We start from the raw sequence: 144,179 nt of genomic DNA, 5'->3' as shown, positions 1-144,179 counted from the left end.
TGTCACCGGCCAAAGCTGCTTGGGCCACAGAGGCACAGCAGACCTGAGCCAGGCCAGTCACATTTCTCCACCAGAAATGGGGCCGTGGCTCATTTGGTGGACAGAGTGCTAGTGACGGGCCCCTCCTCCCTGGAAAAGAAGGAGGAGAAGCAGGAACTTAGAGCCAGGCTCTGAGGCCAGACATTTCTGGGTTCTAATCCTGGGTCTAAGTCTTGGGTCTGATCCCAATCTCATAACCTTGAGCATGTGGCTTTACCTCTCTGACCTCGGTTTCCACACTTGGAAAATGGATATTTGGTAAAGAGAGAAAAAATTGTCATTTAGAACAACTGTCATAAGCTTTTCTTGCTGGTTGTGAAATTTCTCTCTAGGGTGACTAAACCTTGGCTACCAAACACTGATAGAGACTTAGGTGTTGAAAACAGAGTCTTGAGAATGTGGCTGGACTTTTGCAGACCAAGAGGGAGGGAATCACTGTCTTCTGCATAAGTAGGTAGAGTTGTAGGGTTGCTCCGAGGAGCAGGCTCGGGAGAGGAGGCTTCTTGTGGGTGTGTGAGGAGGAGTTCCAAACAGGGCAATGTGGGCTTCTCCAGTGCTGTTCTTACAGAACCCAGAGGCCAGCAGCCTCTGCACAAGAATGGTATGCAAATTAGGGAAAAATTCCAAATAAAAAAAAACAATAAAAACAAACAACTGTATTTACAAAAACAAATGGGTTGCCAACTTGTGCTTTAGGTCAAAGGGCATCCTTTTTATCCTGGATGTTTTCAGATTTCCCCATGAAATCTTGATAGAGAGTTCTTGTTTTCATCACAATGATCTTGATGGTCTGGTGAGCTTTTCCACACTGATGGTTGTGTCCTCTAGATCTGATGAATTCTCTTAGAAGGTCTTTTCTCCCTCCATCTCCTAGGAGCCGCACGAGTTATCCCGTATCTGGTGGGCCTCCCAGACTTGCTGTCCCCCCCCCCTTTTTTTTCCATCTCATCTATTCTGTCTCTTTTTATTATATTTTCTGGGCTATTGGATTTGATGCTTTTTTTAAAAACAGTCCTACAGGGGCGCCTGGGTGGCTCAGTGGGTTAAGCCGCTGCTTTCGGCTCAGGTCATGATCTCAGGGTCCGGGGATCAAGCCCCACATCGGGCTCTCTGCTCAGCAGGGAGCCTGCTTCCTCCTCTCTCTCTGCCTGCCTCTCTGCCTACTTGTGATCTCTCTCTGTCAAATAAATAAATAAAATCTTTTAAAAAAAAAAAACAGCCCTACATGTTTCAAAAGTACCTGTGGCCATATAATTTTAATCTCTAGGAGTTCCTTTATGTTCTCCGAGTGTTTAAATTTTGTAGAATCATGTTGTTTTATAATAGATGCAATGTCTTGTGGTTTGTCCTTGAAGCTACTAGTTAGGGTTGGTGGTGGTGGTTTTCATCCACTGTTTTCAGAATTATTTCTAACCCCTTAGGGGTCAGCTTTTCTCTTTCATAGTTTGATGCTTTCTCTTTGACGTTACAGGGTTTTGCCCCCTTAAATGTCTGGTATTCTGGTTGACAAGTGCATTTAGATAACTTGTATTTGCATTTAGAATAAGTCACATACAGGTCACAAGTGTTCCGTGAGTATGAGGGGGCTTGCTAAATGGTGTAGTTGGCTCTAAATGGGTCACAGGGAACTGTCTTTAGGGCTAGGGGACCCTTGAACCCTAGATGAGGAAGTCTGTTTTTCTGGGATGGGGTGGCTTTTCAATCAAGCTGTAAATCTTTGGTCATGCCATCTTGGAAGAGGTAAAGCTTAATTCCACTTCCCTTAAGTGACTTTATCGTCATGCATAGAATGTGGCAAACGTGACTGTGTGTGACTTCCACCGTTGGGTCCAAGTGGCACTGCCCGTTCCTCTTGTTCTTGCCATGTGGGATGTCAGCTGCTGGGTCATGGACATAGTCAGGGGGCTGCTGGAGAGTCCGGGTAGTGAGGGAGCCATCCTGGACAGACTGTCCAGCCCCATGCAGGTCTTCAGAAGACACAGCTCTGGGTCCTGTCCTGACCGCACCCTCAGGAGAGAGCCAGGCAGGAAGCACCAGCTAAGCTGCTCTTCAGTTCCTGACCCGCAGAAGCTGCAGGTTAATATGGGGCTCAGTTCTGGGATGACCTGTTGTTTAGCACTGGGTGACTAAAACACGGGCTGCCCGTCTCCCTTGAGACGTACAGGCATGGCTGCTCAGTGTTGGCCCCACAGTGGGGTCAGAACTCCGTGTATAATCAGTTCAAGCACCTGCTCTCAGCTCTGTATCTCAGTTCCATTTCTGTGTGACATTTCCCATTCCCACCCACAGGCTACAGAGGGCTGTGTCTGTCTCCACATGTGAACTTGGTGGCTGCGTCCTCCACATAGCCTCCCCTGTCCCCTCACATCCCCTGCCTCCAGAGACTGACCTGCTGCCCTGGTCCGTGGACAGCTCTTCTCCCGTGGGCTTGGTCAATGCGCATCTGTGCCTGGCAAAGCCGTTCATGTTCACTGTAGTGGGGTCTCAGGTGAAAGAGGAAGTTAATGCCCATGATTAATCAACAGATTTTGATCCTACCTTTCTAGAAAACTCAAAGCTCTACAACTGGAAGTGATTAGGAAGATCCAGAAGTCGAGACAGTAAAGCTTCTTTCTTGTTTTCAGAGCTTGGAGACTTGATCAGCACAGAATGAGTCATGGACATCCTCATCGCCCACCACAAGTTTATAGGTCTCAGTAGAAGGGCTTGTCCTGATGACCCCGGAGCCCCAGGCAGCTTGCGACCATGAGGCCTGGCTTGCTTTTGCTAAGCCTCTGGGTCATACAAGTCAGGTGTGGCAGCTGTTTCCATGTGACAAAGCCTTTGCTGAAGGCTGGGAGTCTTAATGAACCAATAATTAGTCTTAAGAACCTATGTTGACACCAAATTTCCACTAATTCCTTTTTAATTGGTTTTGCACTCTTGTTTTAGCAAATGTGTACCTCGTGTCTCATGGTACCCGAGTCACTCGGGAACTCAGGGGACTCAGGGGACCCAGAGGCCCCAGGCTTCTATGGGGATGCTGTAGGGCAAGGCACCCAGGCTTTGACTGGTCTTCTCGCTCACCCTCGGCTGTGGACAGGAAGTCCGATCCACAAATGCAGGAAATACTTGCACAAATGGCTCTTCTAGTCCAGAGCCCTCAAAAGCCAGGGATGCCCAAGATCCAAGCAGACTTGGGGGAGGAGGCTGGGAGGGTGGACAAGGGGAACTAGCAGTATCTTCTGTTAGTCCTCAGTTGAAAAAATTCTGTATCTTAGTCTCCAAACGTGGCTGACAGCTATGGGGAGGGAAGCTCCTTCTCTGTAGTCTTCAGCTTCTGTGTGAAGGTTCTGTCCTCAGTGTGAGTGGTACCATCAAATGAATAGGGATCAGATACAAAATAAAGCCATTCTTTTATAAGCATGTAGAGTGAATAGGCTAGGTACTGTGGCAGAGTAACTAGGGACACTGTTCTGGGGACATTGTTGGGAATCTGGAAATAGCTCAAGAAGGGATAGAATTCATTCTCAGAAGTTGGGTTATGATGGGAGGAAGTTTCACCATTGGTACTACTAAATTGTCTAGTGTATCATTCAAGAACATGACTTTTGTCATAAAAATTTAAAGGATATTTCTAATTTAGGGGAAAGGAAGGATCTTGTTCTGAAACCTCAAGTTTATGTTCCTTGTGCTGATTCACCGAGTCAGCAGACATTTCTGATGGGTGGGCTCTGCACACACCCCAAGCTTGACCGTGTGCCAGGAGATGGGAAGAGCCAGGCTCTGGCCTTGTGGGCCTCAGGGGACAGAGGAGGGCCCCGCAGATGCCCCACAAAGACTGGCTGCTTAGTAGCTGTGGGCTGGATGGATGGACAGATCATATTATGCACAGCAATGCTGCAACCGAGCCTGCATGTCCCCTTGTCCTGCCACCCTCTTCCCGGGTGCACACAGATGGTGGTGGGCACCTGAAGGATGAAGGCTTTTGTCTGATTTAAACAGGTCTGCAACCTCAGGATCTGGGGGAGTGCCCGGCTCACTGCAGAGCCTTGACAGAAACTCTCTGCTCTAGACATGTCTACGGTGGGTCATTGTAGGGTTATAGCTGATCAGGAGAACAGGCTTGTCGTCATGTGGCTTTCAGTCTACATGTCTTTCCCTCTGCAGCAGGGACCACAGGGAACATCCCACATGGGACATGAGCCATATCTGAAGAAAATCTTTACACATTTGTCCTCGTCTGGTACCCAGCACATGTAGCTAGACAATCATGATTGCCTTTTAGCTCGTTTTCAACATTTCACCTTCCAGGAAATATATGTGCATGCTTTTCTAGTAATTTCCTTCAGTATCTGTGTGTGCATGGAAGAGCTGAGTCAGAAAGTGTGTGTGATTGGAATCATGATACAGAATGCAGGTTGTACATGGGACAGTCAGTGCCACTCCCCACCCCTTGTCCACGCTGGCAGGTTCCAGTGAACGCACATGGTCACAGGATTCTGTGTCCCTCTGATCTCTGGGGAGGTGACACATCTCTCAGGAGATGTGTGCCCCCCAGGAGAGCCTGGGTCCTGGCTCAGCACGGGAGCTTAATCACAGAAGCAGACTTGTGGCCCCAAGTAATTAAAAAGGAATCAGGTTTTTCATATGTCTCTCTGAAGAATATTAAAGGCGCTCCAATTCATAACTGTTCTCACAAGTGATTTCCCGTCCTCCTTCATCCTCCCCACCACCCGACAGACAGAAGTGAGAGTTCTAGGGGTTGGTGCACCCTCAAGTTAATAAGCCGTGTCCTTGTCACATCTGTCCTTTTCCTGTGAATTGCCAGTTCATGCCTTTGGCCCTTCCCCCCATCATGACCTTTGTCCTTTTCTCTTTGATTTGCACAAAGCTCTTCCATATCTGCCAGGAGCAATGAAGTAGGAGCCTCCCTTGTGGCAGATGGGTGACAGAGACCCGTGTCCTGGGCAGGCTTCCTCCACTGAGCCATCCCAGCAATTCTTGGGGCTCTGAAAGATTCCTTGAAGTCCTCTTTCTGACGCTTCCTGCCTCCACGCCTCTCCCTGCCTCTTAGGGCAGCCTTAGGGGCATGTGTGTGTGGAGAGTGGTGGAGTTACCATGGAGACCTGAGCTGCATTGAGTCATGCCAGTACGTTCTGACTGGCTTCTTGGTTTTAGTGAAACCAATTGGATGAGAACGGAAAACACCAGAACGCAGTGCAAGTAGTAAGTGTGAGTCCTGTGTCAGTGAGACAGGGACACGTGCTATGCGGAGCCCTGCTTCAAGCGCATCTGACTTCAGCTTCCATGCAAACCACCGGAGCCCAGTGAGTCAGAGCCCTGGCACTGGGCAAAGGCTCTGGGGCTCCAGCTGTCTCCATCGTGCCTGTCAGGGTGACTTGCTGTTGTCCCTCCCCTGGCTAATGCAAGCACTTCCAGCCCACGGGCTGGCTGGCAGCCTCCTGCTCAGGTCCCTCCCTCCCTTGCTAAAATCCCTGTTGCATTGAGCTTGGAGACCTTCCTGGGCTCGGCTGAGGATCCTCCCCGCCTGCTTCGCTGGTGGGCCCCTCATTTCCTCATAAGCTTCACGAGCTGTCCTTGTTTGAGTGTGTATTTGTGCGTTCACTCACCGCACTGACCATGTTCCTCCATCCATCCTGAGAGCAGGCTGCGCACACATCTCTCTGCTGCAGGCTCTGCTCCGGACTGACTGACTGTGTCCCACTGGCCTGAAGCAGTGACATGGTATTTGGAGGCAGGACCTGGTGATGAGTCCATGAGGGTGCAGCCCACGTGATGGGACTAGTGTCCACTGAAGGAGACCTTGGACAGCTCCCTCCCGCCTCCCGCCATGAAAGGACACGGTGTTGGTGGCCTGGCCAGACCCCTTGATTGTGGACTCAGCCTCTGGAGCAGCAAGAGGTGCACTTCCATCATGGATAAGACCCCAGCTCGGGCATTTTTCTTATAGCAGCCCAGGCTGGGATGCGCTCTTAGGTTCCTGTTGCTTTGGTCATCTCTGCGCAGTTTTGGGAAGATGGGTCTGGAGTAGCTGTATTTGTAACATATTGAGGACTCTCCATACTCACTTCCACAGTGGCTGCCACAGCCTGCATTCCCCCAACAATGCGAGAGGAGTCCCTGCTTTCCGCGTCCTCGCCCACATCTTCTGTTTCCCGTGTTGTTGATTTTAGCCCTTCTGACGGGTGTGAGGGGATACCCTATCGTGGTTTTGATTCGCACGTCCCTGATGGTCGGCGCTGTCACCCATCTTGTCCCATGTCTGCTGGCCTTCTGGAAATCTTCTCTGCACAAGTGTCTACTGAAGTGCTCAGGCCGCTGGAAAGAATGAGTGAACTTGTACTTGTTGAGCTGTAGGAGTTCTTTATGTAGAACTGGTTTCCACTCTGTCTTGGTTTAGGCCCCTGCCCAGCTGTAGAGGGGAAGGATGGGCTTGCCCTGGGCCAGCCTGGAGCTGAATGGCCAGATGGAGCTCCACGGAGGCCAGACGAATGTCTGCAGTGTCCTCCGGCTTTCTGTCCTTGGCTGTTTACTGGGGATCTTTATCAGTCGGCGGTGTTACAGCTAATGTTCGGAAACGCTCAGTGTCTGCTTATCAGCTGGGGGGGATGCCGACGAAGAAGTCTGCAGAGAGTGTCTGTCATACACGAAACAGGACTTTAGTGATGAACATCTCATAGTCCAGGGATCTGGATGTAAGCAGCCCAGCAGAGGTGGGGAGGCCCCTGACCTTCTGGAAGGTGGTGTCTTCGCTCAGGGAAAGGGGCTCCCTAGTTCAGGGGCTGTGTGTGGGATTCCTAGAGGTGGAGGAGGTCATCAAGTCTGTCTTCAGAGAGTAAAGTCAAGGAGATGTGCATGGGCATCTCTTGAGGGTCTTGGGTCTCTAGCCCTGAATAAGGGGCCACACTGCATGGGCTTGTGAGGTTCTGGGACCACTGGAATGTCCTCAGATTGATTACTTTGTTACTCCCTCTGCATTTCTTCCCAATTGTCATGAGAAAAACACCAATTTTTTTGTCCTTAGGCTGTGCTTGTCTTTGGGGGGATCAGGAAAAGGAGAGCTGTGGGCACGGCTCTTGGCTCACATTTGAGATTAAACAAGGTTTGTCTCACAGGTGGAATGAGATACACACACGCTGAGCATAGCATCTCTGTATGGCTGGCACCCAACGCATGCTCTGACCAGGCTTAGCAGCACTGGGGGTTGGGTCTCCAGTAGCCACCCTTGGCCCCTGGCAGAGAAAAGCGGGCAAACAAGGATCTCAGTTTCCTCACTTGGGTGATGGGAGCGCTCCAGACCTGTTGCCCACAGAGGCATCCTGCTTAGGAAGGCCCCTGGCACTGGCCCCCTTCCCTTCCCACTCCCCTGCAGGGCTCCAGATATTAACCACCCAGGGAACCACCCGCGCTCAAACCTCCATCTTGAAATCTACTTCTGGGGAAACGCAGGCGTTGATACCCCAGGGGGCCTGGGGAGAAGTAATCCCTCCCGTGACAAGAAAGGATATGTGCTAAGGTTTCCCTACAAGCGGCCCTACCACATCCAGTCCAGAAATCCCGGCAGTGACAGCCCCATGCTTATGACAGTGCTAAAGTTGGCGGCTATCTTTCCCAGCCAGCAGTCAAGGGCTGTGCGCCATGCTCCGGAGACCAATGTCCTGAGGAGCCCAAGCCCACAAACTTGGTGTTTGTGTAGAGGGGATGGGATCTCAGTGGTCACAGAGCTGACTGGGGGGAAGTGTGACGCTCCTGATTTCTGCAGCTGGATTTATTTTCTGACCCGAAGTGCCCAGTGAGTGATTTCATCCCTTCACCTGTCCACTCACTGGGACCATTGGCCCACTCTCAGCCTGAGTTCCTGACTTGGGGACCCTGAGGTGTGCATGCCTATCATCTACACTCCTGGGAACCTGGACTCCCCATGCCTGCGGGTCCCAACCCAAACTGTCCTCCTCATCACTCCCTCTCCAGGCCCTGGGACAGGCGGGCACTTAGCTGCACTGGTCAGAGTCACCTGCTCCCTCCACCACCGTCTCCCAGCAGTGGGGGCCTTCCCACATGGAGCAGAGTGAGGATGGCTGGCTGGTTCGTCAGTCCGGCCTGCATTTCTTGCCATTCTATGCTCAACCTATTGTCTCCACCTTAGAAGCCCAGAGAGAAACCGCACATCAGCAGTCCCTGCAGTGACCCCGGTTCTCACCCTTAAATGGGGGGGCGCATCTGTGTCTGTGCAGTGGGGGTGGCAGACAGCAGAGCAGTGTGCCCTGTCTGAGGTCCCTGGTATCACCCTCCAGCCTCAGGTCTGGAAGGCAGCAAGCATGATCAGATGGCAGCAGCTTCTGCACACCCTGTGCCCCCGAAGTGAATCCAGTGCAGGGAGTGCAGGGTCAGAGTGGCACCAGGGGAACGTGCCATGAGGCCCCTGTCCTGCTGTCCAGAGCTGGCCTGGGGCCCTGGCTCAGGTGTGGGTGGAGAGCATGCCTAGCACAGAGCTCCTCAGCCTCCCCCTCTGCCCTTGGAAGCACTACGCTCATGCAGTCTGCGGCTCCTCCCACACTGGGATTGTTGGTGCATGCTCAGTTCGGGGCCCACGGCAGATGGTGAAGTGGGGTCCGCAGTGGGTCTGGAGAATTGGCTTTGGAGAGCGCTAATGTTTCTCAGATGTCCTCTGCAAAGCGCCAACTGTGGCAACACCGTCGCTTAGGCCAGGAAATGAAAACACGCTGCCAGGTGGTGGGCCAGGCTGCTGCTTAATTAAGCAGCCCCCCAGCTTGCGGGCACCTGTTGCGGTTTGTAAATAGTTTGCGCACTGGCTGCGCCCACCCATGTGCAGTGGGAGTGCTCCCTTGCTTAGAGCAGGGGCTGTCCAGGCACCCCCCAACAACACTGGGAACAGGAGGGGGTCTCTGTCTCTGTCAGACGTTTATTCTCTGCCAGGCACGTTGTCTGCATTCATCCTGAGAGCACAGCTGATGTCGAACTCACAGAAGTGCTCAGAACATGTCGTGAGGTAAACCTGAATTCTGAGCATCGCTTTGCCATGGTGCAATAGGTGGTTCTGCATACCTCAGGGGTTATTGGGAAGATTCAGGAAAATTACGTGGATGGAAATCTTTCAGTCTAGAATTTGACAGTTAACAATGCCTGCTGTGATGTTAATCTCCTACGTCAACCTGGCTACGGCCCGGTACCCAGGTACTCAGCCAGATAGGATTCTGGATATTTCGGCGGAGGGGTGTGTGTGTGTGTGTGTGTGTATGTGTGTGTGTGATATGAGACTAAGACTTAAATCAGCAGTCTATGAAAGAGGGATTATTCTCCATGGTGTGGGTGGGCCTTGTCCCAACAGTTGAAGGCCCTCCTAGGAAGGAGGAATTCTGCTCCCAGACTGCATTCAGGCTGAAGCTGAGATGCTCCCTTGGGCCTACCACTTGCAGCCTCACTTGCCACAGTGCACACTTGCCAGCCTTCACCGTCCATGAGCCCATCACTGGAAATAACTTTCCTTCTCCGTGCACACCCTATTGGTTCCTTTTCTCTGGCAGATCCTGAGTAAAACACCGATGAGGAGGAGCACAATTCAACAACATGAGGTGTACCTGGATGGAGTAGCAGGCAATCATTGAAGAAACAAGTAACATCTGTGTCTTCTGACCTAGAAAGACATCGGTCAGAAGACAGTTTAGCTTTTCAAGTACACGACATCTTCAGTGGACAGGCACACGGGGGCAAAGTGTGTGCATGCTTACAGGCACACAGGAGGTGGAAGGGACATAGCACACTGCTGGCCGATGCCCTCGGACCGTGACTGGGCTGCTGGGTGCTGTTGGCAAGCAGGGAGATGCCCTTCTCTCTGTGATCTGTGGTGCCTTGATTTCGGCGTATGCCGTTTCTGTCGTTAAAAGATTGGCAAGTCGGGGCGCCTGGGTGGCTCAGTGGGTTGAGCCGCTGCCTTCGGCTCAGGTCATGATCTCAGGGTCCTGGGATCGAGTCCCGCATCAGGCTCTCTGCTCGGCAGGGAGCCTGCTTCCTCCTCTCTCTCTGCCTGCCTCTCTGCCTACTTGTGACCTCTCTCTGTCAAATAAATAAAATCTTAAAAAAAAAAAAAGATTGGCAAGTGCATATATGTAACGGGAAGGATTGATTTTGAATCCTCTTCCCAGCCATCTGCTGGCAGGGAGGACAGCATGGCCAAGTCTGTCTGTGCACAGGGCATGCCCATCTGTGCCTGGGCCCCTCCTGCCCTGGGGCAGCCAACCAGTGCTGCCCTGATCCCGCTCTGGTTACAGAGCCTTGCCAACATAGCTTGGAGTGTCCATGGCCATGTGTGGTTTTAGAGGATGCTCGTCCTGCAATTCTGGCCCTGGTTTCCGGGCTCTCCAGGAGCTGGGAGACCCATAGCACAGCTAGGGAGGCCAGGCCCACGCTCTCGCACCTGAGGGCACCATGCAGTAGGGAGCTGCTCCTAGGTGTCAGACCCTCCTGGCACTGAGAGGACGGATGTAGCTCGACTAGAGGTTCCCAGGGAGGAGCGTTCTGCAAGCCACGAGAGCTGTAAAGTCAGGATGGTGAGGCCCAGCCATCTCAGCTTTGCCAGGGGCAGTCAAGCAGCCCGATCCCCTTGCAGATGCTTGCAGGGTCAGCTGCCCATTGCTGGCCACTGGCTGGACGAAGTCAGTGGAGGTGTTGCCTCCACGGACTTGCACAGAGACCCGCTTCCCGCCCCCTGTCCATGCAGAAAGATGCAGGGGGTGACGGTCCTCAGCATCTTCCTCGGCCTGCCGCCTTGGGCCATTCAACCCAGCAGGGGGTCGTCTGAAAATAACCCCAGTCGCCGCCTGTGGACAAGCCCTACCTCCAGCGTCGGCACCCACGCAGGCGCCAACATCAGACACGCTCGCAGAGGACAACTGGTGCTCCAGGGAGGCGCATCAGAAGCAGCCAAGCGCGGAGTCAAGCCTGCCTTCCTGTACCCTGTGAGCGCTCCTAGCTCCTGAAGCCACGTGGGCTGTCCGGCGGGCATTGGTCCACGTGCTCGTGCTGCCCAGAGATGCAGTCGCCCGGGCAGGGCAGACCCGGCTGCAGCAGCCCCGGATCTGTTCCGCAGCCGGCTCCTGGCGGTGAGGGCCACTGTCCAGAGAAGACGCGGAGTCCGGGGGCCACCGGGGGCGTGATGCAGCTCGGAACAGCTGCCCGCCTCCAGACTGTCCAGCCACACATCCTCTGTCCCTGAGTGTGAGGAGGGGACGGTCCTGCAGCTGACGCGGGCGGGGCGGGGGCCTGGCAAGGAGCCTGGGGCTGCTAGGAGGTGCTGCCCTGCCCACGCCCTTCCGGAGCCTGAGGGCTGGGGCCACGCGGCTTCTGTCATCCTTCCTTCCTCCAAGGAAGACAGCGGGACCACAGCAGCAGCCTGTCTTCCCGTGGCTGCTGGAAGTGCCAGAGCGTCGGCGCCAGCTGTGAGCGACGGAGGGTGGCGGCCGGAAGTGCTGGAGGTATCCCATGCCCGCGGTCAGCGTCAGAAGGCCGCAGCCGGAAGTGTCAAAGTACCCTGGAAGCATCTGCGGGGCGTTCACAGAGAGCGTAGTATGGTGCGGCGAAGGGTGTCTCTGAGGCGCCCGGCCCAGTAGGCGCCTTCGCCACCTGCTCTCCCGGGCCGGCTGTCAAGGCACTGAGAGCTTGGCTGTGAATACCCCACTCCTCACAGCTCGGCCCATTTGGTAACCCAGAGACTTCCTTGCAAGACCCGCGTTTGTGGGGGCCACGGGCAGCTGCGCACTTCGCCTCCCGTCGCGGGGCTTATGGCGGCAGAGCTGGGGTTAGATCCTGCGGCCTACAGGGCGGATGCACTCCAGAGTCCACACCCCCGCGGCAGCCCGAGTCCGGACACGCAGGCACCCAGGGCGCTGACGGCTCTGCCCGCTGCTCCCTGGTCCTGAGGAACTGTCGTCCAAGGTCGGTCTCCAGCAGACCTTCACTCTTGCCCTGCTCTTACTGGTAGAGAGCTGTCCCCTCCCCCATCCCTAAGAGTTGGTGCTCTGGGTCATCCAGTCTTAATCTCGTGCACTGCTCCCAAAGACCTTGTCTCCAGCCCCCTTTCAGCCAGGTGTCCCGTGGGCTGTGACAGCTGTGTGGGCAACAGGGGCCAAGGATGCCCCCTCTCCACCACTGGGGGAGCTGAGGGAGGGCAGCCCCGGGGACTTGGGCTGCGTCCAAGCTGGTCCTGTCTCTCTGGGACTCTTTGGGGATTCTCGGGGACTCTGATGGCAGCACCCTGGCATGGGTGGGTGGTCCTTCCTTCCCAGGTGCCCCTCAGCCCTGGCTTCCCGCTGTGCACTCTGCAGACTCTGATGGGATCCACCCGCACCCACCCCAGAGCTGGCCTCTGACCAGCAGACATTCCTGCTCACCCTTTGGTGGTCCTGGGAGGCTTGTGTGCTTTCAGAGGGGTGCCCGTGCCACAGCCCGTGTGGTCCAGACCGCTCAGTCCATGCCGGTCTGGAAGGGCTGCCTTGGGCTTATGACCAGGGAGGAAACCCCTTTCCCCCAGGGGAGGAGAGGGAAGGCACCGCAGAGCTCCGGACAGCCTTGTGGGACCTTGTCTCACCATCCCGTAGCTCCCTGGACAGATCTGCAGAGTGCGTGACTTTGGGGTCAACCCGTGCAGACCCTCCCTAGATGACCTGGTGCATCTCTGTAGTGTGTGGATACTGAGCGCCCTGTTCTCAGCCTGTGATGGGACTTGGCGTCCCAGCATGGACCCCAGTGAGTCCCCCTCCACGAAGGCACACACTGCTCCTCCCGCCCGAGGAAGTATCTAATCCCCTCCTGTAGCACTTGGCTGCCCTGCGGTCTTCTTGGATGCGCAGAATGTGCCAGAAGCAACACCGTGTTGTTCAGGGCTGGCCCCTGAGAGTCCATCCCATGTTCCCACTTCCCTGCAATCCTGCCGCCATGCTGCCAGGGGGAGGGGCCACCTGCAAAGAGAGTTCCCCAGGGAGGACAGACTGCAGGCCGCATCTGCTGGATGTCTGCTTAGCATGTAGGAGTGCTCCCAACCCCCGCCGGCCAGCAGAGGGCCGCTGTTCGTGTGTCCCTGCCCTGTCAACCCACAACTCATGGGAAATGACGTGACCCTGTGGTTCCAAGCCCCCAGATGCTGGAGTGGTAGTGGGTGACTGGAACCGGGAGCCACAGCAGGTTTTAGGGGGAAAGGGTGCTGCCATCGACACGGGTTGGTAATAAGTGTCCATGCATGACCTGGCAGGTTGACGGTGTGTCCTGAGGTGAGAGGCAGGGGAAGGGTTGCTGTGAGGGGAGACTGGCAGGGTCGTTGGGGAACCCCCCTCTGCTGGGAACATGGGCATTGCTTAGATCCCAGTATTCCACTCCCAGGCTGCAGTCTGCTGGGAGGTGAGTGATATGTCCTGCCTTGCCACGGACCTGCTGTCCCACCTCTCTGCACACACTTCTGTACACATTGCTGGTGTAGGGTTCAGACAATGCCCTGCACCCCGTTCTCCCACGGTGGATGTCCGGGTCACCCAGATGGTGGAGACAGAGCCCCCTGGGCACAGGTGGAGGCCAGCATGCCACCTAGGGGCCCTTCAGCCATAGCCCAGGGGTTCCAGGAAGCACGGGCAGACGTTTACTGGCTGCAGTGGGCCAGTAGTCCCACTCACGCTCAGCAGGGCAGTTAACCCCCTCTCGTGGAGGGAGGGTGTCACACATTTGGAGACCAGCTATGGAAGCATCCCAGAGGCACTGAGTTTTTCTTCCACTGGCTTGGCTTCTGTTTCTGCCATGAAAACGCTGTGTCCCAGACGGGACTTCCCCTCCCTGGGCGCTGGACCCTGTGGCAGGAGAGTGGCTATGCTGTGTTTGCCTCAGGTGACAGTGATGGTGCCACCAGGCTCTGAAATGGGGCGTGCTTGTTAGCGCAGCAGAGGTGGGTGGGGCCTGCCAGCTGGAGGGCCAGGACGCAGGACTGGATGCAGGGCTGGCTGAGACGCGGGGAGCTAGCTTTAAAGCAAAAGGGGGATGGAAGGTGAATGAGGAGGGCTTGGTGGCTGATAAGCTGTGGGGCTGGGAGGGACCCATCTGAGGAATGTTAGGAGCCCATGCATTGGGGTGGGCCCCACCCCTTGGCCAGCTGGCCATCAAGCAGGGCTGAGTAAAGGAGGCCCAGAGAAGCCAGAGGAGTCTGTATGGAGGGCAGCTGGTTGGGGGGGGCATCCTCAAGGCAGCCTGGCTTGGGTGATCCCCCACCAGAGTGCACTGGAGTCCTGAGGGCTCAGCCCTGAGCTGGTTCAGTGCCATGTGCTTGGGAACTCATTCATCATTCCTTCTGCCAACTAGCATGTTGTGAGGACCTGCTGTCTGCTGGGCATGTTCCTCTGCATGGGACATAGAGGGATGGACAAGACAGTATGTAGCCAGCCCTCAGGGCTTGGAAGTCCGATAAACAGGTGACCCTGGCCTCCTGCCCATGCCCTGCGTCCACAGGGGAGGTGGTCTTTCCAACCTTCTCTGCCAGGACATCTGCCAGGACCTTCCTCCCTGCTGGGCCGGGCCCTCCCTAGTCAGCCTATGTGCCGAGTGGTCTTGCAGCAGGACGGCATAACTGGAAGCCCATGCCCCTGCACACACAGGAGACTGAGGGGTGGGCGGCGGTGGTGGCACATTGCTTGGAGCCATACAGATAGGCTTCTGTCCCGGGGGGTCAGCCCAAGGCCCAAGGGGCTGTAGAAGCTGCACCTGAGGAGTTGGCCGGGGCTTGGGCCAGATGGGGTCCCAGCCTCCGGAAGACGCCACGTCCTGCTGCCCCCAACCTGGGAATGTGTGACCTCACCTTGCAGGAGGGGCTTTGCCGATGTGACTGATTCAAGGTTCTCACTGGGGGTGGGGGTAATCCTGGACTTTGGGACACATACCAGGTCAGTGTGAGGAGTCTCCTATGTGGGGGCAGGCGGGTCTGTGTCAGACAAGGTGAGACAAGGGAAGCAGAGGCATGTGTGTGCACACGTGTGTATGTTCCTGTTTGTGTGCTCGAGGGTGGAAGAGACAGATTGGGAGTGAGGGAAGCAGGTGGAGGATTGTTGCTGCTGCTGGAGGTGGAGGAGGGCCCTGGGGGCAAGGACACAGGTGCATCTGGACTCCTCGGAGACAAGAGAATGCACTTGCCTGGGTCTTCCAGAAGGAGCACAGCCCTGAATTTACACCTAGTGGCTCCAGAGCTGGGAGAGAGTGTGTGGTGACTTTTCCCGGTTGCCGCGGGAAACCTGTTGGAGGCATGACAGCCTGCCTCTAGTTCAAGAGGGAGAAGGGCTGTGAGCAGTGGGTCTTGGTGCTGACCATGACCTTGGGGTGAATGGAATGGCGGTGGCCTGGAAGCCTCAGGCCGCACGTGCACAGTGCCTTTCTTGGCACCCGGAAGATAGGATTGTATAGTTTTAGATAAATGAATCAATAAGTTAAAGAACAAAAATAGCTGAAGAAAAAAAAAGTCAAGTGCATGTTTTGGCACAAGATGGAACTTGTAAAGTCTCCAAGCAAAAGTTTTCATTCAGATGCTACCATCCACACTGAGTGTTCAGAAATATCTTTCCACTGTGCGCTCCCAGTTTCAGTCTCCTGGAATGAAGAGCAGACAACAGACTTAAACTAACACCTGCCTTCCTTCACTGGCGGACAGTCACAGGCTGGCCTGATGGGTTTCTACCCTGTATGGACAGTTTCCGTGAGCCCCAGGGGAATGGTTCTCAGGGGCTGCCCGCTCCTGGACCTCCCCAAAGCCTTTCCATGCTGGTCACCTGCTGGCCTCCAGCACTGGAGGCCAAGCTCCAGGAGCTCCGCCACAGCCTGTGCATGTCCTGCACTCTGTGGTGCCTGGCAGGGTTGGGGGGTGAGTCAGCCATGCTCAGGGAGGGGTTGTCCCCGTCGTTTGGCCGGGGGGTGTGACTAGCCACCAGGGACCTACTTCCCTGAGACAGGAGGGTCCTCCATTGGGGCAAAGACGGTTGGTGATCTCTACTTGTCCAGGTGCTGAGGTCCTGCATCTCAGGGAGCAGCACGGAAGGATCTAGGGCAGGTGGCGCACCCACCGCGTGAGCTCCTGTGGGGGCCTGATGGCACGTGTTTCTGCAGCTCAGGGCTGAAGACCATGTACCTGATGCAGGCCATGCCTGGGTCTTGACAAAGCCACCGGCCTCAGGGAACTCCTTGTTTTGAGAAAAAAGCTGATCCTTACACGGGTCGGGTTGCTGACCCAGCTCAGACGGGTGTGGAGGATCACAGGCAAGGGAGCGTTGCCATGGACGTGGGGAAGAGAACGTCACCATGGACGCAGGGGTCTCTCAGAGGAGCTGCGTCTCCCACTCGTGCAGGAGAACCAGGGAGGGGCTAGACACTGTGACATTCCAGTGGCTTCGGGGCCACGGGCTGGGGTGCTCCTTTGGACCTTTCTTGCCGTGTGGACTGAGAGTCCCCGGGAACGAGAACTCTGTCTTCTGCTCCTTCTTGCCCCTTGCTCCTGAGGGGATGAACAGCAGGCCGACAGGACCAGCCAAGAACATAGTCTTCTTCTCTGTCCTGCTTCCCCAGGGTTGGGCCCGGGTCCTGATGTCCAGGGAAAGAGCTTGCCTTGGCCTGGGGCTCCCGAGTTGGTCCTGGGGATGGTGAGCATGGTGCCAGGGGAGAGGCCTGGCAGCATCTGATTCCTTCTTCCCTCCCTCTGTGCTCGAGGCCTGCATCCTGACCGCATGCCTGGGATGCTGTTCAGATGGTTTGGATGTGGAGACGATGGCTTCCTTGGAAGTCCCATGTCGCCCTCGACCCGCAAGGACAACAAGAAGCCCCGGTTCAGATGTATCTTCTCTCTCTTTATTTCCCCAAGTCTACACACTTATATACGTTTACATGACCAATCAGTGAGCAGGGTGACCAATAAGGGGCCAAGCAATGGGGAGAGCCAATGAGAGTCCTGTTACTATGCTGATTAAATTTGAAACAGCCAATGACTATGTCCTCCTTTAGGTGGGCTTCACCAGAAAGTTCGGTGTTCACTTGCAGCGTATTTTGCTGGCAGTGAGCCAAGCACCATCGTGTAATGGTGGGGACTTTCCCGGCCGGAGGCGGTCCCTGACATCTCCCCCTTTTTTGTTTTATGGCAGAGATTGTGCCTGTCTTAGGTCGTCAGTAGCAGAAAACATCCTTACCCGTCATCAGACACAAGATATCGATGATCTCTGTCCTGTCTTAGGTTGTTATGTTTCTCTACTGATCTTACCGTCTTTGACTACCGATCTAGCATGCTCAGCCATATCTGGGGAGATGTCCCAGCCTCTATTGACATAAGGGCTTGTACTACAGCTCGGCTCTGCCTTCGCTGCTGTGTTCTCCATTGGCGAACTTTTCTGAATAGAAGTAGAATGCCAATAAGAAGGAGGACAAGAAGACCAATTGTGCCAGCCCATTGTTTGGTAAACTGGAACATATTGCTGAATGTTTGAAATAGCTCTGGGAGGGAAGCTGGTTGCACACGCGTACTATTTCACTCATATTAGTATAGGCTATGGGAGTTATACAAATTGCCGGGAAGGGTGATATACATCCCAGTCCCAATAGGGCCCCCAATATGTCCACTTGTTCTTGAACCAAATCCACTCTCTGGTTGACTATCAGGATTCCTGCTTGCAGATGTGCATTGATCTGAGTGTGTTTGAAGGGCAGCTGCCATTCCTTCTGCAAGGGTGTTCACAGCTTCTGCAGTGGGTATAGTTGCAGCAAGCAAGACTCTGCTGCCGTGGCAGCTGCTGTAGATATAGCCAATGCTGTCACAACGGCGGTTGTGATACCAAAATCTCTCTTCTTTCTGGATAGCACCACCAGTAACTTGTCATCTGGAATGAAAACTGGGATAGGAACATGGGTAGGGATACACATAATCACAGCCAGCTTGAAGGCCGTGACATTCCAGCACTGGGAAAGATAGCAATTCTTAGTGCAATTCAACGTATCATTCAGCTTGCTAGCATTTGTTACGAGGGAAAGGAACAGTGGCGAGACCCATATGGGAGTGGGCTGATAAATAATATTATTGGGACAAGACACATTAACTGTTGTCTCAAAGGTACTAGAGTCATTTTGTTTATAAGAACAGTTGAGGGATTTGCCACCATTTAACATGGACACTGCTGAGATATCAGTACATGCTCCTAACAAGTTACAGACCTGCCATGCATCAAAGGGAGAGGAGGGAATATGAGAGAAGAGTTAGTCACTGGTAAAGGATATAGCCATGCTTTAACCACTACTCACAGCTCTCTGGCTTGAGTCTGCCGCAGGAGGTGTAGCATTCCCAGAGTTATCATCAGCATCTTCAGCATCATGACTGGTGTTCGGAGGCAAGGCTGCACGCACCAGCCGCTCTGGGATCCAAATTGGAGCCTCTTTTTCCTGTGGAAAAACACATACAGACCCCCTACTCCATACTAACACTGGATCTGGTCCATTCCACTTTCCTGTGAGGATGTCCTTCCAAAGTACTAAAGGCTTAGGGGGAGCAGCAGCAGCACTTGCATGTCTGTCTGCAGCTGATTTACCTGTTTTGTCCAACGTTAAAAAATTCAAAATAAAGAGAATGGTGTTGAGCTTATCTTTAGGGGACCTGAAGGTGTCCCCTATTCTTCCCCCTTTTTGTTTATAAAGCGCATTTTTTTATTGTAAGATGCGCGCGCTCCACAACACTCTGTCCTTGTGGGTTATAGGGTATTCCATGTATCAAGTGAATGTCAAGTTGTTGTAGGAAGGCTTTAAAGGGTTGTGAGGTGTAGGCTGGACCATTATCTGCCTTTAACTGGCGTGGCTTTCCCCATGCCGCGAAAGCCTGTAGGCAATGGGCGATAACATCTCTGGATTTTTCCCCCGTATGCACTGAGGCGAAAATTATTCCAGAGCAGGTATCTACAGAGACATGAACATATCTTAACTTTCCAAATTCTGAAACGTGTGTGACATCCATTTGCCATATATGATTAGGTAACAGACCCTTAGGATTAACCCCCAAGGACGGTGCAGGTAGTAAAGTCACGTAATTTCTGCAGGAGACTACTATGTCCCTTGCCTGTGCTTTTGTTATGTTAAATTTGAGGCGAAGAGTTAAAGCATTCACATGGAACAGCTTATGATAATGTCTCGCCTGTTGCACCGGGTCCTCAATGGCAAAGACAAATTCTTCTCTGGTTAAGGAGTCTGCTAACCGATTACCTTGTGTCAGGGGGCCTGGTAAGGTTGTATGAGCTCTCATGTGGCCAACATAAAATGGAGCCTTCCTGTCCCAAACTAATGTTTGGATTTCTTGTAATGCCTTAGAGATAGTAGACCTGGCATTAATAGAACCCACATTTTCAATGATAGAGACAGCTTGCACCACATATCTACTATCTGATAAAAGGTTGAAGGGTTCTTGATGAAACATTTGAAATGCTTTTATCACTGTGAGCAGCTCAGTTTCTTGGGGAGAGGAGCTTTGAAATAGGAAGGTCCAACTCTCTTCTTTGGTAACTATAGCTCCTACTCCTTGCTTAGATCCATCAGTGAATATAAGCCTTACATTACTGAGGGGTTTATGGTGAGTGATCCTAGGATATATGATTGGATTGGATAAACTGAACTGTAGCCATGGATGTGATGGGTAGTGGTTATCAAATTGAGCGCACGTTATAGTTATCAAAATGGCCCAGTCATCATCACAGGCTGCTAGGCACTTTATTTGTTCCTGCATATATGGTGTTATTATAGTATCTGGTTGTTTACTAAACGCTGCTATACTAAGTTTAATCCCTTTAAGTATAATTTGTGCAATGGCGCTTGGGTACCAAGGCAAGACCTTCCCTGGAGAGTGGGCCAAACTAACGCATGATATGGGGCCAGATTGCCAAAAAACTGCAGTGGGAGCTCGTTTTTCGGCAAGGACACAAAATAGCAAAGGTTTGGAATAGTCAATTCTGTCTATATGAGCAGCTTCTAGCCTTTTCTGGATCAGATTGATGGCTGCTTTTGCCCCCTCAGTCAACTGACGAGGAGAGGTGAGGTTAGGGTCTCCTTTAAGTGTCTCAAATAAGGGTGACAATTCCTGATCAGTGAGTTTTAGATAGGGCCTGATCCAATTGATATCTCCTAACAATTTTTGAAAATCATTTAATGTGTTTAGGTGATCTGTCCGCAGGGTTATCTTTAAAGGTCTGACTTTAGTATTCTCTAACCTAGTTCCCAAATACTCTTTAATGGGCGTCATTTGGACCTTTTCTGGTGCTATGTGTAATCCGAATCTCTCAAAATGTTTGAAAAGAAAGGAAAGGGCCTTCTCAATATATTGTTCTTCTTTATGGCACAGCAAAATATCATCCATATAATGATACACAATGAGTGGGGGAAATTGTGTTCTCACCTCCTTCAGGGCTTGATCTACATATAATTGGCACATTGTAGGGCTGTTGGCCATGCCCTGAGGCAATACCACCCATTCATAGCGTTGATCCGGACTAGAATGATTAATGGTAGGTACTGTGAAAGCAAAACATTGGGTGTCCTCGGGGTGCAATGGGATGGAAAAGAAACAATCTTTAATATCGATTACCACAGAGGGCCAACCAGAGGGCAGGGCTGAGACTAAAGGCAGCCCCAGCTGTACTGCTCCCATGGCTACCATCCTTTCATTAACAGCTCGTAAATCATGTAACAATCGCCACTTCCCTGACTTCTTTTTAATCACAAAAATAGGCGTATTCCATGGTGATGTGGAGGGCCGAATATGCCCGGCGGCAAGTTGCTCTTTTGCCAACGTGTGGGCAGCTTCACATTTTTCTTTAGGCAGGGGCCACTGAGAAACCCACACGGGTTTACTGTTTTTCCATTGAATTTTTAGAGTTTTAGTGGCCCCTAAGAAAAACCCAGCCCCGGCCCACCTATTCTTTGAGAGAAGTAATTAGTCAAGGGAATAGGTTCAGGAGTGCCCTGCAGCTGTTTCCCTAGGCCTCCCGTTCCAGGATAACCAGACTTAGTCACTAAGGCTTGAGCTTCCTCACTATAGAATAATTCTGTAGTTAACTTCAGGTTCATTTGGGCCAAAACATCCCGTCCCTACAATGAAATGGGAATCTTAAGGACATATGGCTGCACAAGTCCATGGTGGCCTTCATCATCCTTCCATGGCAGTGTAGCTGCACTGCACATGGGGCTATGAGCAATCCCTAATCCTCGAAGTGTTTGATCAGCCTTTTGCACAGGCCAATCCTTAGGCCAATCAGCTTCATTGATGATACTGTGATCTGCTCCAGTGTCCAATAAGCCTATGAATTTCTTGCCTCTTATCCAAAGAGAGTAAAGGGGTCTTTTCCATGCCTAGCGTGACGCATGCTAGAGGAGCTCCAGATGAACCGAGCCCCTTTTGTTCCTGCGTAACCTCATGGCTTCCAAAAAGCTTGTGACAACTAGGCAATACCAGGATTTGAGCTATCTTATCACCTGGACTAATAGCTGTAATTCCACGTGGGGAAGATACCAGGATTTTCACTGTTCCTTTATAATTAACATCTATAACTCCGGGGTGAACAATGAGTCCTGATAACGCCGTGGAGCTCCGTCCTAGCAAGAGGCCCATGGTGTCCTCAGGTAATGGACCCTTAAAATCTGATTCGACTACCTGGGTCCCCATCTCTGGAGTCAATATGAGTCTGGTGGTGGCACGGATGTCCAATCCTGCACTCCCTGTTGTGGCTCGCCTTGGCTCGTCGGCGGATAATGCGAGCGAGCCACCTGTTGGAGCACCCCATACATTTGAGGGCCCTGGGGTGTGGGGCCCCCCTCTGAGGCACAAGAAGACCGCTCCTCTTTCACTTCCTCCAATGCCTCTGCTCCCTCTTGTAGAGCTGATTCACATTTGGGTTTAGACCCCACCAGGCATCCCCGGACTAAGGTCCATATTGCCAGGGTCCCGGGTTGTAAAGGCGCTTTATTGTCCTGTCTCTTCAAATCCTCCCCTAAGTGGTCCCATTGAGGTATGTTTAGCAAGCCTTCATCTAGGAACCATGGAGCCACCTTTTCCACTGTATTCAAAAAGGCCTGAGCAGTTTTTGCTTTTAGTGGAGTTCCATTGGCTTTCAGCGGGTCTTTTAAAGACCCTTCCAACCGCTCTTTAGATACTTCAGATCCCATTATGAACACAAAGACAACAGATGCAGACGTTAAAGACACTAACTAACACATTGACTTTTTACGCGCATATACTTCAGTCGACCTTTACTCCCCGCTTTACCGCGGAAGAAAATCCCGGCTCTATGGCCGCCCGCTTCTTGTTGCGGTCTTGTACAAGATTCCCACCACTTTAATCGTGGTCCCTTAAGAAAATCCCGGCTCTATGGCCGCCCCGCTTCTTGTTGCGGTCTTGTACAAGATTCCCACCACTTTAATCGTGGTCCCTTAAGAAAATCCCGGCTCTATGGCCGCCCCGCTTCTTGTTGCGGTCTTGTACAAGATTCCCACCACTTTGATCATGGTCCCTTCCCCGCTTACTTCCGGTTTTTCTCCTTGCAAGGTTTACTTACTCGTTAACTATTCCCGGGTCTCAGCACCATTTGTCGCCCTCGACCTGCAAGGACAACAAGAAGCCCCGGTTCAGATGTATCTTCTCTCTCTTTATTTCCCCAAGTCTACACACTTATATACGTTTACATGACCAATCAGTGAGCAGGGTGACCAATAAGGAGCCAAGCAATGGGGAGAGCCAATGAGAGTCCTGTTACTATGCTGATTAAATTTGAAACAGCCAATGACTATGTCCTCCTTTAGGTGGGCTTCACCAGAAAGTTCGGTGTTCACTTGCAGCGTATTTTGCTGGCAGTGAGCCAAGCACCATCGTGTAATGGTGGGGACTTTCCCGGCCGGAGGCGGTCCCTGACAGTCCCACACCTCTGACGGGGCGCATCCTCGAGCCAGTGAGGCCATGTTCTCTCTGACTTCTGCGCCATCTCGCCTGGACTTGAGCATGCTCCCAGGGTCCAGTAGGTGTCCACGGGCCCGTCACTCCATCTGCGCTTTGATGAGCTCCTGCTTTGAGGGCTGCAGAAGGATCCGTCACAGCCAAGAAGAGGACATCCCCATTAGAAGGACAGCTGCCCCCGGTCTTCAGCCTCCTGGGCCTTCCTGGTTGTCTGTCCTTTCTGCTGCAGGAGGAGTTCAGTGCCATCAAGCCGTCAACTGCTGGGCGGCTGGCTCAGGTCCCAAGAAGTGGTGTCTCTATGAAGCGAGGGCTGTCCTGGCCCCTGTCACATGCAGGGCAAATTCTAGGTCCCTCGTCCTGGCGGTGAAGATGGCTTTCTTCCGGGGCCGGCCTCTTCTGGACATCCCTCATCCCTGCATCCCAGGTGCTGCACGGAGGACTGGTGGGGCCCCCAACTGCTGTGCAGTTTGGAACTGCCCACGTGTGCGCTGCTTGGAACAGCCTAACTGTTTCCGGTCAGAGCCAATCCCTGCTCCTCCAGGCGGGGTCAGCCTGTCTCACACTGTGTCCCACAGCGCTTTGCTCGACCCGAGTGCGAACACGTTGCGTTCCAGGGTTTGCCTCATGGCCCATCCCTCGCTGCTCAGACCCTTCCCTGAGGATGGGGAGTGTGTCACGTCAGATTCTCGCATGCTCCATCCTGGCACAGGGATGCTCATCGCATCCCTGGGAAGAATAGCTGGCACTCGGTGCCCACTGGAGGGTTTGATTGCACGTCTGTGAGGAGCTGCCCTGTCCCAGCCAAGCTCAGGACCAGAAGAGGTGGGCCAGAGGGGCAGGGGATGGGGAGACTCGGACATTGCTGGTAGTGGCCCGGTGAGGATTTCCCAACTTAGCAGAGTCACAAGGCCTTGTGAGTCCCTAACTCTGGTCCAGACCAGATCATGAGACCACCACACCCAAAATGAAAGCTTTTCTCGGATGGTCAAGTCCCTGCTGACAGAGTCCACAGCGTGGAGAGGATCAGAGTCTGGTGGAGAAGGTGAGCACCAAGAGTGGTTCACGTTACGACAGAGGGGGCTGCGGGCACACACAGTAGAGCTGAGGACTGTCATTTGTGGGCACACGCAGTAGAGCTGAGGACTGTCATTTGACATAGAGAGGGTGAGAATCTTCAGGGTGACTCCTGAGTAATCAGGGAGGGCTTCCTGGCAGAGGTGACCCTAGCGCAGTCTCAAGAACTTCATCATCAGTGGCAGTTGTGCAAAGGGAAGGGGGGGGGTATGTGCAATACTGACAGAGGCCGCTGGCGTGAAGTCCCCGTCCTGCGTGGTGCAGCGTGGTGTGTGGAGAACTCGTACATTGTGCTGCAGCTGGAGCCCGACATGATTGCTGAAGGACGGTGCTGAGGGGTTGCTGAAGCACCAGAGGAGCATGTCGGGCAGGAGTCAGGGAACATTCAGGGAAACGTCCACCTACAGGAATCTTGGGGCCTGGTGAGAGCTGACTCCCTCCCGTGCTCCTCACTGAGCGAGCAGGTGGGACCCACCCGGACCCTGAAGGACAGGCCTCATGTCAGGCTCCCTTCCGCCTTCGGGCCATCCTGAGATCCCGGGGCACAGAGGGGCAGGAAGGGGATGGGGTCAGCCGGTGTCGGGAGCCTGTTAGATGGAGATGTGCACGTGAGGTAGGTTGCGGGTCGGCACAGAAGGTGGCCCAAGACGCTGGCTCCGTGACGCACAGTGGGTGGAACTCATGGGCATTTTCCTCCTGGACGCAGAGGCATCATTATTTCAGATGCTTAGGGAGCTGAGCCTCAAGCCCCCATCGGCCCACAGGGTGAGGATGTCTTCCCTGTGGTGTGCTCTAATTTCCGTGCTGGGGACAGCCAGCTCCACGGTCGCTCGTTACCATCCAGACATCAGCACATACGACCAAAGATCTCCCACTCATGGAGGTTCCCATCCGTCTCACACGAGGCATTCCTTCTCACAGGAGGTTGAAAACGGCAGGCTCCAACCCCTTCTGTCCCCGTGAGTGTCAGAGGCTCCCAGGTTAGCGTTGGTCTCATTTGCTTGCACCTGTGAGCACCCACAGGCCGGGCACAGGGTGAGCCAGCTGTCAGCAGCGTCTAGATGTCATGAGTCACCAGCACCATGGCCTCCGGGAAGGGGAAATTGGCCTGGACTGGGAAGACTGCATGGAGAAAAGTGGTTTCCAGCCTGGGTCCCACGGGATGGCTTCGAAGTCTTCTTGGTGTCCCAAAGCTATTTGCAAACTGGGGCTTTAGCATGTGTTTCTGTAAACAAGGATGTTTTCCCACACAACCAGGACACAGCCCATGACCCAGGGGGTAGCCACGGTGTGCCTGATCCCAGAGCCCATGCCCTCCAACTGTGCCTATGACGCATGTTACCCAAGCACCATGTGCTTCCCTGAGTTCTCCCTTTCCTGTGGCTCCCTTGGGCAGCCCTCGGCTTTCCCCTGAGATTGCAGAAGGCTACAGGACAGGAGTCTGCGTCTGTGTGGGGCTCCTCAAGAGGAAGGTGTGTCGATCCATTCTCCACAGGATAGGGCACCTGTTCCCATGTGTCCTCTTGCTGGAAGTGATGGCTCCTGTCTCCTCATCAGGAAGACATCTGTCATGCCTCTGCGCTGCAAGACCATGCTTCAAGTTGTGTCAGTATTTTACTCCTCGTTACATTTTCATTTCATTTGTGTGCATGTCTATGTGGACTCATGGTTTTCTGTTTTACTCAGCAGGTTCTAACCGATTATTACCACCATTCGATTTCATACTCACATTATCTCGTATTTGACCAGTGGGAGCCCTCTGTGTCCTTTGGCCCATCCTGGCTCTGTCCCCATCATTCTATGAACACCTCCTTGCTTGATCTTGACCTCGCCAGGTCTGGGATCAGTCCCTTCTCTGAGGAGCCCTTCTTTCAGTGGAAAGTGGTATGTAGAAGCCCAGACACAGATGCTAGGCGTGCTCAGTGGTGTTGGGGCGCCCCTCTTTCTAGCTTTCTGAAAGAACAGAGCTGAGAGATGTCTGTGAGATATTGTGTCATGCTACATTATGTGTTGTCGTTATCTGCGTGTAGTTTACATATTGTATGTATGGCTGTATGATGCATAGCCGGATGTACCATCCGTCCCCATTATGCACACATGCTGACACTTCTGCATCAGTTTCCGGACACCGGAAGCCCTGAGTTCACATCGGTACACCTGGTTCAGATTCAGGTTTTCTCCCTGTCAGTATTTGTAACTCCCTCCCCATGATGACCGACTCGGTGCATCCGAACACAGGGATGTGCGCAGCAGAACTAGCTCGTGTCCCACAGTTTTAGAGGGTCAGGGCAGCGGGGCTGGTTTTGGCTGAGGCTTGGAGGAGAGAGTGGCCCAGGCCTCACCCCCGTGACTGTTGTCCCTGGCAGTTTCCGGAGATCCTTGGCTTGTAGACACTCACCCAGTCTCTGCCTTCATGCTCTCCATGTGTGGATCTCTCTGTTCAAATGTCTCCTTGGAACAAGGTTGGTCAAACCAGCTTAGGACCCACGCTGCTCCTGTGTGAACCTGTCTTAGCCAGTCAGGCCCACAGCAGTCCTGGTTGGAAGCTGCCATGTGGGCACTGAGGGGCCGCGAGCTGCCTGCTGCATGACCAGGGCTGCTGGTGTGGGACATGAGCAGAGAACAGGAGTGGGCAAGGGGACCTCCAGCCGCCCATGTGGGTCTGCTTAGCAGGAGGCCCTCACTCACAGAGCGATGTCCAGCAGATCAGTGAGCACACCATTTTGGAGCTTAGGGCTGTGGTTGGGGGGAGGGTGCACATCCGATGTCACTGGTGTTAGCCATGACGTGTCACATGAGCAGAGATGCTGGAGTGGGCACAAGGATCTGGTGGAGGTGACCACCATCCGAGTGGGGCTTGGGCAAGGCTGCAGGCCATCGCTTGTCAACCCTCGTCTGATGGCGCCTTTCAGGAGCGGGGAGAATGTGGACATCCTGACATGAATCTGTCCCAGAAAAGTCAGTCTCCTGTGGGACTTCTGCTGGGCCCATGCCGAGGACCCCTGTGTTGAGGAGTGAATTTCATACCAGGTGGATGGCAGGTTCAAGGCCTAACTCAAACCTGGACCTCAGTACCTGCCCATTGCCCTCCGACGTGGGGACTCCACAGCACCACATCTGCTGCCCGACAAGTGTGGGGCATGTTGGGGTTAGGGGTTGTACTGGTGTCCTGACCTGTCTGGTCCTCACATGTACCCTCAGAGGCCTGGAGAGATATATAGCCAAGGAAACGCAGTCCCAGGCTGGATTAATGGGACAGGATGGAGGGGAGCCTGAGCTTCTGGAGCTGCATACCTCCAACCGTCAGACTTGCGCAGCCCCCACCACTGGTCGTGTCCACTCCCCCAAGCCCCAGCCCCTCTACCGTGGATGCCGTGCCCTTGCTGACCAGCTGGCTTCTCTGCCTGTCCTGCTCCCCTGCTGCCCTCAACCCCTCCTCCGCTGGCCAGAGCCCGAACTCTGGTTCTGCCTGCCACATGCATGGCTCTGGGCCCTCACCTCCTGGGTGCGCCCCAAGCGCTCTGCCTCTCCAGCCACTCACCTCCAGGGAGGCCTCCCTGAACCACCCCGTGCCTGCGAACACACTGCTGTACCAAGCACTGTGTGTGTGAGGCAGTCCCCTCTCACATGCCTTGTCTGTAGTTACCTCAGTCTTGGGGTCTCTAAGGTCCACCTTATCCTCTCTCCTTGACCTGAAGGACTCAGCTCTGCTTCCCTGGACCCAGCAGAAGCAAATCAGTCCAATGAGGATGATGAGGCACAGGCTTTTATGGACATTTGAGGTCACCTGCTTCCCTGGCTGTGCTGGTCACCAGGTATGCATGGAATCTGTCGTCATCAACTTGTAGGAAGTCCCCAGAGCTCTGGTCCATGCTGGGAGGTGTGTGTGACTCAGGTCTTGGTGTGTCAGCCCTGCCTCTGCCTGTCCCCAGAGCATGTGGAGCCCGGTTCCCCAGTTCGGGTAGAAGCCTCCAAGGGGACCCATGAGATGTGGGGTGGGTGTACTGGCCAGCACTGCTCTGGGATGTGTCGATCATTGTCTCCATCAATATGGCTAACATCTCATCCGACCATGGAATTCAGAAATCGTGCTTCTAAAGTCTCCCCACTTGACAAATGACAGAGAATGCTAATACCCCACACAAGGTTATGTTTTATTTTTCTAGATGGGGAACGTTGCGGTGACTCAGGTAATGACTATCCTTGACATGGTAACGACGAAATGGGGATTTAAAGCAGTCTGTGATAGGGAGCTATCGCTGTTCTCTGGTTGGTTGGCTGCCAACTTGCTGATCGTGTCTCTGTTGAATTCACTGCTTACAAAGACTGGAATTTACCAAATTAAATTTTAGTGAGTTATTTCTGTTCACATAAACAGCAGAAATTAAACCTTTGTGCCTGTGGTAGAGGGACTGTCATCGGGCCAACCTTCACAGGGCCATGCCATGGGGTCAGACAGAGTCTGTGTGCTGCCAGGAGACACCTGTCCACATGTGGGGGATGGGAGACCCCAGCTGACTTCCCCATTTCCCTCTCCCTGTTGGTGTCTTGGAGTGTGGACAGACCCCACACAAGCATGGGCTCGACACACGGCCATGCATCTGGCACCTGTGCCCTCACTGCCCCTCCAGCCTGCAGCAGAAGTAAGCACAGATGGAATGGACCAGCCAGCTTTGTGGCACAGACCACAGTTGGGGCAAACCTGCAGGCTGATGCTGAGTGGCTGCCCCAGCCCAGGCAGCCCCACCTTCCCTGAGGGCACGTGAATGAAATCGCAGAGATCTTTGTGGCTGCCTGTTACGCAGCAAGAACTGACTGGTACAAGGCACTCTTGCAGCCACTGGCCCATCCGATCTGCAGAGAAATTCACATGATATGGACAGCCTAAATAATTTTATTTCACTCTTCCACATGAGAGAACGGGGGCTCAGGGAGAAGGAATTAATTCTTGAGGTCATAAGCTGGTCAGAGAGAGAGCTCAGCATGTGATCGAGTTTTCTCTCCCCAGGGGGTCAGTGGCTTTTCTGTGGGGCACTGGGGGGCCCTGAGGGGTTCCCTGCACCTGGTGTCCATCTGCGTGGGCCTCAGCGGGCCCACTGTCACTGTCACTGGGCATGGACGTCCTGTAGGCACACCAGGCTGGTGCATCTAAGCCCTGACCCCAAGGCTGTGGGGCCTGTTGTGCTGGGGGCTGCATAACTCCAGCTGTGGTCTATATGGGTTTGATGCGTCTCCTGACCCCACTGCCCAGCGTGTGATCCAATTTGGAAAGGGGACTTGGCAGACGAAGCCAGTCAAAACGAGGCCACCAGGCTGGGGGTCCAATCCAGTGTTGCTAGTCTCCTGAAGTAAGGAAATAAAGAGGAATTAGGACAAAGAGACAGGCACAGAGGTAAGACCATGGTGGGGGCAGAGATGGCGGCATGCAAGCCTGGAGAAGGGCCAGGAGCAGACCCTTCCTCTCCAGCCGTGAACCCATGCCCTCGTGCTGCCTGGCCTCCCATTCTGTGGTGCGGAACTCCAGCAAGTCCCTGGCCTGCTGCTGGTGTCCCACACCTGCCACGGAGCCTGTCCCAGTGGGGCCATTGCTTGGGTCTGGATCCATAGAGTGTCTTGCCTTCTGTCCGCTTCTGTTTTCTCTCCTTGAGGCCAGAAGGTGTGGGCAAGCTCAGTAGCATAGCTGCATAGACCCATGGTAACTTAAAGACAATCGGATGCCCGGATGTGTGCCCCTCATACACAGCGGGTCCTGGGTTCTGCCGCTGACCAGGCCGTCTAGACAGTGATGCTGAGAAGAGCTGTTTGCCTGTGGTGCATGATGTCCCGGGCCACTCGGCCAGGGGCCATGCCCAGGACAGAGCCACAGGGCAGCGTTCTCTCGAGGCGCCCATGTTGCTCGCTGGACACGTGGCCAGACTCCTCTTTCCATCTGCTTCTAAATCCAAAGATTGGTGCTTCCTTCCTGATCCACTGGTGGAGGCCTGGGCACAGGAATATTAATTGCACTGGGTCCTCAGGCCATGATGCTTTATGAATCCTACCTTTCTTGAGCTAATGGGGCTGCATAAATCACTCCGGGGGAGGACCCTGGCCTGGCAGCCCCCAAGTCAGGCAAGTTCATCAATCCTTGACCAACACATTGCCAGAGGCTCCGGCTTTGGTCAGGGGTTGGCCCGTCTGGGGCTAATTCCCTCCAGGCAGAGGCGCTACACAGAACCTGGTGCCTTATGGCCAAAGGAAGGCTGCCCTGGGGGGGGTAGGAGTCTGGCCTTCTGTCCCTGGTAGCCCAGAGACAGAAGTCCAGCCGGCTCCTGGAATGAGCTGGGCAGCCACAGCCCTCCCTCCGGGGCCCCAGCACTGTCCCAGGACAGGCAGGTGCAGGGGTCCTGCCCATCAGCCACTGGCGCTGGCCCCATCTTTCACCTGTGCAGCCAGGGCTTGACCCCATCCTCTGCTGACTCTGGTTCTTGGTTTCCTCACTTACAGGAGGATGACCCTGCCTGGCCCAGCGTAGGGCTTCAAAAGATGCCACACATGAGTGCAAGTGACCCTTAGCCCAGGGCCTGGCCCACTGGGAGTGCTCCCATCAATGAGGACCTCATCTGCCCTTGTGCCCTGGCTTTCCACCAGTCTCCCAGGAGCAGGCTTTAGGGCCCTTGGGATGGCCATCTCGGCTGGGGTTCTCCAGATGCCAGCCCAAGTAGGGGTCAGCCCCTCAGATGCTCTCAGATGGTGGGCCACTGCCCTCCTTCATTGCTATGGGCAGGGGACCAGATGGACTTGGGGGACAGTGGAGAGGGTCCAAGTGTGGAGTTGCAGGGTCTTTCTCACTAGTGGGTTAGACTTCATAGTCTACAAACCCTGTTGCCCCTCCTTGAGACCCTCTGAGCCTGTCCAGGGCCCAGGGAGACTGGCCGGCCGGAGTCCTCCCCGTGCCACCAATGAAGAAACTGTGGCAGCTTGCAGAGGGGACGCAGTGGCACAGAGGTGGGCACAGAGGCACATGGTGCAGTGGGATCAGCCTCCTGGGCCTAAGGTGACCTGTAGACCGGCATCCTCTCCAGCAAAGGCTGTGCCCTCTAGCCTCAAAGAGCAGAGCCCAGGCTGCTTGCTGGGGGCAAGGGTAGCAGGGCCCACAGGCCCCGAGTGGGAGCAGGAAGCCTGAGGTTCTGACACATAGTTATTCTCAGAAGTCAGTGGGATACACCCAACTCCCAGAGATCTGGGTTCAATTCGTTAAGCTTAGATGATTAATTACAGGGCAGTTAAATATCTGATTAAATTAATCCCAAGGTTTTTAAACATTCTTTTGTAAAGAATGTTTGCTCATAAGTTAGAATGGCTAAACACAGAAGGAGACAGGGATGGGGGTGTAGGGGTGTGGAGGGACAAGGAACCGGAGCCCACTCCTCTGAGGAGGCTCTTTCTGGGAGCCTCCCTGCTCTGTGTCCTAATTTGCAAATCGGTGCAGGCAGATGGAGCCTTCAGGAAGCCCTGGCAAGGCAGGACAGAGTGAGGAATAGGGACATCCTGCCTGCCCCCCTTGAAAAATGTGAGATTCCAAAGGCAAGGAAATGAGGGGCATTGTCATTGGGACTGAGACCAGGCAGGGTTGGGAACTTCGAAGGGAAGGAATACAGTCTATAGGAAGATAAACAGGACCAATGTTTGGTAGCAGGTGTCTGCTGGGCCATCGGGAAAGATGGAACGCAGGGAACTCTGATCAAACGGGCCTTCCTGGGCTCCTCCCGCTCCCCATACCTCGCTCACAGTATGACATAGCTATCTACCAAGAGAGCGCTCCTCCTGAGCTTTTCTAAACTTCCAGGCAGTTTGAGGAGGTCACAGTTTCTTCCTGAGTTTTTTGGACCTTGATTGTTTCCAGCTCAAAATTATCTGTATGGCTAAGTGGCCCATCTTGGGGCAGTTCATTCTGAATCCCAGCAGTGATCCAGACAGAGGAGAGGGCAGGGGACCCTGGGTCTGGACAAAGGCAGCTCCAGTGGTGCCAGGACAGGAGCCAGGCCAGGATCGGTTAACCAGAGCAGGAGGTGAGGGCTTGGAACTGCAGACAGCACTCAAAGGATTTGTTGTGGGGACTGGGGGCAGAAACGGGGTGGTGGCTGGAGGGAGGTGGGGCCAGGGAATGACAAGATGTTTTATTTATTTATTTGTTTTAGATTTACTTATTTATTTGACAGACAAGAGATCACAAGTAGGCAGAGAGGCAGGCAGAGAGGGGGAAGCAGGCTCCCCGCTGAGCAGAGAGCCCAATGCGGGGCTTGATCCCAGGACCCTGAGATCATGACCCCAGCAGAAGGCAGAGGCTTAACCCACTGAGCCCTCCAGGTGCCCTGACAGCAGGATGTTTTAGAACAGGAATCCCAGAGCCTGTTGATGCTGTCTGCAGATTCTGCAGGGAGTGAGGCCTCGGTGGGCAGGTGCACATGCTGGCCCCTTTCTACAGATTGCAGCCACTCCCAGCTGTATTTCTTTTGCTCTCAGGGCCCTGGGGCCTCTCACTGATCTGGCCAGCACCCACCCTGGGATGGGGTCACCTTTAGGACTCACAGGGTGGGCAACTTAGAGCCCTGGACTGACCCTGTCTGCAGTGGTGCTGCAGGTGTAGCTGTTCCAGCGTCCATGGCCCATCCACAGAGCCCTGGCTTTGGGATGGGAGTCCTGGGTTCACCTGCTCTGCACCTGCAGCTGTGGGACCCTGGACTCCTCACTTCTCTAACTCTGGAGGGTTGTCCGCTTCCCCTCACTGTGTTTTATGAACTAGGCTCTCAACTCTGTTCACAGCCCCACCTCTGGGCTGGTGTTCCTGCTGTTCTTCATTCCCCATGGGGTTTTCCATCTGTCCCCCCCTCTTAGTCCCCTGGGACCTTCTCCCACTCAGAATGGGGTCTGTTGAGCTTCTCTCCCACCTGTAGCCCCTCCTCACCTGGCAGGCCAGCCTGAGCCCCTCCCACCAAGTGCACTCTGTCCTTGAGGCCCTGGGGCATACAGGCCCTCCTGGCAGGCCCTGAGTACCTGTGGGTAGAGCCCTTTATAGTGGAATGCCCAGGCCACCCCCTTTCCTCCTGTGCCCATGTAAGACCCGCGGATCCCCTTACCCAAGAATTCAACACTGCCACAGGATGCAAGCAGCAAGAGGTTCTTTATTGTAGCGCAGGCGCCTGCGGGTGGTCAGCAGCTCCTGCTAGCTGAGCACACACGGCTGGGGTGGTACAGGATTTTTATAGACAGATACAAACAAGTTTTGGATGGGGCGGAGCTGATTGGCTGACAATTTGAACATTTGAAAAAGGCATACTTGGTGTTTGCGGATTGGCTTTGGAGGACCCGCGAGCGCGAAGAAAAAGGCGGGAAGGGGGAGTGAGGAGGGGGAGTTGGACCTTATTACTCAGCAGAGATGCATCCTGCCTACGTGACTATGTGGCCCCCTGCCTCCTGCCTATGCCTCGGCTATTAGCAGAAGGTATCTTGTTCAAACAGGAGACCAGTGTCACACCCTAAAAGCCAAGCGGTTACAGAAAGGCAAAAGAGCAGTTAATTAGTTAACAACTGGGGGAAGGGTCTTTCACCCACCCACCCTCCACTCTGCTCAGCATTTGGGTCACCAAGAGAATGAGGTTTGATTTGCCTTGTGAGAATTAAAACAATGGGGTGAAGTCAGTGAGGGGTTCCCTGTGCCCTCCCCAGCCTGGCAACCCCTAGGTTTCACACTCTGGGAAGTCTCAAGTTACTTAAAGCAAATACGCACTTACCTCCTGCAGTTGTGGGTGTTTGAGTTCTCTAGTTCGAGCTTGAAAGGAGAAGAGATTTCTTGCAGGAAGACAGTGTGATATGCTTAAAAGAACTGAGGGTCTGGAATTGTATTGGAGTTCACTTAGGAATTTCTCTTCTGCCATTTCTTAGCTGCGTGTGTTTCGTGTCCATCCATACATCTGTACAGCGAGGGCCTTAGTGGTAACCCCTGTCAGCCTGCCCCACAGGCTAAGCCTTGGATCAAGCGAAATGAGATGTCTGCAGGGATATTTTGGAAACCCGTGTCCTAGAGAGGGTGGGCAGGGAGGTGACTCAGCTTACTGCCAGCTGCCCACATAGCAGCAGGAACAGCACTCCCCGGGCTGTCCTGTGCCCTGCTGAATCCCAGGGAGCAGTACTGTTCTGGCTAATAGGAGCAGAACAAATTCTCCCCCTGTGCAGCAGAGAAAAGGCAGCCAGAGAGGGTGGAGGCAGGAGCTGCAGATTCCAGAGGAGGACTAGGGGCTGCGGGGGGCTGACGGGAAGTCTGATGGCCTCAGAGGGGAGACAGAGAAGGGGAACTGGGTGCTGAGTATGGGATCTTCCTCTGCCACTTGTACTTGGGCCTTCGTTAAAGTTTAGTCAAAAGAGGGACGCCTGGGTGGTGCAGTTGGTTGGACGACTGCCTTCGGCTCAGGGCGTGATCCTGGAGTCCCAGGATCGAGTCCCACATCGGGCTCCCAGCTCCATGGGGAGTCTGCTTCGCTCTCTGACCTTCTCCTCGCTCATGCTCTCTCTCACTGTCTCTCTCTCTCAAATAAATAAATAAAATCTTTTAAAAAAAAAAAAAGTTTAGTCAAAAGAGCCTAGTTTTCCATTCAGAGAGAGAGCGTTTGCCATCAATTCTCTGGTCTTTGCGAGTTTTTTGTTTTGTTTTTTAATTTAAAAGTCAGTCTCAAGCAGATGCCTGTTAACTGCCTGTTTCACCACTGCCGTTGAATCCAGGTGTCCTGACGTGCTGCTTTGAGGCAGAAAGAATTCTGTCCAGAAGCACCTTTCATCTGCCTGTTCACTGGTATTGTGGAGGAAGAATTTTCCTCTGCCCTATGGGATTCTTCCAGTTGGCCTGAGCCTCAGGTCAATGTAAGACAAACTGGCAGGAGAAAGTCAGACACAAGTTATAAATGTAAACTCCTGAGTACATGGGAGAGACCCAGAAAAATGGCTGAAGCCATCACCTTAAATACCATCTTCAGCTCAAAACAGAAGGGTTGGGGGTGGGGAGTCTGCTATGGGAGGTTGCCGGGAAAGCACAGTAAACAAGGTTGAGGCCATCTTGCAGACTTAAGTCCATGCCTCCTCCACTGGTAAGAGTTTCTAGAGATTTAAAATCACCAGCAAAGCAATGGGGACACCCTTCCAAATGGAGATTCCCTTGTGCGTGGAAATGCCTCTTAAAAAAGGCAATGTTTCCTTGGTTTTTACAGTCCTGTTGGGTCTACATTTTCTTAAAAACCACTGGCTTAAAATAATATGCCAGAGAGGCTTCCTCTGCGGTGGCAAAGTTTGCTCCCCTGCACTGGTCCTCTCACAACTCTGAGCCACACTCCACCTTTGTGAACCAAAACACACCTTCCTAGAGGAGGGACTCCTTCAAACAATGTGGGGGTGGGAAATGGGAGACCTTGGTGGGGACCCCAGCACTGTCCCTGGGGAGAAATGTTCATGATTCATTCAACATGAAGGACAACATAAAAGCCCTAAAATCGAACTCATAGCTACCTGAAAAATAAAGTGATAAGATTCAACCATTTCAAACAAATTAAAGCTGAAGAATGAAAGGACTCCTCGCTAGGGTAAAGCAGAAGGAAACAATCAGCTCTTGTAAAGTGGTTTCAAACTTAGAAAAAAAATAAATTCCTGCTATTGTTGCACTGATGATTAATGAATAATAAATAAGGAACACCCTCCCAGGCTCCTAAAAACACTTAAGGTAGTTCACCCTGGTCTCATTTGGATGTTCTAGTTAACTCAGAAGGCCGGACAAGACAAGCTGGAGGGAAACACAATATGAGAACCTTGGTGTGGTCAGTGGATACAAATGAATCGGCAACAGTTGAGAGTTTAAGAAGGAAGACTATTGCAAGCCATACACATAAAAGCTGGTTGTCTTCCTAAGCACGAGCAGGAAAATATAATGAAAAAATCCATTTGTAACAGAAACAGATGATCTGACTGACTTAGGAATAAACATAATAAATGCCTGACCTCTGTAAAGAAAATTGCAACCCCCGCGGGGTAGGGACAAGGTGAGAGACATGATCTATCTCACAATGAGCACACGTCGTAGGGGGAGAACATGTCACCAGCTTCATTTGCAGACACAGCCTCCCTCAAATCAATCCCAACCGTATTTTTCTGGACTCAGTGGGTTCTGGAGAAGCAAACAGATGAGGGTTTCATAGGACACTTGAAAAATAAAAAGAGCAAGTCAGAAGGCCTCACCTTTCTGAAGTTAGAACACTTTATAAAATAATAATTAAAAATGAACGATATTGAGAAACCAGATAACATAGAAGAATTTTAATTTAGATCCGTATCCCCCACCCGCTGTGCTGGAATAGACAGCAGATGCCTCAAAGAGCCAAACCTCTTTAAAAAACAAAAACAACATGGGGGCTTAAGGGGATAGGAGAAGAATAAATGAAACAAGATGGGATTGGGAGGGAGACAAACCATAAGTGACTCTTAATCTCACAAAACAAACTGAGGGTTGCTGGGGGGAGGGGAGGTTGGGAGAAGGGGGGTGGGGTTATGGACATTGGGGAGGGTATGTGCTTTGGTGAGTGCTGTGAAGTGTGTAAACCTGGCAATTCACAGACCTGTACCCCTGGGGATAAAAATATATTATATGTTTATAAAAAATTAAAAATTAAAAAAAACAAAAACAAAAAAAGACAAAACAAAACAAACAAACAGAACAGTTAGCACATAATGAAATATTTATTATACTAATGAAGAAAGACCGCTCTCAGCTTTGAAGCCACACAAGAAGCCACAGGGAAACATAGGTAGATGACAGCAAGAACAAAGCCAAAACCTGTGTACATGGGGAAAGGCCAGGGGAGGGAGGTGGTTGTGCCAGCCCACGAGAGGCAAACGGTGACCCGGTAGCCAGCAGGCTCCATGTTCCAGCCTGGCTGCTCACATGGGGTGCTCCAGAGAGCCAACCACTCTGGGAAAACCGGGAGCCTCTCTGGTCGTCAGAGTGAGGGCAGTTGAAGCCGTCTTGAGGTGCTACATGCTACCTGCTAAGCTGGCAGAAAGTACCCCCCTCCCCACCAGATGCGCTGGCAGGGTCAGGGTTGGGGCATGAAGGTGGCGTCACCCTTGAACTCGGTTCCTCTTGGCGGTGAAGGAGACGTCGCTGCTCTACACAGATGGTGTGCAGTATAGTCAGAAACAGCCATCCTTTGACCCAGTCAGTTTACCTCTGGAAAGAAAAAACGATCCCCTGAAGATGTGCAACACAGCCTCTGTCAGTAATGACAGTTTGGCAGAAACCAATGCACCCAGTGATGGGGTTATCTAGTAAGTTAGGGCCATCTATGTGATGTTGTTTGTTCAGCTATTAAATTTGATTATGAATCCTGCGTGGAAACTTGACGAATGTTTATTACGTATTGTTAAGTGGACAGTACCCCCCCTCGGTGCAAAATGATGTACATATTACACTTGCAGAGTGACAAGGACAGGACGAGGGCTGGAAGGGGGGGGTGAGACAAGTGGGAGCAGCTCTGTGAGGCTGGGGCTCGGGTGGCCTGGTTCTTACTGCTGTTTTCATTTTAAGCACCGGGGGGTGCCCCCCAAGGCTGGTGGGGCCTGCATCCCAGGCTCCTTCCCACCCACAGCCCCTTCCCTGGGTCAGTCTGGGCACCCAGTTTGTGGATGTTGGCCCTCCTTGCCTTCTCCAGCACGAGTGTGTGTCTGCACCCCCTGGATGGGCACAGCCAGGCCAGCAGTGCCCCGGGAGCCCCAGAGGCCCCCATGCTCTAAGCAGCCACGAGCCCTGCAGGTCTGCCACCACTACAGGACTGGACTGTCCACCCCCCACACCTGGAGAGTTATTGCTGCCACTTTCAAAGTGACCAGCTCAGCCACGGGGCCAGAGCCCTCAGGCCCAGAGCCAGCAAGGAGCCTTTAGGACCAACCCAGGGCCAAACTCAGGCCCCGCCCCAAACCCTGAGCAGGGAATCAGGAGCCAAACCCCTGCAGCTGTCCTGTGGGTTAGGACCACCCCCAGGAGCTGGGGGGCCCTACCAGAAAGGATTATCAGGCTTCCCATCCCAGGGGCTGCCGGGTTTGGGACCCACATGCCTCTACCATTCCAAGAACTGCTGAAGTGTGTGCACGGGTGCACGGGTGTGTGCCTGTGGCCACACCTGTACTTGGGTTGTCTTCTCCTTCTCCCCCCCATGCCATAGGCATTTGCTAGCTGTCTCCCCTGTTCTGGCTCTGGGCAGCTGCATTTTCCCAGTGCAGGACGGGGAAGGGGACGTGATGACTCAGGTTCAGGCACAGTTACAAGCGTGCACATTCTGGGGCCTCCTTAGGGTCTGCAGCAACTGGTGGGGAGGTTGGAGTCTTTCAGATGGGCCTGGCCCCTCTCCCCTGCCCTCAAGGCAGTCACCACACCTTCTCCTGCCTGGCAGGTGCTTCTAGGTGGCCTGTGTGGCTCTGGGGAGGGGCTCCCTCTGTCCTCACCCCATCTGGGAAGTCACCCTGAGCTCTGCAGTTGGTCCCTCCCAGCAGCTCCTGCCCCCAGGCATCACCCACATCACCTCCCGGTCAGGTCCTCCCCATCCCAGTTCTCTTGTTCTGGAACCCTCCTGTGTCCCAGCACTGGTCCTGAGCAGTCCACTGGCTGGGGGTCCCTGCATCTGGCACAGGTGGTAGGAAGCGGGGCGGCTGTTCCTGGGGAGGATCAGAGCCACATTCAGTGACCGCCACTCCCTGGACCTGTGTCCTATGCTGGGAGTGGTGGGTGGCTCTTGCCCCCTCATGCTCTGAGCACTTGTCCCAGCATCCTGGAAGCATTGCCCTAGAAGTGCCAGGGAACCTGGGGCCCAGGGGAGCAGAATTGAAGGTCCTAGGCATGAGACCGGCTTCCAGGTCAGGACGCAGGACAGCGACTGTCTGAACTCCAGACTTGGGCCAGAGTGGATGTCTGGGTCTGGCCTCTGCCTGCACAGTTAGGTCCACTTGAGGCGCACACGCCCACAAAGCCGTCAGCACACTTGGGACAGTGAATCCACCCAGCAGATTCCTGCTGCTCCCTCCTCACCCCAAGACGCCCACTGACCTGATTTATTTCGCTGTAGACCACTTAGCGGTTCCTAGAGTTTCGTAAGCAGAATCCTACTCCTTATTGCCTCCGGTTTCCTCTGTCATGAACACTCTCCATGTTTCCCCCTGATAGGATTTCCCTCCTGTTGTATGGCCGAATCGTACTCCATGCCACAATGCCCACAGCTGGTGCCCCGTCCTCTGTGGAGAAACACTCGAGGTGTTTCCAGCTCAGGGAAAAAACAAATGAACCTGCAGCAAATATCGACTTGCAAGTCATCGTAAAGACAGTTCCACGCTTTCCTTGGGTGCATACACACCGGGGCAGGACAGTCAGATCTTACAGCAGGTATGTGTTTAGCTTTCTTTTTAATTGAAATTTTTGTTGAGATAATCACAGGCTCATATGCAGTTTTAAGAAATAACACACAGAGGTTCTGTGGGTCTTTACCTATTTTCCTCCAGTGGTAACATTTTGTAACATCACAATCAGGACACTGACATTGATACACCCATGCCTCTTATTCCATTTCCCCAGGGTTCCTAATGTTACTAATATGTGCTAATGTCTTCAGTTACCGACAGCGGGTTACTCACCAGCTCCCCCTGCTGTCCTCGGGAAAGACAATCCTGCCTGCAGGACTGTTCCAACCACATGCACCTCCCTAGTGCCCCTGCCTGGTTCATAACCCCTTACAGCCTCTCCCCTTCTGCCCTGGCTCCCTCCCGCAGCACGGTGCCCCAGAGTGCCTTCCAGTCTGTCCTTGGCTCCTGTTTATGGCTCAGCCGTATGCAATGCTTTGGGCATGCCTTCCATTCACCCGTCAAAGCACATCGGCTTGACCCCAGGTTTTGGCTCTGAGGAATCAAGCTTCTGTGAACAAGTCTGCAGTTTTCTGTGGACACAGTCTTCGTTTCTCTGGGATACTGGTTAGTAAGAGCTGCATGTTTCCCTTTACAAGGTGCTGCTGAACTGTCTTCTAGAGTTGCTCCCCGCAGCGCATTCCCCGTCTCCATCACCATATCGGTTTCCGCCAAGCTGATGGACGTGCCGTGGTGTCTCACCATGGTTTTTCCTTTGCACTGTCCTGACGACTGCTGATGCCAAGCATGTTTCATGTGCTTTTTTCTCAAAAATGAAATGTCTGATTACGTGTTTTTCTCATTTTCTGATTGGATTGCTCGTTTGGTTTTGAAGTTTCTCTGTATATTGTGGCCATGTCCTCTGTAGGAACGATGGTTTGCAAACACCTCCTCCGGGTCTCAAGCTCGTCTTTCCATCCCTTTTACAAGCTCCTTCCCATTCTGATATGCCCCAGCTCACCCATTTTGGGTGCTTTCTGGTGTCAGCTCTGAGAGCTGCTTGCGTAGTCTCAGGTATCAGATTTTTTTCTTCCTTTTTTTGTTCTAAAAATGTTATGTGTGCTTCTGATGACAGCTTCACTGAAGGGCTTTGTGGTGTCCCTTTGCTCGTCTCGGGTCTGCCCCAGGGCAGTGTCTCCAGTGGGGGAGAGGCCTCTCTTCTCCCTACCTCACCCAAATTCTCTGTCCTCCCTTATTGCTTGTAGAAACTGAATTCCCTCTCAGACTGTGTCTGGCTGCATGGTTGCCCCACAGAAAGTGCATGCCTCTGGCATCCCAGCGCCCTCCTGCCCTGTCTTCCCTGCTTTTCCATTGCAGGCTCCACTGGGTGTGCCCAGGGCTAGGCCAGCTTCAAGCCCCACTGAGGGCCACACCTGCCAGAGACATCGAGACAGGTGTGGAGACCCAGTGTTCTGACTGATCCAGTGGTACAGAGCTGGCTGTGGACAGTGCACAGGGAGGGAGTCTGGGAGCAGACAACAGGCAGGCCAACTGTGCATGTCTTATTGGCCACGGGAAGGCTTCCTTCTTTATCCTGATGGTTTGAGAAGTCGTGATGGAACCGCATTTGTGCGTTGTCAGGGATGGGTCTGGTTGCTGCACGAGGAAGGACTGGAGCTGATAAGAGTGTAGTTGGCAGCGGGTGGGGAGGACAGAGCAGCTGCGGGAGTTGGGGTAGCAGCTGATGAAGACCTCCCCCCAACGCCCATGTCAGGAGAGGGGCCCCAGCGCATAGTGCAGCATGTTCACCAGGATAGAAAGGAAGGTGAGGTTTGGGAAGCAAGATCCTGAGTGTGGTTTTAGGTTTGCTGAGTTGATGGCACTTTGTGACATCAAGCAGACAGGGAGATACACACGGGCAGGGCCCAGAAAGACTGGAGATGCTCCTAAGGGATTTATGACTCTAATAGGTGGGGCCCGATGTCCCACATGAACCCCACTGCCTGGGGAGAGAGTGTGGAGTCAGAGGACACAGCCCCAGAGCACGGCTGCTGCAGGGCAGGGATGAGCGCAAAACAGAGACACAGACATGTCAGAGGAAAAGCCAGGAAAAATGTGAACTATGGTCCTGTGGGGTGGAGGATTCCTGCCCATGCACATTGCAAAAGACAAAGGTGAAGATCCCCAAATTCCATAATAAGGAAAAAGACACCCTAATGGGAAACCAGACACGGGCACAGCACATAGCCAGTATGAGCCACACTCCTGGGAAGCCGGCGAGGAGGGCTCTCTACCCGTCCGTCTAGCAAAACTTAAATACCAGATTTACAAGCACAACAGAGAAAAAGGGACACTGTGCATCCTGTTGACAATGTGTCAACAATGAGGGCAGTTTGGCAGAATGCGTCAAAATTCACCAGCCGCAGAACCTACGGTGAAAGAAAGCTCAGACGGCCATGTCAGCATGCCCTGAACCAGAGGACATTTATGCAGTGTTTCGGCAGAAATGGTTAGAAAGGCTGTGGGAGTAACGTAATCCCGTAGACGCGCTGGACAGAGGATGCACCTGTTTGTGTGGGCGCTGGTGGCCCCAGTGTGACAAGGGGCTGGCGTTCTCGCTAGAAGCCCCTGCATGGTCTGAATCATGAGAACCCACTCTTCGTTAACTGTGGGTAAAACAAACTATTGTACAGAAGAAGAGAAATCCAGAGTCACTTGCCCAGAAGGGAGGCCATGGCCATCTCGTCCTGACCTGCTAGCTGCAGAGCAGGCCCTCCATGCCTGGGGGACCGGCCCAGGGTCTCCATCTGGGTCAGGTGCGGAAGTCAGTGTGGGAGAGCGGCCGCGAGGGGGAGGCTGGCACCTGGAAAAGCACTCTGACCTCCTGCTCAAAAGCAGGCTGTCACTCCCATTCATTTACTAACCTGGCAGAGTATTTTCAAATAAATCATGAGCATGACAGTTACATTCTCTAAACCACACTGGGAAAAGGATTATGGTATTTACTATGGGGACAGGAAGATTGATTCTCACCCAGAAGATCTGCCAGGTCCTTGATTTAGGGAGCTGGTGATCAGCACGGGTTAACTCAGATTTATTTCTGTTGGCTGTCCCCACAGCCTCCACCCTGGGAGGCCCAGGGACACTTAGGTGGGATGGCCCTGAGCACGGGCTGTCCTGCTGGGTACCTGTGAGAGGATGCACTCAGCCAGGTCACAGGCAGAGATCACTGCCCACTGCCACCTCCCAATATGCCCCGGATTCCGACCCCCACCTGGAAGCTTCTGGCATAGCTGTGTACCATCCAGCTCCTTATCCTGGAGTTGCCGGGCCTCCTGGTGGGGCCTCTGCCACCGGCTTGTCCTGCTCTTGGCCCTGGTGGCGGTCCCATGCATGACTGGCTCTCTCCTCAGGCGAGGGACCAGAGAGCTTCCCTGCCCTCAGGCGACTCAGGGTCCAGTGCTGGAAGCGGACCTGTGGTCAGTCCCATGTGACAGGTGGCCTGAGGCCTGTAGAGAAGGGAACGTCCCTGCCTCTCCACATCGGCTGTCTGTACACCCAGTGTCCCTGGGTCACCTTCTGGTCCCCATATCTCAGTCAGTGCCCACGTGCTGTTTCCGCAGGACTAGCAGTCACCCTTGGGAGGGGGCATCCAGCCGACCCGGGGTGCCAGGTGCTTCCTTAGGGGCCACTGAAGTATCACTGGGTGGAGTGGTCAGGACCACTCATCCTACAGGTCAGTGGGGTATGGAACTTGTGGATTCAGGTGGACTTGGGACCAGCCTTTCCTGCTTATGGGAAAACTTGGCAGAGGGCCCCACTCAGACCTGCTGTTTCCTCCCTCAACTGTCACTTCCCTAGCCCTCCCAGTTTCACCAGATTCCATCCTATTTAGGTTGGTTTCTGGCTCTTACCCTCCCTCACCCGGGACCCTTGCTGCCCTGCTCTGAGCCGCTGTTGCTTCTCTCCTGGGGCCACCTCCCATGGTGGATGCTGCCTGGGCCTGCCCAAGTCCTGGCCACAGGACGCAGAGGAAGGGGTGATACACACGTGTCCCGGCTGCAGCAGCTTGTGATGACGCTTGTGTGGGGACATCTGTGCATCAGAAGTCACAGAGCGCGAGGGTCGTCACAGCCCCATGAAGATGCAAGAAAATCAGACGTGGCCCTTCGGGAAAGGAGGAGAGTCCTGGCCAGCTTAGGCTTTGGCTCTGGCTTCCCCCTTCCCAGTGGCCTCAGCTCTCTGTGCCTGGGTTTCTCTATCTGTCAGGTGGTGTTAACGCTCTGGTTACCTCCAGGAGTCATGCAAACTATGGGGGCCATGATCGGAGGAAGAAGGCAGGAGCTCTTGCAAGGGCCCAGTGTGTGTCAGTGTGTCAGAGACTGCAGCTGTCGTCACCGGCCACGGGTGTGCAGGCCTGGCTCATCATGCACACCTGTCTGGCATGTCTGTGAGCCTCCGAGCAGCTGCTGAGCCACAGAATTTGGTGGAGCAGACTTGAAAGTCACAGTGGCTTCGCGGAGTGTTTCACTGAATGGGCAGCATCCCGTCCAGCAAATACTGAGGAACCACTGGAGTAGAAGGGTTTTTAGGGGCAGAGGGAATGGGGGAAAAGGGAACTATCAGCAAGGTATGCAGTTTCAGGCAAGGCTGCCCACCTAAGGGGAACGGAAGGGGCCATCTGCAAACTTCCAGGGTACCCCGGAGCTGCCACAGGATGGGTTCCTGGGGGCTTGGAGCTGCAGTCAATCAGGTGTCCTGCCAGGGAGCAGGTGTGGGGCTCATGGCACCTGTTTCGGGCCTGCAGTCTCCTCTCTGCCTCTGCTCCTGTGCCCAGGAGGGGAGGCATGTATCCGTGGGTCTGTGTGCGTCTGGGGGGAACTGGGGACCATGCTGGGCATTTGTGGGCAGGTCAGGCATGAAACTCCCTCCTCCCCCTCCACTCACCCTATCCTCCGCTGCCACCAGGCCACATAGGCACTGGCTTATTTTCTCAGGCCAATACTAACCTGGTATGTTCACTGACACATTCAGTCTTCCACTGTTTCCATTAACACTGTTTTACAAATTGTATTGCCCCTGTTCTCTCATGGCTTCTGCAAATCAAACCTGTTTTGCTTTTGAAAATGTCCAAAGGATTCAGCAGAAGGACACCCAAGATCTCTGGGGTGCCAGACCCCCAAAGCTGGCCCTTAGGCGTGATGAGGGAAGAAGCCAAAGCTTCTGGTCTCTGAGTCGATTCCCTAAAGTGGGAGGGAGTCACGCGTCCCCCCGAGGAGAGAGATTTCAGACATGTTGTGGGACCAGGGGACCCACGAGCCTGGGCAGTCACGGGGCATCACCAGTGTGGCTTGGGGTGCTGTCTCTGCTGCCTTGTGCAAGGGGTGAGGGCTAGGAGGACGTCACAGATGACAGTGACCCAGCCGCCCCCAGCTCAGGTGATGGTGCCCAGCACCCAGGGAGGGAGTGTTCCAGGACATGCAGTGGGGTCCAATTGCCCTGCCGCTGGCCAGTTGTGCAGCCCTGGTCCCGTTACTTCTTTGGAAGTCTGGTCTGTAAAGCGGGGATATGGCACCTCCCAGGTTGGTCCCCACTCCAGGCTGTCAGGTTCATGTGTCGGATCAGAACTTAAGTCTACACCTAACCAGGGTTGGGCATGTGTGTGAAGAGGTTGCAGGCATACGGGGTCACACGTCTCAGGGGCTGGGGCGCCGGTTTTCCAGTTCAGAGGTGGGGGTATCTGTGTTTGCCCTGAGATACAAACGCAGACAGGCCAGTTCCCAAATCCGGGAATCCACCATCTGAGATTCAGGTGAAGTAGGGGACCAGCCGCACGGGACAGAACATGGAGGGCTTCCTGGAAGGGGAGACCTGCATTGTGCAAATGAAGGGAAGGCACACATGGGGCTCACAGTGGAAGTGGGAGCAGAGGCAGGAGCTGGGACAGCAGGCAGGGGCCCGGGAAGCCACGGAAGGTGAGGGGGGCACCAGTAAAGGGAAGTGCAGGCTCATCCAGGAAGGACGCCGGTAAAAAGAACGAGTCGGGTCCCCAAGACCACCCCCATGTCTGGTGATTTGCTGGGGACACTTGTGGAGCTTAGCGTGTAGTCACCCCGGGCAACACGTGTACAGTGGATAGAGGCTTGGCTAGGTCAGCGAAGGACAAAGACACACAGCACACCCCGGGGAGACAGGCACAATCCTCCCAGACCATGTCCCCATGGGTCCCTCAGTCCACCCAGGATGCTTGGGTACTGTGAGCCCTCACAGCAGTTAGGGTGAATCCCCACCACCCACCAGATCTCAGAAGCAGGTGATGCCCAGGAAAACTTTCTTCTGTGATGAGAAAACTGGCAGCATGATGATCCAACCGTGGGTTCTCCTGCCCTGAAGGTCCTTCGGCTCATTCGTTGAGCCATTGAGATAGCGAGGCGGGACCAAGGCATGCTTGCCCCCCACCATCACTGCCTCCGCAGCAGTGAGCTCCCCGGGACACCAAGGCACAGAGATGGGGGGCCGGCTCGTGCTTGCAGGCCCCATCCACAGAGTCCCTGCCCAGCAGTCGGACATGGCAGCCTTGCTCAGATGGGTGGAGGTGCCATCTGCTCTGAGGGTTTCCTCTGGCTGAGCACATAGGTGCGGGGGTGTGGCACAGGCCACATAGCAGCCACATGGGTCTGGGAGCAGCCATGCTGGCAGCAGCCACGAACTGACTTAGGGAGTCCATGGAAAGGACACGGGGTACCTCATGAAACCAAAGGGAGACCCACAGCTCCAGGCTTTGGGAGGGCTAAGTCAGGCCAGGAGCTCCTAGCTCCTGTGGTCACCAGCATCACAACACGGCCACTCCACCCACTGTCTGTCCTGGGTCCCTCGGTGATGATTTACTGTCCTGGAAGGGGGTCTCCCTGGGCTCTGTCAGGGCCTCCCAGTGGATGGCACACTGAGGCCACAGCCCCTGGAGGAGGGGCCACCCAGGCTGGGAGGACGGGTATTGAGCACAGCCCATCATCCTCCTCCCTGGTTCCCTGGTCTGGAGATTTGGGAACTGCTCACTCTGTCTATATCCTCACAGCCTGCACGGCTGAGCGCCACACTAACCGACCTGGGGAATGAGGCAGTTTACCAAACAGGGAAGGCAGTGGTGGCTCTGTGACATTTCAGTTCTGTGAGGAAGACAGTTCCCAGCTGCGTTCCTACAAGTCCATGAGAGCAGGGGGTGCCCCGGTGGGACTGAGTGTACATGAGTGTGGGTGTGAGTACGAGTGTGAGTGTGCAAGTGCACACAGGTGTGAGCACGTGACAAGTGTGCGTGTGCATGTGAGGTCTGTACTTGAGCGTGTGGGGTGTGTGCATGAGTGTGAGTGTGTGCACGACCAGAGAGCACTCTGGGTCCTTGCAGCCGGATCCTCTTGCAGAAGGCAGTTCTTGCTGTGTGTTGCTGTCTTCTAGCCAGGAACCACTCTAGCCAGCACCTCTTGGGTGATTTCTGACGGTTCCAGGGATCGTTAGGGCTCATTCATAGGGCTTGTGTCTTGGGTCCCACGGCCCAGGGCTTGCAGACCCCTCACCAGGAGCCACAGTGTGTGCAAGGAAGTCGGGCAAGGACTGGGAGGGAGTTGTGGGCCGTGAATCTGTCATCCTCACCTGGGTCGGGGATGGGGGGTGGGCTATGCCTGAGAAGCTCCCAGTGACTGCATCTCCCGTGCCAGGGGCAGCCCTGGGTTCAGCCTCACCTCCCGGATGCTGGGAATGACTGTGTGATGCCCCCTCCCTGGGCTGTAAGGCATCCCTGCATACAAGAAACCATCACGGGCAGGAGTGGGCTCACAAGGGGGCATCCCCACCATCTCTCTGCCTCCACCTGACACCCCAAGGCCCTACCCAGCTTCCATCCTGCAAGTGTGTGGTCTCTCCTCGGGCATGAGGCCCCATGGGGCAGCGGAGTCCCAAGCGTGGGATGTCAACCGTAATGACATGGAGAACGGACTTGCTGGGCCACCAGGGACAGAGACGTGCCCTTCTCTGCCTTCTTCCAAGGCTCTGACAGCAAACATGCTGGTTCCACAGACACATGAGAGGAGGAAGACTGCGTGCTGTCCTCCCCGGAGGTCCTGGCTTTCTGCAGAAGTGCCCTTTCTTAGCTTCAGAACAGGATGCCACCTCCCCGTGTCCTCACGCAGGCTGAGGAGGTGACTTTCTTCCAGAATGTTTTTTCCCTGACATCCCATCCTGGGGTTCCTCCCACGAATATCCACCAGCTGCATCTCGAGGCAACACATGTCATTCTCCAAGAGGACATTGGAAGGACACTGTCCCCTTGCAGGATGTTACCCCCCGACCCCGTTGTCCCAGCCCAGAAGGTCAGCCCCCTGCGCTCACCCAGCACTTGCACCCATACACACCCCGGGGCATTGTCCTGTGTGAACACTCCAGGCTGGGTGGCCGCTTGGCCCGTGGTCTGGCACTGGTCACTACGCCCTTGTCACTAAGGAAATGACCCTGTTGATTTGCTTCAGAGGAATAACAGGAAGGCACCTCTTAAGAAGGAAGGAAGGGCTGGACCGTTCAGTGTGGTGAGGCCAAGCGCTGCAGAGATGCTGGGAAGCTGCTGGGGAGGGGACACAGAGACCTGGTCGCCTCGCTGGCTCCAGCTTACTGGCCTTGGGGCCAAGAGAAGATGTCCTTGCCCTGGACGTGGTCATAGCATGTCCTTTCCAGGTGGTCCCCTGCCTGCCTCCTCCCTTCCCACCAGGTTGGCCTCCTAGCTCCTTGTGGGCCTGGACAAGTGTCTGGCCCCTGTCTTGGAGCAGCTGCCTTCTGTTAGGGGGGACTGTGAGCAAACCAGGATGGTCCCATAGGCCATGGCCCTGATTTGGAGTATGCTGTGCTCTGCAGAGAGGCCATTCCAAAGCCTGGAGGGCCCTGGGGGACTTCCTGGAGAAGACAGTGTTAGCACTGCCTGGTGAGACTCTGGCCAGCTGTGAGACCATCCCATCAGGAGACTTTTAGAAACCTGGCACGACCCAGTCGGCTCACCCAACAGCTAGGTCATTTCTGGGTGTTACTGTCCTTCAGACACAACATTGTGATAGTTTCCACATAAGGTGATTCAGAAATGCATGCATTAATTTCCCTTAAAATTCTCCACTTGTGCTGCTTGGCAGAGCGCAGCCTGGGACCTGAGGAACGGGAGGCAGCGGAGACTTGCATGGGATCCCGGGCCGGGAAGTCGCAGGAGCTGGAGCGCCAAGATCCCCTGGTCACGGTCCAGCCGCGGGGCTGAGCATGGTCCCACAGTGGAGGATCTGGCACCGGCCGGCCCCATCTTGGCTGTGGAGCAGGCTCCGTGGAAAAGCCCATGACATTCTGTGTCTCTGAATCGCTTGTTTATGTTCACGTGCTTCACCCCCACTGCACCCATCTGATGGGTCCCCCGTGTGACAACAGGCGGCCGGGGTCACTGCCAACCGTCTTGGAGGCGGGTGCTCATGGAGGACCTTGACCCCTGTCCAGGTCACCGGCGGAGGCTCCTTTGCCCACGGTATATTCCACTGGGATTTGCTCCCACCCCAGGACCGAGCTGTGACTTACGGTGTGTCAGTTACAGCTGTCGGGCTGAGCCTGGTCCCTGAGGCGGTGCCCGAGGGCCTGTCATCTGATTTCGGTGGGGCTTGGGTACAGGCCAGAGTGAAGGAAGTTAGGGAGGGCCGGAGGCCAACAGGGCAGAGCGATAGGCTGGAGTCAGGAGGCCTGCGTCCTCTGTCACTGGACCCTGGAGCCCAGCGTGAGTCCAAGGAGGAAGGGCACCCTCCGTTGGTGGCGGTCAGCAGGGCGGCCACGTGGGTGGTTCTGGAGTCAGAGGGTGGGTGCCCGCCTTGTGACCTCACCTCTGAGCTCTGTTTCCTGGTGTGCAAGGGTTTGGGAAGTAGGCGCCTGGCACAGGGTTGTGACGGGCCAGTGCCCTCTTCCACTACCGGGCTGTCCTGAGGGCAAGGTGAGCCCACCACCCAGCACTACTTTGGGTCAGACTGCATATTGCAGAAACCACAGGGTCTGGTGTCCATTCCTGCTGCAGTGCCCAGGGCCATGCCGCGGCTGATGGCCACTGCTGTCACTTGCGTCCAGGACATGGGGACGTCGTGGGGCAGGGGGTCAGCTGTGTTGGGGGGCCACTGGCCAGAGACCCCCAGCTGCTACTTGCAGGGACCGACCCAAGTACTCTGAGGCTGAGAAGCCACCTGTACCAGCCAAGGGCTTGTGGATGGGGAAACTGAGGCCCAGCACAGGAAGGGGTGCATCCCCATGCACCACAGAGAGTCTGGCAGAACTGGGACAGGGACATAGGGCTCCTGACTCCCTTGGCGTGGGGCTCTTTCTACCACTCTCCTCTGCCCTTTCTCCCACATAGGTACCTGGGGCTGTCTTTGCAGCACTCCTGTGACATTCAGCTCTTCCTCTGAGTGATATCTAAGCCGGGGGCATTTCTGTCTGGGCCACAGCAGCCTCCATAGGAGTTGGGGTCACCGATTCCATCTACAGATGCAAGTGCAGCCTAAGAGCTGGCTCTGCTCCGTGCAGGCTGATCTGGATACAGTGGGGCACAGCTGGCCCTGCCAGAGAGGAGTGCAGAAAGCAGGCGTGTGAAGGTTAAGGAAGTACTCAGGAGTGGGGGCAGGGAAAGAACACATGTGAGGTGTGGCTGGAGCCCCAGAAAGACAGGCGTGTCCCACCAGGGGTTGGTGGAATTGGGGAGCAGGAGATGGCCCAGGCGTGATTCACAGGGTCATTGTCTGAGGTCCCAAACCTGGGCCTGCCAGGAACGTTGGCCGGGCACCATCCTCCTCTCCTGGAATGAACCCAGAGCCGCCGACACTCCAATGAGGACCAGAACCACCAAAGAGACCACAAACCCGACAATGAGAGAAACTCACAGCCAAGGAAATAGAGTTAACAGCACTGACTGCATGTAATGTCCGCCAGCAGACGTGAAAGGGCACCATCCACGAAATCGGGGCAGACTGTGATAAAAATTAATTAGAAGTTCCAGGAATTTAAAAAAAAAAAACATGTAATTATGGAAATGGGAACTGTACGCAGGGGAGAGCAAATGATCATTTTTGAGAACCAACGTGCAGGCCCCTCATGGTGGGATCGAGAGAGCGCATGTGGGAACCCACCAGCTGCATGCTCCCAGATGCAGCAAGGCTCTGGAGTCCGTGCACCAACGAGTGAGGAACTGAAGAAGAACGTTGCGGGGAGGGGCAACATACAACCCAAAAATAGTTAATGGCGTCTTAAAACTAAAGAAGTCCAGACACTGAAAGGCCCAATGTGTGCTGTGCAAGATTAACTAAAAAGGAGTGCAGAGTGGCCAGTGTGGACTGGGAACACGGCCCTGACTCTTGGGGACACGAGTGTAACCAGGGCCCTGGATGATATCCTCAAACAACCCCCATAGTCAGTGCAGATCAGCGGGGGAGGGGAGCAGAAAGTACAGATTTCCAGACTTTTCCCACATTGGTGTTGTGGCCATCAGACCCCGACTTGGTCTGCAGAGATCCCCACCTCCTGGGGGTCGTGCTTTCGTGGGACCCCTGTACCCAAGTGAGGGTCTGTCCCGCAGGATGCGGCAACGGTGACTGGATGGCCTTCCTGGGATCACGTAATAGACTTGGGACCCTCCCGCCAGCAGCAGCTCTGTAGTGACCTTCTTGTGAGAGGGCCACATGACAGGACCAAGTGTGGGTCAGAGGGACTGAGGTCTCTGTCTTAAAACCACAGAAACTCAGTTCTGCCAACAGTGTGGGGGAGCCTGGGTGTAGACATGCCCCAGTCAGGCCTCCAGTGGGAGCACAGACTGCTAACACCACCTTGATGGCAGGCGGCCAGGGAGGTCCACCCAGACGCCCAACCCATGGGAGCAGGGGGAGGGTGCCTGGGGGTTGGCTCGAGCTGCTGGGTTTGTGGTAATTTGTCACGTGGCAAACAAAGGCAAGCAGCCCAGCCGACAATGGTGGGGTGTGATCTCAACTTCAGCCAGTAGCACTGTCAGCCAGGCGCAGGGGGCTCTTCAAGGCAGGCATGGGTCACTGTGTCGCCAGAGGACGGGGTCCTGCCTGAGAGGCGGGCGTGGGTCACCTGGTTGGCAGGGGACAGGGGTCCTGCCTGCAAGGCAGCCGTGTGTCACTGGGTTGGCTGGGTGCAGGGCTCAGACAATGGAAACGAGATCAGTGAGTGACCTGACACCAATGTCCAGGTGACTGCGGTCAGACTGTGGTGTCTCATGGTCAGGAGGGCTGGCGTGCGATGGAAGGGAGCACCTGCTTGTCCTGTGGGTGAGTATCCCAAGCTTCTCCATGAGCCCCCTGGTTGGGGGGCAGGACCCTCTTCCATCTGGGACACCTGGGAGAGAGCACGAACACCCTGGTACAGCACGGTCCCTCTCCCTGCTCCTCGCAGTCAGGTCTTCAAGTCCTGGCCCTGGGCGCTGGCCTCGGGTGCCCACCAAAGTGTATTCTGGCAGAGAACTGGCAGTGAGATTAACGGGGTTACTTCTGAATGAGCTGACTGGGCACATCTGCCTCGTCTGCAGCGACACCCGAGAGTTACAGGGTTGAAGCAGAAGGGCATCAGGGTGGTTTCATGGAAGGAGTCATGCTCCCGCCCTCGCTCTGAGCGCTTGTCCCTCCAGCGTGACCTCCGGGGAGTCCCGGGTCCCTTATCTGTGAAACAGAGGGCCGGAGCTTGGACCCACTCAGCCCAGAAGCTAGATCTCTCCCCCCACAGAGGTGTCCATGGGACAAAGGCTGTGTTGTAGGAAAAAGGCTCCATCCCCGGCCCCCCAGCACAAACTGGGCCGAAGCTTAGCCCCTGCCTGCAGCAGCCACAGAGACAACGAGGTGCCAAAACCACGGCTGACAAGGAAGAGAAGCCCAGCTGAAGCCGAGGTGAACAAGAAGGGGGGTTAATTGGCTCATGTAACAAACCCGCCCAGAGGCAGGGTGATCGCAGGCCAGTCTTGAGTATAGTAATGATGCCAAGTTCCTGGTTCCTTGTGCCCTCTGACCGTCCCGCAGTAGCATCGGCGACACCTGAGGGTGGGCCCCTCTGCAGGCCCAGGGCTGCCACCTCCCCTCCCACCAGCAGCACACATACTGCCCAATGTCCTGAGATGCCCTCCGGCCACGCCGCCATAGCACATGCAACCGTCCCGAACCCACCGTAGCCAGAGAGATGGAAGGAGCCCCTGGCTTCGCCCAGCTGGGCCCCCACCCCTGAGATGACAATGACCTTAAATAGCCCCGCCCCAGAGACCAGGGCTGCTGGGGAGGGAAATGGGGCTGGAAACAGGGGACACGGGCCCTGCATGGCTGGAGCTCTGCCTTCCACTCCATTTTGACCTCATTCAGGCCAACTGGTCCTGGAGGGAACAGTGAGCAGTGGGGGCCCAGACCCGTCAGTTTCCCACTAGACCCCCACAAACCACACTGCAACAGCCCCGGCGAGCTTCCAGGTGCAGGAGACACATCTCTGCCCCAAGCATTCTTGAAGCCATGAAGACCCCCCCACCCAGCACTCCCATCTCCCCCCTGAGGGTCCCCCAGGAACCAAGAAGTTCCTGCCTTGTTTTAAGGAAAAATGAATTCTGGTGTGCAAACATTAACACACATTCATGCACTCAGAATCTAATTTTAGCTGCAATAGGCCTTGTTACAAGATGCTCACATAATTAAGCAGTTTTCTTCCTGGGGTCTGGATGTCTGTCTATTCTTCTGTTTCATTTACATATCACTGGGATTATCAGAAATGTGTTTTAGTTTTTTTTAATTATATATTTGGGGGGCACCTGGGTGGCTCAGCGGGTTAAGCTGCTGCCTTCAGCTTAGGTATGATCTCAGCGTCCTGGAATCGAGGCCCACATCGGCCTCTCTGCTCAGCAGGGAGCCTGCTTCCCTCTCTCTCTGCCTTCCTCTCTGTCTACTTGTGATCTCTCTTTGTCAAATAAATAAGTAAAATCTTTTTAAAAATTATATATTTTGGTGTTTCCAAATTGATCCACAATGGGAGATGAAAACCATGGAAATTACACATCTTAACGCAGGTCTGTGTGATTCATGGCCTCGCCATTAAAGCTGGAATCTGCTGAAGTGGGGTTTTGTCACAGATTCACACTGACTTTTGTGCCCTGGCTGCTTAGGGCAGTAGCCACTTGATGGAGAAGCTAAGAGCTCCAGGAGGCCTCACTTGCACAAACGGACAGCCAGAGCCCTTTCTGTGCTCCCAGCCTCTCCCACAAGAAGAACCAGCCACAGGGCCTTTGCATGTCCTTGCTCATCAGATACCCAGGAGCACCAGCCCAACCATGTGGACTGACTCAGTGCGACCTGGGTGTACACTGACCCCTCTTTCTACTCATCTGCAGGTCTGGCTGAGGTGCCTGCAAACCACAAGACCATCACAGCAGCTGGCTCTCCCCTGGGGAAGGAAGGGAGGTCTCTGCAGACCTGCAGCAGGAAATGGACCATCTACCAGGGGGTCTGGCTGATGCTGTCCTGATTCCAGGTTGGGCAGGAGGGTGGGAGGCCCAAGGATCAGTGGGCCTGGCCCTCTAGCCACACCTCTGCCCTTCCCAGCCTCCCCGGCATCTGGGTCTTCTCCCCAAAGTCAGACGGGGGGCCAGTAAGAGTGAGGGCCAGAGCTGGGAGCCATGGTCAGGAGGCAGCCAGCATCTGGCTCTTCATCCTGTCGAGACTCTAGGCTTGCTTTGGGGAGTGCGGGGACCCTTGGGTGCACGGCAGATGGGGCCTCCTGGCAGGCCTCACCTCTTCCTATGACTCCAGAGAAACAGTTTCGTTAGGGGCTTTCCCAGACTGAATCTCGGAGCCCGGGCCATGCCAATAAGCATTGCCAGTGTTAAGCAGAGAGCGGCTGTGGGATGGCCCAGGACAGGCTCAGCACCACGGTGGATTTGGCAGAGACAGGTGTGGAGGGCAGCCACCCGAAGAAGGGCAGCCCACCAGGGCCTCCACTCCACCTGCTCTCACCAAAGTGGTTCTTGGCTTCCTGGATCTGGGGGGAGGGCAGGGTCAGGACATTCGAATGCTGGTTTCCCCAAATCTCTCACCCCATTTTCTTCCCCTGGGGCAGCTTAGCTCAGACTACAGAAGGGCAGACCAAGGGGCCCTGCTGCCATCACTCCAAGCTGGAGAAGCTGTCGAGGGGCCCACACACCATCATACACCTGGCAAGGGTCCAACCCCCCCAAACACTGGAGACCTGGTAGCGTGGCCTCATTTTGAACCTGAGATACCTCTGAAGGGAGCTCTGCCCCTCCAGGCTGAGCACCAGGTGGCTGAGGACGGTCCCTCTCTGTGTCCCCACCTCTGTCCTCACCCACCCATTCTGCCCCCAGCTGCAGAAACTCAGACACACATGCCCCACAGCCCATCCCCCTGTTCTCCAAGCCCCTGAGCCTTTGCACACACTGTTCTTTCTGCCTCAAGGTCCTTCCCTTGGCTCTGTTGGCGTAATTCCTACAGATCCTTCCAGACCAGCCCGTATTGTGACCCTGATCCTGCATGGAATGCATAGTCCTCTGCTACTGGGTTTCTTCCCCTCTGTGACCACCACTTCTCTGCCTCTTGAGGCTGTGAGCTGGGTTGGGCGGCTTTCCTACCGCTCCCCCCAGCCGCTGGCCAGCTAGCACACAGCAGCCCACTGCACTCGTGAGGACCCTTCCTCCGGGGTGAATGAGTGGGAAAGACAGAAGGCCCCCACAGAGACAGAGGGTGTGGCGACGAGGCCCAGGGATCTGGCAGCGGGGGCGGGGGGGGGCGTAGGGGTGGGTGGTGGGTGTGTGTAAACTCAGAGGATTTGGCTATGCCCCCCCCAACGGTTGTGTGGATGGGGGACGTGACCAAGATGGGTGGGGTCACTGGTCCAAGTGACACCAAGACCCATCCCTCCTGGGTCTCCACATGTGCAGGCCCTGGAGGCCAGCTCTTCCCTGCCCCATGCCCCGTTGCTCCACACCCTGCCTCTAGGACATGAGAGGAAAAAGCCAGGCAAGGGGACCCCTCCACAGAGTGCTGATGTTGGATGGGGTAGTGGGGGAGCACAGAGCTATGGCAGGTCCTGAGGTCACGTGCAGCATGGGGTCAGGGGAGGCTCCACTCTGTACTGCCTACTGGTCTATGGAGAAGGGAGATACAGGATTGTGGACCCGGGAGCCTGGTGGCCATATCACAGGTGTTCACAGGGCATCAGATGTGACGTTTAGGGTCACGGGCTTCAGTAGCCTCCGTGAGCTCACATCCACACCGCAGTACTTGCTGCCCACAGCACTGACGCCTGCTCAACCATGCACTACGGAGCAACGACCCCAGCCAGCAAGGCTGCAGCGGGAAGCAGGAGAGCCGCACCAGGAGCCCAGCGCACACGCGCAGGCCGGCATGACCAAGTCCGAGCGGGTCCCTGCAAGTGTGCAGCAGCGCATGCAGCGGTTCTGTGAGCGCGGGGTTCCTGCGGTGGCTCCGGCAGCCAGCCCCATGGAGCAGTGTCAGGGCGGCGTGGGCAGAGCAGCAGGCAGTCATCTGGGCACATACTCGCTGGGAAGCCTGGCCCTGCCGTGGGCACGCAGCACCTTGTCCACCGTCCAGATGGATCAGTGCCCTCATCTTGGGGGTGAAGGACTCGGGATTGTGCCAATGCTGGCCACGCCTTCGGAAGCTGCCCTCCTTGTTTTTCTCCATGCATAGTAGCCGCTCCTTGCTCACGGACACATTGAGGAAGGCCACTATCTCCCACAGCTTGGGCAGCAGGCTGTGGCGCAGCACCTCCTAGTGCACCACCAGCAGCCCCTTGCTGAATCGCAGCCGGTCCAGCACATTCGAGGACCACCAGGCCACGTAGCTTCGCACGAAGTCTGGCCACTCTGCAGAAAGAGATGCTCAGGTCAGCCAGCCTCCTGGGTGCTGTGGGCGGGGAGCCATGGAGGCGGGTGACCAGGGCAGGCGGCCCCTCGGGCCAGGCCCTCCTGGGCAGTAAGAGCAGCACCTCAGGGCCAGCCTGGGTCACCAGGCCACTTCTGTGTTGGTGGTCGTGCAGCCCCACACGAGGACAGATGTGACGTGTGTCGAGAGAGCTGGTTCCCTCTCTTGTGGATAGTGAGCGCCCTGCCTGTGGGGCCCACACCGGGGCAGGGAGAGGCACAGGACCTACACGGCACAGCGGTGTTCATCATAGGTGGGAGACAGGGTGACCCTCATCCATGCTTACCTTGACAGGGATGAGCAGGGACAGCGGAAGGACGGGCGCAGCCATGAGCACCTGCCCGGGTCCTCCTGTGAAGCTAAGTGAGCGAGGTCCTGGCCTGATGCCAACCACATCCATGGGGGTGGCCAGTCTACCCCATGATGCCGCCGGGCAGCCAGCAACGTTCCAAGAATATCTATCTGTGAGAGTTCTATCCTGGCAAATTAAGACATGCTTGGGCGTTTGTCTTCGTGGGGACGGTGTCAATATCAATAAACACAACTTGTGACCATCCTGCCACCTCGGATGGCGTGGGGACCCTTCCCTTTCCCTGGTCTTTATGACCACCCTCAGACAGGGACCGCCCTGGTGTCTTGGGTGGGTAAGCTGAGGCCCCTGGGAGCCGAGGAGGGACCAGAGCTCAGCCTCCTGCACCTGGGGCATCAGCAAGGGGCAAGGTGGGCTGGAGGCGATGGGACATCTGCTGGGGCAGGGTCTGTGGGGATGGGTCTGCCTGCCCCATGGCCCCACACCTGCTGTCCTCTGACTGCTCAGTGTCCCAATACTCACCACCCAGACCTGTGTCCCAGCCACACTGCAGGGGGCAGTGGCCGAGCCCGGGCAGGGCTGGAGATGTGTGTCTGCACAGGAGAAGAACTGCCCGGCCTCCCCCCACCCACCCACCCTTCTTCCTACCTTTGCTCTTCCAGTTTCGTTTGGCTCTATAGCCCAGGTGCCCGGCACACTTGCTGTTAAACTTGGCCACCAGGGACCTGTATGGGTTCTGGATCAGCAAGATGGCCGAGTCGAACATCTGGATCTCCCTGTGGCTGCTCTCGTGGGTCTTCACGCAGATAGTGCACCGGCTGCACCAGCGGTCCTTCTCGCCCTTGAATCCTGCGGGGGAGACGGGGGCCGCTGAGGACAGTGATGGACTCCACTGTGGCAGCAGGCAGAGCTGGAGACACCACAATTCTGGTGGCAGGGGCCTGACGCTCCTCTAGACCCTGCAGGTGCGTGTGTGTGGGCGTCTGCACGGCGATTTCCTGGGAGCGTCACTGACAACCTGAGAGGGAGTCATGGCCGCAGGTGTGGCTCAGGGTGGGCAGGACATCTGCCAGGATCACAGAGCAACACGGGGCTCTGGACACCTAGTGCAGGTGTCCCTGTGAGGCTGGGCTTCCAGCCCTCGCCCGGCAGTGGACCCCGGGGACCTGTGGCATGGTTCCAGCCCTCCCCACCTGTAACAGTGTCACATGTGGGTCAGCAAGACGCTGTGGGCTCCTTCAGTGGTGGCCATATGCTGCGGATGGAGGAGCTCCACGAGCGGTCCCACAGAGCACAGGGCCTCCCAGGAACTAGGGGTAGGGGGCCGGTCAAGGGGTGCAGCCAGATGTCACAGAAGGACCCCCGGAGGGATGCCGCAGAACCTAGATTCCGGCCACGTTCCGACAGATCCGGGGTCTGCCAACCGGGGACCCGTGCTCCATAAATGAGCTTGCGTGTCTCCTGGGGTCTTGGGGACAGCGACGAGCCCCAACACCATCTACTTCGTGAGCTGGGGTGGGAAGTGGCACGCAAAGGTGCTGCAGGCAGGGCTGGTCTCTGCCCCAGGCCTAACAACCATCAGCCTTCACTAGGGCTCCTACTGCCCAGCACTGGGGATGAGGAAAGGAGGAGCCAGATCACGAGTTGTAAACACAGGATCAGGATCGGGATCGGGTCCCCAGCACCCCAAGACCTGCGGTGACTTCTGTGTGCTGCGGGCTGTCCCCACAGCGGCTGTTCTGTGTGTCCCATGGGCCACAGGTCACCCAGGACAGACCAGGTGCCCTTGCGTGTCACTAGGGGGTCGGTGCAGAGGCCAGCAGCCACCCCGCGCCAGTTCCATAAGCCTCACGGGGGAGCCTCCAGGGCCATCACACATGGCCACTCCAGCCACTGGACCCCCGGGCCACTTGCAGACCAAGACCACCAGCTGTGCAGACAGCTACAGTCCTCTAGACAAGCAGGTGGCCAGCAGCCCGTGCCATGGGACTCCACGGGCGCCAGGCCACAGCAGGCAGGACCCTGGAACAGGTCATCCGGCTGCCCCCCTGGGGGTGCCGGTAACACTCAGGACAAAAGGATGAGCGACCAGCTTTCTTGGCTTCTCCCACCAGACCAGAAGCCCCCGCCAAGCTCAGGACGCTGTGGACCTGGGCTTCTCTTCATAGTCCAGTCAGGAACCTGGATGCACGGGGGTGACACCTGATGGCAGACCGACAGCCCCTCGCTTGGCTGGGGTTCTCAGTCCTACTTAGCACAGGGAGTCCTCTCACTTCTGCAGGGGAGACTAGGGGTCACACAACTCCGGGGGGCTTTGCACCTATCTTCAAAAACACAGCGTATTGAGGAGCTCCTTCTGGCCTCACAGAAAATCAGACAAATGAGCCGGTGATGTCTCACAGAATTACTGCAGATTCTGACAACGAAGGGAAATTCGGAAAGTGGTCATAGCATGGGAGTGCAAGACACCAGAATGGATGTCCCGAGTCCCGGGCTGGCCGCACGACTGGGAATGTGTTTGCAGTGCTGGTTCCCGGGCCCCCTGGGCCGGCCTCGGGACTCCAGACCCTGCGGCCCTTACTCACCCTTGTTGTACAGGGTCCCATGGAAGTAGTAGCTCCCCTTGTAGAAGCCAGTGACGTGCTCAATGAGGTGCCACGCCCACGTGTTCCCAGCTCCCAAGAAGCTCGACAGAGACACAGACACCTTGGCTTTGGTGGGCAGGGACCGCTGGTCCATGCAGTGAGTGTCTGAAAGGCCAGAGGCTGACCACCGACCGCCCCACCCGGACCCACCGCCCCCAGTCTCCTGCTTCACCGATGGGGAAACTGAGGCAGGAACAGGGGGAGGGGTTGGCCACCCAGGCCCTTGCCCGGAGAGAGCTCTAGGGATGACGAAGCCTCCCACGGACCAGGCAGCAAGCCCTGGCTCCCCAAACAGCACAGAACATTCCAGATCCTGCCCGAGGGTTGTGGGGCCTCATCTTGCGGCTCTCCTGCTGTTCCTCAAAGCACCATAATCCCCAGACTCAGGGAAAGGCCAGGTGTGTCCCGTGTCTAACCTCCAGGGATGGTGGTGGCCTCCCCTTCCCACCCAGGCCGCACGCGGCCGCACTGGTCTCTCCAAATGCCTGGAAAGTACATGTGGCAGACATGGTGGGGAGGGCCCCACCTGCCTCATGCCCCAGGCGCTGAACTCACCCTGCATGGGCGTCTGGTAGACCTCGCAGTACTCGGCCAGCCTCTGTGCCTTGGGTTCCTGGCCATACAGTGCACTGTCCACCACGTCCCGGAGGCTGAACTGAGGCGTGGGTTAAAAACAATAGCACTCCCAGCCCCACGGGATGGCAAGGGGGAACTCCTGCTGGGGAGCAAGGGGTGAGAAGCATGTGGGTTGCTCACCGGGGCCAGGCCTCCTGGCTCCTGACAGCATGGATTGTGCCTATAAAGTTTTTTCCGGCGAGATAAACACAACACCAGGCAAAGTGGGTGCAAGGCAAGATTTATTAAAAACGCTCTCCGGCAAAGTTTCAGGGCTCAGGAGAAGGGGAGCCGAGAAAGTTGCACCGGGAGGAGGTGGGCACCCTCAGGCGAGGTTCCGCGACTCTGGAAAGCAGAGTGGCGGAAGTCGCGCCCAAGGCAGGGAGGAGGGGGCTTTTAAGGGGTCTTGGAGGAAGCTCAGGGGTCTTTTGGAAGTTTCCCTTATTTGGTTATCTCGCCTGCTCGTCGGGATCCCATTGGTCCACAGGAGCCCGGGGCGGGGGTCTCAGATTCCTGCTTGGGCCTTTGCTCTCCTGTCTGAGCTCAGGTCCTGTGGCGGGAACTTTCGCCACCTTGGACCTTTGTTCTTCAGTCCGAGTTCAGGTCCTGTGGCGGGAACTTTTCGCCATCTTTAGTAGCCCTTCCTGCCAGCCCAACAGTGCCCATCCTTCCTGTGCCAGCCCCGGGTAGGCATGGCGCACGGGATGTGACGTCTGCCCCCAGGAGCTCAGAGCATTTCAGAGACCCGAGAAACAGTAAGCGTGAGCCAGGCCCAGGGCTAACACTGGGGGGCTGGAGGGAGTTCAGGGAGGACCAGGAACACGGGGCAGGGACGTCTACAGGAGTCAGTGTGTGTAAGGGTCAGGATGGGGCAGGTGAGCACACATACTGTGTTGTGGGCCCACTGACTGTGAGCCCAAAGGGACCTCGGGTGTTCCCACTGGGGCTCCCTGGGGAGGAGACCAGCCCAACCCAGCTGCAGGGGGCAGGGGGTGCAGGCCAGGACATTCCCAAGTCCTTGCCGGCTCTGCCAGGATTAGGGGCAGGGCAGCACCTCACAGTGAGGCCGGATCCTGGCCTCCCTGGCCTCCTCTATGGGGTTCGTTCCCTGCTCCTTCTGACCCCACAGAGGAGACCGCTGGGCACTGGGCGACCTCGGGAAAGGTGCCGAGCCTCTCTGCCCTTCCCCACTGAACACGGGCAATCAAATTCACCTTGCACGTCCCTTATGAGAGTGGCCCAGCACGGAGCATGACACGTGCGGGTGCTCCGGGATACCCAGCCCCATCATCCCTGGCTGCCCCTACCTCTTGCAAATGGAAATGCAGGGAGGGAGGTTGCAGGGGGGGACGAGGCAGCGCCACACAGACCTTTTTATTTTTTGCTCACAGCAAAAAATTCGTAAAATTAGAGAAAAGAAAAATCAATAGCGTTTTCTGAGTGTGGCTTGGCAAAGTGAGGATCTCTGTGCTCAGAAAGTCACCGGGCCCGTCCCATCCATGGCGGGAGGGGGGGGGGTCAGTGCAGCACCTGCGGGGGGGGGGGGCTCCTGTGTTCAGGTGTGTGCCTCCCAATGCCCTGCACCCCCACCAGAGCCTCTCCCCACCTTCCTCCTCCTCCTGGACGCCCACGGGCAGTTGCACCCCTGCAAGGAGCTCCCAGGGTCCCAGCCCAGTCCCTCTAAGAGCTGAGCTGCCGCATGGGGACAGAAGCCTAGATCCTGTGCTGTTCTGACACTGCACACCCCACCATGCACCCCTGTGCACCCCACCACGCACCTCTGCACACCCCACCACGCACCCCTGCTCACCCCACCACACACCCCTGCACCACACACCCCTGTGTGTATCCATCACATACCCCCATGCACCCCCACCACACACCCCTGTGCACCCCCCATGCACCCCCACCACCCATGCCCATCGCTGCTGCAGCACTAAGCCCCCCCACCCCCTTGCCGGAAAAGCCCTAAAACAGCCCCAGGACTAGCATCCAGAATGCTAGTCTCTATAAAACAGACAAGTCCTTTGGCTGCTGGCTTGGAAGAGGGGGAGGACCTGGCTTCTCTCTGGCCTCCTCACCAGCTTGTCTTCTCCCCTGGGACCAGAGCCGTGGTCCCCATACTTTTTTTTTTGATAAGGCTCGAGACAGGGATTTTTGGAGGATGGAGGATGGGGGAGGCAGTAGCTCAGGGTATCTGGGCTTCCTGGGTGTAGGGACCAGGGAGGAAGCAGCAGGCGTGTACCCTGTCAGATCCCAACACTGACCCTGACCCCTCCTGCCTCAGTTTCCCTATCTATGAGCACCTTCTCATCTCTCAGGACTCCACTGTCCCCCCCCCCATGCTTGGGGGATCTGAGGGTTTGACGCTTTGCCCATAGGCTCCTCTCCAAGGTCCCCATGCCCAGAAGGTTGGAAGTCCCACCCCAACTGCACCTGTCAGACCTGCCCATGGCCACAGCAGCCCAGCCCCCCACCAGCCACACCCTTGGGCTCCACAGCGGGGCCTGCATTGTCATGTAGGGCTGGGGCCTGGACTGGGCCATGAAGAAGCACCAGCAGAGCCCCCAGCCATCTTTCTGTACCACGTGGCCTCTGTCCCAAGCCCACGACAGACCCCCACCTCAGGATGCAGCTATATTCGGAGACAGGGTCTCTAAAGGTGTAATTCAGTTAAAATGGGGCCATGGTATGTGTGGGCCAATCCGACTAGTGTGGTCATAAAAAGAGATTCAGACACAGACACACATCCCACCATGTACCATATGAACACAGAGGCACAGGACACCCGTCTGTGAGCCCATGAGGCCTGAGAAGAAACCAGCCCAGCGACACCCCACCTTGGGCTTCTGGTTTCCAGAGCCCAAGAAGTACAAGCCCCCTGTCTGTGGCACTTTGTTCGGGCGGTTTTGGTGACCTTCTACACTGGGGTCCTTATGGTCCTTGGCAATGCACCACTGGCACACGCAGAGCTCAGGACCTTTGCACGTGCTGTTCTCTCTCCCTGGAACGTCCTCCCCCCAGACCTCCCCCACTTATTCAAGCCCCTTTCCCTGAGAGGAATTCACTAGCCACCCCAGTTCACACCACCACACCCTTCCCACCCCCACAAGACCCCATCCCTTTGCTGAGCCCTTTGGTTCTGCACGTGGGAATCACTGGGTCCTGTTTCCTCCCATAGTCAGCCACGGCTCTGACTTGTGCTTCATGGTCATCCAGCTACCCTAGAACATCCTGGAAACAGGATCCCTCGGCGCAGACTTTCCCTTCCCTCAGAAATCCATGTGCCCATGCTGGATCCCCATGGAGGAACCTGCAGCTGTGGTCTATGTGCAGACACACCATGGGGCATCCATTCACCCCACATGTCTGGGCTCTGTCTGCTGTGTCCTCAAAAGTGCCAGCGGGTCCGGGTCCCAGAAGGAAGTGTCCCTCTACCAGTGGCCTCCCCTGGTGGGGGTTGCACCCCATCAGGGACCCAAGCCCCTCCGCTTCTTCGAGTGGATGAAACCATCAAGTTCTGGGTGCATTGGAGCGCGGGGGAGCATGGATATCAATGTGGTTTTATTTAAAACAGAACAGAACTGGATTCTGAAAACACAGGGCACTTTCCAGCCCGTTGGGGATTTCTACATGATTTCCATAAAAATTAAATATTGATTAAACTTTCTCTGCCAACTTCCCTGCTCCCCCCACTCCCACCATCTTCTCAATGTTTGGAGAAGGGGAGGCAGGAGGGAGACACAGATGTGGGACCATTTCCATCGGAGGGTTATAGGGGGACGGGGTGGGGGGACAGGTCTCCACCCAGAACTGCGTCCAGAGCCTGGGCCTTGTGGCTTCCACATGCACAGTGATTCAGTTGGGTGCTGGGGCATGGTAGCTGCGGCTGGGCCCTCCCGTCCCGGGAACCCCCCTGCAAAGTCACAGTCATGGCCACCCGTCAGGTTGTGGATGTCCTAGCAGGCCTGTCCGTCTCTGTCCTCCTTGAGTGCCTTTCTTGCGGTCAGTCCCCAGAATTATAAAGAATCACAAAAACGTCAGAGATCAGAACTCCGGGCTTTAGGAGGGCAAACTGAGGTGAGGAGGCAGGTGCTGAGCAGCCCAAGACTTCAGACCTTGAGACTGATCGGGGCAGAAGCAGCCAGGGGCTTTGCCCAAGACCACACTCAACTCCATGGATGCACTCAGGAAAGTGGGGTTTTTTTGATGAAATCTGCAAACCAGAACGGAGCTTGCCTTCACCGATCTCCTGCCTCCCTTCACTTCGAGGCCACTTTGGACATGCACACCCAGAAGGAAAGAAGGTGCCTGGGGGTGGTGGCTGCTGGGATGGGTGTGGAGGGCAGGCGTCATGGTCAACCACAGCCCATCCTCAGAGCCCATCACTGAGCGCATGTTTTCTGCTGACACGATGCTCCTGCTGTCGGGCTGCAAAGTTGGAGCTGTGTGGTCGGGGAGGAAGCCCCAGAGCCAGGAGCAGCCCACACTCCCCTCTACCATGGAAACCCACAGCTTCAAATGGCATTGTAGAGAATCAGTGGTTCAGGACCACAAGAATGGCCAGGACCACAAGGCAAGGACATGTCTGCACAGGGACATGCACCCAGGTCACAGACTCTGAAGCCACCTTCCACCATCTTTGGAATGAGGCCACGTGACTCACTTATGGAAACAAACCTGAAGTCTCATGAGTGACTCAGGAGACATGCAAGTCCCTCACACCGTGACTCCTCGTGTGATGGTGCGAGGAGAGCAATATGAGTCCCTGAAATGTTGACCTTCAGGAATGTTCGCAGCAGCATGGCTTGTAACCACGAAGAAAGAGCCCAGAGTGGGCAGGAGGGGGGAGCTCATGCCACAAGGAACACGTGGAACAAAGGAAAATGGAAGGATAGATTCCTTTTTTTTTTTTTTTCTTTAAGCAGTCTCCATGCCCAGCTCAGAGCCTGAGGCAGGACTCAATCTCATGACCCTGAGACCATGAGCTGAGCTGAGCTAAGAGTCGGACGCTTGACCAGCTGAGCCACCCACATGCCCTGAAAGATTCAACATTAAAGATTTGAATTCTGGCAACATACCCTTCGAACGAAAGACCTAAAGATGTTAAATGCCATTGGTGGTTTTCTCTGATGCGGTAACATCACTGGTGAGTTCTAATTTAATTTCACATTTTCCAAATATTCTAAAATAGATGTGTGTTACCTTTATAGACATCCACCCCCAGAACACAATAAATTTTCTCTGAAGACACACATGGTGTAACGTCGACAGGTTTATGGCCAAAATCGTGAAAGAACCCCAAGGCTGTGCTAGGCTGTCACCAGCAGACAGGACAGGAGAGCATTTTAGCAAAGGGAAAAACCTCCTGAGGTCCACAGGGTTAATTCACAAAACCCAGACGCTCACTGCCCCACCGCTGGCCAGCTGCAGAGGCAGCGCCCTTCTCCCACCCCAGGGCAGCCTGCACCTGCCAGGATCCATGTGGGTCCGGTAGAAAAGTCGTGGTGCAGGGAACAAGCCGGGTCAGCACCACGGGAAAGCCCGAGATGACCCGCCCAAGCCATCAGTCATCTATAAGAAGAGCTCATACTCGTCTCCATTCATTCATGCCCTCCAACAGACCAGGAGCAGGTGCAGAGAAAGGGGACCTCCGGCCACACGCATAATCCCTGTGGAAGCAACAGGAGCCAGCAGTCTGTCTGCCCACGGTGCTGAAGCCCCTCACCAGCCCAGGTGCAGGCATGGAGACAGGGCAGGTCTGTCCCTACAGCAGCAGAATATCAGACCAGATGACTTCTCTGTGCTTGGACACACGTGACATTGGCCGAGCCCTGTGCCGGTGGTCAGATGGTCATGGCGCTAATGGAGCCCCGTGTGTCCTTCTGTCCTTCTGTCCTTCTGTCTGCCACAATCGTGACAAACCCACAAACCACAGTGGAGACGTCCCCTCTGGGGCCACAAATGCCCCTGATGGCGCGCGACCCAGATCGTCCCTCAAGAAGCCCAGCCTGACCCCAGCCTTGGCTCCGCGGTTGGGGTCCATGACGTCACCATGGCCTCGCTCGCCAAAGCAGAACACTGAAAACCACGGAAGCGCTCCACAGTGGGGGAGGGGTTGCATAAGCACCAGGATGTCCCCGAGAGGGAGCCCAAGATGGGAAAAGTGCTGCCCATGCCAGGACAGAGCGGTCCCTGAGCCCGACCAACCCAGCAAGGAACAGGAACTGCCTGTCCTCTCCCCAGACGCCACTCAGCAGGAACTGCGGCACCGTCAGGACAGGTCGGGTGCCTGCTCCCAGGGCGCCTGCTCCCAGGACAGGTCGGGTGCCTGCTCCCACGACCCCTGCTGGCTCAGGCAGTATGTGGGGGCAGCGTGTCCCCCTCGGAGCACCAGCAGGGTAAAGTGAATCATCTATAAGAAGATGATTCTATAAGAAGCATGTGGGGTACCTCCAGGTTTGCAGATGGAGTGGCCAGGTCTGGTGCAGCCGAGCTCCTTGGACTGGCGATGGCAGTGGGTGCTCCCAGGGCTGCAGACCTCCGGCAGGTGTGCAGAAGCCCTGGGAGGGCCACGTGTAGCAGATGCACACAGCCTTCAACCCACAGCTCTGCTCCCACATGCAGAGCTTGGCAACGTGGGCCCCAGCCAGATGCTGTGAGCCCCCAAGGACACCCCAGACACCCCGAAATGCTAGAGCCACAGAGACCCACTCCAAAGGCTGCTGCTTGGGCTGGAAAATGCAGGAAAGGCTCTGTCTCAGCCCTAATGGGCGCATCTCAAGAGGCATCAGGGAGGGCAGGCTCCCCAGCATCCCCAGAAGCCCACTTCCTGCAGCTCCAAGCCACTGCCAGGGTCAGAACCAAGGGGTCTGCCTGGGTCCAAATCCTAGCTCCCTCACATAGGGGATGGGTAACTTTGGACAGTATGCATGACCTTCTCTGCCTCCGTTTCCTCACCTACAATCAACATGTCTCAGCACCTGCCAGACATGGCTGTTAGGAGGGCGGAGTGATTCCTATGTGGCGAGGGGTGTGGCTGCCACCAGAAGGACAAGGATATATGTGCCACCATCACCAGGACACTCCCGTCCTAGCCTCGTCCTATTATGTGGCCTCTAGTCACAGTCCTCAGCACAAGAGAGCAGCCCCGACCTCAGCCTACTGCCATGCCCCGGGGCCCACATGTGGGCCACTGGACTGCAACCCAGACCTCAGCACTCTGGGGGTCCCATTGCTTACCAGCTCCACCTAGGCTAGACCACCGTGTCCCACCTAGAGCTCCCGCACAAGGCCGGGACAGAGGCCTCTGCACTCCGCTCACCCTCTGCAGAATCATCTCCAAGCCCCAACTGAGAAAAAGGCACATGTGTGACCACAGCCCTGACGCCGGGTTCAGCGCCCAGCCCCATCCATGGGCACAACCAATAAGCCGTCCACTCTCCCCAAGCCCAAGCCAGCCTGTCCCACTAACAAACCCAGTCAGTTTGACACCTGCCATTGGGGAAGGCACGATACTTCCAGACTCGCGGCCCAGTGGACAGCACCCCAGCCAGCCTGGAGTTCCTACGCAAGCACAGACCACAGGGCCATCCGAAACCTGCGTCCAACCCAGGCTCCTGCCCCGTGCAGGGCACCGCACATGTGCACGCCTCACAGGTGCCCTTACCTTCTGGAAGCAAAACCCCGAGCACACGTCCACCATCGCCTTGGCCTGCTCCAGGGAGTCCAGGAAGGTGTAGGTGCCATTCTCTCACAGTTGGAAGCATCCATGGTACGTGACAGTCCTCCCTGTGAGGACAGAATGGGTCTCAGGTGAGACACGGTGCCCCTGGCTGTTGATGCCTGTTGGGGGGAAACGGTGGCTTCGGGGTCTGGGTAGTGGCAAATAGAGTCAGTGGGGGTTTCAAGCCAGACAGCAGACCACTCTGGACGGTGTGTGGCTGGCCAGGCTCCTGAGACCCTGGGCACCCGAACCTCGCCACCACGGTCACCAACAAGGGACCACGTGGCTGCAGCTGCTAACCTCAGGCCACTTCTCCTGCCAGCTCCGTGAATGGTTTCTGTCCCCTCTCTGTCCCTCCTTCCTTCTCTCACCACCTCCACAGGATGCTGTCTGCCCCCCTTCCATCCCTCCTTCCTTCTGCTAGCTCCCTGGGGATGGTATCTATCACCCCCCTTCCTTCTCCCACCAGCTCCTGGGGAATAGTGTCTGTCCCCATTCTGTCCTTCCTTCCTTCTCCTACCAGCTCTTGGGGGATGGTGTCTATCCCCACCCGCTCCATCCATCCTTCCTTGTCCTGCCAGCTCCCAGAGTTGGTGTCTGTCCCCACCTTCCTTTTCCTACCAGCTCCTGGGGGATGGTGTCCATCCCCCCACTCTGTTCATCCTTCCTTCTCTCACTAGCTCTGCAGGATTGTGTCTGTCCCACCCCACCACCCCTTCCCTCCTTCCTTCTGCCAGCTCCCTGGGGATGGTGTCCATCCCTCCTTCCTTCTCCCACTAGCTCTGGGGGACAGAATCCATCCCTCCTTCCTTCTCCTGCCAGCTCCTGGGGGATGGTGTCCATCCCTTCTTCCTTCTCCTGCCAGCTCCTGGGGGATGGTGTCTGTCCTTGCCCATCCCTCTTTTCTTCCACAGAAGAAAAGGCCACCCAAGCGGCTGATATTATGGAAAATTCTACATCCCTGCCATGCAGGTATGAGGAGAAAAGTAGATCCAGAAAAGTGAGATGCTGCCACGCCCCTCGCTGTGTTGCGGGGTCAGACCGGAACCCCCGCCAGGCCCAGGAAGGCTCCCCGAGCCCACAAGCTATCCTCCAGCCCAAGTGGAGTAGTACAGCCCCAAATGGGGTCATAGCCTGCTGGGTCTTCTGGAATATTCCAGCTCTGACAGCTTGCACTCTGGCCACACTCATCAGGGCTGCTTAGGTGGGAGCCTCACTGTCATGTCCGCTTTGCCTACCTGCCTCAATAGCGTGGAGACCCCATCACCAGCCAGTGCCCTGGGTGGCGTCTCCATGCACAACTGTAGAGCAGAACCAGGCCTGGAGTCTGGGAGCCTGTCAGGTGGGCCAGCACTCTGTGGCTAGTGGGCCCATAAAGTGCTCAGCAGAGACGGACATGTGAGGAGCAGTGTGACTTGCCATGGGCTGTTGGTCCCAGTGGCACCAGCTGCCTCTGTCTATGCCACCGTCATGGGGAGGGGCCGCCATCCAGGTCACGGGGCCCCCAGGCATCCGGGAAAGCTCAGGGCCTCTGGACCACACAGCACGTGCGAGACCCCCAGATGAGCGTGTCTGTCCTGCAGGCCACAAGCCCACACAGCCCTTGGCTGCCCCCACACCCACCACACGAGCCCCTCCAGTGAGGCTGGCAGGGAAGGGAGGCCTCCGGCTCTTCCCTTTGTTGGGGACGCAGGGCTGCGGGTGGGAGAGGGAGCACAGGGAGATGCAGGCACACTCATGCTTCCTGGAGCCGGGCTGCATCTCCTCCACAGGGTAGATGGACAGCTGGCTGACGCCCTCGCACACGGAGCCATTCTCCCCTTTGCACTCGTAGTTACACACCTTGGCCCGACGCTGGTCAGCAGGAGCCAGTAGCATTCGGCCCAGCCTCCAAGCCCGCATATGCTAGGACCTGCAGGGAGAATGGCCCAGCTGAGTCGCTGCCCCGGCCCCATGGCAGTGGTGACCGAGGTCGGGGTCAGGTTGGGAGGCCAGGGCCACAGCAGTCGGACCACAGCTGCCGGAGGCCGGTCTTCAGCCAGACTTACAAGTTCCCTGGCTGGCGGGGAACTTCGTGATAAACTAGTTTGATGAACCCCACTCGTGCCCAGTCGAGAGCTCTGTCGCCGAGGCCCCACCCCGGGAACAGTGGGCCCAAGGCCGTGGCAGGTTGTGAACAGGCTTTAAGGGCCAGGGGATGGGAGCCTGAATTCGGAGCCTGAATTTGTCAGCTCCTGGGATGCCAGCACTCCCACCATGGATGATTTCAGCACCAGGCTGACAATGGTCCACACTGGGCCAGCACAAATCTGAAGCACCAGCTGCCCGGCCTCTGCCGAGGGCTGCTTCCCACCAGCTTGGACCAGGCATGGCCTCAGCGCAGGGGAGGAAAGAAGGCAGACGGGCCCCAGCTCAGGCCATGTGGGACGCTGGCTCTGGACACAGGCCGGGGCGTTCACGCCCCCGTCTCCAAGGACTGAAAACTCACTGCACTTCTCATCCCCATTTGTGGCCACTGGCTGGCCATGGGGCCCAACTGTCCCTGTCTACCTGCGAGTCTGCTCCCCAAACTTCTGGGGAAAAGCTCCCAGGAGCATGACTAACACGGCCAGGGACCCCAGCCAGGCCTACAGCCCCTCAATGGCTGATCTGTGTGCGGGGCACAGCCGGCCTGGTGTGAGCAGAAAGACAATGTTTGGACACTTGTGGCCTGGCATTCCCAGGGCAGAGATCCAGAGTGGCCCCGCTGCCAGCACAGCCCTTTCCAGCTCAACTCGCAGAGCCTCCAGGTCTCAAGGCCCCAGAGGGGGCTGGGTCTGGGATCCCTGGGGCAGGCCCTCAGTTCGCAGCTAGAGCCGGATTTAAGCTCTGAGCTGGGAAGCCCTATGCACCGGTCTCCAGAGCTCTTACTTTCTCGTTAAGCTGGCGTGCACCAGGCCCAAACATTGTCTTTCTGCTCACACCAGGCTGGCTCTGCCCCATGCACAGAGCCGCAGTTGAGGGGCTGTAGGCCTGGTGGGGGTCCTGGATTGTGTTAGTCATGCTCCTGGGAGCTTTTCTTCCCAGGACAAGACTGTCCTTGTGCCGAGGGCCACCCTCACACCACGGCCTGGCTCCTGGCAGCAGCAGAGCCCCTGCCAGACCCTAGCAGCCCACTTCAGAGTCACCACCAACCGGAGCCAAAGCCCAGCATGAGAGCCGAGGACAGCCCTGGGATGCTGCACTGAGTGCCTCCCACTTTCCCGCTAGGGGCCCCAGCCTCCCTGAGCAGGTGGGCGGCCCCTCACCTTCTCCCGGGCTTTATGGACTGCATAAAGCTATTTCTTTTTGGTGGTGACTTCCAATTGCTCAGAAGCATTCCATGGTGTACCTTGCCTGGATCATGGTTAATATATTCAACTACATATCCTTTCCACCACCTCTCACCAAAATGACTAGGAGGAGGAACACCCAACAGAGGACAAATTGAGAGACTGTGCCCTCTCCTTCAGCGCTACTGGATATGGACATAAACAGTATGTCAGAAAGAGAATTCAGGGTAACAATTACCCAGCCAGTCACTAGCTTGGAGAATACCATTTGACAACATGGAATCTTTTAGGGAAGAAATGAAAGCTGCCCAGGAAGAAGTTAAAAATGCTATCAGTGAGATCCAATCTAATCTAAATACTCTAACAGCTAGGGTAACCAAGGCAGAAGATAGAAATAATAATGTAGAGGACAAAATGAGAGAGAGAAACTGGAACAAACTGGAGGAGGCCTGGAACAAACTGCTTAGAAGCCATGAAAACAGAATAGGGAAATAAATGGTGTCATGCAATGTTCTAATGTCAGAAGTATTGGGATCTCTGCGGGGGAGGCAAAAGAAAGAAGACTAGAAGATATAGTTAAACAAATTCTCATGAAAATTTTCCCAATCTGGGGAATGGAACCAATGTTCCTGTCCTAGAGGTAGAAATTCCACTCCCCCAAGATGAACAAATCTAGAAAGACCTCGAGGCACTTGATAACAAGACTGACAAATCATAATTTTAGACAAGAGCTTTTGAGAGCAGCTAAGGGGAAGAGATTCCTTACATACAGCTTAGGTCCATCATAATCATGTCAGACCTGTCCACAGAAACTTGGCAAGTCAGAAAGCGCTGGCAAGACATACTCAGTGCGTTTAATGAGAGGAACATGCAAGAATACTTTATCCAGCAAGGATGGCATTCAAAATGGATGGAGAGATAAAGAGCTTCCAAGACCAACAAGGTTTAAAAGAGTATGTGGCCACCAACCCAGCACTACAAGAAATAGTAATGGGGGTTGTATAAAAGAAAGAACCCAAGAGTGACATAGAACAGAAATTTACAGAGACAATCTATTGAAACAAGGACTTCACAGGCAACATGATGTCAATAAAAACATATCTTTCAATAACCACTTTCAGTGTGAATGGCCTAAATGCACCCATAACACAGCACAGGGTTGCAGATTGGTTAAAATGATAGGACCTGCTCATATGTTGTCTACAAGAGACCCATTTGGAACCTAAGGATACATCCAGACTGAAAGTGAAGGAATGGAGAAGCATTTTTCATGCCAATGGGCCTAAAAAGAAAGCTGGGGTAGTGATTCTCATTTCAGATAAATTAGATTTTAAACTAAAGACTGTAGTCAGAGGTAAAGAAGGACATGACATCATTCTTAAAGGGTCTATCCACCAAGATGATCTAACAATTGTAAATATCTATGCCCCCAATATGGGAGCAGCCAACTACATATGACAACTGGTAGTCAAGATAAAGAGTCATATTGGTATGAATACATTAATAGTAGGGGATCTTAACATGCCACTCTCAGTAATAGATCATCCAAGAAGAAAATCAATAAAGAAACAAGAGCATTGGGGCGCCTGGGTGGCTCAGTGGGTTAAGCCGCTGCCTTCGGCTCAGGTCATGATCTCAGGGTCCTGGGATCGAGTCCCACATTGGGCTCTCTGCTCAGCAGGGAGCCTGCTTCCCTCTCTCTCTCTCTGCCTGCCTCTCCGTCTACTTGTGATTTCTCTCTGTCAAATAAATAAATAAAATCTTAAAAAAAAAAAAAAAAGAAACAAGAGCATTGAATGACACATTGGACCAGATGGACCTCATAGATACAGATAGAACATTCCACCCTAAAATAACAGAATACTCATTCATCTTGAGCTCTCAGTGGCTTTCAAAAAAAAATGACACACAATACATTTTTTACTTTTTTGAAAACAAGCAAGTATAAATAAGAACATTTACATTTCTAGATATTCAGTTTATATTTGGAGGAAGAGTGGATTCTAGGAAATTGAGTGAGATTATAGTAACAATTTCCCTTTCCTTTAATTTAGAATAAAATATTTAATTTAGAATAAAAGTAACAAATAAATATACAAGTTTTTATTGATATTGCAGTAAGAAAAAATGTGAGCTGATGTATAAATGGTAATGATTTATATTTTAGACAAATACTGTTCTAGCCTCCACATGATCTCTTCTTAAAAAAAAAACTCAAGTAAAAGTTAAAATGAATTAGAGGAACTACTGAGTATTGGACAGTGCTCCTACATACGAATGAAATTTCAAAATTCTTACTTGAAGGCAAAATTGGTGTTTTTACCTTTATAAAATATAGGAAAACTACACCCTTGAAAAATCACTGTCTTCTAAAATTGTATCAAATATCTATGCTATTTCAGTCACCATGAATACATCAGAACTGTGTACAGACTTTCAAGTATCATTTAAAACCACCAGTTTATTTACCAAGATTATGAATTTAAAATAGTAATCAATTCTTTATTTAATATACTGCTTCTTGTACCACTGTTTATGTTATTTATTTATTTATTTATTTTTAAAATTTATTCTCTCGCTTTCTTTTTTAAATTAACACAGCCAGAGTTTCCCAATTACCCATGAAAACCATGTCGCCTGAAGTCAAGTCACTCACTATTTAGAATAACAATATTTTTGAACTCACTGATAGGAAGTTCCACTTTCTCTGTTTTTGACAGCAAGTTAATTCCCCTCTATTACAGCGACAGGTAGCATAATTTAGACAAGGACAGCTGACTTGCAAACAGAACATTGTATAACAAGAGTATTAGTATCAGAATATGGTGAATTACAACCATAGCTTGAATTAAGACCTGGAAAATATTCTAAATCTATCACTCCAAAACTATATTACCCTCAGCTTTTTTTAATCATTAAAATTGAAAAGGTAAAACAAAATAATGAAATGGAAAAGTAGTAATAGTTGTTTTACATAATGAAAAAGTGTTGTAGGGACTAAATGTCTATGAAAATGCCTGGCATAGTGAATTTCAAATAGACTTTATTAATGAGTATTCTACAAATCTTTATATATTTTTTAAAACACATAATGCTATATGTGTTTTAGAGACACATGGAATTATAAGTTATGGTTAAAATCATTTCTGTTCCTAGAATGACATTTTGATATATGTGGGGAACCAGTGGTTTTATGTGGCCCAGAGAAATGTTGCTTTCAAATGTTCAGTATCTGAAAACCTGATATTCTTTCATATTTATCACCCAGGGTTCAGCAATTTATCTTCAAAATTATTTAGGTACTATGTACTATATACTCCTAAATAAGAATGATATGGAAAAAATCTGAGATGCCCCTCCTTACCATTTAATCTTAAATAATCATATTGGCTGTGGATTACTAGGACAATATATCAGATTTTTTAAAAAACAACAAATAGGGGCACCTGGGTGGCTCAGTTGAGTTAAAACCTCTGCCTTGGATTCAGGTCATGATATCAAGGTCCTGGGATCCAGCCCTGCATCTGGCTCTCTGCTCAGCAGAGTGCCTGCTTCCTCCTCTCTCTCTGCCTGCCTGTCTGCCTACTTGTGATCTCTCTCTCTGTCAAATAAAGAAATAAAATATTTAAAAGCTAACAAATAAATATACAAAAAAAAAAAAAACCAGAAAAACTGCATGCTTATCTCCCTTCTGTGACTAACAGTTCTTGAGTGAGTTTAGACAACTCATCTGACCTTTTATATACTTGGCAATTCTATTAAAAAATGAGGGGAAAATATCATGTCTTGTATCCAAAATCTTAAGGGGATCTTAAGGGAGTCTTAAGTTCCCTTCAAACATTAAGATGCTTATAATCAGTATAAAACATCTATTTAAAACTTCTACAAATTTCCGAACAAAAAGCTTTCTACAAATGTAATCCCTTATTGTATTGAAAAGAGATGACATCATCCAAAAAGAGCTATTCTTTGTTAAATATTCATAAAGTCCAGTAATTTCTATACTGCCTGTGGTACATCAGCCATAAAGAAATACAATATTATTAACATGAAGAAAACTAAAATAAACATAAACTGCATTTTAAAATGCAAATTAGTTTATTTGATTGCACAGTCTACACTCAGAGTACCTCAAACCTGCAAACTGTATGACAAGTGAGATTACAGTGTGAGATTAGCTCTATGCTAGTGACATGTAATTTTGATAAAGGAAATTATTAAATTCCTCACATTTAGTGGAAGAAAAGCTGTTCTGAAAATAATGGTTGGAATCATTGTAATCGTTACCCATAAATTATTTTGCTTATAGTAAAATGTAGTTGGAGCAAGATAAGGCTGAATCAGTTACCAACATAGGTTCTCCCATCTCTTGGGCAGTCATTCCTGGAGGGTGATTAGCAAACTAGAATGTTTTAAATTGAATTGGCCAAGTTTCTAAAATTGGATCATGAACATATGCAGTCAAATGATGAGACAATCCCCTGAGAATCAGGATTCATGTATTCCAATTCTACTTTTTCCAGAAGAATTATCAAAATGATAAAACTGGGGAGAAAAAAGTTTACATGGTCAATAGTCTGACATTGACATTGTAAGAAAACCCATTTGTAGGGAAACACCAACTGAGAGACAATTTTTACTTGATATGACCATTTCTAGCTATGTGGATACTTTACTCTCTAATTTACATATAACTAATTACTATACTGTCTTTTAGGGCCCTTTAGCTCCTCATCTTATGAGCTGTGATCTCATCACTTCTAAAACGAGGAAACTCGTTTTGGGATCTTGTAAAAAGCAAATGCACTAATAATGAATGTAGCACACTTATCATAGCCTCTAATACGTTTTCCAAAAAGGGACTAAATGTTAGTATAGATAACAGTCATTCAGTGAACAATTCTGTTCACAACCCCATTACCTAGTAATCCCCAAATTTTAGTCCCTCTCTTTTATGTATGATATTAAAAAGTATATCAGTATCCTCTAAAGTCGCCAGTGACCAATGCATAAGATGGTACTTTACTTTTTGCTGTGATCATATTATTTTAAAGGACCCCAAAATCACATTATTTTAAAGGACCCCAAATTCTGCATATTAAACCAGGAATGAACCATGAACTCAAGAAGGATCTGTAAGATTAAAGGAATAGATTTTATACTAAACAAAACAGCAACAACAACAAAGAAAATCAGGTTGAAATAACCCATCTTTAAACCTGCGAGGTGGCAATTCTTAAAAACCAGTTATTAATTCTTTTATGTCATGTAGATATTTTTCATATTTGTGGTACCATGAAGGATATTTCATTTAACAAGTATGAACATGCGTTTCTGATAAAGTTGTTGTTTAAACATGCTTTAGATGAGGTGGAGACTGGAATAATCACCAAGAAAAATGGTGTCTTTTTTTGTTCATTTTCACCTCCAATCGAGAAGAAAATCTATCAGTTAAAGACACAACCATTTTCTTAAATACAGAAATAAAAATGGCTGCCTTGAAGTGCCTGGTGGCTTGGTAGTTAAGTATCTGCCTTTGGTTCAAGTCTTGATTCCAGGGTCCTGGGATCAAGCCTGCATCTTATGTGCTACTTGCTTGCCAGGAAGCTTCCTTCTCCCACTCCCACTCCCCCTACTTGTGTTCTCTCTCTTGCTGTCTCTTCCTGTCAAATAAATAAATAAAAATCTTTTTTAAAAAATGCTGATAAGGGACGCCTGGGTGGCTCAGTTGGTTGGACGACTGCCTTCGGCTCAGGGCGTGATCCTGGAGTCCCGGGATCGAGTCCCACATCGGGCTCCCAGCTCCATGGGGAGTCTGCTTCGCTCTCTGACCTTCTCCTCACTCATGCTTTCTCTCACTGTCTCTCTCTCTCAAATAAATAAATAAAATCTTTTAAAAAAATGCTGATAAGATCAAAAGCTTCTGTACAGCAAAGGAAACAGTCAACAAAACAAAGAGGCAACCCACGGAATGGGAGAAGATATTTGCAAATGTCAGTATAGACAAAAGGCTGATATCCAGGATCTATAAAGAACTTCTCAAACTCAACACACACAAAAGAGATAATCATGTCAAAAAATGGGCAGAAGACATGAACAGACAATTCTCCAGTGAAGACATACAAATGGCTATCAGACACATGAAAAAATGTTCATCATCACCAGCCATCAGGGACATTCAAATTAAAACCACATTGAGATACCACCTTACACCAGTTAGAATGGCCAAAATTAGCAAGACAAGAAACAACGTGTGTTGGAGAGGTTGTGGAGAAAGGGGAACCCTCTTCCACTGTTGGTTGGAATGCAAATTGGTGCAGCCACTTTGGAGAACATTGTGGAGATTCCTAAAGAAATTAAAAATAGAGCTTCCCTATGACCCTGCAATTGCACTACTGGGTATTTACCCCAAAGATACAAGATGTAGTGAAAAGAAAGGCCATCTGTACCCCAATGTTCATAGCAGCAATGCCCATGGTCGCCAAACTGTGGAAAGAACCAAGATGCCCTTCAATAGACCTTCCTTATCAATGGATAAGGAAGATGTGGTCCATATACACTATGGAGTATTCTGCCTCCATCAGAAAGGATGAATACCTAACTTTTGTATCAGCATGGACGGGACTGGAAGAGATTATGCTGAATGAAATAAGTCAAGCAGAGAGAGTCAATTGTCATACAGTTTCACTTCTTTGTGGAGTGTAAGAACTAACATGGAGCACATGGAGAGATGGAGAGGAGAAGGGAATTGAGGGGAAATTGGAGGGGAAGATGAACCATGAGAGACTATAGATTCTGAAAAACAATTTGAGGGTTTTGAAGGGAGGGGGGTGGGAGGTGGAATGAGCCTGGTGGTGGGTGTTATGGAGGTCACGTATAGCATGGAGTACTGAGTGTTAAACATAAACAATGAAATATGTTATACTGGAAATATATATATATATATATATATATATATATATATATCACAGAACAACCCCCCCAAAAAATCTGGGTGCCTGGGTGGCTCAGTGGGTTAAGCCTCTGCCTTTGGCTCAGGTCATAATCCCAGGGTCCTGGGATCGAGCCCCACACTGGGCTCTCTGCTCAGCAAGGATCCTGTTTCCCCACCCTGTCTGCCTACCTCTTGCCTACTTCTGATCTCTGTCTGTCAAATAAATAAATAAAATCTTAAAAAACAAACAAAAATATTGTTGTTCATTAGTACCCCCATGTGTCTCCATTTTATTTTTACTTATTTATTTTAAAGAATTTATTTATTTGACAGAAAGAGAGAAACAGTGAGAGAGGGATCACAAGCAGAGAGGAAGCACAAGCAGGAGGAGTGGGAGAGGGAGAAGCAGGCTTCCTGCTGAGCAGGGAGCCCCAAGCAGGGCTTGATCTCAGAACCCTGGGATCAGGACCCCAGCAGAAAGCAGATGCTTAACAATGGAGCCACCCAGATGCCCCCCTACATTACCTATTTAAGAAGTTTTATTAATGAACACTTTTTTGGGTCTGCCTTATGTATGTTAATACTAACACATTGTGTTTTCTTTTGCTCTTTCATGATCACTGAGGATCATGTATTTATTGGCTGATTTTTTTCTCTTTGGGATATATCTGTTCAAGTATTTTCATTGTTTTTAAGTTACTAACCTTTCTTTATTGATTCATAGTTATCCTATCTACTTTTGTATACAGTTACTTAGCTGGTATATTGATAGAGCCTTTCATAATTTTAGTCTTGTCATTTGGTGGGCAATTTTTTTTTTTTTTACCTTTTAATGAGGAGAGTACAGCTTCCCAACCTTTCTTATGCTTCATGTTTTTGGTGTCCTGTTCAACTAATCTTTGCCACCTCCCCCAGATCAGAAAAATATTTCTGTATTTTACCTTCTAGAAAATTTGTGATGTCATCTTTTGTATTTAGTCTACATCAGTCTGTTTTAGAGTTTTAGGCTATTTTGTTCCATGTGGATATTCAACAGGTTTAGCACTGCTTTGTCAAAGTCTGCCCTTTTTTGTTTGTCTGTTTTCTCTGGTCATTTCAATAGTCTTTTTGTAATAAATCCAATCCCATCAGATTCTCCTCTCACTCTCTTTCTCCCTCACTCTTGCTCTCGCTTTACTCTTCAAATTTCCTGGGTAATTACTAGTCCTTTTCATGTCCATGGAAATATAAGAACTGGCTTCTCAATGTACACAGGCACTTGCTAGATATGAAACTGGGATGGCATTGAATCTCTAAATCAAGTTGGGGTAAATTGAAACTTTACCATACTGATGATCAAAGCTATGAACCTGTTCTATTAACATATGTAACATATTAGCATATTTGACATCCCATTTATTTAGATCATAAATTCCCCTTAGTAATATTTTATGGTTTTCTGTGTGGAGACTTTCTGTGTAGAGACTGTATAAACTCTTTGGATAGATTAAGTCCTAGTTTTGGTGCTCTCATAAATACGATTTTCAACCTTTGTTCATATTTCACAGAATTCCAATGAATTTTTCTTAATTTTTAATTTATATCTTATGACCTTGATTAATTCACTTCCTGATTCTAATACTTTGTGCATTCTTTTAGAATATCTTTCTATACAAATTTCAATCATTTTATCTAGTTGTTATACCTTTAATGTTTCCTCCATAACTTATTATACTGGCTAGGATGTCCACTTCTAAGTTTGTAGATTACTTGTTCAATTTTATTTATTTATTTATTTATTTAAGATTTTATTTATTTATTTGACAGAGAGAAATCACAAGTAGATGGAGAGGCAGGCAGAGAGAGAGAGAAAAGCAGGCTCCCTGCTGAGCAGAGAGCCTGATGCGGGACTCGATCCCAGGACCCCGAGATCATGACCTGAGCCGAAGGCAGCCGTTTAACCCACTGAGCCACCCAGGCGCCCTACTTGTTCAATTTTAGATGTTCAATATTACAAAATTTTATTTCTGCCTTGGTGAGCTTATTATGATTCTCTTAGAAGCAGCACATCATTATGTGTGTATGTGTGTATTGATGCAATCTAACAAATTTAATCTTTTAATTAGAGTATACAACCCATTTACATTTCATGAAATTACTGAGCCCCTAAATTTTTGTCCATTGTCTTGCATTTTTTTTTTTTGCTTCATTACTTTCTACGTCCCTTTTCGAAAATACATTTTTTCCCTTTATATCTTTAAAATGCTGATAAATGCTGTCAGCCTCCAAATCTCTGGTCACTTAAAGTACATACAAAATGAGAAAAAAGAATGTAGACTTACAAAGAATGACCATTTAGCTTTTATAAATCCTTCTTTTAAAACACTAGAGAATTGACTTTCACAAAAAGAAACAAATTCAGAAGGAAGGAGTAGGATGGAAGTCATCTTCATCAGCACATAAACAGATATTAAATACCAAAAAAACTGTAAACTCCAAAAAGATGCAAACTGTTTATAAAAAGATGGCAGATGACTTTAGGTAACAATAACTTTCCTGGAGATTTATGAGGTAGAGGTGGTAGAATGTTCAGTAGGCACCAAAAACATGCAGATAACCTTGTAATGAAAGGAAGGAAGACTGAGAATCTAAACAAAAATGTTTTATTAGCAAAAAAATTTATATATATATAAAAACATATATAAATAAATTATATATAATATATAAAATTTAAAATATATAAAATAAAAATAAATATAGAAAAACTGGAGGATCAACAACAAATCAAACCAACTCCACACATAAGAAGGGAAATCATCAAGATTAGAGCTGAGATCAATGAGGGAGAAACCAGAGATACAGTAGAACGTATCAATGAAACTAGAAGCTGGTTTTTTGAAAGAATCAATAAGATCGATAAGCCACTGGCTACACTAATCCGAAAGAAAAGAGAGAAATCCCAAATTCATAAAATTATGAATGAAAAGGGAGAGATCACAACTAACATCAAGGAAGTAGAAACAATCATCAGAAGTTATTACGAACAGTTATATGCCAATAAGCTTAGCAACCTAGATGAAATGGATGCATTCCTGGAAAACTATAAACTCCCAAAATTGAACCAGGAAGAAATCGACAACCTGAATAGACCGATATCTAATAACGAGATTGAAACAGTGATCAAAAATCTCCCAAAAAACAAGAGCCCAGGACCTGATGGATTCCCTGGGGAATTCTACCAAACCTTCCAAGAAGAAATAACACCTATTCTCCTGAAGCTGTTTCAAAAAATTGAAGCAGAAGGAAAACTTCCAGACTCTTTCTATGAAGCCAGCATTACCCTGATCCCCAAACCAGGCAAGGACCATACCAAAAAGGAGAATTTCAGACCAATATCACTGATGAATATGGATGCTAAGATTCTCAACAAGATCCTAGCCAACAGGATCCAACAACACATTAAAAAGATTATCCACCATGATCAGGTGGGATTCATCCCTGGGCTACAAGGATGGTTCAACATTTGTAAATCAATCAATGTGATACAACAAATTAATATGAGAAGAGAGAAGAACCACATGGTCCTCTCAATTGATGCAGAAAAAGCATTTGACAAAATCCAACATCCGTTCCTGATTAAAACGCTTCAAAGTATAGGGATAGAGGGAACATTCCTGAACCTCATCAAATCTATCTATGAAAGACCCACAGCAAATATCATCCTCAATGGGAAAAAGCTTGCAGCCTTCCCACTGAGATCAGGAACAAGAAAGGATGCCCACTTTCACCACTCTTGTTCAACATAGTATTAGAAGTCCTAGCAACAGCAATCAGACAACAGAGAGAAATAAAAGGTATCCAAATTGGTAATGAAGAAGTCAAACTCTCTCTCTTCGCAGATGACATGATTCTTTATATGGAAAACCCAAAAGACTCCACCCCCAAACTACTAGAACTCATACAGCAATTCAGCAACGTTGCAGGATACAAAGTCAATGTGCAGAAATCAGTGGCTTTCTTATACACTAACAATGAAAATACAGAAAGGGAAATTAGAGAATCGATTCCATTTACTATAGCACCAAGAACCATAAGATACCTGGGAATAAACCTAACTAAAGAGGTAAAGGATCTATACTTGAGGAACTATAGAACACTCATGAAAGAAATTGAGGAAGACACAAAAAGATGGAAGACCATTCCATGCTCTTGGATCGGAAGAATAAACATTGTTAAAATGTCTATACTGCCTAGAGCAATCTATACTTTTAATGCCATTCCGATCAAAATTCCACCGGCATTCTTCAAAGAGCTGGAGCAAATAATCCTAAAATTTGTATGGAATCAGAAGAGACCCCGAATCACTAAGGAAATGTTGAAAAACAAAAATAAAGCTGGCGGCATCACCTTACCTGATTTCAAGCTTTATTACAAAGCTGTGATCACCAAGACAGCATGGTACTGGCATAAAAACAGACACATAGACCAGCGGAACAGAGTAGAGAGCCCTGATATGGACCCTCAACTCTATGGTCAATTAATCTTCGACAAAACAGGAAAAAATATACAGTGGAAAAAAGACAGTCTCTTCAATAAATGGTGCTGGGAAAACTGGACAGCTATATGTAGAAGAATGAAACTCGACCATTCTCTTACACCGTACACAAAGATCAACTCAAAATGGATAAAAGACCTCAACGTGAGACAGGAATCTATCAGAATCTTAGAGGAGAACATAGGCAGTAATCTCTTTGATATCAGCCACAGCAACTTCAAGATACGTCTCCAAAGGCAAAGGAAACAAAAGCAAAAATAAACTTCTGGGACTTCATCAAAATCAAAAGCTTCTGCACAGCAAAGGAAACATTCAAAAAAACAAAGAGGCAACCCACGGAATGGGAGAAGATATTTGCAAATGACAGTACAGACAAAAGGTTGATATCCAGGATCTATAATGAACTCCTCAAACTCAACTCACACGAAACAGACAAACACATCAAAAAATGGGCAGAAGATATGAACAGACACTTCTCCAATCAAGAAATACAAATGGCTATCAGACACATGAAAAAATGCTCATCATCATTAGCCCTCAGGGAGATTCAAATTAAAACCACATTGAGATATCACCTTACACCAGTTAGAATGGCCAAAATTAACAAAACAGGAAACAACATGTGTTGGAGAGGATGTGGAGAAAGGGGAACCCTCTTACACTGTTGGTGGGATTGCAAGTTGGTGCAGCCTCTTTGGAGAACAGTGTGGAGATTCCTCAAGAAATTAAAAATAGAGCTTCCCTACGACCCTGCAATTGCACTCCTGGGTATTTACCCCAAAGATACAGAAGTCGTGAAAAGAAGGGCCATCTGTACCCCAATGTTTATAGCAGCAATGGCCACAGTCGCCAAACTATGGAAAGAACCAAGATGCCCTTCAACGGATGAATGGATAAGGAAGATGTGGTCCATATACACTATGGAGTATTATGCCTCCATCAGAAAGGACGAATATCCAATTTTTGTAGCAACATGGACGGGACTGGAAGAGATTATGCTGAGTGAAATCAGTCAAGCAGAGAGAGTCAATTATCATATGGTTTCACTCATTTGTGGAGCATAACCAATAGCATGGAGGACAAGGGGCGTTAGAGAGTAGTAGGGAATTTGGGTAAATTGGAAGGGGAGGTGAACCATGAGAGACTATGGACTCTGAAAAACAGTCTGAAGGGTTTGAAGTGGCGGGGGGGTGGGAGGTTGGGGTACCAGGTGGTGGGTATTATAGAGGGCACAGCTTGCATGGAGCACTGGGTGTGGTGAAAAAAATAATGAATAATGTTTTTCTGAAAATAAATAAATTGCGGGGGAAAAAAAAAAATAGAATGTATTTAATTTTAAATAAATATATGAATAAATTTTATATATAAATATGTAAATAAATATTATTATATAATATATAATATATAATATATTTATATATAAATAAATTTTAAGTAAATATAAAATTTATTTATATGAAATATATACATATATAATTTAATATAAATATATATTTTTATATATAATATATTATATATAATATAATATATAAAACTTGTATATTATATATTATATAATATATATAAAATATAAAATATATAAAATAATATATAATGTATTTTATATATAAATATAAATATATATACATAATATATAATACATATATAATTTTTTTGCTAATAAAACATTTTTGTTTAGAATCTCAGTATATGTGTGTGTATGTGCATATATATATATATATATATATATAAACAAAATACATAAAAACTACCCCAGTCCTAAACCCCAGCACCTGGGAGCATGCCCTTATTTGGAAATAGGGTCCCTGTAGATGTAAGTAGCTAACATAAGGTCATATTTGAGTAGGGTGGGCCCCTAATCCAATAGGACTTGTGTCCTGATTGTAAGGGCCTATTCAGCCAGAGCAGCCCCACCCCTGTTGACTGCCATTTTGTTGTAAAACTTAAATTGAGTCTGCCCCCTCAGGGGAACTTACTTAAAAACAAGTCCCAGAAACCAGTCCCAGGTAACAAAGTCCAAATACAAGGGTGAGTCAGGCCAGGTGGATGTATTCAGTCAGTGGGGGTGTATACTGTCTCCTAGCTACCAAGGAGTATGGGCCCTACCCTTTGGGCACCTTTTGGGCACCAATTCTGAACAAGGTGATAGGTTGGTTCAAATGTCTACTACGGTAATTTGTAATTCAATTGGTCACCTAGCATAACTGTGCAGCTTTTGAAAGACCCTTCCCCCAGTTAACTAATTAACTGCTCTTTTGCCTTTCTGTAACAACTTGGCTTTTAGGGGGTGATACTGGTCTCCTGTTTGAACAAGATACCTTCTGCTAATAGCCGAGGCATAAGCAGGAGGCAGGGGGCCGCATAGTCACGTAGGCAGGATGCTTCTCTGCTGAGTAATAAGGTCCAACTCCCCCTACTCACTCCCCCTTCCCGCCTTTTTCTTCGCGCGCGGGTCCTCCAAAGCCAATCCGCAAACACCAAGTATGCCTTTTTCAAATGTTCAAGTTGTCAGCCAATCAGCTCTGCCCCATCCAAAACTTGTTTGTATCTGTCTATAAAAATCCTGTACCACCCCAGCCTGGTGTGCTCAGCTAGCAGGAGCTGCTGACCACCCGCAGGCGCCTGCGCTACAATAAAGAACCTCTTGCTGTTTGCATCCTGTGGCAGTGTTGAATTCTTGGGTAAGGGGATCCACGGGTCTTACACTTTCTCTGTGTGTTACAATTTCATTGGCCAGCTATGTGTGGCCAGGCCCAACCACATGGCCTTTGCTCTATAAAAGTTAGTCTGGAAAGCAGAGGGGTCATCCTCTCTGTAAGGAGTGGCCCCGGCCAGTCAGAATATTCAGTATAGACCCAGGAAGGATCATGAGTTAGTAGTGGGACTCCATGATCCCTAAAATAAAGGTTACTCTACAGATTCCCTAAACAAGTTGAAGAACAATTTTAGAAAGAGTCAGAATGACCTACTCATTTCTCACTGCCCATGTGACAGCCAATAATAGAAGGAAGATAGCATCCCACAAAGGTCTCAGTTCATCTAAAGGAAGGCAGGTCAAATGGGAAGAAGGAACAGACGGGAAAAAGAAAACATGACTAGCAAGGTAGTAGATTTCGACTTAAACATTTCAACAATTACCTTAAGAAGTAGCTATTCATATTCTATTTAAATAAAAGACCTAAATATGTCAGTGAAAAATTAATTTTAAATAGAAGGATGCAGAGAATAATACAGATTTTGTGAAAAGAAAAATTATGAAAAGGGCTATACCGTACACATACTAATCCTAAAAGGCTGAATTTAATAGGTCTTGACAATAGACAATAGAAAGACAACAAATATAATGAACAGAGAAAGAAGACAATTCAGAACAACAAAGGATCCATTTAGAAAGACATGGCCATCATAAAGGTGTCTGCATCCGATTGGAAAGCTTCAAAATCCATGAAACAAAAACATCCTGAAAAAAAAAAAATAAGAAAGAAATGGACAAATCCACAATTCAATTGGGAGAATGCAACACTCGTCTGCCAATAATTCATAGAACAAGAAGATAGAAAAATGGGAAGTAAATAGACCTAAAAATCCATTCAACCTACTTGACCTGTTTGGCACTGGAACACAAAGCCCAACAAATGCAGAATACCCAAGGACCAGGAAATACTCATTGAGATCAACCACATTCAAGCCCATAAAACAAGTCTCAAGAAATTTTCTTTAAAATATTTTATTTATTTATTTGAGAGAGAATGAGTGAGAGAGAGCATGAGAGAGGAGAAGGTCAGAGGGAGAAGCGGACTCCCCAAGAAGCTAGGAGCCAACACCGGACGAGATCCTGGAAGTAGGGGATCTTGACCTGAACTGAAGGCAGTCGCTCAAACGACTGAGCCTCGCAGGCGACCCTCTCCAGAAATTTTTTTAAAAACAGCTTAGGGACACCTGGGCGGCACCCTCAGTGAAGTGCCCAACTCCTGGTTCTGGCTCAGGTCGTGATCACAGGCTCTTGCAATTGAACCCTGAGGCAAGCTCTGGGCTCAGGGCAGAGTCCACTAGAACTCTCTCTTTGCCCTACCCGTCCCGCCTCCCCCACTCATGTGTGCTCTTTCCCTAAAACAAAACAAAACAAAACAAATCCTTAACAAAAATGAACAATGGTGGAGAGTGGGAGGGGTGGGGAGAGAAGTGGCCCTGGGGCAAGCGGGAGGAGCCCAAGATGCTGCCCGCCCTCCTGGGGCCGTGCTCCCTCAGCCACCGCCGCTGCTGCTGCAGGGAGCAGCGGAGCGCTGGGAGCCCCAGCGCGTGCCAGCCCCAGGGCTTGCCAGCCAGGCCGCCTGGGCCCAGAGCGCCGCGCTAGCATAGAGTAGCACCTCCAGCGCCGTCGGAGCGGCTCGCTTGGGGTCCGCGGGGCCTCAGGCGGGTCCAGGGAGGCAACGAGGGCAGCGCCCCGGAGCCCCAGGCGAGGCAGGCAGGATGTGCATGGAGATCCCCGCGGGACTGACGGAGCTGCTGCAGGGCTTCACCATGGAGGTGGTGAGGCACCAGCCTGCGCACCTGCTGGAGTTCCCGCTGCTGCACTTCCGCGGCCTGCAGCAGGAGCACGAGGGCAAAAGCGGCACGTCCTTTGGCAATGAGGGCGGGGCCTGGGGTGGCGCGGGCACCGCCGCGGGCGACTGCATGTCCAGTAAGGGGGTCAACTTCTCAGAGGAGCCAGGGCGGCGGGAAATTTAGTTTGCTGTTGACAAGGAGGATATTACCAAACCGCTCATACCTAATCTTCAGAAAGTCAGAATTGCAGATGCCACCATTCCGCCTCTCGGGCCTTGGCGCCTTGGAAAAAAGTTGGGGGAGGGAGCTGAAGACAGTGGTTGGGACAAGGAAGGCTAATTTCACTAGGGGGGGCCCCAGCGGCGCCTCTCTCCCGCTGACCGCCAGGGGGCGTGCCTAGAGACGCGAAGGCGGCTCACCCTGGTAGCGGTTAACTTGGGGCGGGGCTTGGGTGACAACCATAGGTTGGGAGCACGAGGAGGAGAAAGCAGTGGCCGCTGGAGGCTGGGGAGGTAACCCAGGGGTCCAGGCGATGGGAGGGCTGGGACTTTGAGGCCTTCTGTGACCTGGGGGCGGGGGTCCTGGTGTGGGAAGGCCTGGTGCCCCACCTGGGAAGGGGTCCAGGCAGGTCTCAGGGAGACCTAAGCTGGAGGAAGGAGCAGCACCTTGACGTTGTGTCCCCCTCTCCTTCCCCACAGACCCCCCACACTTTCTTCCCCTCCCCTGGGCCCCCGCATCAAGGTGTACTGGCAAAGTTTGCAGTTGGAGCAGGCCCCCTACTCAAGGCCTCGGGTTTGAAATCTTAGCAATGCTTTTTCCACCTGGAGGAACCGAGCATTAGAGAGGTCTGCCTCTTTCCAGTGGTGTGAGGCCATTAAGTCATTCAACTCCCAGAGCCTCAAACTCCAGTTTGTCGGAAAAAATGAATGAGAGACTATGTTAGAAGGCTGTTAAACTTTGTAAACGATTGCTGCCTTTCTCAAGCCCTCTGTGGCAGCTGCACTGAACATTTTACATAGGTCATCTCAACCCCAGAATTTAGGGTTCTGACTTTTATCCTGCTGTGAGCAAATATGCACTCTGAGGGTACAGCGACTTGCCCAAGGTCTCAAAGCAAAGTGAGTGGTGGAACCAGGATCGGGTGCTAGGAGAGGCCGCCTGCAAAGCCCACGCTTTTAACCACTAAGCCGCTGCATCTGTCCTTATTTACATTATGAGAATTGTTGTTAATGCCTGGGTTATCATTTTGCTTGCCTGTGGGAATATGGATATATACAAAGTGAGTTTAAGGGCTCTAAAACTATTCCTGGAAAGATGAGAGGCCCTGGCATCAATATGCTTCCGATTAGGTACAGGCTTTCCCAGAAGTATAAAATTCTTTTTATTCCTGTGGAAAGGAACCAGAGCTGGTATTGTACAGTTCATTGATTGATTCATGCACTAGGAAATTAAAATGGGAAACAGAGTGAACTGCTGATGGTTATGGTCAATATTTCTCTAAAGGAAACTCCACAAAGAAGAATGTCAGGTGCAGGGGAGTACCCCCTAGAAGAAGCAGAAAAAGATGAAGAAACAGAAGTGGAAGAAGAGTATAATCAATATGATAGAGAGGTGGAAAGTATGCAACAGGAAAATTGAAAGAAGATGACATATTAGTACAGAGAAAGGCTCAGCAGGAGGGGGAGCAGGAGGAGAAGAAAGAGGAAGGAGAAGAGGAGGAAGGAGTGGAGGAGAAAGGGGAGGAGATGGAGGAAGGGAGAAAGGAGGTTGGAGAGGAGGGGGAGGAAGGGGAAAAGGAGGTGGGGGACTGAGAAAGGGAGGAGGGGGACAAAGGGGAAAAGGAGGTATCAGATGAAGAAAGGGAGGAGGAAGAAGAGGAAGAGGAGGAGGAAAGGGAGGAGGGGGAAGAGGAAGAGGGGAAGGAAGAAGAAGGGAAGGGGAGAGAGGGGAAGAGGAAGAAGGAGAGGAGGAAGAGGAGGAGGAAAAGGAAGAGGGGAAGGAGGAGTAGAGGAGGAAGAGGAGGAGGGAAGAGTTAAGCAGGAAGGGGAGGAGTAGTGGAGAAAGGGAGGAGAGAGGAATAGAGGAAGGAGGGAGGAGTTCTGGAGGAAGGAGAGGAGGAGGAAGGAGAGGAAGGAGGAGTAGAGGAGAAAGGGGAGGAAGTGGAGGAGGAAGAGGAGTCAGGATAGGAGGGGAGAGGAGTAGAAAAGAAAGGAGAAGAGGGGGATGAAGAGGATGAATGGGAGAAAGAGGAAAGAGTGGAAGAGAAAGGGGAGGAGGAAGAAGGGGAGGAAAGGGAAGAGGAAAAAGAAGAGGAGGAGGAGGAAGAGGGGAAGAATATGGCCAAGAGGAGGAGGGTGTCAGAGAAGAAACAGAGGAAAAGGCTGGAGAAGCACAGGGGGAGGAGGCTGCCATTTAGGAAGAAACCAAAGTGAAGCCTCAAGAAATCACCAAGTCCGTGACCAGTTTGGAGATACTTACACTGACTGATTCCCAGTCAGTCATATCAGGAACTTCCCTAGTAAGTAGTAATTTTAAGTCATTCATCTATTCTTTCATTCATTCATTCATTCATTCAGAATCATGGAATGCTTATCATTTTCCAGGATATGGGGAAAATACAAATAAGATACAGTCCATTCTCTTAAGGAGTTCTAGGTTGTATAGGGAGGCGGACTGATACCTGAATACCATAAAACAATATCCTAAGTGCAGTGATTGAGTGATGCATGAGAGATATTTAAAAAACAAAAATCAAGGACACTTAGCCCAGGTAGGAGGATGGTCAAGGAAGGCCTCCTGGAGAAGGTGTGCAGGGGAGCTGACAGAAAGAGTTCCTGGGGGTTAGTTGGAATGCACTTCTCTTAGAACAGAGTCAGCGTGATCATAGTAATGTAGGCTCCCTCCCTGCGAAGGAGAACTCAGCTGTGGTCCAAGGGTAAGAGTGACTATGACTCGCCCATCCTTGGAGATGGCCAATGCCACTTAGAAGAATAGTTTTGCTGTGTGGTTTTGCTCATAGGCCAAGAACAAACCTGGCACATGCATGATTCATGTTATTTAAGTACAAAATGTCCCAGGCTCCTTTTTATTTTTTAAATTATTATTATTTGTTAAGATTTTACTTATTTATTTGACAGAGTGTGAGAGTGAGCACAAACGGGGGGAGAGCAGGAGAGGGAGAAGCAGATGCCCCACTGAGGAGGAAACCCAATGTGGGGCTCCATCCTAGACCCCAGGTTCATGACGTGAGCCAAAAGCAAACACTCAACCAACTGAGCTCCCTAGGTGCCCCCCAGGTACCTTTTTGAAACAGTTCATAGTTCCAGTGTGAGAGGAACACTAAGGCTGGTTGAGTAGGAACAGAAGGAAAAGTAAAGGAGGGAATGAAGCAGCTATACACTGTATTTGGAATCACAATCTTCTTTTATTTCTTTTTTAAGAGAACCCTTGGAGAGTAAAAGGATGCGTTAGAATCAGAGCATTTGAAAACAAATGAGCCTTTAAGAGACTTTTTTTTTTTTTTTTAGTATATGTGCTGCCGAAGCAAGCACGAGCCTTTAAGAGACTTGAGCTGAAAAGGAAAATTTCTTGATTTGGATCAAAGCAGTTCTGAGGAACCAGAGATTAGTTTCCCTGAAACACAGCCCTCAAGTGAGCTTGGAGAGAAAATTGGCCAGATTCCTCAGGATGAACTGGGACGAGAAAGGAGAGAGGAAAAAAGATGACCAGTCTTAAGTGAGAGAGGAGAGGAAGAATTCCAGTCCAAAGCAGAGATCCCAGAGAAATCACTGGTGTCTACCAGCGAGGACATCTTGTTTTGAAAGGATGACTGTGCCAACATGTATCCTTTGGTAAGGGAGTGTAACATGGTTTTTAGTGTCCTCTAGTGCTTTAAAAGCATTGTGAAATAAGAGGATTTTATGCATGTGGAAGAAAAAATACCACCAGAAATATCCTTTTGAACTAATAATAGACTCGTATGTTTTAAAGTTCAGTTCAGGGCTCTGGCGAGACATGTGTGACAGGAGTGCTGCCTCTGGGCCTGACATCTGGGTCTGACAGTGTTGCTCCCCAGGCAGGAAATTCTGGACATGGTTTGTCTGTTACATAGGGTGCCCTTTCTTGTGGGAGACTCAAGGACAAGCTCTCCCTCTCCTCCCCATTCTTCTTCTCACTTCCTCCTCCTGCTCCTCCATTCCTTTCCCCTATCCCTCCTCTCCTCACCTCTTCTACCTTAGATGGCTTGATACCTCTTCACAATCTCCTAAAAACATTACAGGCTCCTAAAACTGCACGTTTGGAGAGGGACCAGAAAGCAAAAGGTATGGAAAAAGTGAAAGCCACTGAGAAAGGCACCAGGGGGTCGACTGGCATCTGCCTTTCCCCCACAAATATTACTATTTACCAAGAGAAGGAAGAGGAGGAGAGTTTTTCCCTTCCTCCTCCATGTGCCACTGAAAATTGCTTCCTAGGATTCACCTCTCTTTTTCCCTGTAGATTCTGCCTTTGGACGATTTGTAAGCGATCAGATGCACGTAAAGTGTTTAATGTAGTTCCTGACACATAGTGAGCACTGGATGGGTGTTCACATCTAGATGGTAGTGGTGGTGGTGGCAAGGATGGTAGTGATGATGAGGATGATGGCAAACACCTAGTGGGAGATGCAGACAAATGACAGCCTCGTTTCTGTAGACTGGGTTTACTTTGAACAGTGGAGTTCAAGGTCAAAACGGGCTTGTCCAGTCTGAAAGATAGAACAAGTTTCAGAGCCCGTGAAGACTTTTGGCTTGTTTAGCCAGCTAGCATGACATCCAGGAATATCGTTAATGAGAGCAAGTGTCCTGCATGCCAGGGGTTTGGGTCCCCTGTTAGACGTGGGCTCACTGCAGAACTCAACTCTTCTAGACCACCTCCCTTGCAAAGTTGTTTAGCCCCTGAGGACATCTTCTTTCTGTTCCTTTCTGTTCCCGTTCCTGTATTGGTTTTCTCTCTCTCTCTCTTTTTAATTTTATTTGATAGAGAGAGAGATCACAAGTAAACAAAGTTCAGGCAGGGAGAGAGGGGGAAGCAGGCTCCCTGCTGAGCAGAGAGCCCGATGTGGGGCTTGATCCTAAAACACTGGCATCATGACGTGAGCCAAAGGCAGAGGCTTAACTCACTGACCCACCCAGGTGCCCCCCTTTTTTCTTCCTGTTAAAATTAATAGGTTCTCTTTAAAAAAAAATCAATGTAGAGGCACCTGGGTGGCTCAGTTGGTTTAGTGTCTGAGTCTTGATTTCAGCTGGGGTTGTGATTGTGATCTCAGGGTTGTGAGCTCGATCCCCACATGGGGCTCTGCACTGGGCATGGAGCCTGCTTGGGATTCTCTCTGCTTCTCTCCCTCTGGCCCTCCCCTCTCTAAAAATAAATAAGTTAAAATTAAAAACAAAATTAAAATTTAGGTAGATTCCTCCTCTCACACAGACCATGCCAAATCCATTTCCTGGAAGTGACTACCATTCCAGTTTGGTATAACTGTATACCTTTCCAGACCTTTTCCTGGGCATCCACAGACACATCTGTGTGTGTGCACACACACACACACCACACAAGCTAGGTTTTATTTTCTTTACCAGTCAGATCTTCTTTATGACCACTTAGTATGTTTCAGAGGGTTTGCTGTATCAGGGAGTATAGAACCACTTCCTCATTTTAACTTCAACCGGTGCCCTGTTATGGATGGCCGTTTTTATTACTTCTGATTTGTTCTCACCAAAGGGGCTTCAACAGTATGTTCCTGCCTCTCTCTCTCTGCCTGCAGCATCTCCCTTTTCCTTTGGGGTCCCATGCCTTACCCCAGAGGCCTGGAATAATTCAGAGTGCTTCTGGTAAGTAGGCATCACCGTGGATGCCAACTTCCACCAAGAAAATAAGGTGTCGTGCATTTATGAGAAGGACTCTTTGATGATTGTCAAGTGCAGTGAAATCTGCTTTGGGTCATAGCGTTTTGTGTTCACGTTTGGAAGGTTGCTGTAAGAGCTGGCTAGCTCCATGACCATTCACCACAAACGGTAACACTAGTGCCCAGCATCAGCTGATAGCACGTGCTTTCAATGAGTGTGAGCGCTGCTGGAGCAAGGAGATCCTGTTAATACTGAGTGAGTCAGTTGCTAAAAGTCTCTAATCACTTAGCCATCACTTTAGACGCTACCACATTCAATTAATTGGCCTCGGTTAATTTTTTAAATGGAATGTTTTTATTTTAAGTAATCTCTACACCCAGCATGGGGCTGGAACACTCCGAGATCAAGAGGCATAGTCTTTACTGACTGAGCCAGCCACATGCCCTGAAAAGGACTATTTTTTGGAGCAGTTTAGATTGATAGCAAATGAAATGAAAAGTACAGAGTTCCCATATACTCCCTTGTGCCCCCCACCAGGTTTCCCTTTTGTTAATATCTTCATTAGTGGGGAACATTTGTTAGAGGAGATGAGCCCATGTTGACATGTATTTTTAACTAATGTCCATATTTTACTTTAGGGTTCACAATTGGTGGTGTGACATTCTCTGGGCTTTGACTAAGGTATGATGAGGTATATCCACCATTGTAGTGTCCTACAGACTTGTGTCTTTGCCTTCAAGTGCCTCATGCCCCACTCTCCATCCCTGCCTTCACCCCCTTGCTCCCCAGCCACCATTTTTTTCCCCCTGTCTTCATAGTTTTGCTTTTCCAGGATAGCAGGATAGCATGTAGTTGGAATCATACAATGTGAAGGGTTTTTTTTTTAAGACTTTATTTATTTATTTGTCAGGGAGAGAGAGCAAGAGAAAACATGTGTCGGGGAAAGGGCAGAGAGAGAGAGAGAGAAGCAGACTCCTGGCTGAGCAGGAGGCCCAATGAAAGGCTCGATCCTAGGACTCTGAGATCATGACCTGAGCCGAAGGGAGACACTTAACCAACTAAGCCACCCAGGTGTCCCCACTGTGAAGTCTCCTTAGGTTGGCTCCTTTCACTTAGTAAAATGCATTTAAGATTTCTCCATGTCTTTTCCTGGCTTGCTAGTTCATTTCGTTTTATTTCTGAATAATACTCTTTGTGTGAATCCGCAGTTTTATAAACTGTTTTAATCACATCCATGATTTTTATAAAAGACTTTGCACACAAAAAATGTGCATAAGTAAACTACTATTGAATTAAAAGTAGTAGTCATTTATAATACCTCTGATTTTTCATTTCAGAAAATTTTTATCTTGGATTTATTCCTGGAAATACGGATTTTTAAAAAGATTTTCTTTATTTATTTGACAGACAGAGATCACAAGTACGCAGAGAGGCAGGCAGAGAGAGAGGAAGGGAAGCAGGCTCCCCACTGAGCAGAGAGCCTGATGTGGGGCTTGATCCCAGGACCCTGGGATCATGACCTGAGCCAAAAGCAGAGGCTTTAACCCACTGAGCCACCCAGGCACCCTGAATATGGAATTTTTAATCATGCTTAGGGAATTTTGTCTCTTTGTGCTTTATTCTTCCAGGGAACAAATGTATATGAGGACCAAATACAAATATTCCCAGCTGAATAATTGCCTTTTGTATGAAGTTCCTTAGTGACTATACTGTAACTTCCCCCTTCCATACATTTTCATGAAGTAAATTGAATTTTGCAATATTACGTGCTCACTATGTGTCAGGTACTGAACAGTCTAGGTTCTGGGGATTAGGAGGATAGGACATTCTTTCTGTTTACTGTTGACTTTCTTTTATTTTTAAAGCAAGGTATAATTCACATACCATTAAATTTACTTTCTTAAAATTTAAAATTGTGGTAAAATACACATAAAGTAAAATTTATCATCTTTTAAAAAAAAGACTTTATTTATTTATTTATTTGACAGAGAGAGACACAGTGAGAGAGGGAACATAAGCAAGGGGAGTGGGAGAGGGAGAAGCAGGCTTCCTGAGGAGCAGGGAGCCTGGCAGGGGCTCGATCCCAGGATCCTGGGATCATGACCTGAGCCAAAGGAAGACAGCCAATGAATGAGCCATCCAGGTGCCCCTCATCTTTCTTTTAAATATTTATTTATTTATTTGAAAGAGAGAGGAGGGGTGGGGAAGGGCAGAGGAGAGTCTTAAGCAGACTATTCCTGGAGCCCGATGTTGGGCTGGATGCCACAACCCTGAGATCACGACCTGAGCCAAAGCCAAGTGTCAGTTACTGATCCAACTGTGCCACCCAGGCAACCTTAAAATTTACCATCTTCACCATTTTGAAGTGTACAGCATTGTAGTAGGTACATTTACACTGTGGTGCAACCAAATCCTGGAACTCATCTCGTGAAACGGAAACTCCCTACCCATTGAACAACTCTCCATTCCCCAGCCCTGTCCCTGTGTCTATGGATCTGACTCCTCTTGGGACCATGTCTGTGGAATCCTACCATATTTGTCTTTCTGTGACTGGTGGATTTCACTTACGTGATGTCCCCAAGGCCCACCCATGTCGTAGAGCATTGGATCTCTTTTCTGTGGAAGTCTGAACAACACTCACATGTTGTTCATCCCTTCATCCATCATGGGACACTTGGCTTCCTTCTGGTTTCTGTGAAGTATGCTGCTATAAACATGGGCGTGTGAATGTCTCTTTGAGACCCTGCTTTCAGTTCTTTGAGCTAGGTATCCAGAAGTGCCATTGCTGCATGATAAGCTAATTCTGCTTTCAGTGTTTGGAGAGCCCTCCTTGGGGTTTTCCACAGCAGCTGCACGATTTCACATTCCCACCATGAGTGCCCAGTGGTTCCAATTTCTCCACATTCTCATAAAATTGACCCTTTGAAAGTGTATCATCCATTGCTTTTTAGCATGTTCACATTGTTGTGCAGCTGTCACCACTGTCTAATTCCAGAATGTTTTCATCCCCCCACAAAAGAAATCCATATCCCCTAGGCGTCACTCCCTGACCACCTTCCCCAGGACCCCAGCAGCCACTGGGCTCCTTTCCATATCTATGGATCGGACTGACCCTGCACAGTGTGTCACCCTTTTCATTCAGCATCATGGATTCAATGGTCCTCCACACCCTAGCATGCCATTGAGGACGTTCTTGAAGTGATTTCCCTCACTTTGGACTGATGATGTGAAATCCTTCCTCTCCAGAGCCTGTGCCAGGGGAGCCTGGCATCACAGTTCTGGGCTCAGCACACTCAATGTCTTGTTGGTCTTGCCTTTGTCTTCCAGACCATGACTTGGTCTTTCCGATGGAAAAGTTTTCTTCCTGTTTACTACATTCAAGATGAAAACGAGTGAGTTCTTCTGTATGTCTGTGCTCACACTGTGGTCATCTATGATATCTTCAAGAATAAGCACCATCTTCAGGTATGCAAGTTTTCGTTGTCACTTTTTAAGATTTTATTGTTTTTATTTGAGAGAGCAAATGAGAGAGAGCTTGAGGGAGAAACAGACTCCCCTGCTGAGCAGGGAGCCTGATGTGGGGCTCGATCGCAGGACCCTGAAATCAAAGCCTTAGCTGAAGGCAGATGCTTAACTGACTGAGCTGCCCAGGAACCCCTGGACATATATTTTAATAAGGATCTTCCTTAAGTCAATGCCTAGGTCAAAAACATCACAGAGGGTTTCCCAAAAGCCTAGTCTGTACTCAGGGATCCATGACATGTAGGTGCAGAATTTGCTCTCTAGATGTCCAGAAACACACACAAGCCCAGCAAGCAGCCCTTCTTGGAGCTTAGTTGAATGTGCATCACTGAGCACAGTGCTGATGGGAGGGAGAGGGGGGAGTTTGTGTCTGCGGAGTGAGGAAGGAGAACCAGGCAAAGAGGCTGAGAAATAGGGACCATGCCAGGCAACTGTCCAGCCTCCTGCAGAGTTAGGTGGCTGGGAGTGGCCTTGACCATCCATCCATTTGTTCGTTCATTCATTTATTCCATAGATAGTTATCAGAAACTCTGTTTCAGATTATGGGCATGTAATCATGAACAAAACATGGAGTTTATAGCTTCATAAATACACAATTACGAATTACAACAAGCACTCCAAAGGAAATGTGGACTGCTATAGGAGAGAGATCAGGAGTGAGAGATGGCCCTTCAGTTGGTTGCACTGGCAAACATGTCCTTTGTGCTGAGATCTGACTGACTGAGGAGAATGAACCAACCAGGGGCAGTTTGGGGAAGAACAGTCCAGACCCAAGAAGCTCCAGGTTTGCAGGCCTGTCCATGGGGCCCAGAAAGAAGGCTGGTATGACTGACATGGAGTGAGCAAGGGGAGAGGAAGGAGGGAAGAAATGAGCTATTTCCTAGCAGGGAGCACTAGCATCTTGTTTGTTTCCAGGAGGTTCCTGAGTTATTGGGAAAGGATTGTGGGGGTATGGGAACGAAAGCAGAGAGACCAGCAAAGAGGCTTTTGCTCCATTTCTTCTCAGTGGCCTGAGTGGACACTGTTTAAGGGAGATGAGGCCAGCAGGGCTTCAAGGGGGCTGGAGGTAGGGCATAACCCCAGCATTTATTCCCCACCTGGATTCAGAGTTGGGCACATGCCTACATCTGTAGGGAACAGTGTCCTTGTGGGGAGTGTGACTTACCCTTTAGGGGTTTGATGGAGAGAAAATCAGAAAACCACTGGCTATGGAGAAATGCCAGGGGAAGGCCATAGGAATGGAATTTTTAGCCCAATGAACCTGGAAGGGGAGCTTAGTTCTCTTTGTGGGGCTCCAGCCTCTCTGGCCATCCTGAATGTTTCAGAGCATTTTCTCTGCATTTCTGCAGGGCCTCTCTAATGTGATCTCCTGCCTCTGCATCAGTGAAGACAGGCAGTGGATTGCCGCAGCCGACGAAGGGCCCGACTACCTGATAATCATATGTGACTCCTTCACAGGGTAAGCTTGGTGCAAGCCTGTTTTTCCTTACTCAGTGTAGTGTACCTGCAACAAATGAGAAATGCCAGTCTGGGCATGCAGAAGCCAGTGGTGGGATGCCGGGTGAGGGTGAAGTGGCCTGGGGAGGCTGGCCATCCTGTTGCCTTGAGGCCTGGTTGAGTGACATTACCTCGTGAATTTCCCCATTTACAATTCTTGGCTCTTTAGGCCAAGAAACTTGGTTTGGCGATGTCCCAGAGTAGATGAGGGAGGTTAACACTAACCCAGCTTGCAGGCCCAGAGAAGTGAAGTGATTTTCCCCATCTACAAAAAAAAAAAAAAAAAAAAAAAGAGAGGCTGATAATACCCACTGTTTTAGTTTCCTAAGGTTGCTCTAAAAAATTACCATATGCTGGGAGGAGTCAAGATGGCGGAGAAGTAGCAGGCTGAGACTACCTCAGCTAGCAGGAGATCAGCTAGAGAGCTTATCTAAAGATTGCAAACACCTGCAAATCCATCGGCAGATCGAGGAGAAGAAGAACAGCAATTCTAGAAACAGAAAAACAACCACTTTCTGAAAGGTAGGACTGGCGGAGAAGTGAATCCAAAGCGACGGGAAGATAGACCCCGGGGGGAGGGGCCGGCTCCCGGCAAGCGGCGGAGCAACGGAGCACAAAATCAGGACTTTTAAAAGTCTGTTCCGCTGAGGGACATCGCTCCGGAGGCTAAACCGGGGCGAAGCCCACACAGGGTCGGCGTGACCTCAGGTCCTGCGGGGTCACAGAAGGATCGGGGGTGTCCAAGTGTCGCAGAGCTTGCGGATATTGGAACGGGAAAGCCGGCTGCAGAGACAGAGCCGACAGTGAGCTTGCAGCTCGGAGTTGCCTTGAACCGGCCGCAAGCTCGGTGAGCTCGGAGCGCGGCCGGAGGTTGGGCAGACGCGAGTTACTGGGAGCTGTTCGCTGAGGGCGCACAGGGGAGCGGGGCCCCGGGCTCTCGGCTCCTCCGGGCCGGAGACCAGGAGGCCGCCATTTGTATTCCCGTCCTCCGGAACTCTACGGAAAGCGGGAAAGCGCTCAGGGAACAAAAGCTCCTGAAAGCAAAGCCCAGCAGATCACTCAGCCTGGCCCCTGGAAAGGGTGGTGTAATTCCGCCTGGGGCAAAGACACTTGAGAATCACTACACCAGGCCCCTCCCCCAGAAGATCAGCAAGAAATCCAGGCAAGACCAAGTTCACCTACCAAGGAGTGCAGTTTCAATACCAAGGAGAGAGCAGCAGAATTCCAGAGGAGGAGAAAACAAACCACGGAACTCATGGCTTTCTGCCTGTGATTTTTCAGTCTTGCAGTTAATTTAATTTTTTTCTTTTTCATTTTTTTTCTCTTCTTCTGCTAAAATTTTTTATAACTTTTACCCATTTCTCTTTTAACGTTTTTTAACTAGATTATCTAATATATATATTTTTCTTTTTTATACTTTTGTTTATTCATTTTCTTTTTTTAATTCTTTTTTTTTCTTTTTTTTCTTTCTTTCTTTTTGAATTTTTTTTATCCCCAAATCAGAAGAGATCCTAATCTCTTCAATCTTTTTTTTTAATTCTTTTTTAAATTCTTAATTGAATTTTTAATTCAATCCCTTTTTTTTAATTCTTTTTTTCTTTTTTTTTCTTTCTTTCTTTTTGAACCTCTTTTTATCCCCAAATCAGAAGAGATCCCAATCAGAAGAGATTGGGAGATCCCAATCAAAGGAGATCCCAATCAGAGGAGATCCCTCACCCAATCGTGAGGGGGGAGAAATCCCCCCTCACGATTTGGGATCTCTTCTGATTTGGTTAAAGCATATTTTCCTGGGATTGTTGCCACCCTTTTAGTATTTTACTTGCTCCTTCGTATACTCTTAGCTGGACAAAATGACAAGGCGGAAAAATTCACAACAAAAAAAAGAACAAGAGGCAGTACCGAAGGCTAGGGACCTAATCAATACAGACATTGGTAATATGTCAGATCTAGAGTTCAAAATGACAATTCTCAAGGTTATAGCCGGGCTTGAAAAAGGCATGGAAGATATTAGAGAAACCCTCTCCAGAGATATAAAAGCCCTTTCTGGAGAAATAAAAGAACTAAAATCTAACCAAGTTGAAATAAAAAAAGCTATTAATGAAGTTCAATAAAAAATGGAGGCTCTCACTGCTAGGATAAATGAGGCAGAAGAAAGAATTAGCGATATAGAAGACCAAATGACAGAGAATAAAGAAGCTGAGCAAAAGAGGGACAAACAGCTACTGGACCATGAGGGGAGAATTCGAGAGATAAGTGACACCATAAGACGAAACAACATTAGAATAATTGGGATTCCAGAAGAAGAAGAAAGAGAGAGGGGAGCAGAAGGTATACTGGAGAGAATTATTGGGGAGAATTTCTCCAATATGGCAAAGGGAACGAGTATCAAAATTCAGGAGGTTCAGAGAACGCCCCTCAAAATCAATAAGAATAGGCCCACACCCCGTCACCTAATAGTAAAATTTACAAGCCTTTGTGACAAAGAGAAAATCCTGAAAGCAGCCCAGGAAAAGAAGTCTGTAACATACAATGGTGAAAGTATTAGATTGGCAGCTGAATTATCCACAGAGACCTGGCAGGCCAGAAAGAGCTGGCATGACATTTTCAGAGCACTAAACGAGAAAAACATGCAGCCAAGAATACTATATCCAGCTAGGCTATCATTGAAAATAGAAGGAGAGATTAAAAGCTTCCAGGACAAACAAAAACTGAAAGAATTTGCAAACACCAAACCAGCTCTACAGGAAATACTGAAAGGGGTCCTCTAAGCAAAGAGAGAGCCTACAAGTGGTAGATCAGAAAGGAACAGAGACAATATACAGTAACAGTCACCTTACAGGCAATACAATGGCACTAAAATCATATCTCTCAATAGTTACCCTGAATGTTAATGGGCTAAATGCCCCAATCAAAAGACACAGGGTATCAGAATGGATAAAAAAACAAAACCCATCTATATGTTGCCTCCAAGAAACTCATTTTAAACCTGAAGACACCTCCAGACTTAAAGTGAGGGGGTGGAAAAGAATTTACCATGCTAATGGACATCAGAAAAAAGCAGGAGTGGCAATCCTTATATCAGATCAATTAGATTTTAAGCCAAAGACTATAATAAGAGATGAGGAAGGACACTATATCATACTCAAAGGGTCTGTCCAACAAGAAGATCTAACAATTTTAAATATCTATGCCCCCAACGTGGGCACAGCCAACTATATAAACCAATTAATAACAAAATCAAAGAAACACATCAACAATAATACAATAATAGTAGGGGACTTTAACACTCCCCTCACTGAAATGGACAGATCATCCAAGCAAAAGATCAACAGGGAAATAAAGGCCTTAAATGATACACTGGATAAGATGGACATCACAGATATATTCAGAACATTTCATCCCAAAGCAACAGAATACACATTCTTCTCTAGTGCAAACCATAAGATACCTAGGAACATTCTCCAGAATAGATCACATCCTCGGTCCTAAATCAGGACTCAACCGGTATCAAAAGATTGGGATCCTTCCCTGCATATTTTCAGACCACAATGCTCTGAAGCTAGAACTCAACCACAAGAGGAAGTTCGGAAAGAACACAAATACATGGAGACTAAACTACATCCTTTTAAAGAATGAATGGGTCAACCGGGAAATTAAAGAAGAACTGAAAAAAATCATGGAAACAAATGATAATGAAAATACAACGGTTCAAAATCTGTGGGACACAACAAAGGCAGTCCTGAGAGGAAAATATATAGCGGTACAAGCTTTTCTCAAGAAACAAGAAAGGTCTCAGGTACACAACCTAACCCTACCCCTAAAGGAGCTGGAGAAAGAACAAGAAAGAAACCCTAAGCCCAGAAGGAGAAGAGAAATCATAAAGATCAGAGCAGAAATCAATGAAATAGAAACCAAAAAAACAATAGAACAAATCAACCAAACTAGGAGCTGGTTCTTTGAAAGAATTAATAAAATTGATAAACCCTTGGCCAGACTTATCAAAAAGAAAAGAGAAAGGACCCAAATAAATAAAATCATGAATGAAAGAGGAGAGATCACAACTAACACCAAAGAAATACAAACTATTATAAGAACATACTATGAGCAACTCTACGCCAACAAATTTGACAATCTGGAAGAAATGGATGCATTCCTAGAAACATATAAACTACCAAAATTGAACCAGGAAGAAATAGAAAGCCTGAACAGACCCATAACCAGTAAGGAGATTGAAACAGTCATCAAAAATCTCCAAACAAACAAAAGCCCAGGGCCAGACGGCTTCCCGGGGGAATTCTACCAAACATTTAAAGAGGAACTAATTCCTATTCTCCTGAAACTGTTCCAAAAAATAGAAATGGAAGGAAAACTCCCAAACTCATTTTATGAGGCCAGCATCACCTTGATCCCAAAACCAGACAAGGATCCCATCAAAAAAGAGAGCTATAGACCAATATCCTTGATGAACACAGATGCAAAAATTCTCACCAAAATACTAGCCAATAGGATTCAACAGTACATTAAAAGGATTATTCACCACGACCAAGTGGGATTTATTCCAGGGCTGCAAGGTTGGTTCAACATCCGCAAATCAGTCAATGTGATACAACACATCAATAAAAGAAAGAACAAGAACCATATGATACTCTCAATAGATGCTGAAAAAGCATTTGACAAAGTACAGCATCCCTTCCTGATCAAAACCCTTCAAAGTGTAGGGATAGAGGGCACATACCTCAATATCATCAAAGCCATCTATGAAAAACCCACCGCAAATATCATTCTCAATGGAGAAAAACTGAAAGCTTTTCCACTAAGGTCAGGAACACGGCAGGGATGTCCATTATCACCACTGCTATTCAATATAGTACTAGAAGTCCTAGCCTCAGCAATCAGACAACAAAAGGAAATTAAAGGCATCCAAATCGGCAAAGAAGAAGTCAAATTATCACTCTTTGCAGATGATATGATACTCTATGTGGAAAACCCAAAAGACTCCACTCCAAAACTGCTAGAACTTATACAGGAATTCAGTAAAGTGTCAGGATATAAGATCAATGCACAGAAATCAGTTGCACTTCTCTACACCAACAACAAGACAGAAGGAAGAGAAATTAAGGAGTCAATCCCATTTACAATTGCACCCCAAACCATAAGATACCTAGGAATAAACCTAACCAAAGAGGCTAAGAATCTATACTCAGAAAACTATAAAGTACTCATGAAAGAAATTGAGGAAGACACAAAGAAATGGAAAAATGTTCCATGCTCCTGGATTGGAAGAATAAATATTGTGAAAATGTCTATGCTACCTAAAGCAATCTACACATTTAATGCAATTCCTATCAAAGTACCATCCATCTTTTTCAAAGAAATGGAACAAATAATTTTAAAATTTATATGGAACCAGAAAAGACCTCGAATAGCCAAAGGGATATTGAAAAACAAAGCCAAAGTTGGTGGCATCACAATTCCGGACTTCAAGCTCTATTACAAAGCTGTCATCACCAAGACAGCATGGTACTGGCACAAAAACAGACACATAGACCAATGGAACAGAATAGAGAGCCCAGAAATAGACCCTCAACTCTATGGTCAACTAATCTTCGACAAAGCAGGAAAGAATGTCCAATGGAAAAAAGACAGCCTCTTCAATAAATGGTGTTGGGAAAATTGGACAGCCACGTGCAGAAAAATGAAATTGGACCATTTCCTTACACCACACACAAAAATAGATTTAAAATGGATTAAGGACCTCAATGTGAGAAAGGAATCCATCAAAATCCTTGAGGAGAACACAGGCAGCAACCTCTTCGACCTCAGCCGCAGCAACATCTTCCTAGGAACATCGCCAAAGGCAAGGGAAGCAAGGGCAAAAATGAACTTTTGGGATTTCATCAAAATCAAAAGCTTTTGCACAGCAAAGGAAACAGTGAACAAAATCAAAAGACAACTGACAGAATGGGAGAAGATATTTGCAAACGACATATCAGATAAAGGACTAGTGTCCAAAATCTATAAAGAACTTAACAAACTCAACACCCAAAGAACAAATAATCCAATCAAGAAATGGGCAGAGGACATGAACAGACGTTTCTGCCAAGAAGACATCCAGATGGCCAACAGACACATGAGAAAGTGCTCCGTATCACTCGGCATCAGGGAAATACAAATCAAAACCACAATGAGATATCACCTCACACCAGTCAGAGTGGCTAAAATCAACAAGTCAGGAAATGACAGATGCTGGCGAGGATGCGGAGAAAGGGGAACCCTCCTACACTGTTGGTGAGAATGCAAGCTGGTGCAACCACTCTGGAAAACAGCATGGAGGTTCCTCAAAATGTTGAAAATAGAACTGCCCTATGACCCAGCAATTGCACTACTGGGAATTTACCCTAAAGATACAAACGTAGTGATCCAAAGGGGCACGTGCACCCGAATGTTTATAGCAGCAATGTCCACAATAGCCAAACTATGGAAAGAACCTAGGTGTCCATCAACAGATGAATGGATCAAGAAGATGTGGTATATATACACAATGGAATACTATGCAGCCATCAAAAGAAACGAAATCTTGCCATTTGCGACAACATGGATGGAACTAGAGCGTATCATGCTTAGCGAAATAAGTCAAGCGGAGAAAGACAACTATCATATGATCTCCCTGATATGAGGGAGTGGTGATGCAACATGGGGGCTTAAGTGGGTAAGAGAAGAATCCATGAAACAAGATGGGATAGGGAGGGAGACAAACCATAAGTGACTCTTAACCTCACGAAACAAACTGTGGGTTGCTGGGGGGAGGGGGGTTGGGAGAAGGGGTGAAGGTTATGGACATTGGGGAGAGTATGTGCTTTTGGGTAAATTGGAAGGGGAGATGAACCATGAGAGACTATGGACTCTGAAAAACAGTCTGAGGGGTTTGAAGTGGCGGGGGGGTGGGAGGTTGGGGTACCAGGTGGTGGGTATTATAGAGGGCACAGCTTGCATGGAGCACTGGTTGTGGTGAAAAAATAATGAATATTGTTTTTCTGAAAATAAATAAATTGGAAAAAAAAATAAAAAATAAAAAATAAATAAAAAATTACCATATGCTGGGGTGTCTGAGTGGCTGAGCAGGTTAAGCCTCTGCCTTCAGCTCAGTTCATGACCCCAGAGTCCTGGGATCGAGCCCTGCATCAGGCTCTCTCCTCAGGAGGGAGCCTGCTTTCCTCTCTCTCTCTGCCTGTCTCTCTGCCTACTTGTGTGATCTCTGCCCATCAAATAAATAAAATCTTAAAAAAAAAAAATTACCACATGCTAAAAAAAAAAAAAATTACCACATGCTGAGGAGCTTAAAATAACAGAAAGCTATTCCCTCACAGTTCACGAGGCTGGAAGTCTGAAATTGGGGTGCCCAAAGGGGTGGTTGCTTCTGGGACTCTGAGGGAGAACCTGCTCCAGGCCTCTCTCCCAGCTGCTGGTGGTGGCTGTCAGCCCTTGGTGTTCCTTGGCTGGTAGACTAATCACTCTAATCTCTGCCTTTGTTTTCACATGGCGTTGTCCTCCATGTGTCTCTCTGCACTTCTATGAGTTCAGCAGTCATTGGTTTTAGGATCCAACCTAATCCACCCTCCTCTGAACTAACACATCTGCAAGGATCCTATTCCCATATAATGTTCAAATCCTGAGGCTCTGGGTGGATGTGAATTCTGAGGAGGCCCTCAACACATTACACTTACCTTATAGTACTGTCATGGAGACCAGTAGCGCAGAGTACATGGCCCATGATAGATGTTCATGTGTGTTTTCTTTCTTCATTCCTGGTCCTAGGGACAGAGTGCAGTGCTAGATTAATTGATAAGATTGTAAGGCCCCGGTTGAATCTTGGGGGAATGGTGATGTGGGGGGTGGATGAGTCCAATTGGGGACGATTGGGAAGAAGTTCTGTTTACTTATTTTTTTTTTTAAATCACAAGTAGATGGAGAGGCAGGCAGAGAGAGAGAGAGGGAAGCAGGCTCCCCGCCGAGCAGAGAGCCCGATGCGGGACCCGATCCCAGGACCCCGAGATCACGACCCGAGCTGAAGGCAGCGGCTTAACCCACTAAGCCACCCAGGGGCCCCAAGAAGTTCTGTTTAAAGCTCTCAGGTGTTCTGGAAGGTTAGGTTGGATGTTCTAGGGTACAGGTCCCCCAGGGAACTGGTGATGTCCTAGGGCCTTGTTACTTAATCCTGGTCCTCATCTTACTAGATGTCTCAGTGGCATTTGACACTTGTCATTTCCTTGGCTTCTCTGATACTACGGCCCCTTGGTTTTCATCTGCCTTCTGAGACTCTGCATCCTCTGGCCCAAGATGGTGAGGAGGATGCAGTTGGTCCTTTTCTCCAGCCAGCAGGGAGCAGACCTGGGGTGGTAACCACACCATCTTCATCTCCCTAACCACCTCATAATTCCTCTTTTCACGGATGAGGAAACTGCTGGAGAATATTCCACCTAGATGTCCCATGGATATCTCCTGTTAAATGTACCCAATCCTGTTGCATCTCCTCCCAGAGGCCTTGTAAACCCACCTCTGTTGCCCCTGCCCACCCATGCCCACCTGGCCAGCCTCCTCCTCCGCAGCTTCACTCTGCAACCCAACCTCCAGGATGGTGATTTAGAATACACATAACATGAAATTGACCATCTTCACAATTTTTAGAAAAGATTTCTTTATTATTTATTTAAAAGCAAGAGAGTGTGAGTTGGGGATGGGCAGAGTGAGAAGGAAGGAGAATCATCAAGGAGACTCCTCGCTGAGTGCAGAGCCCAACATGGGGCTTGATCTCAGGACCCTGAGATCATGGCCTTGCCAAAACCAAGAGCCAGCCACTTTACCGACTGAGAAACCCAGGTGCGCCATTGTAAAAGTATGATTATTTTTAATTTAAAGATTTTATTTATTTATTTGACAGACAGAGATCACAAGTAGGCAGAGAGAGAAGAAGGGAAGGAGGCTCCCTGCTGAGCAGAGAGCCCAATGTGGGGCTTCATCCAAGAACTCTGGGATCATGACCTGGGTTGCAGGCAGAGGCTTTAACCCACTAAGCCACCCAAGTGCCCCCAATGTGATTTTTTTAATATGAAATATAATTTTTAAACGTCTGCTTTTGTGGCATTAATTACATCCACAATGTTGTGCAACCATCGGCACTATTTCCGGAACATTTTCATTACCCCAAACAGAAACTCTTTGACAGTGAACTCCCCATTCTCCTCCCTCTCTGCCCCTCATCAACTTTCTGTCTCTATAGGGCTGCCTGTCATCATTTTATGTCCATGAATCATATGTGGCCTTTTAATGTCTGGTTTTTCTCTCAGCATAATGTTTTCAGTGTTTTCAGAGTTCTCCCGTGCTGTGGCACGAGTCAGTGCTTCCTTTTTTGTCAAGATTCTATCACATGGATATACTGACTCTGCTTATCTACTGCTTAAAAATCTGTTGATTTTTAATAATCTTTTAATTGAAAGCTAACGTCTCCTCTGGCCACCATCTCCAAATTTCATCCTCTTCCTGGAGGTAGTCAATTTGGTGTGTTTCGTTCCAGAACATTTGCTGTTGTCTTTAAATACAAATATGTGGACATCACGGTGTAGCATCATGTGGTTTTTTCCACAGCATTTTGAGTGTGATCTTTTCCCAAAGGCAAAATATATTTGTGTTACTCCCCTGCTGAATGCCCTTCAGAGGCTGCCTCTTGCCAACCCAGCCTGAGATAGAGGGAAAAAATGCATCTTGCATCCTAGTCATGGGAACTCATCCCCAGAAAGTGGGATTCCCCTTCCATGTGCCTGGCTATCTCTTGTGGCTGTCACATGCTTCCAGCTGCAAGTAGTGGGATATCCGACTTACACAGAGGTAAAGTTGTTCTATCCCGTGACAGAGTCCACAGGCAGGAAGGGTGGGCACCTCACATGTGTCTCTTCTCTGAAACTGTTTCCGATATCTCCCCTTCCCCAGGTGTGGCTGACCGCCTAAAAAGGCTTTATTCTTTGCTTTTTCCTTTTCTTTTCTTTTTTCTAAGATTTTATTTATTTATTTATTTATTTTCCAATTTATTTATTTTCAGAAAAACAGTATTCATTATTTTTTCACCACACCCAGTGCTCCATGCAAGCTGTGCCCTCTATAATACCCACCACCTGGTACCCCAACCTCCCACCCCCCCGCCACTTCAAACTTATTTATTTATTTGACAAAGTAGAGAGCACAGTAGGCAGAGAGCGGGGGTGGGGGGGTGGGGAGAGCAGACTCCCTGCCGAGCAGGTAGCCTGATGTGGGGCTCCATCCCAGGATGCTGGGATCATGACCCGAGCTGAAGGCTTAACTGACTGAGCTACCCAGGTGGCTTCTTTGCTTTTCTCTTGCTTATAAAGCTGTCTCCTTGACTAGACTAGGGGTGACTCTGGCAGTGATTTTTTTTTCTATTTAATTGCAAAGTAAAGTTCATCTGGGATTAACAATCCCATATGTCAATATGAGTTTTATGATATAGTAAATGATGACTTTGGGACCCAGAAAAAGTTACTTGGTTTTAGAATTAATATTCACTTTATTAAAGCAATAAACTAAGAACCATAGCTTTCCCTTAAGTTTTTTTTTTAAAGATTTTATTTATTCATTTGACAGAGAGAGATCACAAGTAAGCAGAGAGGCAGGCAGAGAGAGAGGAAGGGAAGCAGGCTCCCTGCCAAGCAGAGAGCCCGATGCGGAACTCGATCCCAGGATCCTGAGATCATAAGTTATTTAACTTATAAATCTTACTCCTTTTATAAATCTAGCATATTTTTATAATTGCCTTTAAGGGGGTTTTGATTAATGTTTGGCCCAACTCACAAATTTGATTATTAATTCCTTTTAAACATTTTTTTAAAGATTTTATTTATTTATTTGACAAATCACAAGTAGGCAGAGAGGCAGGCAGAGAGAGAGAGAGAGAGAGGAGAAAGCAGGCTCCCGCTGAGCAGAGAGCCCAACGCGGGGCTCGATCCCAGGATGACCTGATCATGACCTGAGCCGAAGGCAGAGCCTTTAACCCACTGAGCCACCCAGGTACCTCCCCTTTAAACATTTTTAAACTGCACTTAGAAATTTAATATATTTGGTTTTATCTCTAAGTTCTTTAGTAGTCTGATTAAAAAATAAACCCTTCACCCATACTTAGAGAATTCTTATAAATATAATAAATTAGGCATAACTATGGCAAATCTTAGGTTCTCATAAGTATTCTAATATTGTTTATAAACCAGTGTGATTTGAATGTAAAATCACAAGTCTGAATCAATGATAGGCTTTAAATTAGAGTCACAAATTTAATCCATCAGAGACTCTGATATGTTAAATTCTTTTAAATATCACCCATTCCTAAGCAAAATAAACAGATTCTCTTCCCACCAATATCTTTACAGAACAGGCCCAGCTGACATCATTGGCTCTCTGTTTAATTCTGGAAAGCCACAGGGATAAGATGCTTTTCCCCACTAAGGACATCACGGTGTCATTCACAGCAATGTTAGGACTGCCTTCTCTCAAGTGATTTTGGGGGCTAATTCCCAGGGGGATGAAGTCTTCTCCAGTGACAGAGAATAAGCCAGGGCCTCAGTTGGGGCACAGACTTGGTCCCAGCCAGTTGGAGCACTGGAGTGACCTCTGAGGCCTGCTGATATTTCCTGTAACAAGGGGTCTGCAATGAAAAACAATGCAGAACCACCTGCCCGTGGTCCTGGATTAGGACATCCTACCACCTTGCCTTCAGTCCCCTGTCCCCCGTGCTGCCACTCAAACACATCACTCACAGCCTTGCTTCTGTTGTTTCTCTGGCTCACTTATATATTTATATATCTCACTTAATTCTGCATTTATTTCTATATTCATATATCTCACTTAATTCTGTTTAATTTCAGTATGTGACAAGGTTTTTCCTGCTTCATAGGGTTCTACAGTCTTGGCAGTGACACGGTATTGTAGTGAATGAGGGAAGAAAAAGTGAGTCCTTCCTTACCCAGACACATCTCCAGAGTCACCCTTGTTTAGTTTAGAATCTGTTCCTCTAGACTCTTCCTTGCACAGAAATGTGTACACTCTCTCTCCCTCATGCAGGATGAAGCTAACTACACTGTTTGGCAATTTGCTTTTTTCACAAAATTTTGGTCACCTTCCCAAATTGACCTTATTCTTTTTTTTATGATTTGTTTTAGTTATTTTACAGAGAGAGAGAAAGAGAGAGAGACCATAAGTAGGCAGAGCAACAGGCAGAGGGAGAGGGAGAAGCATGCTCTCCACTGAGCAGGGAGCCTGATACAGGACTTGATCCCAGGACCTGAGCTGGAGGCAGCCCCTTAACCATCTGAGCCACCCAGGCACCCTGCCTCAATCTTTTTGCAAGTAGCCTAGTTTTTCATTATATGGTTATGGCTTTTTAACAGTTCCCACATCCGTGGATATTTGTGTTTCGAGGTTTTTTTGCTATTAAAGCAGTGCCATGATGCAATGGAATACTATGCAGCCATCAAAAGAAACGAAATCTTGCCATTTGCGACAACATGGATGGAACTAGAGCGTATCATGCTTAGCGAAATAAGTCAAGCGGAGAAAGACAACTATCATATGATCTCCCTGATATGAGGGAGTGGTGATGCAACATGGGGGCTTAAGTGGGTAGGAGAAGAATCCATGAAACAAGATGGGATAGGGAGGGAGACAAACCATAAGTGACTCTTAATCTCACGAAACAAACTGTGGGTTGCTGGGGGGAGGGGTGTTGGGAGAAGGGGGGTAGGGTTATGGACATTGGGGAGGGTATGTGCTTTTGGGTAAATTGGAAGGGGAGATGAACCATGAGAGACTATGGACTCTGAAAAACAATCTGAGGGGTTTGAAGTGGCGGGGGGGGTGGGAGGTTGGGGTACCAGGTGGTGGGTATTATAGAGGCACATCTTGCATGGAGCACTGGGTGTGGTGAAAAAATAATGAATACTGTTTTTCTGAAAATAAATAAATTGGAAAAAAAAATAAATAAAAAAAAAATAAAGCAGTGCCATGATGAACATGATTTTATATTTATCTCTATTTAATTTCACTATTATTTTTCTGGGAAAAAAGCTGTAAAAGAGGAATTGTTGGGTCCTAGGGTGTGTGCATTTAAAATTTTGACAGATGCAGCTAAGTTGCTGTCTAGAAAGCCTGTGCTTATCTTCATTCCCACTTAGGTGGGAGGGCGCTCGTTTTCCTGAGAACTGGGGTAATGACCTAGGCATCTTTTTTTTCCTTATTTCTGTCCTTCATGCCTGGCACAGAATCAGCGCTCGATAGTGGGTGACAGTCGACTTCATGAAGAGAACAAACAGCACCTTTGCATAATGCAGAGTTAGTTTTATTATTTTTTAAAATGAGGTAAAATTCACATAAGGTAAAATTCGCTATTGTGAAGCCTGAGATTCAGTGGCATTGAGCATGTTTACAATGTTATGCCATCGCCACTTGTATCTCGTTCCAACTGCTGTTTTAAAGTCATCTCTATGCCCAACGTGGGGCTGGAACCCACAAACCCAAGGTCAGGAGTCACATGCTCCACCAGCTGACCCCGCTGGGTGCCCCTAGTTCCAAAACCCCAAAAGGAAAACCTAAAGCCATCAGTAATCCCTCCCATTCCCCCTGACAGCCACTGACATGCCAGTCCGTCCCTGTGGGTTTTCTAATTCTGGACTCTTCATCTCAATTAACTCGAACAATGTGAGGTATTTGTGTCAGGCTTCTCTACTTCATGTGATGTTGTGATGGGTCCACCCCTGATACAGCCGGGGTCCATGCTTCCTTTCTTTGTATGGCTGCATTGCAGTCTGTTGTATGGATGGACCACATTTGTTTCCCCTATAGCTTTTGAAGTGAGTCCCTCCGGGGAGCAAGGCAGACCTCCGCAAATGGGTGTTCCCTGGTCCTGTTTTGCAGTACTCCTGTGCACACAAAATTTGACAGCTGCCTAGAAGGCAACGGCATCGGGACCATAACCATCACCTGGGATGCCAAATATCTGGCAACCATCTCCGATGCTAAAATCCAGGTATGGTGCAGGTGGAGGCAGCCTCAGTAGGCTGGCCAGCCTGTCAAGTGGGTCCTGGTGAGCAGCTCTGCTTGGGCCACGTGGTGATGTGATGCTCTCAGGGAAGGACCAGACCCCATGGCCCCTCACTGGGGGTTCTTTTCCTGGGGTTTAGCTCATGGTGTCATGTTCCGGGGCCAAAGTTACATGGCTACCACGAGAGGTGTCAGGTTTGTCAACAGCCTTCAGGAATCTTCTCATTCTCCATTTGCTGTCACTCACAGAAAGTTTGCATGTGGAGGTGGACCTTAGCCGTGGAAATGCCAGCATATACCCTCAACCTCCCCAAAGAGTATGGTGTTCAGGTGAGCTCAGTTTGAGTGTGCAAAGCTATGTCTACAGTCACACCGAGCCCAAGTCCAAACCTACTTTTGGTTTTGCTGGCGTTCAGTTATGGTACACTAGCGCTTGTAAAAAAACAAAAAACAAAACAGAACAAAACTGCTGTGTCCTTGATCTCATTTTAATCTTCTTGATAGTGAACAATATTTTTTTGAGCATGTATTATGTGCCAGGTTCTGCTAAGTTTGTTACAGCAAGTATCTCCCGCAGTCCATGCAAACGTGCTGGGAAGGAGTTCTTTAGTAACGCAATGGACTGCTACTGTTAAGTACTAGGTAATTTGTCTGAAGTCACGGGCCAGCAGTCTTTCCTGTTCTAGAGATGCTCTTAACTGCTCCTGAGACCCAGAAATTATTAGTCTCAGTTTGCTTGAAGCGACTTGCCAAGGACACCCACCAAGTCTACTCTTCTGTTCTATGTCATCGTACTCATCCTTGCACCCTTCACTCACCACACGGCTGCTTGGTCCCTACGATGCGCCAGACACTGTGCAAAGTGCTCACTTGGGTGCAGGACCCAGAACCCAGTCAAAGGGCCTGGATGACTGGGCTCAGCTGGGCACATGTCATGCTGCAGCTTCATGTCCGTGTCTCTCCTTCTGTCCCCCCACTGTCCCTCTAGGTCTCTGCAAAAAATTTCCTCACAGCTTTTATAAGCTGAGCTGATACAGTAGCCACCGGCCATAACAAGTTTTTTTGTCACTGCAAGAAACTGCGCTGGAACATTTTAGAGCTTGCATTGAATCTGTGGATTGCTCTGGGCAGTTGTCCTCTTAATAAGCCGTGAGCACAGCAGTGCCTGTGTGGCTCAGTGGGTTAAAGTCTCTGAGCTTCTGCTCAAGTTATGATCCCAGGGTCCTGGGATCGAGCCCTGCATCAGGCTCTCTGCTCAGTAGGGAGCCTGCTTCCCCCTGCCCCCTCTCTGCCTGCCTCTCTGCCTACTTGTGATCTCTGTCTGGAATAAGAAGGCAGAGCATGTCCCCACCGGACTCAGCTAGGAACATGTGCACAGGGAGAGTCAGGTTTTTGCCACTCCGCATTTGCTCATGTCTCCAAACCATCATGAAAGGGCCACAAGGGTTGATTTGGGGGTTATAAATTTTAGCGAGTAGGTGAGTTTGCAAATACAGAACCCACAAGCCATGACAATGCCTTGTATGGAAGTAGAGCAGCTTTTAGGAAGAACTTGATGCCCTCCCTTGACCAGTTATTGTTTTTCTGACCCTCCTGTGCTCAGGGTAGAAGAGGTGAGCCCTAGGGTCTTCTCTGTGTTGTTAGAGAAGGGGGCAGCAAACTTGCTGTATCACGTGACAAATGAAGGTGTTTCTTTGATTGATTCATTCGCTGTACATTCATTGTGGGGCTCCACTCACCACTCTGGGTTCTTTCTACAATTTGTCTCCAAGACATTGCCTAAGAAAGATGGCTCTCGTGCTTTATTTTATGTAGCACAGATTTCATGAGGTGTCAGGGTCATGTCTGTGTACAGTACTTAATTTCTACTGATGGGAAAATAGTTTATGGGAAAGGCTTATAGTTATAAGACTGGGATAATTAGGGGCGCCTGGGTGGCTCAGTGGGTTAAGCTACTGCCTTTGGCTCGGGTCATGATCTCAGGGTCCCTGAGACCCTGAGATCTCAGGGTCCTCAGCAGGGAGCCTGCTTCTCTCTCTCTCTCTCTCTCTCTCTCTCTCTGCCTGCCTCTCTGCCTACTTGTGATCTCTCTTTGTCACATAAATAAAATCTTTTAAAAAATTATAAAAAAAGACTGGGATAATTATTCTGTGATATCTTACAACTGGAGCATGCTTTTGCACAAGACAGACTTTAGTTTCTTTTATCAGTCTCTGAAACCTTGGTAAGAGAAGTTGAACAGGTATAAACAAGTGGTTAAACACTTTTTCATTTGCTTGAAGCAAACAGTTTAATAAACCCTGTACACAGCCCTTCACTTGCTCCTAGCAAACCTTCAGAGGTTCAGAACGGCCTGCACCATGGCAATTCATGGGGAAGAGATTTCCTAGTGATTGGTTTTTTGATTTTATCTTTTTTTCCTACTGCAAATCAATGTAATATTATCAAATATGCTATACTGACAAATGCTTTGTTTTATATTTATCACCAACGTAATGTGTAATCTGTCTTCTGAAATGCAGACCTTCAACAAGCTCATTGAAAAGTTTAGCCAGTCAGTCTTTCATTTGAATTTAACACAAATACTTTCCACAACAATGTAAGGGAAGCTGGTTTCTGGGACATCCACCGCCCACCATAGCCTACCTCCACCTCTGTGGACTTTCCTCATCAAACCTTGTAAATTAGTTCATTTTCAGAAAGAGGGCATCACTGTGCTCACTACAGTTGATTTGTAATTAACTTAATAAAAAAGCCGCTATCAGTGATTACCAAAGTATATTATAAACCTTTTGGATGTATATACATATTTTGTATATGCAGTGAATACTTCTGGAGAAAATCCTTATTAACTGGGAATGTTGGTGCCTCTGAGGAAAAGAACAGAGAAGCGGGATCAAAGGTGGGGGTGGCTTCACCTCTTCTTATGATCTCATTTGTACTAACTGGTTTGCTTTTTTTTTTTTAAGTTATTTTTATAAACATATAATGCATTATTAACCCCAGGGGTACAGGTTTGTGAATCACCAGGTTTACACACTTCCCAGCACTCACCATAACACATACCCTCCCCAATGTCCGAAACCCCACCACCCTCTCCCTCCCCCTTCCCCCCAGCAACTCTTAGTTTGTTTTGTGAGATTAAGAGTCTCTTATGGTTTGTCTCCCTCCCGATCCCATCTTGTGTCATTTATTCTTTCCTACTCTCCAAACCCCCTATGTTGCATCTCCACTTCCTCATGTTGGGGAGATTATATAAGAGTTGTCTTTTTCCAACTGATTTATTTCGCTAAGCATAATACCCTCTAGTTCCATCCATGTCGTCGCAAATTGCAAGAATTCATTTCTTTTGATGGCTGCATAGTATTCCATTGTGTATATATACCACATCTTCTTTATCCATTCATCTGTTGATGGATATCTAGGTTCTTTCCATAGTTTGGCTATTGTGGACATTGCTGCTTTAAAAATTTGGGTGCACGTGCCCCTTCGGATCACTACGTTTGTATCTTTTTTTTTTTTTTTAGATTTTATTTATTTATTTGACAGAGAGAAATCACAAGTAGATGGAGAGGCAGGCAGAGAGAGAGAGGGAAGCAGGCTCCCTGCTGAGCAGAGAGCCCGATGCGGGACTCGATCCCAGGACCCGAGATCATGACCTGAGCCGAAGGCAGCGGCTTAACCCACTGAGCCACCCAGGCGCCCCACTACGTTTGTATCTTTAGGGTAAATACCCAGTAGTGCAATTGCTGGGTCATAGGGTAGCACTATCTTCCACTTTTTGAGCAACCTCCATGCTGTTTTCCAGAGCAGTTGCACCAGCATGTATTCCCACCAACAGTGTAGAAGGGTTCCCCTTTCTCTGCATCCTTGCCAGCATCTGTCATTTCCTGACTTGTTCATTTTAGCCATCCTGACTGGTATGAGGTGGTATCTCATTGTGGTTTTGATTTGTATTTCCCTGATGCCGAGTGATGTGGAGCACTCTTTCATGTGTCTGTTGGCCATCTGGATGTATTCTTTGAGGAAATGTCTGTTCATGTCTTCTGCCCATTTCTTGATTGGATTATTTGTTCTTTGGGTGTTGAGTTTGATGAACTCTTTATAGATTTTGGATACTAGCCCTTTACCTGATATGTCATTTGCAAATATCTTCTCCCATTCTGTCAGTTGTCTTTTGGTTTTGTTAACTGTTTACTTTGCTGTGCAAAAGCTTTTGATCTTGATGAAATCCCAATAGTTCATTTTTGCCTTTGCTTCCCTTGCCTTTGGCGATGTTCCTGGGAAGAAGTTGCTGTGGCTGAGGTCGAAGAGGTTGCTGCCTGTGTTCTCCTCAAGGATTTTGATGGATTCCTTTCTCACACTGATGTCCTTCATCCATTTTTAGTCTATTTTCGTGTGTGATATAGGGAAATGGTCCAGTTTCATTTTTCTGCATGGGGCTGTCCCATTTCCCTAATACCATTTGTTGCAGAGGCTGTCTTTTTTCCATTGGACATTCTTTCCTGTTTTGTCAAAGATTAGTTGGCCATAGAGTTGAGGGTCTATTTCTGGGCTCTCTATTCTGTTCCATTGGTCTATGTGTCTGTTTTTGTGCCAGTACCATACTGTCTTGATGATGACAGCTTTGTTACAGAGCTTGAAGTCTGGAATGGTGATGCCCCCAACTTTGGTTTTCTTTTTCAATATTCCTTTGGCTATTCAAAGTCTTTTCTGGTTCCATATAAATTTCAGGATTATTTGTTCCATTTCTTTGAAAAAAATGGATGCGATTTTGACAGGGATTTCATTAAATGTGTATATTGCTTTCGGTAGCATAGACATTTTCACAATATTTGTTATTCCACTCCATGAGCATGGAACATTTTTCCATTTCTTTATGTCTTCCTCAATTTCTTTCATGGGTTCTTTATAGTTTTCTGAGTATAGATCCTTGCCTCTTTGGTTCGGTTAGTTCCTAGGTATCTTATGGTTTTGGGTACAATTGTAAATGGGATTGACTTCTTAATTTCTCTTTCTTCTGTCTTGTTGTTGGTGTAAAGAAATGTAACTGATTTCTGTGCATTGATTTTATATCCTGACACTTTACTGAATTCCTGTACAAGTTCTAGCAGATTTGGGGTGGAATCTTTGGGTTTTCCACATATAGTATCATATCATCTGCAAAGAGTGATAGTTTGACTTCTTCTTTGCTGATTGGGATGCCTTTAATTTCTTTTTGTTGTCTGATGCCTGAGGCTAGGACTTCTAGTATTATGTTGAATAGGAGTGGTGATAATGGATATCCCTGCCATGTTCCTGACCTTAACAGAAAAGTTGTCAGTTTTTCTCCATTGAGAATGATATTTGCAGTGGGTTTATGCTTTGATGATATTGAAGTATGTGCCCTCCATCCCTACACTTCGAAGATTTGATCAGGAAGGGATGCTGTACTTTGTCAAATGCTTTTTCAGCATCTATTGAGAGTATCATATGGTTCTTGTTCTTTCTTTTATTAATGTATTGTATCACATTGGTTGATTTGTGGATGTCGAACCGACCTTGCAGCCCTGGAATAAATCCCACTTGGTCGTGGTGAATAATCCTATTGGCTAGTATTTTGGTGAGAATTTTCACATCTCTGTTCATCAAGGATATTGGTCTGTAATTCTCTTTTTTGATGGAATCCTTGTCTAGTTTTGGGATGAAGGTGATGCTGGCCTCATAAAATGAGTTTGGAAGTTTTCCTTCCATTTCTTTTTTTTTTTTTTTTTTTTTTTAGAACAGTTTCAGGAAGTCGAAATTAATTCTTCTTTAAATATTTGGTAGAATTTCCCTGGGAAGCTTTCTGGCCCTGGGCTCTTGTTTGTTTGGAGATTTTTGATGACTGTTTCAATCTCCTTATGGTTATGGGTCTGTTCAGGTTTACTATTTCTTCCTGGTTCGGTTGTGATAGTTTCTATGTCTCTAGGAATGCATCCATTTCTTCCAGATTGTCAAATTTGCTGGCATAGAATTGCTCATAATATGTTCTTATAATTGTTTGTATATCTTTGGTGTTGGTTGTGATCCCTCCTCTTTAATTCATGATTTCATTTATTTGGGTCCTTTCTCTTTTCTTTTTGATATGTCTGGCCAGGGTTTTATCAATCTTATTAATTCTTTCAAAGAACCACCTCCTAGTTTCGTTGATTTGTTCTATTGCTTTTCTGGTTTCTATTTCATTGATTTCTGCTCTGATCTTTATGATTTCTCTTCTCCTGATGGGTTTAGGCTTTCTCTGCTGTTCTTTCTCCAGCTCCTTTAAGTGTAGGGTTAGGTTGTTCATTGGAGAACTTTCTTGTTTCTTGAGAAAGTCTTGTATCACTATATAGTTTCCTCTCAAAACTGCCTTTGCTGTGTCGCACAGATTTTGAACCATTGTGTTTTCATTATCATTTGTTTCCATGAGTTTTTTCAATTCTCCTTTAATTTCCTGGTTGACTCATTCATTCTTTAGAAGGATGCTCTTTAGTCTCCATGTATTTGGGTTCTTTCCAAATTTCCTCTTGTGATTGAATTCTAGCTTCAGAGAAGTGGTCTGAAAATATGCAGGGAATGACTCCAATCTTCTGATACCAGTTGAGACCTGATGTATGGCCCAGGATGTCATCTATTCTGGAGAATGTTCCATGTGCACTAGAGAAGAATGTGTATTCTGTTGCTTTGGGATGGAATGTTCTGAATATATTTGTGATATCTATCTGGTCCAGTGTGTCATTAAAGCCTTTATTTCCTTGTTGATCTTTTGCTTGGATGATCTTCCCATAGTGAGGGGAGTGTTAAAGTCCCCTACTATTTTTGTATTATGGTCGATGTGTTTCTTTGATTTTGTTCTTAACTGGTTTATATAGTTGGCTGCTCCCACATTGGGGGCATAGATATTTAAAATTGTTAGAACTTCTTGTTGGACAGACCCTTTGAGTATGATATAGTGTCCTTCCTCATCTCTTATTATAGTCTTTGGCTTAAAATCTAATTGGTCTGATATAAGGATTGCCACCCCAGCTTTCTTTTGATGCCCATTAGCATGTTAAATTGTTTTCCACCCCCTCACTTTAAATCTGGAGGTGACTTTGGGTCTAAAATAAGTTTCTCGTAGACAACCTATTGATTTTTTTTTTTTTATCCATTCTGATACCCTGTGTCTTTTGATTGGGGCATTTAGCCCATTAACATTCAGGGTAACTATTGAGAGATATGAATTTAATGCCATTATATTGCCTCTATGGTGACTGTTACTATATATTGTCTGTGTTCCTTTCTGGTCTACTATTTTTAGGCTCTCTCATTGCTTAGAGGACCCCTTTCAATATTTTCTGTAGAACTGGTTTGGTGTTTACAAATTCTTTGTTTTTGTTTATCCTGGAAGGTTTTTATCTCTCCTTCTATTTTCAATGAGAGCCTATCTGGATATAGGATTCTTGGCTTCATGTTTTTGTCATTTAGTGCTCTGAATATATCATGCAAGTTCTTTCTGGCCTGCCTGGCCTCTGTCAATAAGTCTGCTGCCAATCTAATGTTTTTACCATTGTATGTTACAGACTTCTTGTCCCGTGATGCTTTAAGGATTTTCTCTTTGTCGCTAAGACTTGTAAATTTTACTATTAGATGACAAGGTGTGGACCTATTCTTACTGATTTTGAGGGGGTTTCTCTGCACCTCCTGGATTTTGATGCTTTTTCCCTTTGCCATATTAGGGAAATTCTCTACAATAATTCTCTCCAATATACCTTCTGCTCCCCTCTCTCTTCTGAAATTCCAATTATTCTGACATTGTTTCATCTTACAGTATCACTTATCTCTCGATTTCTCCCCTCGTGGTCCAGTAGTTGTTTGTCTCTTTTTTGCTCAGCTTCTTTATTCTCTGTCATTTGGTCTTCTATATCACTAATTCTCTCTTCTGCCTCATTTATCTTAGCAGTGAGAGCCTCCATTTTTTTATTGCACCTCATTAACAGCTTTTTTAATTTCAACTTGGTTAGATTTTAGTTTTTTTATTTCTCCAGAAAGGGCTTTTATTTCTCCAGACAGGGTTTCTCTAATATCTTCCATGCCTTTTTCCTTGAGAATCATCATTCTGAACTCTAGATCTGACATATTACCAATGTCCGTATTGTTTAGGTCCCTAGCCTTCGGTACTGCCTCTTGTTCTTTTGTGTGTGTGTGTGTGTGTGTGTGTGTGGTGAGTTTTTCTGTTTGTCATTTTATCCAGATAAGAATATATGAAGGAGCGAATAAAATACTAAAAGAGTGGCAAAGACCCCAGGAAAATGTGCTTTAACCAAATCAGAAGAGACACCAAATCATGGGGGGAAGGAAGGGGGTAAAAAGAGTTCAGAAAAAAAAATTAAAACAGTAACAAATAAAGAAAAAAATATATTAGACTGTTGAATAGAACAGGGTCACCCACCTAATTTTGGGAGTATTTTGGTCTCTTAGAAGAAACTACTTCCCAAAATTTTAAAGAATGAAAAACATATATAAGGGTAAAGACAATGAAGGGATGAAATATGATTATAAAGATGAAAAATTTTTTTAAATTTCTATAAAAGGAGTTGATAAGGATAAATTGGTTGGGAGAATAAAGAAAAAGAAATTGGAGACAATTTGCTCAGGCTGGAGACTATAACAAAGCCCTGTGCTAGATTTAGGGTGTATTTTGATCTATCAGAAGAAGTTGTAACCAAAATTTTTTTAAGAAGAAAAAACCCTATGTGTCAACAAAAAATAAAGTTAGATACAATGAAGGATAAAATATGACTTTAATAATGAAGGTTCCAAAAAAATATTTTTTTATGAAAGGTATTGTTAAGAGAAACTAGTTTAAAAAGTTAAAAGAGGAAAGGGTAAAAGTTAAAAAAAATTAGCGGAAGAAAAAATAATAATAAAATAAAATTATTAACTTTGCAAGACTAAAGAATCATGGGGAGAAAGCCATGAATTCCATGCTTTGCTTTCTCCTCCTCTGGAATTCCGCTGTTCTCTTGGTACATGAACTTGGTCTTGGTTGGATTTCTGGTTGACCTTCTTGGGAGGGACATATTATAGTGATTCTCAAGTGTATTTGCCCAAGGTGGAAATGCACCGCCCTTACCAGGGGCAAGGCTAAGTAATCCGCTGGGGTTCACTGTCCCTGAACGCATTCCGTAGAGTTCCAAAGGTCAGGAATGAAAATGGCGGCCTCCCAATCTCTGGCCCAGAGGAGATGAAAGCTCAGTGCCCTACTCCTCAGTGCGCCCTCGGAGAAAAGCGCTGTATCACTCTTGTCTCCCTGGCCTCCAACCTGTGACTAAGCTTCTGTGTCTCTGACACACAGCCCTGCCTGGAGTCTCCGAACCCTGCAGATCCCTGAGTTCTTCCGGGGGGGTTCCCCAGATCTTGTGGGGTCCCTGCTCACAGAGCAGTGGCCTGTGCCCTGGATTACAATAAGGTAACCCTGAGCTGAGAGCTTGCTCCTCGACTCCATGTCTGTAGCCAGCTTCCCCACTCTAATAACTATGAGCTCTGCAATACTCAGACAGCCCGGATCCTTCTGTGAGCCTGAGGGACATGAGGCCACGCTCTCCTGGCATGGGCTTCACCCCGGCTTAGCTTCTGGATCGATGGCACCCAGTGGAGCAGACTTTTAAAAGTTCTGATTTTGTGCTCCATTGCTCTGCTTCTTGCTGGGAGCCGGCCCCTCCCCCAGTTGTCTATTTTCCTGTTGCTTTAGATTCACTTCTCCGCTGGTCCTACCTTTCAGAAAGTGGTCGATTTTCTGTTTCTAGAATTGCTGCTCTTCTTCTCTTTGGTCTCCTGTTGGATTTGTAGGTGTTTGGGATGGTTTGATAAGCTATCTTGCGGATCTCCTGCTATCTGATGTTGTCTCAGCCTGCTACTTCTCCGCCATCTGGACTCCTCTCTGGTTTGCCTTTTTTTTTTTTTTTTTTTAAAATCATGGCCATGTATTACTTTTAAAGAACCCCTTTGTGTTGGTGAAACAAAAACTTGTTTTTTTCCTTCCACACTAATTAGCGTCATTTTAACCCTAAATATTATGTACTTTAATTTTAAGGAAATGACATAAATAACTATATTGTTTCTTCTGATTACAAAACAACACTTACCCATTATGAAAAGATGAAATACAACAGAACTTTATAAAGTTTGCTGACTGAAGAGGCTGTGGGGGCTCAGAGAGGGTCATTAAAGGCCTTAGTCTCAGACAGAAAGGGGTTCACATTCCAGACGTATCCCTGCCTTGCTGAATGACTCAGGGCAAGGGACTTAACTTGGCTGAGCCTCCATTTTTCCACATGCAAAATGGGCATGACAACACTCTCCCTCAGAGTGATTTTATGAGAATTTTTGTGAGACAAGCCATGTAAAACTCTAGCACCTTGTCTGGCACAGGGGAGCTCTAGATGAAATCATCATTATCAGTATGCTTGAGAAGTTCCCGACAGGGATGGAGGACTCTGCCTCATGACAGGGACCGGGCATATGTGTTTGGAGTCACTGTGCCATCTGCTTTCCAAAAGCCCTGCTTTTTTTTTTTTTTTTTTCATTTCTTTTAATACAGAGAGTGGTGAGGTCCTGGCATGTCTTTACAAAGAGAAATGCAAATTGTCCTCACTCAGGGGTGTGGAAAAGCTGATGATGAATCAGCCTTTAATTAATTGGGGGGCTAGGGCCCAGTGAAGACCAGGCCTCTTCTCCCCTCTCTCCATGGTAAATAAAACCCAGCCAGGACCGGGGAGCCTACCAAGGATTTTGAAAACACTTGGCCTGTTTTGCCATTTCTTTCCAGCAGAGGACAGTGAAAGATGTTCTTGCCAATTACTCTGCCCACCTGCCTAGCTTATTAATCAGAAACTGCATTTAATCACTTTGCATCTGTAAGAGGAAATCCATCTCCCATCCTGAGTCCCCCACCGTGATTAGACTTATGCCAGAAGCTTAAAAAAAAAAACCATTTGGGATGGATCTGAGAACTGGAAATAAAAGCCATTATGTCACAGGACATTGCCTTTGGCTGTGACCACTGGACAGGGTCAACCCCTCCACGGCGCCTCTGCAGTCCTGATTCATGCACTGGGCGGCGGCCCAACAGAAGCTGTGCACGTGCACTGGGGTTCCTGCATGCGCGCTCATTCCTCAGGTTCCAGGTTCCAAAGCTGTGTCCTGGCAACAGGCCCCGCATTGTGCTCTAAACCTTCTGGTGCGACTTGGCAGCTGAAAGAGAGTGCTGCGAGCCTAGGTCGCTATCCTCAGCATCTGGCCTTACCCGACTGTTCTATGGGCACCTCCTTGAGCAGACCGTGCCCCTCCCCCCAGCCCTGGGCTCTGTGGGCTCCGCACCTGCCAGGAGGGCTGGTCCGCCCCCACCCAGTTCACTGTGGCTGCAGACTACTCTTGGCGCCCAGGGCTCGCCCTGCGGTCCACGCCCTGGGGTCCACTTGCAGGTGGTCCTCCAAGTACCCCGCGAGGTGGCAACCACGCTCAGTCCTAGCAGCTTGCAGAAGGTACTCTGTGATCCTGGAGACCCTGCGCTTTCTTCTGGGGCTCCTCGCCTCCATATGCAGGTGGGTCTGTCGGCTGAAGGTGATGCTGTCAGCACCTGGATCACTGGTGTCCTGCCACCGCCGCGAGTCCATCGTGGACACAGTCACCCCAATTGTGTGTGCTGCAGAAGCGGGTCGTCACCAGACTGGGGCTCTCAGCACCCAGGAATGTCCACGCCTCCACAGGGGAGAGGGTATGCAGAGACTCCAGAGAGAGCGGCAAAGGGATGGCCCATCTAGAGACTCACAGAAAGGACCCTAAAGGCACTGGGGTCCCACAGGGGGCATTTAGGCCCCCGGGGTCCACGGAGGCCTCTCTTCCTTTGTGCCCAGGCATGGGCCTCTGCTGAGAGCCCTACCCCGGGAAGAGAGCTCAGAAGACCCATGCACTAAAAAGTCACCCAGCTCCCATAGGAGCTCCTGCCTCACTCGAAATGCCATCATGAGTTCCTATAGTTCCACCAGGGGCTGCCACCCGCTGCAGAGGAGGAGGGGTCTGGCCACAAGTCAGGCTTCACGGCCCCAGAGGTCGCCCAAAAAAGTCAGCCAAGAGAGCTCCTTATGTCCTGCCGGAGTGCCGGCACTTCGCCAGAAGAAGAACCAGCTGGAAAAGGATGCCGAAACCACCAGGCAGAAGGCAGCGCAGAGGAACTGCTCATCCCCAGCTGACTGTTCCAGGCCCCGAAAATGCAAGGTTCATCTGCTGCCACACAGGCGAGGGGAGCCTCTGAGGCTGCCGTCACCCCCTGAGGTGGGGTTTCAAGTGACTGCTGAGGACCTGGACCGGGAAAAGAAAGCTGCTCTCCAGCGCATCCAAGATGCTCTTCGAGGTGACACAGAGGCCACCTGCAGCTGTGTCCCAAGTTGGCCATCCAGTGCCTTGGCCCTGTCTGCTGCAGTGGCTGCTCCCCTGCCAGCCTCTGACAGCCAGGTCAGCTCCATGGACTGCTCCCCTTCTTCCCAGCCTCTCCTCTTGGGGTCTCATTCTGGCTGCAGTGGGAGCAACTTTGCATCTACCCAGGCCCTATCGATGTCATCCAGGGGCTGCATGGCCTCAGTCACAGTCCCCCCAGGGCTGCCTGCGCTGCCTGGGTGTAGTGGCAACCCGGGATCCACTGTTGGTGGGCAGTGGGCCAGAGCTAGGACCCTTCACAGCTCTCCCCCACATGGACAGCCGGCAGCTCAGGCTCCAGACCCACTCCAGGCCCTGAGCACAGCTCTAGCCCAGCTGTCCTTGGGCATTGGCACCCAGGCGGGTTATGTGGTTCCCTTACCTGCATCTGCCTCCCAGAGCACCCGTGCCAGTGCCCAGCCAAGTTCCGCTACCTCCACTGCTGTACTCGCCCCTGGAGCGGCCGCTGCCCCTGGCTTGGCAGCTGCCCCCCAGGTGCCCGGCGCCATGTCCCATGTTGGGCCCAATAGCCAGCAGCCCCGCCCCCCAGCTGGCAGCACAATGCCAGCCCCCATCAGCATGGGGCTTTTGGCAGCACCCCCACGTTTGGGGAGAAGAGATGATGTTGCAGATCTGTGCTCCAGCTTTGGGGCTCTCAGCATCACAGCAGGAATAAGCAGGGCCCCAAGCGGCCTGCAGGGCTCCAGGGCAAGCCTGGGCTCGAACATAGGGGGCCGCCCATGCCAGAACACCCTGTCGGGGACCACTGGAGCCAGCACGATGAACCACCCTGTATCGGGAGCCCTGAGTTCCCCTCCCTTCAGTCACATCCCCAGGCACCTGACCAAGAAGAGGTCCAGATCAGATGGCTGCAGCACTGCCAGCAAGGCTGCCTGCAGGGACAGCAGCATCCTGGCCTCTCCTCCTAGTGGCCCCGCCTTTCTGGTCAGCACAGCCCAGAGCAGCCTTGCCACCAAGAGCCCCTCATCCCATGCCCAGTGCTTCATTAGGCGCAAAAGAGCTGCACCGTGCAACAAGCCATTTTCCTCCACATCACAGCCCACTTTCTTGGGGCCCAAGAGGCAGAGGCTTGGCTGAGCCAATAGCTTCCTGGAGAAGTAGCCGGTGCTGCACTTCATTCCAGATGACACCGGTGCAAGACTAGTGTGGAATGGGAGACACAAATCAAGCCCGGTCCTGGAGAAAAACCGGGCTCCCAGCCTGCCAGCCAACCCAACCCCTGACCCACCATTTTGAAAGAAGGCGGGGACTTGAGGCCTCGTCTGTGATCCCAGGGGCCATGGGCCTTGAAACAGTACATGAGGATCCGTGTTCCATTGGCCTCCAGTCCCACAGCTCCCAGGACTCCTGCTGCTGCCCACAGGTTTCCCCTCCCCTCTCCCCATGTTCTTCCCAGAACCTTTAGATAGTGTTCATTTCATTAATTAAAGCTGCCTTCTAGTTTCTCTGCATAGCTCTCCTGAGTCTCTTCTGTGGGTCAAGTGTGCAAAAGTTGGGAGTCAAATGGGTGCTGGCATGGGAAGCCAGATGGCATCGTTTCCAGGTTCCAGCAGAGCAGGTAAGGCTAGAATGATGGCGGACCCTTAAAGAGTGAGAGTAGGTTATCCGTTTCAGGGATGGGCCTGGGAGAACACTGGTCTGGGGAGGGCAAAGTTGGGGAGACTCACCCTTGCCTATTGGAAGTGCTGCTTCTCTCCCACTGGGGACCCCATGGAATCTTTTTGCTCCATAGCCCTAGGGCAATGTAAAGAAACTCCTGGCCTAGAGTATGGGTCTGGCTCAAAGATTGTGGCTCAGGGAAAAGGAGGACAGCTTTGCCTTGAGGGTGTGACAGCTCCCTGAGCGCTGAGTGACATCCCACTTCACACAATTACCAGGCCTCCCTCTGTGCATCTCTTCCCTTTGCCAGGCTTTTGGGGGCTGCTTCCTGATGGCACTTGGGAGAAGAATGAGGAACAAACTGGTCACCTGTGAGAGGGATGGAGCAGGGACAACAGTTGAAAGGACTGTCATCTCAAAAAACTCCTCATCCCATATTTATCAGATACAAGATCACAACCAACAAAGGAGGAGGTTATACATTAGTCATGGGTCTTGTAGGTCAACCAGAAGGAATGGGAATATTACGTCAACCATAGTCTTGTAAGTAAACAGAGTAGGTTGTGCGTGGCCCAGCAGCATGGAATTTTTGGTTGAGCAAGGGCACATAAAGGGATTATTCTAACAGCAGGCTTTAATGAGGCAGGGGAGACAACGGAAAAGGGAAACAGGTGATGTTCCACCTTGAGCGACCAGGGCAGCCCCAGCTGCTAAGCTTCAAGGATGTGTATCCTCCTCTCCACCGGAGGCCTGTTGCTAGTACAGGTTTTCTCAAGGTCGTCTTCAAGTATGCTTGCGTGACAAGTATAATTTCTCATTAGTGATATTTTAAGCAGCCTATCATTCTGAGGGATGGTTACATTTCTCCCTTTTTGTTAATGCAGAAGCAGCAAAATCTGTTTGGCAAGTTCTCAAACCACTAGTCGTCAGAAAAATTTCCATGAGCATCTGAGTACTAAGCGTAAGATGATTATAGCAATAAAAAGTGTCATCATTCCACCTATAATGCCAAGACCAGTTTTTTGATCCAAGCAAAGGGGTTTACATCAGACAGAATATCATTAATCCTTTGTGTGAAACTCACTCTTGGAACTGATTGTAAGGATCGCGAGGAATACCCTGAATATTATCTCGAAGCTGTTTAATATCCATAGTTGGGGGGAGGAGTCAAGATGGCGGAGAAGTAGCAGGCTGAGACTACTTCAGCTAGCAGGAAATCAGCTAGAGAGCTTATCTAAAGATTGCAAATACCTGCAAATCCATCGGCAGATGGAAGAGAAGAAGAACAGCAATTCTAGAAACAGAAAAACAACCACTTTCTGAAAGGTAAGACTGGCAGAGAAGTGAATCCAAAGCGACGGGAAGATAGACCCCGGGTGGAGGGGCTGGCTCCAGGCAAGTGGCGGAGCAATGGAGCACAAAATCAGGACTTTTAAAAGTCTGTTCCGCTGAGGGACATCGCTCCAGAGGCTAAACTGGGGCGAAGCCCACGCGGGGTAGGCGTGGCCTCAGGTCTCGCAGGGTCACAGAAGGATAGGGGGTGTATGAGTGTTGCAGAGCTTGCGGATATTGGAATGGGAAAGCTGGCTGCAGAGACAGAGCAGACAGTAAGCTCACAGCTCGGTGTTGCCTTGAACCGGTCGCAGGCTCGGTGAGCTCGGAGCGCGGCCGGAGGTTAGGCAGACGCGAGTTACTAGGAGCTGTTCGCTGAGAGCACACTGGGGACCGGGCCCCGGGCTCTTGGCTCCTCCGGGCTGGAGACCAGGAGGCCGCCATTTGTATTCCTGTCCTCTGGAACTCTACGGAAAGTGCTCAGGGAACAAAAAAGCTCCTGAAAGCAAAGCCGCCAAGCGGATCACTCAATCCGGCCCCTGGTAAAGGCGGTGCAATTCCGCCTGGGGCAAAGACACTTGAGAATCACTACAACAGGCCCCTCCCCCAGAAGATCAACAAGAAATCCAGGCAAGACCAAGTTCACCTACCAAGGAGTGCAGTTTCAATACCAAGGAGAGCAGCAGAATTCTAGAGGAGGAGAAAACATACCACGGAACTCATGGCTTTCTCCCTGTGATTTTTTAGTCTTGAAGTTAATTTAATTTTTTTCTTTTTCATTTTTTTTCTCTTCTTCTGCTAAAAATTTTTTTTAACTTTTACCCTTTTCTTTTCTAACGTTTTTTAACTAGTTTATCTAATATATATATATATATATATATATATATATATATACTGTTTTATATACTTTCCTTTATTCGTTTTCTTTTTTTAATTCTTTTTTCTTTTTTTTCGTTCTTTATTTTTGAACCTCTTTTTATCCCCAAATCAGAAGAGATCCCAATCAGAAGAGATTGGGAGATCCCAATCAGAGGGCATCCCAATCAGAGGAGATCCTTCACGATTGGTCGTGAGGGGGGAGAAATCCCCCTCACGATTTGGGATCTCTTCTAATTTGGTTAAAGCATATTTTCCTGGGATTGTTGCCACCCTTTTAGTATTTTACTTGCTCCTTGATATATTCTTAGCTGGACAAAATGACAAGGCGGAAAAATTCACAACAAAAAAAAGAACAAGAGGCAGTACCGAAGGCTAGGGACCTAATCAATACAGACATTGGTAATATGTCAGATCTAGAGTTCAAAATGACAATTCTCAAGGTTCTAGCCGGGCTTGAAAAAGGCATGGAAGATATTAGAGAAACCCTCTCCAGAGATATAAAAGCCCTTTCTGGAGAAATAAAAGAACTAAAATCTAACCAAGTTGAAATCAAAAAAGCTATTAATGAGGTTCAATCAAAAATGGAGGCTCTCACTGCTAGGATAAATGAGGCAGAAGAAAGAATTAGCGATAGAGAAGACCAAATGACAGAGAATAAAGAAGCTGAGCAAAAGAGGGACAAACAGCTACTGGACCATGAGGGGAGAATTCGAGAGATAAGTGACACCATAAGACGAAACAACATTAGAATAATTGGGATTCCAGAAGAAGAAGAAAGAGAGAGGGGAGCAGAAGGTATACTGGAGAGAAATATTGGGGAGAATTTCCCCAATATGGCAAAGGGAACGAGCATCAAAATTCAGGAGGTTCAGAGAACGCCCCTCAAAATCAATAAGAATAGGCCCACACCCCGTCACCTAATAGTAAAATTTACAAGTCTTAGTGACAAAGAGAAAATCCTGAAAGCAGCCCGGGAAAAGAAGTCTGTAACATACAATGGTAAAAGTATTAGATTGGCAGCTGACTTATCCACAGAGACCTGGCAGGCCAGAAAGAGCTGGCATGATATTTTCAGAGCACTAAACGAGAAAAACATGCAGCCAAGAATACTATATCCAGCTAGGCTATCATTGAAAATAGAAGAAGAGATTAAAAGCTTCCAGGACAAACAAAAACTGAAAGAATTTGCAAACACCAAACCAGCTCTACAGGAAATACTGAAAGGGGTCCTCTAAGCAAAGAGAGAGCCTACAAGTGGTAGATCAGAAAGGAACAGAGACAATATACAGTAACAGTCACCTTACAGGCAATACAATGGCACTAAAATCATATCTCTCAATAGTTACCCTGAATGTTAATGGGCTAAATGCCCCAATCAAAAGACACAGGGTATCAGAATGGATAAAAAAACAAAACCCATCTATATGTTGCCTCCAAGAAACTCATTTTAAGCCCGAAGACACCTCCAGATTTAAAGTGAGGGGGTGGAAAAGAATTTACCATGCTAATGGACATCAGAAAAAAGCAGGAGTGGCAATCCTTATATCAGATCAATTAGATTTTAAGCCAAAGACTATAATAAGAGATGAGGAAGGACACTCTATCATACTCAAAGGGTCTGTCCAACAAGAAGTTGTAACAATTTTAAATATCTATGCCCCCAATGTGGGAGCAGCCAACTATATAAACCAATTAATAACAAAATCAAAGAAACACATCAACAATAATACAATAATAGTAGGGGACTTTAACACTCCCCTCAATGAAATGGACAGATCATCCAAGCAAAAGATCAACAGAGAAATAAAGGCCTTAAATGACACACTGGATGAGATGGACATCACAGATATACTCAGAACATTTCATCCCAAAGCAACAGAATACACATTCTTCTCTAGTGCACATGGAACATTCTCCAGATAGATCACATCCTCGGTCCTAAATCAGGACTCAACCGGTATCAAAAGATTGGGATCATTCCTTGCATATTTTCAGACCACAATGCTCTGAAGCTAGAATTCAACCACAAGAAGAAGTTGGGAAAGAACCCAAAAACATGGAGAATAAACAGCATCCTTCTAAAGAATGAATGGGTCAACTGGGAAATTAAAGAAGAATTGAAAAAAATCATGGAAACAAATGATAATGAAAATACAAAGGTTCAAAATCTGTGGGACACAACAAAGGCAGTCCTGAGAGGAAAATATAGTGGTACAAGCTTTTCTCAAAAAACAAGAAAGGTCTCAGGTACACAACCTAACCCTACACCTAAAGGAGCTGGAGAAAGAAGAGCAGAGAAAGCCTAAACCCATCAGGAAAAGAGAAATCATAAAGATCAGAGCAGAAATCAATGAAATAGAAACCAAAAAAACAATAGAACAAGTCAACGAAACTAGGAGCTGGTTCTTTGAAAGAATTAATAACATTGATAAACCCCTGGCCAGACTTATCAAAAAAAAAAGAGAAAGGACCCAAATAAATAAAATCATGAATGGAAGAGGAGAGATCACAACTAACACCAAAGAAATACAAACTATTATAAGAACTTACTATGAGCAACTCTATGCCAACAAATTTGACAATCTGGAAGAAATGGATGCATTCCTAGAGACATATAAACTACCACAACTGAACCAGGAAGAAATAGAAAGCCTGAACAGACCCATAACCAGTAAGGAGATTGAAACAGTCATTAAAAATCTCCAAACAAACAAAAGCCCAGGGCCAGACGGCTTCCCAGGGGAATTCTACCAAACATTTAAAGAAGAACTAATTCCTATTCTCCTGAAAGTGTTCCAAAAAATAGAAATGGAAGGAAAACTTCCAAACTCATTTTATGAGGCCAGCATCACCTTGATCCCAAAACCAGACAAGGATCCCATCAAAAAAGAGAGCTATAGACCAATATCCTTGATGAACACAGATGCGAAAATTCTCACCAAAATACTAGCCAATAGGATTCAACAGTACATTAAAAGGATTATTCACCACGACCAAGTGGGATTTATCCCAGGGCTGCAAGGTTGGTTCAACATCCGCAAATCAGTCAATGTGATACAACACATCAATAAAAGAAAGAACAAGAACCATATGATACTCTCAATAGATGCTGAAAAAGCATTTGACAAAGTACAGCATCCCTTCCTGATCAAAACTCTTCAAAGTGTAGGGATAGAGGGCACATACCTCAATATCATCAAAGCCATCTATGAAAACCCCACCGCAAATATCATTCTCAATGGAGAAAAACTGAAAGCTTTTCCACTAAGGTCAGGAACACGGCAGGGATGTCCATTATCACCACTGCTATTCAACATAGTACTAGAAGTCCTAGCCTCAGCAATCAGACAACAAAAGGAAATTAAAGGCATCCAAATCGGCAAAGAAGAAGTCAAATTATCACTCTTTGCAGATGATATGATACTCTATGTGGAAAACCCAAAAGACTCCACTCCAAAACTGCTAGAACTTGTACAGGAATTCAGTAAAGTGTCAGGATATAAGATCAATGCACAGAAATCAGTTGCATTTCTCTACACCAACAACAAGACAGAAGGAAGAGAAATTAAGGAGTCAATCCCATTTACAATTGCACCCCAAACCATAAGATACCTAGGAATAAACCTAACCAAAGAGGCACAGAATGTATACTCAGAAAACTATAAATTATTCATGAAAGAAATTGAGGAAGACACAAAGAAATGGAAAAATGTTCCATGCTCCTGGATTGGAAGAATAAATATTGTGAAAATGTCTATGCTGCCTAAAGCAATCTACACATTTAATGCAATTCCTATCAAAGTACCATCCATCTTTTTCAAAGAAATGGAACAAATAATTTTAAAATTTATATGGAACCAGAAAAGACCTCGAATAGCCAAAGGGATATTGAAAAAGAAAGCCAAAGTTGGTGGCATCACAATTCCAGACTTCAAGCTCTATTACAAAGCTGTCATCATCAAGACAGCATGGTACTGGCACAAAAACAGACACATAGATCAATGGAACAGAATAGAGAGCCCAGAAATAGACCCTCAACTCTATGGTCAACTAATCTTTGACAAAGCAGGAAAGAATGTCCAATGGAAAAAAGACAGCCTCTTTAATAAATGGTGTTGGGAAAATTGGACAGCCTCCTGCAGAAAAATGAAATTGGACCATTTCCTTACACCACACACGAAAATAGACTCAAAATGGATTAAGGACCTCAATGTGAGAAAGGAATCCATCAAAATCCTTGAGGAGAACACAGGAAGCAACCTCTTCGACATCAGCCGCAGCAACATCTTCCTAGGAACATCGCCAAAGGCAAGAGAAGCAAAGGCAAAAATGAACTATTGGGATTTCATCAAGATCAAAAGCTTTTGCACAGCAAAGGAAACAGTTAACAAAACCAAAAGACAACTGACAGAATGGGAGAAGATATTTGCAAACGACATATCAGATAAAGGACTAGTGTCCAAAATCTATAAAGAACTTAACAAACTCAACACCCAAAGAACAAATAATCCAATCAAGAAATGGGCAGAGGACATGAACAGACGTTTCTGCAAAGAAGACATCCAGATGGCCAACAGACACATGAAAAAGTGCTCCATATCACTCGGCATCAGGGAAATACAAATCAAAACCACAATGAGATATCACCTCACACCAGTCAGAATGGCTAAAATCAACAAGTCAGGAAATGACAGATGCTGGCGAGGATGCGGAGAAAGGGGAACCCTTCTACACTGTTGGTGGGAATGCAAGCTGGTGCAACCACTCTGGAAAACAGCATGGAGGTTCCTCAAAATGTTGAAAATAGAACTGCCCTATGACCAGCAATTGCACTACTCAGTATTTACCCTAAAGATACAAACATAGTAATCCAAAGGGGCACGTGCACCCGAATGTTTATAGCAGCAATGTCCACAATAGCCAAACTATGGAAAGAACCTAGGTGTCCATCAACAGATGAATGGATCAAGAAGATGTGGTATATATACACAATGGAATACTATGCAGCCATCAAAAGGAATGAAATCTTGCCATTTGCGACAACATGGATGGAACTAGAGCATATCATGCTTAGCGAAATAAGTCAAGCAGAGAAAGACAACTATCATATGATCTCCCTGATATGAGGAAGTGGTGATGCAACATGGGGGCTTAAGTGGGTAAGAGAAGAATCCATGAAACAAGATGGGATAGGGAGGAAGACAAACCATAAGTGACTCTTAATCTCACGAAACAAACTGTGGGTTGCTGGGGGGAGGGGGTTGGAACAAGGGGGGTAGGGTTATGGACATTAGGGAGGGTATGTGCTTTTGGGTAAATTGGAAGGGGAGGTGAACCATGAGAGACTATGGACTCTGAAAAACAATCTGAGGGGTTTGAAGTGGCGGGGGGGGTGGGAGGTTGGGGTACCAGGAGGTGGGTATTATAGAGGGCATGGCTTGCATGGAGTACTGGGTGTGGTGAAAAAATAATGAATACTGTTTTTCTGAAAATAAATAAATTGGGGGGAAAAAAATCCAAAAAAAGAAAAAAAGAAACGAAATCTTGCCATTTGCGACAACATGAATGGAACTAGAGCATATCATGCTTAGTGAAATAAGTCAAACGGAGAAAGACAACTATCATATGATCTCCCTGATATGAGGAAGTGGTTATGCAACATGGGGGCTTAAGTGGGTAGGAGAAGAATCCATGAAACAAGATGGGATAGGGAGGGAGACAAACCAAAACTGACTCTTAATTTCACGAAACAAACTGTGGGTCGCTGGGGGGAGGGGGGGTTCGTAGAAGGGGGGTAGGGATATGGACATTGGGGAGGGTATGTGCTTTTGGGTAAATTGGAAGGGGAGGTGAACCATGAGAGACTATGGACTCTGAAAAACAATCTGAGGGGTTTGAAGTGCCGGGGGGGGCAGGTTGGGGTACCAGGTGGTGGGTATTATTGAGGGCACGGCTTGCATGGAGCACTGGGTGTGGTGAAAAAATAAAGAATACTGTTTTTCTGAAAAAAAAAAAAAAGTACACAGTCCTGATTAAAGAAATGGAGAGACATACCACGTTCATAGACTGGCAAACTCAACATGGCAAAGATGTCAATTCTTCCCAAGTCACTATACCAAGTTACACCTCTCAAAATCATAGCATGATTTTTTGTGAATGTAAACAAGATTGTACTAATATTTCTATGTAAAACAGAAAAACAACAACAATGAGGATACAGCAGAAGTAATTTTAAAAAAGGAGAATTCTAAAAAAGCAATGGAAGGAATAACACCACTTGAAAGACTTATTATCTAGTAATCAAAAGTGTGGTATTGAAAGGGCAGCAGATCTGTAGACCAAGGGAATAGAACAGAGAATGCTGAAATAAACCCAACTATATATACCCAACTGATTTTTGGTAAAGGTGGAAAGCCTTTTTAACATACGGCACTGGAGCAATTAGAGCAAGAGGCAAAAATATTGAAGCAATAGGCAGCAACAACAAAAACTCTGATCTAAGTCTCACAGCCTATACAAAATTTAACCCAAAATGATCACAAGGTTAACAGCAAAAGTTAAAACTATAGAACTTTTCGGGGGAAGAGATAGGAGAAAATTTTTAGAATCTAAGTCTAGGCAAAGACTTTTTAGGCTTGACACCAAAACCATGACAGATTTAGGGGGAAAAATGAGATAAATTAGACTTCATCAAAATTAAAAACTTTTGCTTTGCATAATATTAAAAAAAGGAAAAAAATAAATACAGTTACTTCAAGCAAATTATCAATAATTCAAAAGAACACGAACTAGACGACACCATAAGATATTCTCTAGGTATAAATACACATTGTATTTTGAAGACTTCATACTAACAAAGAATGTAAAATACCCCATTAATATTTTGATATTGATCAGAATTGCATGATGATGTATTTTTATGTACACTGAGTTGAAACACATGAAAAAAAGTATTTTCACTCTTTAAAAAAAAAAAAGAAATTTTTTTAAAAATGTGGGAGAAGAGGGCATGGTGCCATCCCCTGAGGACACCCGGGGGACCTGCATTAGGACCAAGCAGACATACCCCTCTCTCTCTGCCTGCCTCTCTGCCTACTTGTGATCTCTCTCTGTCAAAGAAATAAATAAAATCTTTTAAAAAATAAATCCATAGCAACCAAAATCCTCTTAGAGTTAATGTCAAGGGCCCCTTGAGACCAAGCTCCAGATTAGAAAAAGGATTTGGCTTAAAAGATGTTGAGGCTCCTGATAATAACAGCTGTCTTGGTTAGGAACATAATGCACATCAAAGACCACACTAAATACTTTTTTCACTAGGCCATTCTATGCTTACCATAAACCGATGCATTGGTTCCCTTTTATTTTTACTTTTTATTTTTCTTAAAGATTATATATTTATTTATTTGAGAGAGAGTGAGAGAGAGTATGAGCAGGGGGAAGGGGCAGAAGGAGAAGCAGACTCCACACTGAACAGGGAGCCCCATGCGGGGCTCGATCCCAAGATCCCAGGGTCATAACCTGAGCTGAAGCCAGACACTTAACTGACTGAGCCACCCAGGAGTCCTCATTAGTTCTTTTAAAAGTCATTTTAGTGAGGTATGGTTGATATATATGAACACCTAACTTATATTTGCTGATTTCAACTTCATGAGTTTGGAGAGAAGTATGCAGCCATCAAATGAAAAGTGTAATAGCAGGTCCCATTTTCCAGATGAGAACAATAAAACTTGGAGAGGTTAAACATCTTTCCTGAGTCCTCCCAGCTAACAGGAAAGGTTAAGTCACTCCAGTCCCGCCCCTGTTCAGAGCCTGTGCTCAGCCAGCAAACTACCATGTGTTTGGACCAAGAACATCCTGGAACAATGATGAGAATTGCTTTGCCAGTCTCTCTGGTGAACGCCACTTATATTTTCTGTTTCTTGTTCTTCTTTTATAGCAAATCTCTGAACTTAACCACATTGCTAAATCATGTTTTCCATGATAACTGCTAGTAACCTTTCTGATTGCAATTATGCATAATTACTCCATCATATCTTTGTGCACAATTACTCTGTATTCAATGGAATCAGTCTCACAAAAGACGCTCCTCAAGCGGCAGTGGTCTCCGTGTTAGATGGACTTAACCAAAGCCAGGTACAAGCAGCCTCTCGAGTAATAAGTAAGTTCATCGATGTAGAAACTGCTTTTCAGAATAAAAGCGCTACACTTTTGAACGTGTCTGGTATATCTAAAAGCCTTGGATGTCTATAACTTCCATAAGTTTAATTAGAGTTATATTTGGAAGAATTGGAGGACATATTATAATTATATAGCTTTAAAAATACGTTATTTAATTATATAACATTAAAAATATGTCTTATTATAATATTGCGTTCACATAGAAGTCCTCAGTTGCTGTATTTATAACTTGCATCACAGACAGGAAACAGGAGTGAATTTCTAGAGTGCGAAAGTGATGGGTAATATGAAATGTTAAATTCTGCTTCTTTGGGTTGTTGCCATCAGCAGTAGCTGAGTGAAGACAGTGTGGATCTCTGTTACTATGTTTGCACCTTCCTGTGAGTTTGTGATGATTTCAACTTAAAAGAGCTTTAAAATTTGCTGCTTTTAATTAAAAAATCACAAATGTAAAAGTCAAGAGATTCAGGTCAGGATAACTGAGTCAATAGTCAGATCTTATATAAATGAAAAATAGCTGGAAAAATAAATAAGGGAAAAAACCCACTTTTAATAATCTGAAAAAAAAACAAAACAAAACAAAACAAAAAGTGGCATCCTAAACAACCTTTGGTTGGAAGTCAGCATTATTAATTTTTTAATTAACAAAAGAAATGACCAGAATAATTTTCTGAGCTGAGACATACACGAGTGAAAATCCCATGGTGAATTATTTTTATATGAAAACAGTCTTCCATGATGAAAGCAAGAGATATTGTTCCAGGTAATTGAAAATACCGTGTTCAAAAAATTTTCTGTGCATGTGGGGTGTGTGTGAGTGTTTGGGTCAGAGCAGCTAACGACAAAATATCTGGTACTGAATGCAGAATGAATAATAAATGAAAAGATTTTGAATGTGAGGAAATTTCTCCAGAAAGGAGATCAAGTCAGAACTGCCTCATGACAGCAATTTTACTTCTAAGGCACAGGCTAGTTTAATCCCATCCTCTTTTTTAAAAATTTTTTTGAAAAAAAAAACTAACAAAGAAAACACTTTGTTTATTCTGAGAGGTATTAATTTTTTCTTAAAAAAAAAAAAAAGTAAAACAGACTTGCTAACTAAAGTCAGTCTGGTGTTAAGAGGATGAGAATCTCCCAAAATTTCTTCCTTTGGTGTCAGCCAATTAAACACTTATACCTGCTTCATCATTTAATGTCGGAAGATCAAGATTTGTCTGATCAACACAGGAAGATGACTTTGAGGATAGAGGTGCCTCTAATGTGAAATCACAGAATCACAATCCTTTGAGGATGGAAATGGCTCATAGGTAAGTAACTGGAATATTTTTTTGACAACCACAACACCAAAGGCATAGGTGATGAATTTACTTAATGGTCTCCTTGTCAGCGGATCAACCAAGGAAAGGCTGTTCAGTTATAAGCAAGTTATGGAAAATGCACGTAACAACAACAATGACAAAGATTAGCCCCTCAGACCCTGCAGCAGAGGTTCAACATTTGCCTCTGTGGTGGACCCTTGGTCAAGTTTCCAGCTCCACACCTCTGTAGCGGTGGTGGGTGAGGCACCACCCTTCTCATGCCCAAGCGCCCTGCTCTGGGATCTGAGGGTTGTGTGATGCCTCATGGTTATGAAGTAAGTTAATGCACACAAAGTACTTAGCAGAGGATTTAGAGCATAGTACTCAGTAGCTGTGACATCCGCTTTTTAATGAGGCATTCCTTGTAGCATGTACCAAGTTATCTGATGGTACTGAATGCAGATCTTAAAATGTTAGTCCTTTTCTGTTCTAAATACCATTCTTCAGATGTCTGCTGCCCTGACTGTCCATTTAGGGAAAGACTCTTCTCCCTTTCCAGCGGAAGCTTTGCATGGAAAGTTAGGAATAAACCAATACCAGTTCTAACCTATCTGCAGGAGAAACTCTTGCATCACTTTTTGTCTTTTACTGTTTTTCTACACTATTCATCTAATACTCAGTAGATTGTATGGAAATGTGAGGTTGTTCACATCAGAAATTTGTGTCCACTTGGTTTATGTATCTCTGGGGCCACAATAGGCCCTCGGCAAACACTTGGTAAATGGGTGTCATTGTATGAGAGAGTGATTTTTCAGGCTAGCTTCTGAACACTTGTGTTACCCTGAAGAAGGCATAGCTTGGAACATCATCTGGGAGGCATCTGACCCATTTTCTTTTTTTTTTTTTAAAGATTTTATTTTATTTATTTGACAGACAGAGATCACAAGTAGGCAGAGAGGCAGGCAGAGAGAGAGAGGAGGAAGCAGGCTCTGTCCGACGCGGGACTCAATCCCAGGACTCTGGGATCACGACCTGAGCCGATGGCAGAGGCTTTAACCCACTGAGCCACCCAGGCGCCCCTGACCCATTTTCTTTTTATGTGTCTTCTCTCTCATATCAAACACTGACACACAATTTCCCCGGTCCACCTAGCTTCTCTGACCTAGCTGCTGATTGTCACAGAGCTCACTCCTGAACTACACAGGTATTGTGAATGAGTACAAGACAGTGACAGATCTAAGGCATTAAAAATGCCCCCAAAGCCAAGAGGTCTCAAAAACAGAAGAATGTGCTCTCCTTTTCTCCCATTAAGTCCGTTTCTGGTGAATGTTTCCTTGACTTATTTGTATGCTGGTCAGTGGCAGAAGAACTTGCAGACATTTCATTATTTGACCAGTATTTATCAACCACATGTGATGGGGTAGAATCTATTACTAGTTCAGAATTTTCCTGAACTGAGTAGGTATTGATTTGTATGAAAGTTTTCTTTGTTTTTAATGTGTTCTGCACATTCCTGGTTATAGCCATAGAAAACCAAAATGCTACTTCTTAGCCTCCTCAACCAGAGCAGGGAATTGTGGCACCTCTGGGAGAAGAGGGTGTTGGCAGCAGAACCTCTCCTCTGTGGGGAGAGCGGCTTCTGCAGAGAGGAGCTGGAATATAGCCTGGAAAGTGACGTGGGAAAATACAGGGATTGGAGTACTAGTGTTCAGTCACATCATGAACTTACCTGAAGCTAATCAATTAATCTGCTACTCAGCTTCCCCAGTTTACTATGTGGTACTGGAAATTGTATAAGGAACAAACAGATAATAAATGTTATAAAGATCTGTGGCCTCAGCAGTCATCCAAAGGTGATTATGACCTTTGTAAACATATTTCCCTTCTCCATTTCTGCAGAGTCTCCATTGAAATAGGAGTTTAGAGCATAAAATGTGGTCTGCTGTTAAATTTGACCAGCCGGTCTGTGTCTATATCTGGGATCATCTGTATGAAAGTGTGGAAGAGTCGGCTGAATGAATTTCGGGAGAAGAAATTTTTCCTGGGTGGCAAGCTAATTCTACCACCTCCTCTTGATGCCTTCTGTGTATTAACATGAGAGGGAGGATCCTTCCTGGTTTTTGTTTTTCTTTCCATAATGGAAGGTAGAGCTAACACTGCAGGTATTTCTGGGACAAAGTAACACAGTATCTTAAGTTCTCAAAAGGATACAGGAGTCTTAGATCTTCTGAAGAGAGCAGGCTGTAGGAGGACAATATTGAAGATGTCTGGGGAAAGAATGGGGATATCTGTGGTAAAGGAAGGACTCATGAGAAGAAGAAACAGGGCATGAAGGCCAGGGGACTAATGGTGTCACTTTATCAAGATAAAGTACAGTGTGAGCTACCGCTGGGTGTCCACCACCGTGATCTTTGATTTCTCTGCAAGTCGTGGGGCTAATGCCCCTCCCTCCCTACATTCTGCTGCTTTCTTGTGCTGTGTCCCAAGTGCTGCCTGCTGCACTTTTCAGCAGGAGGAAGCCATTATATTAAACCCCTCGGCTCTGTTATGCATTCCTTAAAACCGGTTCTGGATATCTTTGAGGTATCAGTGATGGGCTAGGTGCTAGGGACCCAGAGACAAACTAGACCGACATGATTCCTGATCTCTTGGAGCCTCCTGTCTGGTGGCAGAAACAGCTGTTAGTATTCTCGACTGACACTTCATGTGCACAGCCGTTGTTCCAAGCCCTTTGTCTCATGGACTCATTTTGTCTTCACAGTGGCCTTGCAGAACGTGTCACAGATGAGGAAACTGGGCCACAGAGCATTTATGCAGCTGACTCCAATCTCTTTTGCCAGTAAGTAGAAGAATTGGGCAGTCTCTGCTCTTAGTCTGTTCTGTAGTGTCCCCATTTTAAAGACTTATTCATCAAGTAACCACACAAGTGTATATGACATGGCATGTTGTCTCTAAGTACTTCACTGTGGATGAAAAGTTATACTTTGATTTGCATATTTTATTATGCAAAGTAATTTTATGTTATATATCATCCGATCTTTGCAAGCACCTTTATGATGTAGAAAAGGTAGATTTATGAATTCTAACACAGCTGGTAAAGCTAGAAATGCTGCTTTCTGACTTTAAATCTACTATCCTCCCTCTCGTGATTATATTTTGTCTTACCTTTAATTTTCAAATAGTACTTGTATCATGCCAGTGCCAAATGAATTAAGTGCAATGGAAGTCTTGGGTATTCCTGAGGGTTAGTCTTTACAGAAAAGCACCTGCAGAGCAGACGAAGGATATACATCTTGAAAAAGACTTCCTAAATATGTTAGCATTTACTACCTTTGCAAATCTTGTCATGAACTTCTATTCTAAATATAAAAATATCAAGCTATAAAATATCTTTAGCAACTACTTTTTAAAGGTAGATCATTGATACTCAAGAAGAGGGAAAAAAAGAACGGAAAGAAAAGAAAATCATCTTGCCTAGACTCTAGTTGCTGACCTTACAACCAAAGCATACTAAACACTTCACTTCAAAAGCATACAAATCAGGTGGGGTGGCAAGAAATCCTATAAAAATACCTGCTTTGCATAAACATCCAAGAACCACTCTGTTAGCTTCCTGCTTTGTGAAGTACAGAAAGCCCTTTTATTTCCCACATCCCCCTCCCCCACATTCTTATTAAAGTGGACATTAAATTTTATTCTTTCAACTCTTTCAGCATTATCCTTTTAGATACAAATTGATAGCCTTCAGGAATTACTTTTTTCTTTTTTCCCACTGATTAAATGAATGCCAAAAAGTACTCCCGTATAATAAAGATCAACAAAAATAATGAGCCAATTCTATATGCCAGACCCTAAGGGGAGAAAGAAAAATATCATCCTTCCCCACCAGGAGTTCACACTTAGGAAGAGAAGTAAATAAGGAAAATAATTTTGCCACACTGTGATATGATGTGTGCTCAAGGCAGAAAGAATGAGTATTTTAGGGACACCTTGCTTGTCAAAGTGGAATGGTCACAGGAGATAAGGATGGGGGAGGTAGTAGCATTGAAAACCTAGAAGGGAAGTCAGGTCTAAAGGGGAAGGGTGAGTTCATGCAATCAGGCAGATGAAGAAGAGCATGGATGTGGGTGGCGGGATTTGAGATGGCCCACCCTTTAAAGTTGCCACAAGTGGGGAGCACCTGGGTGGCTCAGTCAGTTAAGCGTCTGCCTTCAGCTCAGGTAATGATCTGGGAGTTCAGGGATCGAGACCCATGTCGAGCTCCCTGCTCAGCCAGGAGTCGCCTTCTCCCTCTGGCCCTCCCCCATCTCCTCTGCTTGCTATTTCTCTTTCTCTCTCTCAAATAAATAAACAAAACCTTAAAAAAATAAAAAATAAAGTCACTACAAGTCCAAGTACCAGCAAATAGCAAAGTCTTCCTGGGGAGATCAATAACATGTAAATGTCTGGAAAGAACAGTATATATTATGCTAAACATTCTTAGTTGTCTTCTCCCACGGAACCAGGTGGAAAATCATTTTAAATATGAAAATGAAATGGCAAGTGTTTATAAAGAATGGCTCTGCAGGTATGACAGGTAAGGGCTGAGGGAGGAGGAGGAACTTAGTAAGACACACGTACCCATGAAAGCGCTCTGGGGTCTCTATACCTGAAACCTTGACTCGCAGCTGTGCAAACAGAAGAGGAAATACTTCTATTAACTGGAAGTGTGACAGGCACCTGCCCAGTGGCCCCACAGTTAGTTCTCTTGGCTTTCTCAGTTTGTCTCCTTGTGCCTTCTTGTTGTGAGCAGCGTCAGGCAGCACTGCCTTGAGGCTAATAGCCGTGTTCAGACAAACGCTCTGTGCTGCCCACCTTATGCTTGGATGCCAGAGCCAACTGTGGGGAAAGTAAAGGAGCTGCCCCCCTACCTGAGACAAAATAAGTCTTACCCCAGCACCCAGGGATGGAGACGTTTATAGCAACATGGCTTCAGCAGGCTGGAGAAGCAAATTAGGATTCTGTCGAAAAAGAAGGAAGTGATAATGAGTAGAAAGTAGAGAATGCCCAGTAAAGTTTCTGACTAACTTCGTGTGTGTGTGTGGGGGGGGGGGTGTGGGTGTGGGTGTGGGTGTGGGTGTACGCACGCAGGCGCACGTAAATGCAGTTTGCGATTATTGGTTAACTGATACAGTATATAAGGCTCTTCCTCTACTTACCGTGAGGCTGTGTCCTAACACGCTGGTCATGAGTAAATCAAAACACATTTTAACACACCTAACCTCCTAGACATCCTAGCTTAGTCTCACCCACCGTAAACGTGCTCGGCACACTGACATTAGCCTACAGTTGTGCAAAATCATCTAACACAAAGCCTAGTTTGTAATAAAGTGTCGATGGTCTAGTGTAATGTATTGAATACTGTAGAGAAAGTGACAAGTGGCGTGGTTGTTGGGGTGCAGAATGCTTGTCAGAGTGTGAGCTGTTGACCCAGGAGTCTCGGCTGTCGCTGCCCACTGTCCCAGGGGAGGGTCTGCCTACCACGTGTCACATATCGCTAGCCCAGGAAGATCCAGATTCAGAATTCCAAGTACAGCTTCTCCTGAATGTACATCACTTGCATACCATCAAAGTCAAAAAACTGTTAAGTTGAACCACCGTAAATTCGAAGCCGTCTGTATATGTGGGCGTATGTGTGTGTATGTGTGTGTGCACCCCCGTGAGTATGCATGCATTCCACAGCTGTTAGTCCAACGTACGGTCATCTACATATAGGAACTGTACATAATCATACATAGAAGACATAGTCATATTATGTATATGTCTATATATACATATACTAAGTTTATATGGGTAGTTTGTTACAGTTTATATATAATAATCAATCACCATAATGATATAGGGTAAGACCAGAGCTGTTCAATAATTTTCCTTTTTTTTTTTTTTTTTCTTTTTAGAGCTAAAATCATCCAGTGAAAAAGGAAACTCTCTCCCTCTGTCACCTTTGTCATTTCTGGTCCACCTCAGATGCCTTTTCTTCAAAAGTGGCTCTTGAGGTTCCAGGACAGTAATTCAAACAGATTTCTTTATCGGTACTGATTGTCAGGAGTTCTAAGTAAGTAAGTAAATAAGTAAATAAAACCTACAGCTAGAGGAGGCGAGTATAGGAGACCTCTTTAAGCAAGCTTCCAGCTAGCCTTCCTAATTCTTACTGCAGGATTCCAGCCACGGTGGGATAGTCCAGACGGTTTTCCTGTTTGTTACTGGGACTTAGAGGTCTGATAATGTTGTCCTGTGTTTTCTCCCTGGTG

At 48.9% G+C, this 144,179-nt stretch overlaps 2 pseudogenes; one reads left to right on the top strand and one right to left on the bottom strand.

Moving 5' to 3' along the window:
* Positions 1-56,105: 56,105 nt before the first annotated feature.
* On the bottom strand, positions 56,106-70,331 carry LOC122907335 (annotated as a pseudogene).
* A 20,327-nt stretch (positions 70,332-90,658) lies between these two features.
* LOC122907334 lies at positions 90,659-123,365 on the top strand (annotated as a pseudogene).
* Positions 123,366-144,179: the final 20,814 nt, after the last annotated feature.

The sequence above is a fragment of the Neovison vison genome, chromosome 5 (genome assembly GCF_020171115.1).
Source record: "Neovison vison isolate M4711 chromosome 5, ASM_NN_V1, whole genome shotgun sequence".
Lineage (NCBI taxonomy): Eukaryota > Metazoa > Chordata > Mammalia > Carnivora > Mustelidae > Neogale > Neogale vison.
The sequence above is the reverse complement of the archived record's forward strand: the minus strand, read 5'-3'. Positions and strand labels throughout refer to the sequence as shown.